At 38.0% G+C, this 140,934-nt stretch overlaps 4 protein-coding genes and 1 long non-coding RNA gene across 10 annotated transcripts; 2 read left to right on the top strand and 3 right to left on the bottom strand.

Moving 5' to 3' along the window:
• Positions 1-16,434: 16,434 nt before the first annotated feature.
• hdac9b (histone deacetylase 9b) lies at positions 16,435-74,882 on the top strand. 5 transcript variants are annotated; one of them, XM_059567496.1, is made up of 12 exons: positions 16,435-16,585; positions 16,814-16,939; positions 53,605-53,846; positions 53,958-54,115; positions 57,604-57,717; positions 58,551-58,672; positions 64,179-64,310; positions 65,384-65,499; positions 67,561-67,683; positions 69,623-69,818; positions 70,705-70,916; positions 72,846-74,882. In XM_059567496.1, the coding sequence occupies exons 1-12, from the start codon at positions 16,510-16,512 to the stop codon at positions 73,176-73,178; spliced, it is 1,950 nt and encodes a 649-aa protein (XP_059423479.1). In that variant the 5' UTR covers positions 16,435-16,509; the 3' UTR covers positions 73,179-74,882. The 5 variants fall into 5 exon arrangements, with proteins under 5 accessions (XP_059423479.1, XP_059423480.1, XP_059423481.1 ...); XM_059567497.1 differs by lacking the exons at positions 16,435-16,585; positions 16,814-16,939 and adding an exon at positions 44,974-45,208; XM_059567498.1 differs by lacking the exons at positions 16,435-16,585; positions 16,814-16,939 and adding an exon at positions 44,975-45,208 and having other exon boundaries at positions 53,958-54,108; positions 57,606-57,717.
• A 4,388-nt stretch (positions 74,883-79,270) lies between these two features.
• Positions 79,271-121,798, top strand: LOC132157710 (uncharacterized). The gene is made up of 3 exons (XR_009437596.1): positions 79,271-79,282; positions 107,290-107,457; positions 120,875-121,798. It is a non-coding gene; the product is annotated as an uncharacterized LOC132157710 (long non-coding RNA).
• On the bottom strand, positions 103,664-105,329 carry twist1b (twist family bHLH transcription factor 1b). 2 transcript variants are annotated; one of them, XM_059567500.1, is made up of 2 exons: positions 104,784-105,329; positions 103,664-104,156 (listed from the first exon to the last, which is right to left on the bottom strand). In XM_059567500.1, exons 1-2 carry the CDS (start codon positions 105,143-105,145, stop codon positions 104,153-104,155), a joined length of 366 nt encoding a protein of 121 aa, XP_059423483.1. In that variant the 5' UTR covers positions 105,146-105,329; the 3' UTR covers positions 103,664-104,152. The 2 variants fall into 2 exon arrangements, with proteins under 2 accessions (XP_059423483.1, XP_059423482.1); XM_059567499.1 differs by having other exon boundaries at positions 104,605-105,328.
• A 2,569-nt stretch (positions 121,799-124,367) lies between the features above and the next one.
• tmem196b (transmembrane protein 196b) lies at positions 124,368-126,944 on the bottom strand. The gene is made up of 3 exons (XM_059567012.1): positions 126,170-126,944; positions 125,051-125,107; positions 124,368-124,814 (listed from the first exon to the last, which is right to left on the bottom strand). The coding sequence occupies exons 1-3, from the start codon at positions 126,332-126,334 to the stop codon at positions 124,539-124,541; spliced, it is 498 nt and encodes a 165-aa protein (XP_059422995.1). The 5' UTR covers positions 126,335-126,944; the 3' UTR covers positions 124,368-124,538.
• A 4,956-nt stretch (positions 126,945-131,900) lies between these two features.
• On the bottom strand, positions 131,901-139,046 carry macc1 (MET transcriptional regulator MACC1). Its single transcript, XM_059567501.1, has 5 exons — positions 138,898-139,046; positions 137,275-137,441; positions 133,470-135,520; positions 133,191-133,379; positions 131,901-132,985 (listed from the first exon to the last, which is right to left on the bottom strand). Exons 2-5 carry the CDS (start codon positions 137,390-137,392, stop codon positions 132,782-132,784), a joined length of 2,562 nt encoding a protein of 853 aa, XP_059423484.1. The 5' UTR covers positions 137,393-137,441; positions 138,898-139,046; the 3' UTR covers positions 131,901-132,781.
• Positions 139,047-140,934: the final 1,888 nt, after the last annotated feature.

The following is a 140,934-nucleotide window of genomic DNA, read 5'->3' on the forward strand; positions in this document are numbered from 1 at the left end:
GAGATGTTTTCTGTTGTGTGTCCCCTCTCTGATGGTGCGATCCCGCTATCTACTGGTTGAAAAAGTATTTACAACGTTGATGATTTGGTGGGTTAGTTAATGAAAAATAAAATCCAAATGTTTAAATGGTTGAATATCTAAGATCTATGATTTAGAGTATCAAGGCTTTCCTTAATGTGATATATTTACATGTATTAAGTACAATGTTTGTTGTTATGTTATTTGTAGGTTTGGTGTTTCATGAATTAATTTTTTATTATTGTTTGACTTTTAAATTATGCAGTACACCTATATAGCTTCAAGGTATGTTCTAGCATCTAGAAACCGACTTGCAAAACTTTTCTTTCTACTTGAAAATTATTTTAAGCCAATGTCTATTCATGAATGACAGGTTAATGGTCTGTCAAAGCAGCTGAGACTGTGGCTGACTAATGTGATGGATATTTCAATGTATATAAAGTACAAATAAAAGAAAGAAGGTTTTGTCAGTCAGGGTTATGTTTAGTTTTACAGCTAATGGTATCATTGTTTAGGGGACCGGCCCACTTAGAGCAGGATAATCCCTATGGATTGGGCTCTGTAAGCCCCATAAGACCCCACTAACACCAGATGGAATTTGCCTTCAGCAGGGCTTGAGGTTCCCACAAATTGAATTAGTAGACGGCCAGCACAGGGAGGATAGAGGGAGGCCAGAGGACACTCTTTCCTGTTTGAGACCCGCTGACCTCTGAACTTTATACTTCCTGTCAGGTTTATGCTTCATTGTGGTGGTGAACGTGTGGTCACCATCATCGGTGTCTTTCTCTGCCTAAAACAAAAGGGTCTTGCTTCAACTATGTACACAACATAGCTCTTCTGCATTATGTCTTTTTATACAGCCATGCCATTTTACTTGGCTCATTATAGTTGTCAGAGTTTTATTCAATAATTAAATTCAAAGTGGTCAACGAACAAAGTTAAACTAAAATTGACAAAAATTTTTTATATAATTTATAAAACATAAATCTTACTGTGTCCAAATATTTAGTAACTTGCCATTTAAGATGCATCCCAGGATGCAACTTATGGAGAGTATGCCTACTGTACCTTAATTCAAGTCAAAGGGTGGCTACTATGAAGAAGAAAAAAAAAAAAAAAAAAAAAAAAATATATATATATATATAATGTAATTCCTATACTTATGTAATTCTTATGCTTACATTTGATATTTTTTTAGTTTTGAGAACTTTACTATCGCTTTAAAATGTGGAAAACAGTATAAATATAGTTGAGTCCACACTGCATATTCAATATTTGTGCAATAAAGAAGGCTATTCACATTTATTTATTGTGAGCAAATTAATATTGTCTCAGCAGTGCGGTTTAAGACAGATCTGAGAAAGGATGGGGACTCTGGGTCAAGGGCTCAGCTTGGCTTTTGGGAGACTCCCAGGCCGTCAGCATGAGGAATAGCAAACAGCTGGTTAGAGGAGATCACACACACACACACACACACACACACACACAGTGGTCCTCCAGCTGCTTGACATGGAAGAAAGGAGGAGAAGAAAGGATATAAACACCAAGAAGAGGAGGACGGGAAGTCTGATGAGGAGAGGACACATGGTTCAAACAACACCTTGCATGGAGGACCACTGGGCTTCCAATTTGCTTCTAACAAGCATTCAGGCAGCATGACGTGAAACGTGACATCTCGCTGGAGAAGCTCGGGAGAAGGGTGACCCTCTTCTGTAGCCGTCAGTAGTTGGACAGAAGCTGTAAAGCACGCGGAGACAGAGAGGAATGTGTTTGAAGTGACATGTAAAAACGTGAAGCATCAGACAGCTGTGGATTTATGACGATGACAAATCTGTACATAATCGGTGCTAATCGCATCCCACCCCAACCTCAGGAGGGATGAAAGCGTCCCTGTCCTACTGCGTTCCCAACACACATTAGTGACAGACGGTGAAGGAGTGAGAAAGACCTTGGTGTTATGGGGCATAACTGATCACTCATGTCTTTAAAGTCAAACTGACCCTAGACTCTGAAATAGACCTGAAGTTTTACTGGCTATAGCGTTCAGTTATTGAGATTTGAACAGTAGGTGGCAGTCTTCCTCTTCCTCAAATAGTAGTGAAAGCCAATTAAATTCTGTGCAGAATGAATTTCCCACTAAATCATAAGCAGACATAATAAACATTTAGTTCAGCCAATATACTGTGACTCCAAAAGTGATTTGGACCCACAAATGACTGAATAAAACAGTATTAAATAACAAAAATATCAAACCATGGAATTAAAGGGATAGCTCTTTATAATTAAAATTACGATTTTCCATAGTTATAATTTTACCTATTTTACTATGGAAGTCAATGGCCATATATATATATATATATATATATATATATATATATATATATATATATATTGTTCAACAAAATAAAAAGAAACTCAACCAGGTTTGGAACAAGTGGAGGGTGAGTTAACAATGACAGAATTAAAATTTTGGGGTCAACTGTCCCTATAATTGTAAAAAAACAAAGAACAAAACAACAAACAAACAAACAAACAAACAGAAAAACATATATTTTTTGTCATTTTAAATAATAATGGGGGATTGTAATTCATGCAGAGATTGATACTGCAGATAAATAAATAAATTAACTTATTTTGCCTTCCAAAACTATTATTCATTGAATGAACTGATTCACTAGAATGAATCAGACTTTCATTGAGTTAATTTGTAATAATTCCATGAGTTAGATCTACATTTTAAACACCTTCGGTAGACACTGTAGGCCATTTGAGGAGAATAATATTAATGTATTGCTATCATGATATCATTTCAGTTTATCAGACACATTTAATAGAATTAGACTAATTCACAAGTGGAGTGGGATTCTGTTATGTTATTTGTGTCATCAGTCAATTATTGAAATGTATTATTTGTCAACATACATAAATTTACACTGAATTTCATTTAGCATTCTATATCAGTGACACCTTTCATACATAAAATAAACATCATATCAGATGTATTTTACATATTTTGCAAAAAACAGATGACACAGAGATTTTTGTTTCAGGGGGTCTTCTGACCTCCATAGTGTGGCAAGAAGTTCCCTAAAAAAGAGCTGCACATACTTTCAAGAAACAATCCAAAAGACGACCAGCTAAGCCTTTCTCTCCGCCTTTGCCTCGTGTTCCAGAATGTTTTTTTGAGGCCGCAGCTAGGGGACGTTCCCAGACACAATACAGAGCCAGGATAAACACTACTGTGGCAGCCGTACACCTGCACAAACCGGCTCTCTCCCCCTCATACTGCAGCACAATAAACTACGTCATCCATCACAGAGAAACTCCCTACTGCATCTCTTCATCCTCAGACATAAGCAGGGAGAGAAGATGCTAGTGAAAATGTGTAGATGGATCCTGGGGGACTTAGGATTTTTGGTTAATGTGCAAGGCCTGCAAACAAATGTGGCAAAATGATTTACAGTGGTAGCGGAGAGGGAAACTCTCAGACTGAGAAAATGTAGTGTCGTGTTGACATGCAGTGCTCCTGGCTGGAGAGACCAATGCTTGAGGTTACACACCAGAATAAATCTAACGCAGACATTAATCGGACACCTGTACGAGATGCACAAGGCCAGAAATTCAGTCGAGCGAGGTGGTAAGAACGTAAAACATGTTTTGGAAAGAAGAACAGAGAACAGTTGCAAATGGAGAAGCGAGCTCAAAAAAAAACACCACTCTATAATTTCACGAAAATAACTCAACCATATGCTGTTATTTTGAGGTCATTGCATGCAATAAACTCAGGACACTGTGATGATCTAAGCATGAATCTCTTGTGTATTTAAATACATTAACCTGCTTATCATGTGTGACTAAACAGGGAGTGACTAAAAATAGTGCCGCTTCTAATTTAACACAGTTTTACCATTAGCTGTTTTCCATTTTCTCTCATAGATATGCACACATAGCACAACAATGTGTCTGCCATCTTGGGGTGGTTAACGTGTCATCGCTCACAGTAAAAATCAACGATTTTTCCAAGATGCTGCAACATTCTGCAGCTTCTAGTTTTAAAATCCCGGTTTTAAAAACATATGACATTAAAAACCTTACGTATATTGACATGAAAAGCGTTAGAAGCAAATTAAATGTGTGATGAGATGGGAAAGTAAGTAGATTATAAAAAAATATATATAAAAACTCACACTCTCTGTCCCTAGATCAACATAGTCTCACTTTTACTTAAGTGTTTGGATGATAATTAATCATGGTTCAGCAGTTCTGACAGAATGTGTGATGAAAGTCAAGAAATTACTGGTGACTAAAAAAAAAATCACAGGGACAGCTCAGTGGGAAGGTTGACTTCATCAGGTGAGACATGGCTAAAAAAAATCCCCCCGGGTAGAGTATTTTAATACCATTAGTATATACATAGCCAGAAGATCTGTGGTTCTGTTGGCGCTCATTAAATGTAACATTTTCTGTACAATGTGTAGCATTCCCGACACAGAGCAGCTTTTGCCTGATGAAGCCCAGCAGGTGTATGATTCTCCAGTCAGATGGCTTGAGGGGGCAGTGTCATCGCCATAATGCCAACTAAAGTCCTTGTGAACCCAGGATCATTCTCACAACAGATTTGTGTGAGTTGGATATGTACGAACAACATATTCCAGCAAGTCTAGAATTTTCTTTGGATACATTACGGCAACTCTAATGGCTCTTTCTTACAATTATGTGTCAGAACTCAGCGAGTCTGAACTGACAGCGCCAGTGCTATTTATATAGACACAAGTGGTTAATGTAGACAGGGAAGTATTGTGGAAATTACTGTTTTATGTACAACTGCATGAAGATTTTTTTTTTGCAACATGTTTTGTGTTCCACAGAAGAAAAAAAAAGGATTTGGAGATTGAAGGGGAATAAATGTTGACCGAATTCTCTTTCTGGTGTATTCCTTACTGTTACTTTAAGTGAGAACTGAAAGCTTTCAGTGTAGCTGCAATGTGCTTTTTCACTTCATAACAATGCTGAGATTCACAAACTCTGCATTACAGATGTGAAAGAAACTAGAAATAATAATGGTTTCTGTCAAGGCACTATAGCCGTGTTATGTAATGTGTGTGATGTAGAAGTTAAAGGGTTAGTTCACCCAATAATCAAAATTATGTCATTAATAACTCACCCTCATGTCGTTTTAGGAATTACGGTAAGTCATTTGCGGATTAATGCTTATTGGAGACGTGAACTGTTTTAAACGATTCAGTTCGATATGGTGAACTGGTTCAAGAAGATCCGGTTACATCGAATGATTCGTTCGCGAACCGGATATCACTACACTTCAGTGTTTTTAAATCTTACAACAGACCGGAAGAGAAGACAATGCTGAATAAAGTCATAGTTTTTGCTATTTTTGGACCAAAATGTATTTTCGATGCTTCAAAAAATTCTAACTGCCCATCTGATGTCACATGGACTACTTTGATTATGTTTTTCTTACCTTTCTGGACATGGACAGTATACCGTACACACAGTTTCAATGGAGGGACTGAGAGCTCTCGGACTAAATCTAAAATATCTTAAACTGTGTTCCGAAGATAAACGGAGGTCTTACAGGTTTGGAACGACATGAGGGTGAGTTATTAATGACATAATTTTGATTACTGGGTGAACTAACCCTTTAACATTGAATCACTTCCATTTTAGATTAAAAAAAAAAATGTATATAAAAAATTGCCACTGAAAAGCCATCCACTGCACACTGGCTTGTTTTTTCAACCCAAATGCTGGCTTGAGACCGCTGGGTAGGACGTTGGGTTGTTTTAAGTAAGTTTGGGTTGAAAATTGGTCTTGATCAATGACGCATGTCACGTTAACATCGGACGTCTCCAGTGCGAGAAACCGCCATTTTCTCAGCGTGAAAGAAGCGAGAACCGAGTGAAAGACATCATGGTAAATAAAGATTCAAAGTGTATAATGTTATCATTCATTGTTTATGTCTGAGAGTATTTTGAGATTTCATGAAAGGCGTGAATTAAAGAGCTTATATTGAAAAATAAGCGGTTTTTGCCTCGGAAATAGAGGTCTTTTTTACTGAACGAAGAGGTAATGTTAATGTTACTTTTAATATAACGTCTGTGAGTGTCTTATGTCATATTTACATAAGATTTTACAATATCTGCACTTTTTGAGGTGTTAATAGACGGTTATGGTTACAGTTATACTCATGTTAATTTGTTATCTTCTTTTTCGCGGTTAAACTGAATGTACTGAATGTTCCTAAAGGAAACAGCTTTATGTAATAAAGACTGGCATAATTATCTTGAGGCTGTTGAAGTGGTAATTGTTAAAAGTAATGTTTTGCATGTAATATTTCAGACTTGTTGATCTTGTGTCTTCATTGTTCCTGCGCCGGGAGTTAACTAACATTACACAGAAGCCTGCTTGTGTGAGGAGGAGGCGGTTCTCTCAGCTTCTTCTGAAGAGAGGGAAAGATCGGTTTAAGGTGAGTAAACTTCAGAATTCCATCATGTTATCATTTTCTTTTAACTAAGACTAAAACCATGTTTGTTTTTGTAGATGTTGAAAGCCACAGACAAGATAACATAATTCTTTTGAGACTGATGTTAGTTATTTTTAGAAAATAAATATTTCTGTTGTGTCCGGCCTGTTTACTTCACATTTTTATGCATCAACAGTATGATTACATGTTCATATTTTATTTAAACCATTGATGCCCTTTTTTCTTTGCACAACTCAAACTAACTTTGGAGTTAAGGACACAGAAGTCTGCTTGTGTGAGGAGGTGGTTTTCTCAGCTTCTTTGGAAGAGATGAAAAGACAGTTTAAGGCAAGTGAACTTCATAATTTCATGCTATCAGATTTTTTTTACTAAGAGTAAAAGAATGTTTGTTTTTTGTTTTCGTAGATGTTGAAAGCCAGAGACATAGGAGAAGATCATTCTTTTGAGATTTATGTAAGCTATTTAAAAAAAAAAACCGTGTGATTACGTGCTCATATTTTATTAAAACTATTGATGTCTGTGTTTTTCATTGCAGAATTCAAACCAACTTTGGAGTTGTCTGATTTGGAGGGACATCATTCTTGGTCTTCCCTCTTAAAGGAATATTTCACACAAGAATCATTTACTTACCCTCATGTCATTCCAAACCTATAAGACGTTTGTCTGTCTTTACAACACAAATGAATATATTTTTAATTTTCTCATATTTTTTTGTTAATCTATTAAGTCTAGATAATTGGTATTTTCAAGCCTCATAAATACAGAGTTATTGTAGAAAAATTCATATCGATATTTATACATGAATAAATCTTAAATGATATGATAGCGAACATGTATGTTCAACATGTATGTCTCCTAGACTAGCAATGGAGGACAAAAATTAAAAGAATATTAAATTATATTTATTTGTTTATTATTATTTGAGTTTGTATGAGTCTGGAACAACATGTGGAGAGTAAATTATGACCATTTTTATTTTTTGGTGAACTAACCCTTTGAAGAGCAGCCCTCCACGTACATGAAAATTTGTGAGGTATGGAAATGTCATCTGTTTTAATGTTTCAGTAAAGAATTAGCTTTCTGAAAGCAATATATTTATTCAAACAATATTACATGCCCTTACACTAGTGCTGCCATTATAGCATGCTAGAGCTCTGTGATGGACAGAGACATTAAACAACCACACATAGTGTTGAAACTTTAAAACAGATTATTTACCTGTCCTTATATGTGAATACACCTCTACCTGAAAATGGACAGTTTAATTAAATGTTTTCTTTTTTTCCAAATGTGTTTCTCTTTTTAGGCCACTGATGAAGAGCAGGCGGTGACTGGGATGAATGCTGGTCAAAGAAGAGCTCGTCCTTTCCTCTAAACTGATGCAGCAGTGGTTTTAAAGGAGGACGCTGCCCTGGATGATGTAGAAGATGTCACATGCTGTGCTGATGGGGCTTCTTCATGACTACATCAATTATGCTAAAGAGATCATGAAAATTGACATTGATGATCTGTATTCATGGACTATGAAACAAACTGTAAGTGTTTAATTTGTAAAAATAAAATGTTAAATGCTTGTTCTGTGTTGTTTATTAGAAAATGGAGTTTACACTCTGTCATTCATACACATTCTCACACATTTTCACACTCTCACGCACACACACTCTCACACACACACACACGTCTGTTAAATGTCATAATATCAGTGTTAATGTTATGGTTTATTTGAGTACTGTCGTGCCAGAATATTTTATAAAGAACTTAACTAGTTGTACAATTATTGTATAATAGTGTTTTTGTATATTTTTATACAATATATACAATTTACCCAAAAAGTCAAATTTACAGTTTTTCTCGATTTTTTACACACATTTTCTGAAAGCATGCCTCATATTCTCAAAACTCTACACACAAATCCAAAAACACACACAATGGGCAAAACCCCTCAATGCTCCTGCAAAATGAAACTTTACATTCAAAACAATGTTATTTCTTCTCAAAATGATATTTTGTTTTCAAATGACACACACAAACCATCATATGAATAGACATTTATAAGAATCATTTGAACACTGATGTGCTCAGTGTAAAACGCTATGATGAATGGAAAACACTTATTCTCCATTCATCATAATCAGTGTAACACTTACTACAGACAGTACATACATAAGTGTGTTGTAAAATATTTGAGAATATTGTTTTTACAGAACACACAAATACACGGTAACGAATATATTTAATTTTTCCCACAAAAACAATGTACACAGTGTACATCCCAACCAACACAAAGTAGGACATACAGTGGTCTACATACAAAACAACAGAAGAATTTACTGTATACAGTTACAGTAATACTGTAAAAAAAAAACACTATGCTGCATCCTCTCTTCTGTTGCGGTCTGGCCACAGCACCTCATTCACATCACAAGCAATGTTTTCCCTGGCCAAGCAGCGGGGGAAATATCGCCTAGCATGGCGATTCCAGCCATGAAAAGCATCAGCTGCTATATCTCCACATGCGTCCTCCATAGCTTGGAGAAGAGGTATACGCGTTTGAGGATTTCGGTCATACACTTTCCATCTCCAGGCAGAAAAAAATTCCTCAATAGGATTGAGGAATGGAGAATATGGAGGGAGATAAACAACTAAAAAGCGTGGGTGGGCAGTGAACCAGTTACGAACCAGAGCAGCCCTGTGGAAACTTACGTTGTCCCAAATGACAACGTACCTGAGCTGCTCTGGGCCATCTACCTGATCTGGTGGAATGAGTGTGTTGTGTAGGGTGTCCAGGAATGTGATCAGATGGGCGGTGTTGTAGGGGCCAAGGGTAGCATGGTGATGGATGACGCCGTGATGGGTAATCGCTGCACACATTGTGATGTTCCCTCCGCGCTGGCCAGGGACTTCAACAATGGCACGCTGGCCGATTATATTCCTTCCCCTCTTTCGTCTTTTTGTGAGGTTGAACCCAACCTCATCAATGAAGATGAACTGGTGCTCCACTGCAGCCACCTCTAGCTCAAGGACTCTCTGAAACACACATGACAATATCAGAAATAGACATGGAGTGGTCACTATTGTGAAGCTCAATCATTATGATTACAATATTGAAATATGTATAATTTACAGTAATGTATACAGTGTTGAGAGTATGCATCAATTGTGGGACTCACTTGCACATAGTTATGTCGCAATTCTTTGACTCTTTCTCAATTGCGTTCAAATGGCACCCTGTAGACCTGCTTCATCCTGAGATGATTTCTGCGCAAGACACGGTCCAGTGTTGATAAGCTTACCCTATCAATATTTTGAAATATGTCATTGTTTTCTATTATCTTTCTTTGTATTTGCCGTAATGTTATGGCATTGTTTTCTAGGACCATGTTAATGATTTGAGTTTCCTATTCAGGAGACAGAAAACGTTCCCGACCGCCTTGTGTTGGTAATCTTTCAGTTCTGCCAAACAAATACATAGTAAAATAGTGTAAATACAAAGTAGATTACGTTCCTTGGCCTTCCTCGTCCTCCTCCTCCTCCTCCTCCTCCTCCTCTCACTCCTCTGGCTCTGCCTCTGTTTCCAATGTTGACATCCATTGTTCCGTTGAAGAGCTGTTGCCCTTTTATGCTAAAGCTCTGATTGCTAATTGTAAAACTGTGTGACGGGTGTTTGCCCATGTGATGAGTCAGTGTGCATATCTGAATGGCAGTGTGTTCCTTGTGAAAACAAGAAATTTTCCGCATGAAAATTGTGCCTAAAGCAGAGAATTGTGTGTAGTGTTTTGAAAAAAGTGTGTTTTAGAACTGCAGTTTGAGTGTAAAGCAGGAATTGTGCTTGTAGTTTAGCAGAATTGGCTCAGGGGGTTGGTGAATGAGTTACATGTTGTGGTCATTGTGTCTCAAGTACCAGAAAATGTGTGTAAACAATCGAGAAAAACTGTAATCTTAGAAGTTATATAAAAAAAATGTTCAGTGCTTTATTTATAAACTCTGTAGCTGTTAATGCCATACTTTTCTACATTTCTTCTTACATGCATGACTGTTGACTGTTTTCTCTTGTTTCTAATAAATTGTCAGTTCAAACAAACACTGGATCCAAGTACTGGAATCCGCGTCCCCTCCGCCTTGAGTACAGAATACGACTAACCGAATAAGGTGGTTCCCCATCTACGATTCGCGGCGGTGGGGGAACTGGGGTAGGCGGATTAATAGCAGAACGAATGAGGGGCTTAATTTGGGAAACATGGAAAACGGGATGAATTCTCCGGTACGCCAGAGGAAGTTTAAGGCGGACCGTCACCGGACTAAGGATCTTGGTGACGGTACATGGGTCAATAAATTTGGGAGTTAATTTTCTACAAACGGAGCGGAGAGGAATATCAGTAGTTAAAAGCCACACCTTTTGACCAATGACCTAGACCAGAGGCTTCGACCGGTGGCAATCGGCCTGGGCCTTGGTGCGTAACCCCACCTGGAGAAGAGTCACCCTGGTTGTTCTCCAGATGTCTCTGCACCTCTGGACGAATTCGTGAGCAGAGGGGACCGCGACTTCGGATTCCAAACTAGGAAAAATAGGTGGCTGGTACCCTAAACTACACTCAAACAGAGATAGGCCCGTGGACGACACTGGTAATGAGTTATGCGCGTACTCAACCCAAGAGATCTGCTTGGTTGGCCCTTTGACCGTTACTCTGGGGATGGAAACCCGAGGAAAGACTAACACTTGCCCCCAACAATCGACAAAACTCTCTCCAAAATTTGGATAAAAACTGGGGACCCCTGTCAGAGACCACGTCCGTCGGGAGGCCATGAATACGAAAAACGTATGACAGCAACCGCTGTTTCTCTGGCAGAAGGTAATTTGGGCAGAGGGATGAAATGGGTAGCCTTTCGAGAACCTGTCCACCACGGTTAAAACTACCATGTTACCCTGGGAGGCAGGGAGGCCTGTGACGAAATCTAGTGCAATGTGTGACCAGGGTCTCGAAGGAACTGACAACTGACAACCCCGCTGGGGGTCGGGTGGAACTCTTACAACTAGCGCAGACCAAGCAAGCCAATACAAATTGGCGAGTGTCACGAGCCATAGATTGCCACCAGAACCGTTGCTTAATAAGAGAAATGGTATGACTTACTCCTGGATGACAAGCCACCTTGGAACAATGACCCCACCGAATAACGTTGGACCGAAACCTCTCTGGCATGAATAATCTACCAGGTGGAGATCCAGGGGGGAGGCACTACCCCATGTAAGGCCGTGCTGACCTTCGATTCGATCTCCCAAGTTAGCATTGAAACCACACACCTCTGTGGAACGATGGACTCGGGAGATACCGGGCGTTCAGATTGGTCAAAAATACGGGATAAAGTGTCTGGTTTGATGGTTTTAGATCCAGGATGGTAAGAAATGGAAAAATCAAATCGACCGAAAAAAAGTGCCCACCGAGCCTGCCTAGAGTTAAGTCGTTTGGCGGATCTGATATATTCAAGATTCTTGTGGTCGGTCCAAACAATAAAAGGTACCCCCGAACCCTCCAACCAATGACGCCACTCCTCCAAGGCTAACTTGACTGCAAACAACTCTATTACCAATGTTGTAATTGCGTTCGGCGGGTGACAAACGATGAGAAAAATAGGCGCACGGATGAACCTTGCCATCTGCAGAGGAGCGCTGAGAGAGAACCGCACCTACCCCCACCTCTGATGCATCGACCTCCACCAAAAACTGACGAGACGAATTAGGGGCGACAAGAATGGGGGCTGAAACAAAGCAGTGCTTAAGTTTGCAGCCTCAGCTGCATTAGACCACCTGAAGGTCGTCATGGTGCTGGTCAAGGCAGTCAGAGGCGCGGCTAGTTGGCTGTAATTGCAAATAAAACGCCGGTAAAAATGGTCAAAGCCTAGAAACCTCTGCAGGGCCTTGCGGGAATCTGGAGTTGGCCAATTTACCACTGCCTAAATCTTGTCGGGATCCATGCACATCCCTTGGAGCGGACCAAATGATAGGCGTTCCAAAGGTCCAACTTTGTGGATAAGGAGGCTCCCTGCAGTCTCTCGAAAGCTGAAGACATCAACGGCAAGGGATGTCTTGTGGCAAGGTGTTCTTTATGTGATGTTGTTCAGCCCTCCATAGTCAATACAAGAGCACAGGGTACCATCCTTCTTACCCACAAAGAAGAATCCCGCCCCTGCAGGAGAAGAGGAAGGGCGGATGAGTTTGGCTACTAGAGAATCAGAAATATATTTCTCCAAGGCCTCACTCTCCTGAGCGGAAAGTGAGTATAGCCCGCCATTACACGGAGACGTACCTGGCAATAACTCTATGGCACAGTCATAGGGATGATATGGAGGAAGAGAAGCAGCCCGGGACTTACTGAACACTTCCCTCAGGTCGAAGTACTCCTAGGGCACATTAGACAGATCCGTCTGCTACTACTGCAACACAGAACAAGACACAGAAGAACAAGCAGACATCAAACAAGACACATGACAATTCTCACTCCAAGACATGATAGTGTTCTGCCGCCAGTTTATGTGAGGGTTATGTACTGTAGTGTGAGCCAGGGGTGCCCCAAAACCACTGGAGCACCAGCAGAGTCAATGAGGAGGAAACGAATCTCCTCCACGTGGTTGCCAGACTGATGAGACTCACCGGTCCAGTAGAGTGTGTGATCGAGGACAGTAGCTGACCACCCAGAGCGTTGACAGTGATAGGAGGTTTAATGGAAAAGAGGGGGATCCCGAGTCTGTGGGCCAGGCCTTCATCCATGAAACTTCCCTCTGCCCCAGAGTCCACCAAGGCCTCGCACTGATGGTGAGAGGTGGCCCACTACAGTCTGACCAGGAGGAGCGTTGATTCACGGGAGGATTCACATAGGGAAAGCCACCCGTCAGTAACCTCCCTGCTACTGATGGGTCCTGACTTTTACCAGGCACTTAATTGTGAAATGACCGGCTGCTCCACAATATAAGCACAGACCCTGCGCTCTTCTGCGCTCCTTCTACTCCCGGGAAAGGCAAGCTCTGCCCACCTGCATGGGTTTGGGATCGAGTGAGGTACTGAATGTCCAATGTTACTGATGAAGTCAATCAATCCAGCCAATGTAGTCGGTAAGTCCAGAGTGTAAATCTTGTCTTGGATACGGTCATCCAACCCATACAGAAACATGTCCCACTGAGCCTCGTCGTTCCAGCTGCACTCTGCTGCCAGCGTCCGGAACCCGATGGAGTAGTCTGCCACCGACCTGTTGTGTTGTCGTAGATCCGCCAGTACCCTGGCCGAATCTCTGCCAGACACAGCCTGATCGAACACTTTCCTGAGTTCACTACTGAAAGTTTGGAACGACTCTAGACATCGATGTCGCTGCTCCCATACTGCTGTTCCCCACAGCGCCGCTCTACCGGATAGCAGCATGATGACGAGTGCAATCTTGGATTGGGAAATGATGAGGGCTGCAGGGCGAAGAACAGTTAGCATTGAGTCAGAAATGCACGACAGAGTTTTGGACTCACCCGAATAGGCAGCAGGCGGTGACAGTCGGGGTTCCGTGTTGCTGGTAGGTCGGCTGGTGGGTGAAACGGATGGTGTAGGCACAGAGGGCACATGGGCAGGCTCGACTCTCAGCTGTTGTATCTGGGTGGTGAGATCTGAGACCTGTGCTACCAAGGCCTGAACTGCTCGACCTGTTGCCGTGATCTGTTCATCCTGACGATCAAATCGAATGTCGTTCTTCATGATGATCGCTCGTGCCTCGGTTACATTTGCTGGATCCATGATGGTCAGATCGTTATGTCAGGGCAAACAAACACTGGATCCAGTTGCGAATGAACAAAGTCTTTTTTTGAATGTTCAAGAGAGCAAAGAGGCCAGATGGTAGGAACAAGTCTCTCGGTCAGCAGTCACTCCTTGGCAGCGCAGGGACTGCAGTGGGCATAACCTCGAAGACAGGAACCGAAAGAGGAAACCGCGAAGGCGACATGCCAACTCGAACCCGAAAATCCAAGCACTAGCACAATGGCAGGAAACTCCAACAAACTGGACTAGACGGCACTGCAAGGAGCGAGAATGACAGAGAACAGTAACAAACGATCTGACACTAGACAAGACAAACACAGGACTACAAGTAGGCCCACAGAAACAAGATGCACCTGTCACTGATCTGATTGCTCGTCAGCAGCAGCTGAAGCTGATGGTCAATCAGAGCAGCGACACAGAATGAGCAAACGGATCTGCGAACCGTGACATAAATATTTACCTTTTGATAGTTATTATTTGTGTGTTAAAGTGATTTTAAAATGAACAAGATTTGTAGGTTTAATGCCTAGCCCAATTTGGGTTGTTATCAACCCAGCAGTTTTTAGAATGCATCTACGAGCAAAAGTGTTTAAGGATTCATGAACTTCCTTTGTTTTGTTTTTTATTATTTTGTACTGTTCTTTGAGGTCCACTTATAATTATATCAAGATTTTTACATCAAAAACATGATAATTTAGATTAGGCTGTTTTCTGTCCTGTTTAGACCCCCATCATCAGAACGCTTTGTTTGAATAGGCATGGTGGATTGTAGACTTTTAGGTTTTACGCTCTTAAAAATAAAGGTGCTGACCATTTTTGGTTCCACAAAGAACGATTTAGTCAATGGTTCTTTAAAGAACTATTTGTTTCTTACCTTTTATAATCTGAGGAATCTTCTTTTACCACAAAGAACCTTTTGTGAAACAGAAAGGTTTTTCACATGTTAAAGGTTCTTTATGAAACCGTTTAGACAAAAATGTTCTTCTGTGTAGGGTAAGTTATCTCAAAAGATCAAGGGAATCTTTATTTCTCACTTCGTGAGCCCTTTAAATAGCAGAAATAATTAATCACCACTATGCCACTATCACTAATGAATAGACAGTCTGGAACACACAAGCCTAACTTATAATAAATTTAATAAACCTTTAAAGATGTAACTTTTTAACCTTTTAACTGTCACCCCGTCCCGTATACGGGACGCCTATGTTTACTTCACTATATTACAATTAAATCCTAATCTAATCATGACAAACTATATATCGTTGGAAAGGTCTAAGACTCCTAAATAGATATTTTACCACTGTTTTTTGTTAAAAAATATGTACGGAAAGTAATAGATTAATTTATGGCAAAGTGTACCTCAAAAATCTATAACATAACAGGAGTTCTTCTTTGTCTTCTTTGTTGCCTTTTTCTCTATCACACTGTAGAAATCATCAGGAATGATATATCACTTGAAAACTTAAAATCTCAAAATTCATCCTTTAAAATCACACATTGCATTACCATGAAAATGGTACATCAAAGTCATGTTACAAAATGTTTTCAGTCATGAATTATAAAAATGTAGGTTTGGATCATGCACTTTCAAGTCTACGTATGTTCAAAAATGTGTGTGACAGTTAACAGGCTAAATAATGGCGTTTAACATTGGAATTACTGGTGAAAAACTACATTATCCATGATTCCACAAAATATCTCCACCAATCAGAGATCAAAATTTGAAATGATGTGATTCACCTTGTAGCTTTAATGAAGACTCTTTAACGAAAACTTTTTAAAATCATTATGTGAAAAATACTTGCGTAACCGAAGGCAGATACTGTTGTACTCCATATTAGCACTCTTGGAAGCCACTTCAAGGCCTGAAACTAACTATTATATTATGCTTTTTATTACACATGTGTTTGAGGAGGTGTTCCTGAAATATGTTGTAGTGTCGAAACAGTGAGTTTTCTGACAGTAACGTGGGACTGTGAATGTGCTGTAATGTGTGACAGTAAGTGAGAGGCATCCAGTGATTCACGTCACCTTCTGTGTTTCAGTTTTTTCAAACTGCTGATATGGGGAAAGGGGAATTGTAAGAGCGTGACTTTTTCATATCCTCAGATAATTTTCAGAGACCTTAAAACATCAGATGGCCCTCAAACACCACTTCCTCTAACAGTGACATGAATCCTCAGTGTATGAGTGTGTATGAATGAGGTGTGTGTGCTTAAATGATCTCAGATTCATTTTGCAACAGAGAAGTGATTTCAGCATGAAGATCAAGAGTGGTAAGTGCGCCATAAACTTGATAACTGGGACAAATGGGAATATTGCGTAAATATGAGTCTTAGCATTATCATAAAATTAAAGATACAAGCTAGACAGATTACATAGTAGAGTGTATTGCTGTAGATTTTAAAGTAACACTAAAGCATGAATCACTGTTTATTTTGTTTTGTTTTGTTGTTGTTCCACAGTAAACATGATTTTCTCCCAAAATGTTCTTGTAATGGCAGGTTTAGGTGAAGGCTATAAAGCCTACATGGTACACAGATTCTATCAGGCTTCAGGATGGGGCAGAAGACATCACCCCTTCCCCTTTAAAACTCCAACCAGGCCAGGTCACTCAGTCTGGGGCTACGGTGAGTGGAATCATATTATCTGTCTCTCTGACATGCAAAGATTTTTTTTTGCCTGAGTTATGAAACTTATGAGACAATCCCCCGGTTTCACAGACAAGGCTTAAGCTAGTCCCAGACTAAAATGCATGTTTGAACTGTCTCAGCTGAAAATATCTTGCTCTGACATATCTTAACAAATGTCAGTGTCATTGTTCTGTGTCAAGATGCACACTTGTAATGTTTTCTTCTAAGGCATTTTTGTAATAGTCACTTTAATATCTTAATTTAACTAAGGTCTAGTCCTGGCTTAAGCTAAGCCTTGTGTGTGAAACCAGGCCAATATTACAGACAAATTGCTTACTCAGCAAAACTAGACAATGCATTCTCTCTATTTGTGTTCAACGGTAAAAATGCCGAAGGCTCATGGGAAAAATGGCAGTTAACGTGAGAGAAATGCTTCATTTAAAGCTGCAAAAATAATGTATTACTGCTGTATCTAGCATTTGGTTACATTAAGTAACATTTGATATATTTTGGAAAATATAGTTTTAGTATGAGGTTAGTGTCTCAGAGGCACTTCTTTTGCTGCTGTTGCATATGTAGAAAATTAATAAAGCGATTATTGCATCTATTGTATCTTGTGCATTATTTACAAATAATTGTATATGTATTATTCAGTTGGTGTTATAAGTAAAACCCCAATAATAAGAGAGTTAATGGCAATTACTTAAAATTCTATTTAAATATTTGACATATGGATGAGACTCTGTTTTATGTGTTTTTAAACAAATTAATACTTTTATTCAGCAAGAATGGATTAAATTGATCGGAAGTGACAGTAATATCCAAATGTTACAAAAGGTTTCCAAATTTCATTTCCATAAATGCTTTTCCGTTGAACTTTCTTATTCATCAAAGAATATAGGTGGGAAAATCACAGTTTGCATAAAAATATTAAGCAACAATGATGTGACACTGGATGACTGGAGTAATGGCTGCAAAAATGGGATGTATATTAAAATAGGATTAGGATTCATAATAATAGTGTAATAGTAATACTGTGTAGTAATAATAGGTAATGTAATGATTTCACAAAATTAATTTGAATGCATTTTTGACCAAATAAACTGCAGCCTTGGTGAGTATAAGGCACTTCTTTATCAAGTTCTTTATCAAAAAACTTTCGAACAGTAGTATGCATATACAACAATGCTCTTTTTTCTGACTTGTATATACTCTTGATTCTTCATTGTGAAGTACTGGAGTGTGGGCAGGGACTTGTTAGCTGTTATTGTGAGAGAGAAACTTGGATGGGGAAGTGTAATGTGCCTGAAAGAGGAAACGCTGAAAGCTTCACACATCCTTGCACAAATAGGATAGTACATTCATGAGATGTCCTTTCACGAGCTTCCTGTTTGACTCTAAAAACTGAAAAGCTTCTTTTGTAATTTGTCGGTTTCCAAGAAATGGAACAAAGACACGTGTAGTAGGCCTGCTCTTACTAAATGGCTGATTAAGCCTAGTCATATGAAAGAAATATTCATCTCATCAGCGCTTTATATACTGAAGCATGTACCTCGAAGTAAATTTTCCCTTGTCAAACCAAGTTAGGATATAATGAACCCTGACAATAAGAGCAGGGTGAGTCGATTTCACACTCATGGTTCGGTATGGATCATGAATCATTCTGCCCCCATAATGATTACTGATTAATGATGAGCTTACATACGTACCAGTGATCTAATGTTAGATTGAATCCATTTGGAGATCAATCAATAAGAGTGCAGACAGGGGTGGAACTGAGCAGAATGAGAGCTATTGTGCTCTATATTGGGAGCCATTTCAGGCTTGACGCAAAACATGGTCTCTAAGCAACAGCATCAGATTTTCAAGTAACAGAGCTGTCTATATTTCTGTAGCGGTGGGTAAACAACTTACCTGCATTCACCAGCACACATCCCTGAATGCACAATGGACAGAATAGATTTATTGGCATGGACTCGCTTTGGTTGTATGGTTAAATATGCACTTGGGATTGAAAGGAGCCCTTAGAAACATGTTGATGGTTTGTGCAATCTCAATCTACAGAATTGCCTGTGGAGTGGCTGGACTGGTGAATTAAACTGTGGCCAATGAGTTTTGCCACCTGCCGGTACAATATTTAAAAAGTCTTCAACAATGTGTACAATGTACCGCATCTTTCGTTTCTATCAAGGCTGCTATTTATAAGGCTCGTTGATGTGAAAAGAAGAAAAAAAAGAAAAAAATGGACAGATTTTGAGGGTTTGGACAGGGTTTGAGATAGAAAACGTGTGCAAAAATGTGTGATAATTCTGTGTAAATGCATCATCTCTCAGCAGCAGTGGCCCTTCACACATGTCATGCTCATCTCTGTGCTGCTGCTGTGTCCTGGCAGAACAGAGACGAGCTCAAATGACAGTCACACAGCTATTTGTCTGCTTACTCCAACCTTTATGGATATGTTCTAAACTTACTGTATATCCCATGGGGTTGATTTGCAGATTTAAATATAACAGATTTTCTTGAAAATGTTTTCCTGTGCCTTTTATTCTGTGTAATATATATATATATATATATATATATATATATATATATATATATATATAATAAAAAGAAAAAAGTAGATAGTAGTTAGATGGTCAAATGAAGATAGAAGAGATGTGTTTTTAGCCATTTCTTGAGTTGCATCATCATTCATTTCCACCACAATACAAAAATTCTAACTAAATGTTTTTTGAAACGTAATGTATTTAGAGACAACAATGTCAGTGAAGTGCATTCTTGAATTGAAATGTGAGATCTATGAATAAATCAAATATACTTCAAGGCAAATAGCATAAAACTGTAATACTTTGATTGTCTTTTCCAGCCAAGCTGCAGCTGAAAGAAACATTATGAAAATATTGCATATTAAGTATATTCAGGACACAAAAATGCACATTTATTTATTTTAATGAGCATTGCTGGTACCATGAACAACATTTCCACTGCGCAAAAGGTTCTTCATTTGCGGAATTGCAGTTATTTTACAAACTGTTCATAGAAAGTTTATTTGAAGAACCCAAAAAGGTTCATCAATGACATCACAGTAAAAATCCACCTTTGGAACCTTTGTTTTTATGAAATTAACCATAACATAAATTACATTTATTTACGTCAGTATGTAATAGTTTTAATATACATTAAATAAACGACTTACTAGTTTATATAATGTATATACTAAATGAGAGAGATTCATTTCAAAAGGAAAGTAGCTTTTTGGGAATATCTCTGCTTATAGTGAGGACTGACACATTGAGTAATAATGAATGTATTTAATTATAACAGGACTGTCTGTTAAGCTGAGGGCAAGAGAAGTCTAATGGAAAGAGAACTAATTCTTACACTCTCTGGAGGGTCATAAACTGCCTCCGATATTGAAGGTTGAGTTATTTTAGGGCAGGCCTAATTTACTACGCCTTCTCTCATCTCCAGCTAATAATCTGAACCTCTCTCCGAAAAAGACTTGAATTATTGGAATCAACTGCAGTATCATTTCATTAAATTACGTACTTTGTAATTTGTGTAATAGGCTTAGCAAAATGTTAACATTGCAAAAACTGCTCAAAAACAACACAGATGGAATGTTCAGTAAGACAGGTGCAACCAACTGCATTCCATCTCAGCGTGAGATCTGTGATTCCCATTACCACACATGCCTGTTTTGACCCTGACAGTATTAACAGACATTTGGGGGTGACATCGACCAGGTCCCATCATCCTCGGGGCCCAGGTCACCACGCTCTGTGATTGGACGGTCCTTTGTTCTGGTCTTTCATGTGTAGTGCACCTGCTCTGGCCCTCTCTTGAGCAGTCCTGGTGAGTTATGGGATAGTGGAGGATAGAAAGGCGTGAAATGAGAAATGTGAAGTTGCTTTAGGTTTCCACATGCTTTAGTCACACTAAGTGGTGCCCCTGTTTGGGTGTCTAAAGCAGGGCAGTGATGTACCCCAGATGTGTGTGATTGACAGGAGGCTTCATTGTCCATGTTCAATCTATGATATAATATAATTTTAGTGACAAAGAATTGTCCATCCATTCTACAATGTGACACAATAACTGCCAAACAGAACATATTTAAGCAACATGAGAAAGAGTGCTGTACAGCCAAATCACAGTGAAGATGATATTCAGACAAACAGCATGACTGCGAATGTGATTTTGCTAAAATAATAATAATAATAATAAAAAATAAATAAACATGAAATAATATTGAGTAACTTCATTTTAGACATAATATGTTCACACAATAAAGTGAAAGTGAAAAAGTGAAAGTGACATGAAGCCAAATATTTTGTCCCATACCCAGAACCTGTGCTCTGCATTTAACCCATCCAAGTGCACATACACATTAGTTAACACATACACACACACACACACACACACACACACACACACACACACACACACACACACACACACACACACACACACACACACACACACACACACACACACACAATGCTGCTGTGCCCAGGGAGCAGTTGGGGGTTCGGTGCCTTGCTCAAGAGTCTCACCTCAGTCGTGGTTTCGAAGGTGGAGAGAGTGCTGGTTATTTACTCCCCTCACTGACAATCCCTGCCAGACCCGTGACTCAAACCTGTGACCTTCAGTTTACAAGTCTGACTCTATATCCATTAGGCCACGAGTGCCCAATAATATTCTATAATCTCAAAATACTTTTACCATAGTGCATGCTTCGTAAACTAATAAATGTAATGTTCACATCACATAAAAATCTCCATATGTATAGCCTTTCTGTTTTTGTAAACTTGCTCGATAGCTCACCTGGTACATACAGCACTGCACTTGCAATGCAGAGCACTAGGGTTCCATGAAACAAAAGTCATGATATAAAAGCTCAAAAACACAGAAGCATGCTAAAATGGAATGGTTACTTCAGCAAATGCGTTTTTAGTAGTGCTGTCAAGCGATTAAACGTGATTAATCACATCCAAAATAAAATATTTTGTTTACACAATATAGGTGTGTGTACTGTTTATATTTATTATTTATATATAAATACACACAAATGCATGTATATATTTCATAAAATGTTATGTTTGTATATTAAACATAATTATATATAATATAAATTATATGAATATAAATATGTACATGTAAATATTTTCAAAATATATACTGTATGTGTGCGTATTTATATATAAATATACACATAACACAAATATATTATGTAAACAAAATCATTTGTCAGCACTAGTTATTAGTTTAGGATAGGTTTAGGTGGTGCGTTATTTTCAAGCACAATAGAAACATATAGTGCTACTGCTGCACCACATACAACAACCAATGTTAATGTTTAAATCTGTCAAACTAAATCTGTTTATGATAAAACGGAACTTCCTTTAGCATTAATCATGGGTCATTTGTTTTGCAGCTTTAAAAGTGTTGCAAAACAAGCAACATAATATAATTTTGCAAAAATCACGTATTTTCAACAAGCCTGGACTTCATAAAACAGTAGGTGAAAATCACCCAAGTCATTACCTGGGTGACCAAATACTAAATGTGATTCCTAAGTGTGCATCTGATGATTTTTCATTAGGTAATGGATGACTAAGAGGGGCTGTGAATAGCAGTTAAGAGGCACAACTGATGCTGTAGGTCATCTGAAACTGAACAACGGTTTAATTTTTTTATAAATTGGTCAAGAGAATGATTCAATGCCTCACTTAAAACAATTACTTATTTTGTCACTAAATGAATTTTTCTTTGAATGATCTTTTATTGTGTTAATCTTGATGGTAATATTTTAACACATGTTGTCTGCTCTGTATTTCTTTTCTTCTATAGCATTTCTAATTGATATAATATCCATTACAGAATGCTATTTTTATAGAGCTTATATGTACTTTCCATGCATTTCTAAATATTTTGCAAAAGGTAGGCTACAGTCTTTCCATTTCTCTCACTCTTCTGTTTATCTTTTCTTGTCATCTGCAGCTTGATTATAAGGCTGATTAAGTCAGAGGATTTTCTATCTCTGATCGCTGAATGCTATTTTAAGCCTTGCCACAGTCCTGATGCCCTGGCCAGGGACGCAGCGAGTGGCTCTGATGTCATGTTTACTTGTGCAGCTGTAAATTCTGTTTGTAGTGGAAAGTCAGCACATCTTATAGTTACCCTTAGAGGAGAGACTGTTGCTTTTCTTACCAATAAAGTGCAAGAGAGAGAAGACAAAGATAGAGAGGTTTACAGCTTGTTAGTGTGGCTGACATAGCAGTGGTTAAGTTGGAAAGCCCAGGGCGGAACTAGATCTTGGATGAAAGGAGCAGTTTGGCTCTCTGAAACCACTCCTAAACACAGCATGTGGTGAATGTGCATGTGAATCACTGTGTGTCTATACATAAACATTCACTTCCCTTTGTAAATGGTAACTTTAGATGGTAGGAAAACTAAAAAGTGAGATTTAGTAATTAAAAAAGGAAACTTGTATGACTTTTTTCACACCAAAAGTCAGTACAATGACCCCAAAAGCATTTGGACACCTAAGTCACACTTACATGCATTCATGTCTTTTCATTGTATAAAAAATATATAAAAACCTATGATTTTCAGTTGAAAGAAATATAAATGCTTTTAAATGCTAGTAAAAAAATCTCCTTGATACCAGATAATTAAAATGATGATTAAAATGATTTCTGAAAGGATGGACTCAAAGGAATAAAAGAGAAAAAATGTAAATGTACTCCCCCTCAGGCCATCCAGAATGTAGACGAGTTTGTCTCATCATGTGAACAGATTTGGAGAAATCTGGCATTATGTCAGTTGCTCACCAATGAATCCACTGCAGTGAATGGGTGCCGTCAGAATGTTAGTCCAAACAGCTGATAAAAACATCACGATAATCCACACATAATTCACATGACTCCAGCCCATCAGTTAATGTCTTGTGAAGTAGAAAGCTGTGTGTTTGTAAGAAACAAATCCATTATTACAGTGTTAAGAACTATAAACTGTGGCTTCTTGCCAGTTCATACCAGTTCATAATCCAAAATAACACATTTCTCCTTTCACATCAAAATCCATAGACATATTTGATCAAAACTGTTTTGGACTGTTTTTGCTTATAAACAGTATTTGAGCTGTGCATATTTCTCACCTGAATCAGACAATACGACTTTTTCACTGGGACAAAGCAAAATTGTGGCTAGAGAATTTTAGCTAGAAGTGACGGTTTGAAACAAAAAAATGTCTTGTTTAATTTGTTAATTACCAACATGCAGAGTTGTGAGAAGTATACTTGTAGATTACTGTGATGTTTTTATCGGCTGTTTGAACATTCTGACGGCACCCATTCACTGCAGAGGAACCACTGGTGAAATCTTTAATATCTTAAATTATATTATGGTGAAGAAACAAACTGAGCCACATCTCGGATGGCCTAGCGGTGAATACATTTTCAGCAAATTTGCATGAACTGTTCCTTTAAGAGTTCATTTACCATAATTTTAGCTTTCCTATATATATATATATATTTCCCTTTTTTCATAATTAGACTATATTTAGCTTATATTATTTACTAAGTGAGAAGTTTAATAAGGACTTTTAAGTATATTTTCCATATGTTATGCATATCTGTCTTAACTCAAGATTGGATTTGATTGTGCTGTGAAATTGTGCGCTTTATATTCTTTATTTGAGTCCTTTGGGAAGGGACAGGAAGGAAGGCTCAAGAAGGATAAATGATGCAAAGGATGGATGGGGTAAACGTGCTTTCTAGAAACATTCTGTGGGAGGTTACAGCACTGTGAGCTTCTGGCCAAATGAATGGGTTGACCTGATGTGTCCTCTGATCTGTATCCCACTCCTCATAACAGGCTTCTGGGAGCTCCTCTGACAATTAATGATGAAGACCCTCTACTCCCACACAACATCACAGGGATAACGAGAAGAGGAACAGAGAGAAGGGCAAAAGAGTTTAAAGAGATTTAGAGAGAGAGAGAGAGAGAGATAAAGAGAGAGAGAGAGAGAGAGAGAGAGAGAGAGAAATGCTCCCTGTAGAGTCATTTTAAAAAGTAGTTCATAATGATTATTTTTCAGATACACAGTCAATGCACATTCCAAACACTGTATTCAGAGCCACGACAAGATTCACAATGTTCACCACAACAGTGTTTACACTACAGGTCAGAAATCAGTTTGCAATAATTTATACTTTAATAATAATAAATGCTTATTATTATTATTATTAAAGCATACTTTTGTATAATAAAATTTTACTATTCAATTCGATTTAGAAGAATAAAAAGAAAATCAGTCTGACAAGCATTTTATTCCAAAACGTAGTAAACAGCCAAGGTAAAACACCAGCAAACACAACAGTGAAGGCAATCCAAATCGTAGTCAAGAGAATGCAAGGGTCAGGGCAGGTAGAAGACAATTAATAAGCGAGAGACAGTCCAAGGTAATACACAGATAGAACAGGCATGAAGGAAAATGCTCAGAAATGTACACCGGGGCAATACAAGACTTTGCAAAGAGGAAGGATCTGGGAGAAGCTTATATAGTCACCTAATTGGTGTCAGGTGTAGGAGTAATCAGGACCAGGTGTGTGGGTGTGTGTGTGAGTTTAGTCCGAATCAAGATCAGTACTTGGGCGAGCGGGAAGAACTGCGGGAGTCTCGTTCGTGACAGAGCCCCCTCCCTGTGAGCAGCTCCTGACGCGTGGAGGCAGATGATGCCGGGGTCTTCCACGTGGTCGAGGGGCCGGTTTATCCTGATGCATCCTATGAAACTCAGTAGTGAGTGTGGGGTCGAGGATGTCCTTAGCATTGACCCAGGAACGCTCCTGCGGACTGTACCCCTCCCAATCTGCGAGATATTGAAGGATGCCACCCCGACGTCTTTAATCGAGCAGTACTCGAACCTGGATATATTTCCTCGCCATCAACCATGTTTGGAGGGGGACCCTAGTCACTGGTATGCTCTTCTGGCTCCCCTCTCGGACCACCGGCAGGTTGGAGAAGAGACACATGAAAAGTGGGAAAGATGCGATAGTTAGTGGGTAATGCCAAACGGTAGGAGACTGGTGTTACTTGTTTAATAATTTGGAAGGGACTGAGCTTTCTACATGGAAGTCGAAGGCGGAGATCTCGGGTAGACAGCCAGACCCATTGCCCTGAAGTGTATTCTGGATTAGGACGATGATGACGATCAGCTTGAGACTTTTGTCTTCTCACAGCATAAAGTAAATGTGTGTGAGCTTGCTTCCATATGTTTTCACTCATTTGGAGCCAGTTGTTGACAGCGTGTACCTCAGTAGGTTCTCCTGATCATGGGAATAGTGGTAGTTGGAAGCCCAATATGCATTTAAACGGAGTCCAGTCAAGGGTTTCTGTAGGGAATTTTGCGCATATTCTGCCCACATAAGGTATTGGCTCCAGTCAGACTGGACTTCAGTCTTTCTGTTTGACCGTTGGATTGTGGGTGATATCCAGATGTGAGGCTGATGTTGATATTGAGTTGTTGGAAGAATACCGACCAAACTCTTGAGGTGAACTGAGGACCTCGATCCGACACAATTTCATCAGGAAGACCACAGAAGCGAAACACAGAGTTACATAGAGCCTCAGCCGTTTCCAGAGATGTGGGTAGTTTGGGGAGGGGAATTAAACGGCATACCTTGGAGAAACGGCCAGATGAGACCATGGTCTATGAGGAACTGGCAAGGGGAGCAGTAGGCCAGCTGGTAATTGTCTGGGAGTCTTACTTATATTGCAGGTAATGCAACTATGGATGTAGTCAGTGGTGTCGGTTTTCATGGTTGACCACCAGAATTTCTTTTGAAGGAGATGGTAGTTGAAGGAGGGTAGCAGTGATCCCGCATGTCCCGAAAGATGTCATTGATGAAGGACTGAAACACAGAAGGACTGTTAGCAAGACCAAAGGGCATAACAGAATATTCATAGTGCACGGTACAGGTAGAGAAAGCTGTTTTCCATTCATCACCTTCCTTGATGTGGATGAGATTTTATGCATTACGAAGATCTAGCTTGGAGAAGTAATTGGCCTTGTGAAGTTGTTCTAAGGCCGCTGGTACTAGGGGTATTGGATAACGGAATTTAATAGTAATGTCATTAAGGCCCCGGTAATCAATACAAGGACGAAGGCCTCCATCCTTCTTCTTGACAAAAAAGAAACCCGCTGATGCAGGTGAGGTCGATGGTCTGATGAACCCCTTGGAAAGCTCCTCATCAATATATTTTCTCATGGCTTCAGACTCTGGTTGAGATAACGGGAAAATACGGCTCTTAGGGGGAGTGGTACCTGGTAGTAGATCAATGGCACAGTCGTTAGCCCGGTGAGGAGGTAGCTCCGAAGCCTTGACCTTACTGAAGGCCTCTATGAGATTGGTGTATTCTGAGGGAAGTGTGGTTGTTTGCTCTGTAAGGGAAACAGGTCAATTTAGCTCAAAGGGAATCGTTTAAGATTTTAAAGGGAATTTGAACAGAATCACTGTTTCACAGCTGATCACTGAGACGCCCTGCGATTCACTGAACGAGCCGTTTAACATCAAATCTGCACTGGATATTAATATCCAAACTATAGTGAAAACACTATCAATTAGCACAGTAACAAGATCGGCAGTTTAAGACATTAACTTGTAAGCACAAAACACAAGATACTTCTCTTTTCAATATGAATACGGCTTTATTAGATAAATCTAAGACATATAAACTAATCTAACACACAAACCCACGCACTCACACATTCACACAAGTTGCAGGAAGATCGAAAGTTAGGGAAAGATGAGTTTAAGAGAATGGAAATGTGGAATCCCAAGTTTACAGCAAAACGTTAAATTGCATAGACATGAACAACCATCAATCACTTAATTAGCCCTCGCATTGAGTGCCTCAATGAGGTTAAAATTATATTAGATACACCAGTAAAGGTCACAGTCTGGAGGTTACTTGCGTCTCCTGTGAAAAGGGAGTCCCCTTTGTTGTCGTTGAAAGGGGATTTTCAATGTCGCTGATTGGCTGGAAGTTCAGTGGTCGCTGAAGTGACGTCTTGGGAAGCCCTGGTTGGGCGTTGGCTGAATACGGATTTGTGTGCGGGTTGAAGTTGAAACTCAACGTTACAAAAATTCGTGTTCAATCAGAACACGAAACTCTCAAATGGAAAAGAAAAGAAGTAAAGTTTGACGAGACTAGGTTGTGTTTCTTCTCATCGTGGCTAAGTAGCAGCAGGCGTGCAGGCTGAAGCACGCTGGAACCGCGCTCAAAGAACAGTTATGACAGCATGGCTAAAAGCTAAAGCTAAGAAGCAAAGCTAAAAGCTGGCATGACTGATAGCAAAAGCAAGGCAAGAACTAAAAGCAGACATGACTAATAGCAGAAGCATAGCTAGAGACTAAAAGCAAGATTTTTTAAAATCTTTAACTGTATTTAAGTATACAGTATTTAAACTGGCCTGTTGGCCACACCTCAAATGTTGTCTTGACCAATCAGATATTGTCTTGGCTCGGGAGTATCATAAATCATATGTTTATCTTACCAAGCATGTGGTCCGAATTTTCCCGCTCTTGCAGGGTCTAATTTTGGACATGATTCCTATAACAAGAATATGATACATTTGACAAATAATTGATTGTCAGGACTATTTCAAGCAAGCAGATTCGATTACATAGATACTAGACATGAATATGTATCCTTAAGCTATCCCATAGTTATTAAAAGACATACACAATAAGTGATTATAACATGATAGTCAAATGTGTGGGTTACATACAAATGAATATGGAGTTAAGCGATGGACTGATATTCATTTAGAAGTCATTTTGGAGTTCATTTTGGTCCATATATATGTACAAAAGACAGTTTCTTTGTCATTCTCTTGACAAAGATGTCTGTGGAGACCAGAGGTTCAAAGCCCCTCCCCCCTTAGGAATTTCAGTCTGGTTCTGCTTGGTGGGGGAAGTCAAGGGATCTGGTGTATAACTCTCATGGGTTTACATGTGATGTCCGGCGTTGCTTATCAATTACGAACAACAAATTTGACAATCTCTTCTCCGAATTGAAATTGTCAATAATTGTTCTAGTGGTGTTAATGTTGAAAGCTGTTCTGTGGAAGCTTTGGTTGGTTGGTTATCTTGCTTGGGACTTGTGGCACAGAATGTTTTATGACTTCCTGTTGCCTTACTGAGGAATTCAGCTTGTGTTTCAGCCACAGCCCTGATCGACTCTTTAATTTGTCTGGTTCGAGTCATTTCTGCTACAGCTCCGATGACTCCGTGAGCTTGATGGCTTGAATTGTGACTGCTGGCTTGTCGTTCAGACATCTGGTCTGACATGAGGGATCCCACTGACTGATCCGGCCCTCCTTCCAGAAAAGGAGTGGATTGTGTTGTCTTAGCCAGGGCAGTCCAAGAATGACTGGATTATGTGGTGATGTGATGATGTAGAAGTGAATGTTCTCTTTATGGAAGGTCTCGGTCACCAACAGTAGCTCCACAGAGGTGTGTAAGACCCTTCCATCTCCAAGAGGTCATCCATCTAGCGCCTCCACTGCCAGCAGAGAATTACAAGGAATCAATGGAATGTTATGTTGTCGGGCAAACTCATGTGACATGAAATTCCCCGCTGCCCCTGAGTCCAATAGTGATAAGGTGGATATATAATTTTTTAGAGACAATTTTATGGATATCTTTAAGCATGTCTTGGAGTAATATGCCTGAATGCGTGAACTCATCACAGAAGAAGTGCGAAGAGGTGGTCATGTAGGACAGGAAGCCCGGAGGTGACCCGCTTGTCCACAGTAAAGACATAGACGTTGAGTGATGCGGCGTTCACGCTCCTCTGGTGATAGTTGAGTATATCCCAGCTGCATGGGTTCCTCGGAAGGATATGATGAAGTGTTTACAACCGGGTGGTTAGTTGGAGTTGCTCTGACAGGGCGACGAGATCTTATCAGATTGTCAATTTTAATCGCAAGTTCAATGAATTGGTTCAACAATCTTCCCTCGTCCCTGCATGCCAGTTCAGACTGAAGTTCCAGACTGAGTCCTTTGCGGAAAAGCAGTTTAAGCGTACTCTCAACCCAATCCATTTGAGCTGCAAGAGTGCAAAAAGATAAGGCATATTCAACTGCGGTGTTTCTGCCCTGACATAAAGCAAGTAACAGTTCATCTACAATTTTACCTCCTTCAGGATAGTCGAATATTTCCAGGAAACACTGGAGGAAAGTGCTGAAAGAGGGGAAAGTTGATCCATCCTCCTTTACAACTGCGTTGGCCCAATCCAAAGCCTTCTCAGTCAGTAAAGAGCATACGAATGAAATCTTACTGATGTCTGTGGTATACATCACTGGCTGCTGGTTAACATACAGAGAGCATTGCACCTCATGGGATTTCTGTTGAATTTTTCGGGGAGAGCCAGGCGAGGATTCATCGAAGGAATGATTCACGCTCGGCTGGCTAAGCGTTGACTCCGAAGATGACATATGAATGCTCCGAAGTGCACTCACTAGCTCCTCCAAGAGTGTTGTTAGTTGAGTTAGCTTTTGCTGATGAGCAGAGAGTTGATTTGCCTGAGCTGACACTTCCATGGAAAGTTGAGCAAGAGCTGCTGGATTGTGCTGAGGAGAAGTCTTCTGTAACGAAGCATCAACAGAGTGAGAATCCATCTGCAGCTTTATTCCAAAACGTAGTAAACAGCCAAGGTCAAACACCAGCAAACACAACAGAGAAGGCAATCCAAAACATAGTCAAGAGAATGCAAGGGGCAGGGCAGGTAGAAAACAATCAATAAGCGAGAGACAGTCCAAGGTAATACACAGATAGAACAGGCATGAAGGAAAATGCTCAGAAATGTACACCGGTGCAATACAAGACTTCGCAATGAGGAAGGATCTGGGAGAAGCTTATATAGTCACCTAATTGGTGTCAGGTGCAGGAGTAATCAGGACCAGGTGTGTGGGTGTGTGTGTGAGTTTAGTCCGAATCAAGATCAGTTCTCTGGCGAGAGTTCCCTCTGGTGGCGAGCGGGAAGAACTGCGGGATTTTCGTTTGTGACAATAATATATATACTTATAAATCTATTAAACTGATCAAATGTTTAATATTCTAATATTTATAGCATTGTTATTAGTTTCGTAAAATCGGATTTTAGTGTTAAATTATAAATAATAATAATAATAAAGTTCAATGGCACAATATTATTATTATTATATTATTATTGTTGTTGTTGCTGCTGTTGTTTTAAGGAAAAATACAATGACTATTAATTAATTAATTAAATACAATATAAAATTAATACAATAAATTCAAGTGGCCATTCCAAAATATAACAGTGTGCATTAATATGATTACCTTATCAGATGAAATAGACTAAAATGAGGTTTGAGTGCGGTTCTAAGGCCAGTGATGGCATGTAAAGATTTGGTTTAGAGTCTAAATTTGTTCTTTTTAAAAGAAGACTGTACATCTCAGTCTTTCATTCTGAAAAAGCTCAGTTTTTATTATGCTGTCAAGCAAACACGAATCACCCTGCAATGAGAATGTCATTTATTCTTCTCTGCAAATGATAACAGGAAGAATTTGTCTTCTGTTCTGTTCACTGTGCTGTGCACTTCTCTCTGGGACATTTTTCTGGGAAACCTGATTCACCCTCGACTTAGAAAGCCACAATGGCGTAGGTGGTAACATTCAGGACAATAGCAGTCAAGGAAATCTGCCTTTTCCTTTGTTGCAATGTATAATTTCCTGTTTTCCCCCAACCTTTTACACATATACACAGAATGTGATGGGATCAGTTTTTATTGATGCTGCTGAACTGAGCTTTCCTGAAAGCTTTTCTCTAAATGCAGAGGCAAGATCTGATTTACTGACTCAAATGAAACTAAAGCTGTTATGTAAGAAATGTTCTCAGTTCAGTTACTTTTATTTGACTCTTGCTACTGTATATGGTTTAAGCTGGTATAAGTTTCTAAACAGAGTTTAGAAGTGAACTTTTTTTACGTCTTCATTTTTTATGCTTCTGTCCAGTGATTTCATTAAGAAAACTTCAATCATATATTGTGTTACACATGGAGACTCAAGCTAAGCAAAAGAATGATTATTAACATTTTTCTAGACTGAGCAACTTGTGGTTGCGAAGCAGATAATATCCCCAAAATAGTATCTTACCTAAATAGGTAATGGATTAAGCATTACTGGATCATCAGCGGGAGGGATGAAAAGAAGGTTGTGTGTGTGTCTGTGTGTTTGTGTCTGTCTTCTCGTGTGCATGTTATACAGTGTATATTTGTGATTGTTGACAGATATTTCCAGTGTGAGGGCTGAGGTGTGTTGGGAAAGCAGACTTCAGCAGGTTAAAAGTCAGAGAGAGGCTGTGTGGTTGTGCTAAACCCTATAGCCTGACTGTTATTCTGAGGTAAATCAATACACTCCAGCAGTCATGGTCTGATTGATCATTCAGTGAACTGTCCCTTCCCTCCCAGTGACATGCACAGCAACATGTCTATTCATAGAGCTTTATCAATACAGCACTGAAAGGACAGACAGCAAAGCCTCTTCAGAAACAGGCAGAGAATGGAGAATACCAACAGAAATGGGCCAAGGAGAGATTTCCGATGTCACCATGGCTGCAAATGGCAGCATTCATCTGGGGAAAAAGAATCCTTAACGGTGATTTGAAATCATTTACACAGAATATTCTTCAAAACCGCAGATAATAAATTATTCAAATGGCAGAAATATTCTTTCACCAACAGAACCCGTAATTTATGCAAAACAAAAATGATGTAATTATTAGCATTTCCATTCATCTCAGTAGCAGTTGATCAGAATAGTGCACACAGCCTTGGAAGGGCCCTCCAAAAATTGCCTATAATATAATAAGACTCTCATTTATATGTTTACAAAAAACTTGAATGGCCATTGATGGAGAAACAGCCTTTTTACCAGAATAATAATGAATGGATAATAATATTTTTTTTACCAACCAAAACACATTGTTGACAATGGCCTCCATGTCCCTGGGGGCAAGTGGATTTTAAATACCATTTCTGAAAAACCTATTTTTATCTTTGATAATTATTGTAAGTTAAAAAAGAGTTTGACTAAAATGGTGAGGCAGTAACCACCCATTCATATCTAAATTTGCTTAAACTGAGTCACAACTTCCACAGATAGTTTCCTTTAAAATGGAAAATTCTTTAAACCTCATGTTGCTGCAACCTATGACTAAAACCTGCATCAGTAATTTTTTCTATATAATGAAAATCAGTGGGGTCCAAAGTTGTTTTGACTTTCATTGAAGGGCTGTTACTAGCAGTTATTTTGGTAATGAAGTAATTGGTTGATCATTCTGACAATTAATAGTGTAATCGGATTATTAGCCTTTAATTAATTTTATGTAGGAATAAAGACAGACCTAAGCGAACAATAGCCTTTAAAATAATTTAAAATACATGAGACAGTAATAACAAAACTTTTAAAATACATAATGTATAATAAACAACAGAGCCAATGTACATTGCGCATTAATGTCTGCAGAGGTGGGGTAGATGCGTATTATATGTACGTGAAAACTGTGTATCATATACACGCCAACAAATTGCATATCATATGCATGTGAAAACTGTGTATTATATACACGCCAAACACATGCATATCATATGCATCCCAAAGTAAATTTTTGCATATCAAACCACGATTTTCTGTTTTTATTTGGTGTACTATTTAAACGCATTTTTATGAGACTGGGCTCAGCGGTTCATGTGGAGCAGCATTTACTGTGAACGGAGCCACTCGCACGCATGTAACCAACATGCAGGTAAATAATTAAAGTCCATATATTAAACATATATTAAACCCGATTTGATAAAAAATCTATTTAATTGAATCATAGACTTTGTGAATTCACAATAGCATTATGTTTTATTATGATTTTTAAATGGGTTTAAAGGGGTCATATGATGAAATTTAATTTTTTCCTTTCTCTTTGGAGTGTTAAAAGCTCTTGGTGCTTAAAGAAGATCTGTAAAGTTGCAAAGACTAAAGTCTCAAATCCAAAGAGATATTCTTTATAAAAGTTAAGACTCGTCAACATCCACCTAAAACGGCTTGTTAAACACCCCCACATCTCTACATCATTACATTTAGTAGACACTTTCATCCAAAGCGACTTACAAATGAGGACAATGGAAGCAATCAAAAAAAAAAAAAGAGCAATGATGTCTCAGCTTAACGCAGTACACGTATGTCACAGTGTCTGGTCTGTGTTTCCCTGGGTGTCCACTAGTGGTCTCACTTCCCCATAGTTACCCCACTGCAGGCACTACATTTCCCCATGAGCCTTTATCCCATTTATCACTGTTAATTGCACACCTGTTATTGCACTCAGCTGTCTTCACTTTCATCGTCATCACCTGTCTATATATACCAGCCTGTCTCATTCTGTTTCATGGAGTCCTTGTTTTCTGTCACCTGGCTTTCTTGTGTTCCCTGTGTTTTTCTTGGTTCTTGTTCCTTGTTTTGGACTTATTTATGGTTATGACCTCTTGCCTGTTTTTGGATATTGATTTTTGGATTACCCTTTAAAACACTGCATTTGGATCGCTCGTTTCCTGTGTGCATTTGTGACAGAAGAAGGACTCCATCATGCCCAGATCCAGCGGTGTGGGATTTCGTATCCATTCCCCAGCCACCATAGAGGAGCGGATGGGGAGACTTTCAAACTTAACCACACTCCGTCAAAAGGGGAGTGAGGTGGGTAGCTTGGCGCAAATGTTCTGGACCATGGCGGTAGGAATGGGGTATAATGAGGCCCTGAAGGACTTATTCAATGCCTGTCTGGATAACCCTGTGCCGGAGTGGGAGATGAAGGAGCTGGAGATCCTGGATTTTTGGGGGTTCACCATGTACCTACAAAATCGGTCTCAGTGGGACCCCCCAGCCACACCTGTCTTTCCAGGTGTGATGGCCGACTCTAGACCTGTGTCTCCAGACAGGAGGACCGCCAGCCTAACGCCACTGCACAAGGAGGTCGCCAGCCCAGCACCACTGCACAAGATGGCCGCCAGCCCAGCGCCACAGCACAAGGTGGCCGCCAGGCCAGCGCCGCTGCACAAGATGGCCGCCAGCACAGAGCAACTGCACAAGATGGTTGCTGGCCCAGCGCCTCTGCAAAAGATGGCCACCGGTCATCAGTCAGGTACCCATGGTCCCTCCAGAGTTGAGTCAGGTTCCCGTGGACCCTCCAGAGTTGAGTCAGGTTCCCATGGACCCTCCAGAGTCGAGTCAAGTCACCATTAACACTCATGAGTCAAGCACTACCACAGTTAGACCTCAGGAGTCAAGTCAAGTCACCAATGATCTTCATGGGCAAAGTCGTCACCAATGATCTTCAAGAGCAAAGTCAAGTCACCGTTGATCTTCCTGAAAAAAGTCAAGTCACAGTTGATCTTCCTGAACCCAGTCAAATCACCACAGAACTACAAGAGGCTCTTCATGTCTCTGCTGAACTACCAGAGCCTCTCCACGTCTCTGCTGAACTACCAGAGCCTCTTCACCTCTCTGCTGAACTACCAGAGCCTCTCCACCTCTCTGCTGAATTACCAGAGCCTCTTCACGTCTCTGCTAAACTACCAGAGCCTCTTCACGTCTCTGCTGAACTACCAGAGCCTCTTCATGTCTCTACTGAACTATCAGAGCCTCTCCACCTCTCTGCTGAACTACCAGAGCCTCTTCACGTCTCTGCTGAACTACCAGAGCCTCGTCACGTCTCTGCTGAACTACCAGAGCCTCGTCACATCTCTGCGGAACTTCCAGAGCCTCATCACGTCTCAGCCGAACTTCCAGAGTGCTCGTCCTATCCTGTCATGGCCATGGAGGCCATCCATGAACTCACCGCCTGCCCTGTCAAGGCCATGGAGGCCATCTACCATCTCATCATGGCCACGGAGGCCACCCTTAACCTGTTCATGTTCTCTATTACAGCCTTACCTGACCAGACTTGCTCTCCTGTGCAATCGATCCCACTGTGGTGGTCCTCTGCTCCGCCCTGGTGGGCTTCTGTCTCAACTGCACGGCTGTGGTGGTCCTCTGCGCCGCCATGGTGGGCTTCTGTCTCGACTAAACGTCTGTTGTGGTCCTCTGCGCTGCCATGGTGTGCTTCTGTCTCATCCGCAAGGCTGTGGTGGTCCTCTGCTCCGCCCTGGGGGGCTTCTGTCTCGTCTGCTCGGCTGTGGTGGTCCTCTGCTCCGCCTTAGGGGGCTTTTGTCTCGTCTGCTCGGCTGTGGTGGTCCTCTGCGCCACCCTGGTGGGCTTCTGTCTCGACCGCACGGCTGTGGTGGTCCTCTGCGCCGCCCTGGTGGGCTTCTGTCTCGTCCGCACGGCTGTGGTCGTCCTCTGCTCCGCCCTGGGGGGCTTCTGTCTCGTCTGCTCGGCTGTGGTGGTCCTCTGCACAACCCTGGTGGGCTTCTGTCTCGTCTGAACTGCTGTGGTGGTCCTCTGATGGGCTTGCTGGAGCCACAATCAGTTCAGTCTTGGCAAGGTTGAGTTGAAGGTGATGGTCCTTCATCCAGCAAGACATATCTGTTAGACAAGCTGAGATGTGAGTAGCTACCATCGGATCATGAGGATGGAATAGAGTTGAGTGTCATCAGCATAGCAGTGGTATAAAAAGTCATGTTTCTCAATAACAGAATCTAATGATAACATGTAGACAGAGAAGAGAAGTTGTCCATGAACTGAGCCCTGAGGTACCCCAGTAGTGCTGGTAATTGAGGAAATACATCAACTTTGCACTGTGGATCACCGGATCTGCTTTCACTGTAGACGAAGCGGAGTCCAGCCCGGGGTCTACACTTATGGTTGCCGTAAGCCCAACGGACACTCCTTCATAGTAACCGCCGGCCGCGCCGTTCTCAAGCTCGCCTGTCTCTGCTCATTCAATCCAGCCTCTGCTCACTCAAGGCCGCGGTGTGTGACACTGTTTTGTTGAGAAAGCGAAACTACTTTGTTTAGCCTTCCAAAAGAGGACATGACTAGAAATCATGTTTATATCACATTTATAATGGGTTTTATGTTTATGTCTCGTCGCGCTGGCCGAACAGGGCATCACAGTATGTTAAGGGGCATAACATTTCCGTCACAATGTACTGGATAACTGGCCAATGGCAGCACACCTCGCTTTTCATATCGATGAGACTTCTAAAAATCTACGTGTTTCAGAAGGCAGGGCTTAGAGGAGAAACAGAAATGTACAGTATGTGGAAAATAATGTGCTTTTTTAACCTTAAACCAGATGAACACATTTCATTTACACCAAATACACCAAATAATGTTCTTTTTAGCAGCATCATATGACCCCTTTAATACCATGCAGCCTTGGAAAATATTCCAATAATGCATTTCATGGATTCTTGTATATGAAATGGGCCACTTCTGGTATTTTGCTGGTTATTGATGAGGACAAAATGCATTTTTTTTAAATCCAGTACTCAAATTAAATCAGGGAATCGTGCCCAATTTCATGGTATGGAAAACATACCATACCTTAAAATATCTTGAAACATCCCTTAAAATGTTTCCATGTGCATCTTGCCAAAGAAAGAAAGTCAGGTTTGGAATGACATAACTTGAGTAAATGATAACATTTTAATTTTTTTGATTAACAAACCCTTTAAAAAATAGTTGCATAGGTCCCCTGACAATGTGTGTCAATAGGGTTGTTGTCTTTGCTGTACAATTAGACACTTCCATTGAAATTTATGAAGTAAACAGAAAAAGCACTTTCTGCACATTATCTGATCCAAACCGCAAAGTGCTCTCACCCTCAACCTAAATGTCCTGCAGGAAATACCAGGCTAGACTGAGTAACCTAATAAAGCCACTGCACCTAAATCATCAGACGGAGCGGAAACATGCCCCTAGAATACAGCCAGATGGAGATGCTAATTGGGTTTGGACCTCCAATAAACAGTGCTGATGCCTTTGGGCTTCTACGTGGCCGATCAAGTAGCTGTATGAGGATGGAGGTGGACTCGGGTGACGAATTCCCACACAGTGAGATTGAACAGCTCTTTATGAAGGATGAAAAGGCAGTGAGCAGAGGAAAGAAAACCTCAGAAAGAAGGTAGGAGGAGGGAAGGAGAACTGATGCAAGTGTGTAAGCGTGAACCTGAAATGTTGGCAGTCTGTCTGTGAGGCGTGTTGCCCCAGATGAGCCGGGACCCATGGGAGGACAGAGATTTCTCGTCTGTTTCCAAGTACAACTACAGCACCGGGCTCCCCTGCCACAGGCAACCTGAAACGAGTACATCCCGCTGTTAACGCCACAAACAATTATGATGAAACTCTGAGGGGAGCAAATACGTAGCCATGCATACACAGCACATATAGGTAAACCAACATATTTCTGGAGGGAAAATTGCTTGTTGTGGAGACTCACAATCACACCCACTCATACATTTCCCCTTTAGCTATCTAAAAGATAATCTGGGTTGTTATTGTAAACTAAAAATAAAACCAAGGTGAAAAAAAATAGTTTCTATAATCAAACTATCTTCACAGGAATTTCATCATCTGTGTTTTTGTGTTCCAGACAAACTGTAGGTGCTGCCCCATTATTTCTGGTAAAAAATAAAATAAAAATGTAGTTGGTAAAAAGGTCCATTGTCAGTAGTGTAGCAATATACTTTATGAAGAGCTCACACAGAAGTCCCTTCAAAACCAAGCAGCTTGCTTTTGGTCCTTTGTGAAATCCGTGGGGAAATACTTATGAATTTTCGTGACCAATTAGAATCTGTTGCGAAATCTGTGTGGGGAGATATTTTTGAATTCGCTTGTCAAAAATTCACCAGACAACAGGAAATGTGACTGCAAAACAAACCAAAAATTACAGTGGATATGACATCAAGGGACAATAATGCTCTGTTCATTATAATCATGCACTGCATTTTCATCTTTTTTGCTGCTTTCAATGTTTTAGCCCTTAAAAATCTGGCAGAAGAAGTTTCACTCATCATTTGTAAAAAAAAAAAAAAAAACCTTTTGAAAGTGATTCCACTGACATGGTTTCTCTGTGTTGTTACATTAAGCTATAGCTGCGGTGTGAACTTAGAACTATATTCTAATAAATTAAGAAAACTTTATAGAAAACTTTTTATTGAAACTGTTATATTTTAGTCATCTTTGGCCAGTTGTCTCATTTATAAAACTCTCCGTAGATTTCATCCTAAAATTTTATGTAGGCACAAAAGCTAAATTTTGTGTACACCCAAAAGTTTTCAGATTTATAAAACCATGCGCACGCCAAATAGTTCTCAGATATTTTAGATGCTCTAATTCTTTTACACTGGCCAAATAGAATTTCGATTATTTCAAATTAAATGTATGCAGTTTGCTGATAAGATATTTTAGCTATTTTAGTGGAAACAGATAAACACATATTTATTGCAGTGTATTGTCTGATTCGGCGCATCACTGACAAAGTATTGTAAAAAGGAAACATGCAAATCTTACCGTTTTCTCCTAGCTATGTCCTTCAAATATAGTGGAATTTTTCATAATGTTGTAGAGATTACTTTACACAGCAGTAACACCTCCGTGCAGCTGTGGTTGTACAGTAATCCAGCAGTGTCCGCCATAATTAATTACGCATCATCGATCATTGTTCTTGCAAAAATATTTCTCATAAAATGTGGTCTGTAGTTTAGTTTAAAGATTAATTATTGTGCACCTATAGCACTCCTCGCTTTAATAAAAATAACATGTCACAGGAAAAGAGTTTATTGTTAATGAAATTATGCAATTATGTTGTTTGTAAAATTATGTAATTTCAGTGTTAATCTCTTTTAATGCGAGTGGAATATTTATTGTAAATGTGTATATCGACATGAAAACAGAGTTTGAAGTCGTTGTTTACTTCATTAATTTTCTCACTCCATGAAAAAGAGTTTTATGAAAAAGCATGGTTAATAATGTCCATACGGTGCGTACATATTTACGGCAAGTTTATTTTGTATAAATCCCGATATGTGCGTAAAAAAAATGTGTACGCAATTTCTATGCCTATTTTGTGTGTACGCAACATTTATAAACGAGACCCCTGGTGATTTTCAGTGACTCTTAACGCCAGTAGGTGGCAACAAGCAACTTTTTTAGTCACTGAATCTTTCACCCAAACGTCGGATTTTCCATTGTGTTGCGCTGGAACAGGCGACAGTTGATCTTCTGCTTCAACTGTCAATACTGGGTCTAAAATATAAGTTATTCATAGAATTAAACTTATTTTCTCATCCGCTTGTTTGTTGTAACATATAAAAGCATATGCGTGTCTGTGATGGCTTGCACGGCCGTGTTCCTACAAACGAATCTCATTCGAAGTCGATTAATATTCCAAATAATATTTTGTGCAGCACTCATGCACAGAAGATAGTGCTCGATAGGAAATTAGTATAAAAGTAGTAAAAACAAATGCTACTTGTATTGTTTTTAAATGAATTATTATTCACAAACTCCTACTTCTACTACCATTGTGAGAAATGAATAGACTAGGCCTACATTGTTTATTCTCTTCACGAACCATTTTCTTATTTGAAGAGATTCTTAAAAGGAGTTGTTTTTTTCAGGTGTAGCTAATTTCTTTAGATATTTTGAAGCAATTTTGTGTCCAAATGTGCAGCCACTCTAGGTAGCTCTAAACACACACACACACACCCAAGCCATGAATGAAAAAGTATAATTTCTTGGTCAGACAGTGCACCTAATCCATTTATTGGATCTAGGAGTTGCAAAGAGAAAGAGACAGACAGACATGAGAGACAAAAAGAGACTGAGATCTTTGAAGCAAAGAAAAACAAGTGAGCAGACACTCTGGAACTGACACCTCCTTCTCCCACACAAAGTGGTCATCATCCAGTATGGAACAAAAACATGCTGCAGTCTGATCTAATTAACTAAAGAGCAATATTTGCTCACCCGGAGGACAGCTAATGCAGCACTGCTTTTATATGGAACGAGGCGAGAGCAAGGAACCAAAGAAAGAGTGCAGAGCTTTTAGAGTAAACACATTTGGTGCCCTTGAAAAAAAACATTCTATAATGTACTCGGACGAAAATGTATGGACATAATGCAATTGAGTTTTGGTGTGTATATGTGTGTTGCTTCAAGTAGTCAAATGTATTTCTGATGCAAAAGGCTGTAATATATATAAACTCCATCACCTTTTGCCTGTGTAACTGTGTTAAAGCAGAGCATGATGTACGTGCTGTCTGTGATGTGACACAAAGCCCATTGTGGTGACCTTCCCTTTTGATGTGCTCTCTTGTTCTTGTTCTCTCTCTATTACCCTGTTTTGTTGAGAGCTCTCCATTTAGCTCACATTTAAATTCAGAAAACGCTCAGGAGCTTTTGTCTGATCCAGCTCATGTCGTGGAGGTGACAGCACTGTCTTTGGCCAGGCATATATATATATGTATGTTTGTGTGTGTGTGAGTGTGTAACTCCAGCTTACACTTTGACGCTACACCCAAATGCTTTAATAAGACTAGAACGAATAAAGGCCAGTGCTGACGTGGATGAGCTATTATGGGCCCCCTGCCACTTCGCTTTTTACTGTCCATCTATCAGGGCTTCTTGCTCTTTACAGACATGAAAATACATATCCTGCCTATCCCTTCAAAAACCAGCATGGGAAGTAACATACAGATATTAGAGTGTAGGTTATTTGTGTGTAAATGACAAAGAGTATTTTTAGATGCAGATGGGGTCTTTGAGGTGATCTGGATCTGCTGAGCACTCTGAAATACTATGAAAAAATGAAAATTATCTCATCCTTCACATACTGTTATGTAGTTGCAAACATGTATGTATGACTTTTAAGAAGATATTCTGAAGAATTTTGGTAACCCGATTTAGGATAGCAGCTTTTCCACCACATAAGAAAAAAAAAACATACTTTAACGAATCATATATGACATAAATTTTAATTGTGAGATAAGAAGTCATAAGATAAAAGTTGAAATTATGACATGCATAAATATAATTTTGACATACAAGGCTGAAATTAAGACAACTTCTATGTCATAATAGTGTCTACTTATGTCAGAATTTATGTTCTCATCATTTTGATTTTTTAATCTTTTCATGACTTAATATGGCATAATTTTGAACTTATCATGATTTGTTACAATTTCAGATTTTGTCATAGTTATGATTTATTAATAGCATAATTATGATTTATCAAAGCACTTTTTTTTAACTTAATATAATTAACTTTTTATACTATTAACTCTCATAATTATGACTTAGTATGCCATCATTTCAAAATCATAATTTTATGTCTCAATTTGAACTTTTTTATCTCATAAATATAATTTACCAAAGCATCTTTTGATGGACTTTCAAAACAATATTTTATGTGTGGACAGAAGAAAAACAATCTCAAAATGTTTCACAGAAGAAATAAAGTAAAGAAATAAAATTTTGGAATGTAATTTCATGATGACAATATTTTCATTTTTTTTTTTAGATGAACATATTAAGCTTCTAACTTTTATAATGTCATCTCAACAATTGAAAGCAAAAGCTAATTCAGTGGTGCTTTTTGATATTAACCTTAATGGAAGTGATTTACTGATTTAATGTGTATATTTGCAATAAATAGTGCCATTAACTGACCATCCCAGTGAGCTCATATAGGCGACTGACTGCTGTACACTCTATGCTCTATGTATAGATGCAGGCTAATTCCATAGTTACCTAGTTACTAGCACTTAAGCTCTTACCACAATAGTTACTACTATTAGTAACCCTTCACAAGCACCCTTGTTTTAAACTCCCCTTAAGCTCATCCTAAAAACCATTAACCATTGTGCTTGAGGTAGTGCAGTAAGTCCTCCTTTTTAAAAGCTCAGTCTTTGTTTCTCAAAAATTGATAAGGAAAACATGGATCAGAGTTTAGTGCAGTGTGACAACAGAAGAGACTAAAGTGAGAGTTTTAAATAAAGTTCGACTGTCACACAGATGGCTCCCCCTGTGAGCTCTGAGCTACTAATTCATCTTAAACACACTTGGCCAGCTGGGAAATCCCTCCTGAAGAGCAACACTGACCTCAATATACAACCTGCCCGGTCTACAAATGACCACACACATGCACACATAGCACAAGTTAAACAAGTTCAGCTTGGACTGTGTTGGTGCTTAAAAGAATGTGTTCTCCTGAGAACTGTACTTGACAGTGCAGAATTTCTATAGGATATCTTGGCAAATTAAATATGACATGCAGTACACCGTTAAAAATAAAAGTTCTTTGTGGAAGCCAAAGGTTTCTTCGAACCCCTGAGGGGACATGGTGATGGAAAATAAACGAGATGGGTGGAAAAATTATATTTCAATGCTTTTGAGTTTGTTTTGCAAAACATTCTCATTCTCATTCAAAAGTGTTGCGTTCCCCTGAGAAATATTGCATAGTTGTTTCTCCCACCTCATATTATTTCCATCCTAAAATTTTGTGTGTGAATGCAAAGTTTTTTTGGGGGAGTGAAAAATTTGGCTAGAGAATGCACAAGCATTACAATAACATTTTTCTTTCAATTTAAATATATTTCCCTCACCATGTCCCTTAAGGGGCTTCATAGTAGGTTCTGCTTTGAGTGTTCAAAATTAGAAATTTGAGCGAAAGATTATACAATTTTTTTTTTTCATGGCTGTCAAACGTATCATGATAAAAAAAAGAAAGAAAAAAGTAAGAAATATATTTAAGATAATAAAAAAATAATTACTTCATTTTTACACATAAAAGCAGCATAAAACAATATCAAAGTAGATTTTAATTTTAAAACTATTTAATTGTATATTTAATAATTTCATGTATCATTTAATATTCAATATCAAATATAAAAAAATTTAACTGATGAATAAGTTTTCACGTTTTATGTATAATAGGGGGCCCTGTAGCCCTGTAAAAGGGCCCAGAACAGGATAACCTATAACTATCTGGTATCAGGCAATACAATTTTAATAACATTTTAAATATATATATATATTTTTTGTTAGTAATTCGATTGCATATTATGTTTTTGCCATTGTGCCTATGCATTGCCTTATCCAACCTGCATTCATATTTGAATCAATATAATGCCATATGTTCAGTTTTAAATGCAAGATATGAATGCAAGATGTTGCATTTTACTCTGCATGCCGAGCACATAAACCCTGCGAGAGTGTCAGCGGCGTAGCTCAGAGCAGCAACGTGTCAAGCAAAATGCAGGGAGGAAATATTTATAACTCCAGAAAACCGGTAGTGTGTCTTTTTATGGAGGCCAGAGGCATGATAATGGAAGAGAGATGGAGTGAGAGAAAAAATGAAAGAAGAGTTAAAGATAGACAGCATACTAAACCGAAAGAGCGATAGACACAGAGACATGCCTTCTGGCTGTAGATGAGGGCCACAGCTGTGTTTGGTGCGATATTTTTAAACGCATCAATGCTGCTCCAATCCCTGCACCGCGCCTGACCTATTTATAGCCCGAGCCGGCCATTGTTCTATTTCTGTCACCTGTGGGCCATGCTCTTGTTGATTCGCATGCAAATCAGTCTCCTCCTCTCTGCAGCAAGCAACTTGAAGGAAAACCAGAAAGAGAGAGACAGAAACAGGAGCTGAATGCAACTCTGAACAACCTTAGACGATAAAAAATACAACCAAAAAAAACTGGTTGAGAGGGAGGGAGAACGAAAAACAGTAAATCTGACACATCGGGGAGAAAATGACAAGCAGTTTTGTCAGGACAAGAGGAAGGCAGAGTGTAGAGCATGTGAGAGACTCTCCTGCTGATTCTCAGAGCCACTTAGGTGTCAAAGCGAAGGAGAAGAAGCGAAGAGATGAGCAGAGCAGAGGAGGAGTGAAGCTTTTTAGTGTTAGTGAGGGGGAGCTCTGTAACTCTTCGGGTGTCGCTTAAGAGGAGGAGGAGGAGGAGGAGGAGGAGGAGGCAGGGGCGAATCCTGGTCTCTTGAGAGAGAGAGAGAGAGAGAGAGAGAGAGAGACAAACACAGAGAGAGAGGCCGAGAGAAGAGGAGGGGACAAGCTGACAGCAATACAGGAAGAGCAGGGCTGGCAGACGATGTGCTGCTAACTGAAGTACTAATGCTCCAGACCATTTACGAGGCTGACTCCTGTTTCTCCGCAGACATCATCGGGAAACACCGGCTGCCTCGGACCCCTCACGACACTGACATGCACAACGTCAGCAACTCAGGTGACTCTTTTTGTAAGATCTCGGTCCGTATTTTGAACTGTGATAAGAAGGGTCTTGAACTGGTGGAGTTTTATCCTGCAGGGCTGCCCGGTTTAAAGCGCTGTAAGATTATGTTTGTTATGTTATTATGCTGTCTGAGGAGAAACTTTCAGGAGAGCATTGTTCTGTGGATGACTGTTAGTGGGTTTAACCTTTAAACCACTAAACTAACAAAGGGGCAGCTCAAGGTACTGTAATTATCCTGTCAGACGTCAGAAAGCTTAGGTTATAATGGGGATAAAAACAGAACACGTACAGGATGTTATGCGACTTTAGCCTTTCATTCAGGAGAGAGGAAACTTCCTGAGAAATACGGCGTCAACATGAAAGGGACGTTACTGTTCGCATTTCGCCAAAGACAATCAACCCGTTCTATTTTTGACCTGACTCTGTTTGAGGAGAGCTTGGGTCTGACATCACCGAGCAAGGATGTGTTAGCTTTATTGTCTAAAATTTGAGCGTGACTCATTTTTGCTCTTTGCTGTTGTTTCTGACTTGTGGTCGCTGCCAGAGAGCCGTTCGCGCAAACTCTGACCGGTTCAAAACATGTTGTTCTGGGAAATCCATGATATGAAAGTTGGGGGAATGTGGGGGAAGGAAGTGCGTATATAATAAGACAGATTGAGTCATTTCGGTTCCTGAAAGAAGGGTGGAGGACATTGCTTCACCTCTGATTTTTCTCTCTTTGCACTTTTCACCGCTGAACCACAGGAGATGCTCTGCCTAGATTTCAGCATCGTTGCAACATAACTGAAAGTACGCTACATTTTTTCGACTCGCAAATCAGCGCCCGCACTGCCTAACGCAATCCTGTCATTCTAAATATAGTTCTAACTCTCATTTTATACGAGCACTGTGTACAAAGACAAGAGAAAGACTGAGCTGTCGTCTTCAATAAGGCTCAGCAAAGCAACCTGTTAGGGGACTAAGTCCAACCAGCCAGGGCAGTAGGGTACCCGTTTCTCGCCCTAAACTCCTCCGCCTAATACCGAGCCATTCAATTAATGCTCATCTGTCCAGTGAAAGCCCCGTACAGGCATGCATGGCATTAAAAGAAGTATGCAGTTAAACAACAGCCACCCGAGCGAGGCAGGCAGGCCCACTGCTCGCTCTGTGGGTCAGCTATTCTTAGTATGTTATTCTCAGCTTATAGCATTAGAGTGCTAAGATTAGCCGCCGTGGCACTCTGCTATCATACCATCTCTACAAACTCTTAATATACAGTGGAACAGTTATTATTAACAGTGAGTTTTTCACTGTCATGTGATATGCGGTTATGTTTTACATCCGTTATTGTTGAAAAGGGTTCTGCTTGTTAAAAATGTCTGATACTTCTTTTTGCATTCTGCTCGATGCAAATAGCACTGCTGCAAATAATTCGGAGTGTGGCGTATCTGGAGTAGTTAGAGCTTTTCACTGTGTGATCAAAAGACAAACTGCGATTAATTTGTTGTGGTTACTGAGGCAAATAGGTCAAGTTAAGTGTTCCTTAAGAGTGCCGACTTAAGGATTTAATCTGTAACACTGAACATGCTCAAGGATTCAGCTCTTTGGTTCAAAGCAACGCTTGAAAATATGTGATCAGAGTCGAGCCAGAAATCTATGGGAGCGATGCTGCTGTCGGAAGATGTTTATTGTAATGCTAATGTGTACCCGCTGTCAGTTTTAAAGCACTGAAGCTCGTCTTCGTACAACTGTTATAATCATTCTGACAATTCAGAGTAAAGCAAATGTTAGAAGGCTGAATATTCTGTTGACTGAACAAAATATTTTGAATGAACGGTTGAAAAGTCATCGTCTGTTTGGTGTGAAATGTCTTGTAGTACTACAATTTGTTCTGGTTTATTTGACATGTCTGCTTCAGCAAAAACACAATACAAAGTGTCTCAAGTGTAAAGAACTCATAAAGACATCTAGTCTAATACACTGGCAGCAATTTTATGCTCACCGAACAAGCAGTCCCTTATAGGTTATAATTAGCGACAATTCATTGATTAGTGCAGTTTTTAATATATTTCTGAATAAAATAAATAACTGTTCATGCATCATCTTGTTGCTTTTATCTGTAGCCTTTCACAATGACTCCAGGCTATTTTACTTTTTAAAAATGAGCTTTGGATTATGCTAATGGCAGTGATGAGCAAATAATGTGATCATGCGGTCTATGGAGAACTATAAAGTAGAACATTGAACCTTTTGTTGGGCGGATATTATGAATGTATTATTCATCATAACGAGTGGAATGACTCACTGATGTTTAATGTCAGGGCTGTGATTGTTGTTGGATGGAAAAATGAGTTTTTTCCATACATTTTCAAGATTTTGATTATTGAAATAAATAATTTGGATAGGTTTACTAAATCATTGTGAAAGAGTTTCAATGTAGTTAGTTTTTAATTCTAACGGATATGCATACTGTGTTCCACACAAACACAGTATTCATAAAACAAATTCTGTAAAAAATATTTAAATTATGTCATATATACTGTATATACACACACAGCGGATAAAATAAGTTTTGAATACATCACAATTTTTCTCATTAAATATATTTCTAAAGGTGGCAACAATAAGGTTGCGAGGGTCTTGAGAGCTCTTTGCTTTTACCCATCATGAAATGTTTCTCATGTGACACGTTGGTAATGAGACACCTTTTATAGGCCATCAGTTGGGACTAAACCAGCTCATATTAATTTCCAATGACTAGGGGCAGGATTGCTTTCTAATTATTGATTGATTTCTGCTGGTGTCTTGGCTTTCCATGCCTTTTTACACCTCCCTTTCTTCATGTGTTCAATACTTTTTCCTTGGGTCATTCTACTTTATTACACTGAACTTAATTTCATAACTTACTGTTTTGTTTTCTTTGTATGTATAGATTGCTTGGGTTGTTACCGACATCTGGTGTCAACAACACCTTTAAAAATATATTATATTGATGTGTTTGATACTTATTTTATAAGTTATATATATACTGTATATACACACACATATATGAAAAATGTTGTGTTGATTGAAATTTTTTTAAGCTCAATTTGTTTTTTAATCCAAATGTTGATGGAAACTATTTTCTATCCTTATTTTTAAAAATATATTTTTATTATTTATATTTAATTTATTTTTTTTATAAAAAAAATTAATTTGAGGAAAATTAAGTCAATTATATTTGCTTTACTTATATTTACTTATAATTTTTTAGGGCAGTTTCCCATTGTATTTAATTAATCATCCAAAAATAAACCCCACAAACATATTTTTTGCTGAAAGGGATGATCTGGATTCCCCTTGTCCTGTTTTTGCTGTGAAGAATAAGCTTCTACTTAAAAATACAGCAGCGTTTCCTGCTTTAGACACGCCTGCAACCCAGAATAACATCAGCAATAATGAGCACTCAGTCACCGCAGCATATGCAGCCAAAAAAGCATCACTTATTTTGCTAAGAAACGCACCGTATCTTCTCCAAATATAAAAAAAACTGTTACTGACAACAGAGGTTAAAAAATAGAATTCAATTTAAATGTGCCGGAGGCTAATTTATAGGGCACCTGATTATTTAGCAGCTTGTTATCTGTACTCTGTATATAAATGATGTACCAGCAGCCTCATTGCAGGAAAGGTTAACATATGCAGCATTTGAAGCATACTAAAATATGAGACTATGCTCTTTTTTTTAAACATAACATTAAAAAAGTCATGAACTTTATAATTTAATTTAGCTATTCAACATTGCACTTACTCTGTCAAGCCTATTTATACTGAAGAAAATTTTCATTTTAAATTAAAAGGTAGCACATCATTGTGTGAGACATTTCTTCCAATACAGACTGTCATGTATGCATAAACGCTTAATTAAGAGTATAATTTAGTACCTTTTTCACTTAACAGTGTGTGGGAGGTTTGCTTTTATGGCTGTATGCCGTACTTCAAACTCGAGGCTTTGATCATCTCAGTAATCAACAGTAATGAGAAGCATCAGTCTAGAAATGCATTGCTCAAGGGATTATGGGAAATGTAGTACAGCAGATGAGTCACAATATCCCTTTGGGGAAAGGGAGCCGTTTAGACACGGGGCAGAATGCTTGTCACCCCTTCCTGCTAAAAATAAAACAGGGAGCTTTCGGTCTTCGTACTTGTGTTTACTGATACAGTGCCACATCTGCACCACCATTTTCATCTCACGTCATACCGTTCAGTTGAGAAATTGTTAGTAAAACCACAACTAAAGACAGTTCATGAAAGCTATAAGGTGCTTGCAATGTTTGTGGTGGTAGGGGTGGGCAGCGCAATAGCTTACATAAATTTGACAGGGTGCTCTTATTTTTGCCCGAGTTAAAATTACCAGATGGCTCCACACGTTTGACAGTCTTTCACACATTCCCTATATTAAGAGTGTGCTCAGAAAAGCAGTTATATTTAGCCTAGTTACTGCTGTTTGCCATTCACTTTTCAGCTCAACTGGTGTTAATACATCAACAACTCTTCTTTGCTTCGTTACGCATAATGTTCTTCCAAAGGCTCGAGGCCAAAACACGAGGTGTGAGTGTGTTTTGTCTCAGTTTTGTCTCATAACACCGATTTAGTGCTGATGTCAGGTGATGCAAAAATGGCCCACGTCCCACTGTACTCTCAACAAGTGCCTTGTTAACATAATTACAAAATACAGTGGCGGGACTGGCGGCAAAAAATTAATGTCATTGCGGTTCTACAGCATCCAACCTGTTGATTCATCTAGTCAACAATGTATTGTGAGAGCTAAGTGGACTGAAGCAATATAGATCTAATCGAATGACGGAACCGCGTGACGTTTGGTGTTAGTGGTTCTCACACATTTTCTGTGCTAAATATGAATACGAGAATACAGTACAAAAACACAGGCAACGTTTCATGTGTACGTAGTGCAACACCATGATACATAATGAAACAGTCAGTGTGACCAGTACAGTCCCTTTCCCAAATGAAGTGAATATTAGGCAGGGTTGCCAGGTTTTAAAAACAAAACCCACCCAATTGCTACTCAGAACTAGCCCAATCACATTAGTTTGATTCACGAACGAATGTCTCCTTAAAGGGTTAGTTCACCTAAGAATGAAAATTTGTCCATTTTCTACTCACCCTCGAAGCATCCTAGGTGTATGTGACTTTCCAAAAACGCATGGATTCGCTACAGGAGGCCTTTATTCACCCCCTGGAGCCACGTGAGGGATGTTTTGTTACAGATGCGTGCACTTTATTTTACGTCTTCTGAACAGTTGACAACCGCTTACCCCATTGAAAGGCTTGGAAGAGCAAGGACAATTTTTTAATATAACTTCGATTGGATTATTCTGAAAGAGGAAAGTCACATACACCTAGGATGCTACGAGTATAGAAGATGGAGGAATTTTCATTCTCGGGTGAACTAACCCTTTGAGTAGGTTCTTTGTAGTGAATCAAAAACTATAAGGATTTTAACTTGTTAATGAATTTTTATCATCATTTTGTAAGTTTCCCCAAATATTTATTCTTAAAAGGTATTAAAAGACTTGTCAATGGAAGTGTTAAGGAACCAGAACTGTGAAAAGGAATTAAAAAGCAATTAAATTCCTTCCAGTTACCATCCTTAAACCCTATAGTTCACATTAAGAAGAAGCCTTTTGACCTTTGATGACGTCAACGCTTCTCTTCCCAACAATGTTACACAATGATGTCACGCTGTCTGGAACAAGGTTAAGTTGTGTTATCCAGAGGGCGATTTGGTCTAACCTGGTCATTCTTAATCTTCAAACCACCTGCTACCAGTTGAGTTGGGAGGTGTGAGTGGGTTGACCTAAGGTTTCTTTGCCAAGAGCTCAGCTGGATGGTTGGATCAAAGTGTATCTTTTTAATGATGGTAGTGGGGAGGGCAAGCAGGGAAACATAAGATAAATGAGATATCACCGTGGCGAGTGCTCCAAACCAGCAGGTGTTTCTGAGGCTATTTTTAGCTCCATTTGGGCAGTGAGCCCAATGCCTGTGACTCATTGTCGAAGCTCATTGGCTGACTCCATGAGTGCTGTAAAGACTCAGGCTGCTCTTTGTAAAGAGCTCTCTCAAGTCAGAATTAATATTCCCCCCATCATTCCAGGATGCTTAGGGTCATCTGTTTGGCTCACTAGAGAGAGCCGCTCCTGTCGCTTCAAAGTCGCCTCTCTTCTGAGAAGTGCCATCACGCCAACAAACCAAGGTGAATTTTTGCTAAACACCCAGAAGTTGGACCTCAAGTGGAGCTGACAGGCATAGCCGACGTGTATCAGTGTCGACAGAAAGAGGGAGTTTGTGTGTGTGTGTGTGTTTCTGTCTTATATAAGGGATGATATAATATCCATGGGTGCTCTCGGTGAGGAGACACCACACAGCGCAGCTCAATATCTGCAGGAAGAGGAGTCATTATGATGTCGCCAGCGTTGCCATGGCAGCCAGTTTGGGTGGTGGATTGGGGTGGATCAGATGATGGCGGAGAACATTATATTCAACCAAACAAGCACACAAATGCTTTACCATTAATGTGTGAATTGCTGCGTGTGTCACAGTAAGTGCCTTGCTATGGCAAATCATTAGGGGAATATTCTAGGATTAAGAGATACAGGTTAATGGATAGAATTCATGGTTTGAAGGCTTTGCCTCTGTGTGTTTTAGAATGGAACAGGTGGTGGTGCGTTATGCCAATAACAAGCTATCTATCTATCTATCTATCTATAAATCTATCTATCTATCTATCTATCTATCTATCTATCTATCTATCTATCTATCTATCTATCTATCTATCTATCTATCTATCTATCTGTCTGTCTGTCTGTCTGTCTGTCCGTCTGTCTGTTTATCTATCTATCTATCTATCTATCTATCTATCTATCTATCTATCTATCTATCTATCTATCTATCTATCTATCTATCTATCTATCTATCTATCTATCTATCTATCTATCTATCTATCTATCTATCTATCTATCTACCTGTCTATCATAGCTGTTCTGTAACTTCTTTATCTGTCTTCTCCACACCCATATATCATTCTGTACTTACACACTTTCCAAGCGCCATGATATGTAATTGCTTTTCGTCACGCAGAAGAGTCACAGTCTCTTATGATGAGCATCTCTTCTTATCCGCTTTCCGAGGGACTATCCTCCAGGCTTGCTATTGATTTACACTGTCTCTCGGATATATATAATTCTTGGGGCCTAGGGGATGCCCTCTGCTTTTTGTACCCGGTGTATTGCTTGTAATGAGGCACAGCTTGAAGACTACAGCAGCAATTTTCCATAATGGTGAAGGTGTGATGATGGCTCTAAGGAGGGAGGATGGTAGGGGAACAAAAACATCACAAATTTCTGAACAACAAACTGCAGCACTGCAGTCTCCATACTGACCAGAGAGGTCATTAGAACACACTGGACCAAACCATAGCTAGTAATAACCTTCAGAATTGTACATGGAATGCTGGCTGGGATTCTTATGTACGTAGACACACTATTGCAGAGTTGTTTCTACTGTATCTCTGCCTACTGTATCAGGGAAGCTCATACGGGGCCATACTTAGAAACTTTTGATGGGGGAGGTGTTCAGCTGAGGAGGGAAATGAGGAAATATTTTTTTTCTAGTATGTTGGAAGATTCAATTTAAGACCTGCTAACACCAATCTATAACTATAGAATTAAACAAAGTTTTTAAAATCAACAACAACAACAACAACAAAAAAAAAATCAACAAAACTATAATGATAATGACACAATTAACAATATTGTTAGAATCACTTTCATACAGATTTTTTTCACAGCTGATGAACGATAAAACATTGACTTTAAAACACAAAGTTTAACTGTAATGTCTCTAAAAGTGTCATGTGGTGTAACTATCAAGTAAAAATAATTAAACTAAAATGTTTCTTGCAATGAATGCATGTGAATGAATAAATTGTCAAGGTTAAAAGTTTTAAATTTTTTTTTATTTTATTTTTATAAATATTCATGAACGTCATCATGTTTTGGCGTAGTGAACACATTTACACATGGTCTCGACGCCCAATTTTCTGATATTGACCTTGTCATGAGTGTCTCCAGGGGTCCTGCATATGACATAACATCCTGTTTAATGTATTTTATTTTTTAAACCATGCATGTTGGTTGTACCACATGACTTTGTTGTTGCACCACATGACTTTGATTTGATGGACTCAAGTTTTTCAAATAATAACCATTTCAAAACTAAAGATACTCATATTCTCATATATGTGGACCTGATCGTTTAAATATCTCTGAATAATTAATAATAATAAACCATCAAAATGTAGCAAAGACTTTTGTACTAAATCCTTCTATTCTAACTTCTTTATTTCTCAGTGGACATTAAGCCAGAGGTTCCACTGGCTCTTGATCCGGGCTCCCCACTGGACCTACGTACAGACGTCAGGATGCAGAGCTCTGCTTCAGATCCCACTGTGTGGGAAAGACAACTTCAACAAGAGCTGCTCCTCATTCAGAAACAGCAGCAGATTCAGAAACAGTTACTCATTAGTGAGTTCCAGAAGCAGCACGAGAACCTGGTTCGCCAGCATCAGGCCCAGATACAGGAGCATTTGAAGGTACCAACACAAACCTGTTGACATACTGAGCTGATGCAACACAAATAGGAAGAGGTACAACCGTACAGTCCAACTAGATGAATAAATGTATAATAAGCATCTGCCTCTTAGTTGCAGCAGGAGCTACTTGCTTTGAAGCAACAACAGGAGCAGCTGGAGAAAGAGAGGAAACTAGAGCTCCAGAGTCAGGAGAGAGAACTGGAGAGACATCGCCGTGAACAACAAGTCCTGGTTCTCCGCAACAGAGAGAAGAGCAGAGAGAGTAAGAGCTCATCATCATGATCGCCCACACAACACTCAAACACTCCACAACCTGTCTGGACCTAATACCATCAAAATGTCATCAGTCAAATGACAGATTTATATGACGTCTTCTTCTTTTCCATGTTCACTTGAAAAGGACTGTCAATGGTTTAAAATATTTAATTGCGATTAATCGCATGATTGTCACGAGTTAACTCGTGATTAATCAAAAATTAATCACACCTATTTATCTGTTCTAAATGTACCTTAAATTAATACACTTCAAGTTTTAACAAATGTACACATCTTGAATTTTGGGAGCATCCTAAATGCATTTTATTATACTGAAATCATGCAGTGAAGGAACACAATCTACATGAGCAGTTAGTCTAGCTTGTGTTTAAGCACTTAGACCTATAACTCCTCTTATTAACAGTTAAGCTGTCCATACACTGTATGCTAAATGAATCTCTTACTTACATCGTACGTACATCTGCACTTTGTTGCATATGATGAGGGAATTCGAGAGTTTCAGTCTGAACAGAACTCTGGGATTTCAGCAATTACTGATTTAAACGTCTCTGATTGGCTAATACAGAATCTCAACAGAATCACGTGTGATTGATTATAATGAGCAACGCTGTAAAAACGCATAACTAAAATTAAATCTGTGGGTTGGAAAAGACTTCTCGCGAGCTGATCACCTGAACGAAATGCACTTCGCTTTGAAATGCGCAACGAAAACACACTTGATGAAGGGATAAGGCCATATTGTGCTTTTGGTTTTACATTTTATGTATCATTTTATTATTTATGTGGGTAAATCTGAAGAATATCAGTTCAAATTCATGAAAATGACATTACAATTTATAAATCATTTTGTTTATTTAGCAAACATACATTATATGCTTTTTATATAAACAAATTAATGGCAGTGTATATACCATATATATATATATATATATATATATATATATATATATATATATAAGGAATAAGTAAATATGGTTACAGATTAAAAAATAGAGGATATTGTGCTTATCATTAATAATTAAGATAATTAAAATAATCTAATAATTAAAAATAATAATGCACTGTTAGAATATATTTAGATTTCGATAACTCCCTTATCCTAATCCCCCCCCCCCCTTTTTAATAAGAAATGTGACTTACAGTTTTTCTCGATTGGTTTGGCTCATTTCTTGAAACCGAGATGACATTCTCAAAACCATAAGGTTCTTTGGCCAAACAGTCTTACAGTTCTGCTCAACAATATAGCTCACTAGCAAAATCAAATATCTTTCCCCAAACTCTTCTTCCATGCTTCAAAAGCAGATTCCTTTCCCATATAAAAGGTCAGTACAGTCAAAATAGCACAGATCCTTCTCAATTGCCTTGGCACATGTGCATTCATTTAGTGCTTTTGTCAAAATAACCTGGATGGTTTAGCACAACACCATGGATCCCCTGCAAAAGCTCATATCTCTCCCAAAACAATTTATCCATGTGTCAAAACTAAATATCCTTCTCATATAAATAGTAAATGCCCCCAAAATGCATTATACCTTTGGCATTGTTTAAGCACTGCAAGTCAAAATGCTTAGACTTTTTGTCACTGAGGCACAGGTCTAGCAACAGAATACCACTATGAATAAAACTAAAAGATTTTACAGTAAAATCAGCCTCCAATAAACCACTCATACTCAAGGAAACAGTAAACATTTTTATTCGTACAAAGAAATGTTAACATTAGAGAACATACTGTGAAAAGAAAACATACAGGATTCTGTAAATGTGAACAGTTATAAATACAAACAAAAAACAAAAAAAACTCTAGCCTACCATACTGTAAATAAAGTTTCAGAACTATAGTACAGTAATATTTTCAGTGGTCGCCATTGTCACCCTCTCTTTCCTGGCCACCATCCTCATCCTCCTGGCCATCGACGCGCTGCTCTCTGTTAGGCCATAAATTCTCATCCACATCGCAACGGATATTTTCTCTTGCGATGCAGCGAGGGAAGAAACGGCGTGAATGTCTCAACCATCCCCTACATTGATCCCCTGTGATGTCCTCACATGCAGCATCCATTGCATGCAGCAGGGCCCTCTGGTCTTGAGCCTGATGCTCATACACCCTCCACCGCCAAGCTGAAAAAAACTCCTCAATTGGATTTAGGAAAGGAGAGTAAGGTGGAAGAAACTCCATTAGCATCCGGGGATGGGTGGTGAACCAGGTTCTGATGCGTGGGCCACGGTGGAAGTTCACATTATCCCACACAATGACATAATGTGGTAGCTGAGGTCCTTCTTCACCTCTCTCATTTTCCGGGATCAGATCAGTATAAAGGTGGTCCAAAAAATTGAGGAGCTTTTGTGTATTGTAGGGCCCTAAACTGGGAATGTGTGTGGCCACACCTCTTTCTGATATAGCGGCACACATTGTTCACACTGCAAATGAAACTGGCCCCGGGCCAAGCTCTGTCTATATACTTTTGGCAGCAGTCATAATCATAGACAACACCTGTCAGGTAACTAAACAAACTGTTTGATTGGTCATCTGAGATGTGGGAAACTGCTCCTTCGTTAGTTCTAATTTCACCTGATTGATTGTCAAGTACTGTCATAAATTTATCAAATGTTCCAAGAAGTTCTTTCATGGTATTATATCTTTGACTAATTTTGACAGTTGAACAGACAATTGTGCATATGATGACTTACACAATGAAACCATGCTGATATGTTTTGGAGAGAGTAACCATTTCACTGAAAAATCAACTAATCAGTTTAGATCAGCAAGATCTATTTATTTGGAAAATGTGCTAAATGTGGGCTCATTGTGCTAACTGTAGCTACTTGTACATAATCATTTGAAAAAAAGCACAGAGTCACTTGAGACATGTACTAAAGCATTTGCAATTTGATAAAACCAATGAAAAATGACATTCTGTTGTGAACAATTGCAAGGTGGTTTGGAGATTTGTCCATGTTATTTTGAGAATGTCATCTCGGTTTCAAGAAATGAGCCGAACCAATCGAGAAAAACTGTAATATGAACACCCTAAACAGGTTTCATACAAATTACTTTGTATAAATAAATCAATTAGAACTCAATTTTGCACCAAGTTTGATTTAACAGCCTTCAAGAGTGCTCCACTGCTGCTGTCCAGAAGAGGGAGATATTCCTTCATTTGTTTAAGGTGCGAAGTGATGTTACAGAGGCATCTGAACTGGAGCTTTTGAGAGGAGCGTATGGGTGAATGTGTTGGAGAGAAGCTATTGTTTGAGGCCAGTCCTGCTGTGTCTGGGAGTGGCAGTAATACACTCATTTCTCTGACCTTGAAATGAAGCCAAACTCTGGAAACATTCTTTCTGTTTACAGTGACTGTATCACGCTAACCACAGAATGTTAGACAAGCTCTGTCAGGAATGTCTCAGTTTTATTGTATCTAAATATAATTTGAATCAACCCCAAGATGCTCATAATTTTTGTTTGTGCGTCTCCTGGTCTGACAGGTGCAGTGGCCAGCACTGAGGTCAAGCAGAAACTCCAAGAGTTTCTGTTGAGTAAATCCACCAAAGACGGTACAACCAATGGGGTCCCCCAGAGCTCCAGACTGTGGTACACGTAAGTAACCTTCACATGGGCCTACCTCAGATACCTTCAAACATTTGCTGTTTTAAAAGAGCTGGATTTTTTTTTTCAGACTTTTCATTTTAAATTCCTTTCAATTGAAATACTATTAAAAATGTAACATCTTAATAGATAAATCAACATATTATTCACTATGATTGTAAAGTCTCTTATGCTCACTAAGGCTGCGTTTTTTTGATCAAAAATACAGCCAAAACAGGAATAGTTTGAAATAGTATCGCTATTTAAAATATATGTTTTCTATATGCATGTGTTCTAAAATATAATTTATTCATGTGATAGCAAAGCAGAATTTTCAGCATCATTACATCAGTCTTCAGTGTCACATGATCCTTCAGAAATCATTCTAATATGCTGATTTGATGCTCAAGAAACATTTTTTACTATCATCGTTGTCGAAAAAAGTTGTCTTGCTTAATATACATTATTTTTAGGATTATTTAATGAATATTATGTTTAAAAGAACAGCATTTATTTAACATATGTTTGTAACATAAATATCTGTACTGCTTAATAAAACTATTAATAATTTTGTCTTTTAAAAAAAAAAAATTAAAAAAAAAAAATCTTATTTACTCCAAACATTTGAATGATGTTTATTTACATGATGTTCAATATTTAAAAACATAAATAAAGCAAGATTGGAGGAACATTTAAGACTTTCCTAATAAAATGTAGTTGATTTGAACTAATAATCAGTAATGTGATACAAAGGTGGATAGTACTAGAGCACACAAGAGCTGTCTGCTGTATTTATGACTGTGAGGTAAGTTCAGGAGTTCAGTTTACTTCTCCTTTCTGTGCAGGGCCTCCCATCACACCTCTCTGGAGCAAAGTTCACCTCCTTTGGGAGGAGCGTCCTCCTCCTGCAAGATCTCCCTGCTCTCCCCACAAGAATCCCGGGACGACTTTCCTCTGAGGAAGACAGGTAGGTTTCCAAAAGTTGGCCTCTCAGAACTGTCCCAAAAAGACGTTACTCACACTATCGTTTCGTAATATCATCATAATGTGCATTGCATTCATGAGACATACTACAAATTATATTTAATTTAAGTTTTTATTGCTTTATGAAACATGGGAGGTGGGGTTATGACTCAAAAGTCTTTTTCTCAGAATTACAAGATCCCTTGAGAGACTACGCATAGGCTCGGATTTGCATTATTTCAGGGAAAGTTTAATGAAGAGTGGATTTCCACAGTAGGATTTTTTTCCCTCTGAGCATGCTATAGAACCACAAATTTCCTAAAACGCTAAAGGTATATAATTTTCAGCTGTATAAGAGGCTTTAATTATTTCTAAAATCCTGGACTTTTCGCAGAAAACACCACAGGTTTGTTGACTCAGTGCTGGAAGGAGTCTCGTAGGAAGTCAGTATTAATGTGAGTTATGACTCCCACTTGGCTGGCCAGTCATGAGTTCTTGCAAAGGCCGACCTGTTCATAACTGTGCTGTTAAGTCACGGAAATGACATTACATTCCTTCCCCTTTGTGTCCCTTTGAATTATGACAATAAACAATTATACCTGCTTAAATGCTTTACCATATGGGTTGGCATGTTGTGTATTTACATAATTTAGGGATCAGGCAAGTGAGGTTTAATTCTAAATTATGCGAACTGTGTCTGCCAAATGTAAACTAATCTAAGGTAATTATGTAGGTTGTTCTGTTCAAATAAGCACTTTATAGACACATGAAAGAGACATGTTTATTGTCTTAGCTTTTGAACAGTAACCTCCCAGTTTCAGCATCAATTTCTGCTTCGCTCCACTAAAACCAGCCAATATCCTGAGAACTAAAAGGAGCGGAAGGTTCTGGAATCCAAACAGCATGCTGAGAAAGCAATGACTGTCCCAAGCAAAGAAAAAAAAAGAGAGAGAGAGAGAGAGAGCGAGAGAGCGAGAGAGGCCTGAGCTGTTGCTGTAATAAAAACTTACCAAATATGAATTGCTTTGGTCCATATCCCACTGTATTAAGATCAGTGACATATGGTGTGACCGTTATAAAGAAAACAAAAAGTGTAGTTGAAAAACCCTAAGAAAAGAAAAGTTTACATTTAATGACTCTAAAAATGTCATTTGATGTAAGAATCAATTAATAATCGATAGACTAAATTTGAGTATATTTGAATACATATGAGTGTAAAAAGAATTTTAAATATATTTAAATGTAAAAAATATATATTATTATTAATTAATAGATATAATAACGTTTTTTTTTTAATTGCACCATATGATATTTTACTAACCTTTCCTTTTGAAAAAAGATGCAAATATTTTAAGAAACCTTGACACAAAATATCTGATATTTTAACAGACCTTATCAGACCTATTGCTTTCTACATTGTTTAAAGTAAGTTGCACCACATGACTTTAGTGGACAATTTTTTGTTGACATTTAAAAAAAATATATGCTGTGAACGGTTTTATTCCCTCTAAGAAATAATAATACAATTATGCCAAAATATCCTAATTTTTTCAATTATATTTTTTTCTTTATTCATTGTTGTAGAACTTTTTCAAGCAACAAACTTTTGGAATAAACCATTTAAGTGTATTTAGATGGAATATGCACCAGATAACCAAATAAGTGTTTGGAACTACTCATCTTTAAGTGCGTTAATCTAATCCATTTCCTAAACCTTTTAAAAACTATTTCCTTCTAGTTGGATTCCAATTCTATATGTGGTCACACCCATGCAAGGTCCCTTCCCCCTCTTCCTGTCTGTCTCAATTAAAGTCCCCTCAAAGCAGGCATGAAACAGGAGCCACACAAAGATCCTGGTTGTTCCACGTCCTGGATTTCAAATGAGATGCTTGACTGGCATATGTCAAGAGTTAGGTTAGCTCTGTGGAGAAAACTACCCAAACCAAGGCAAATTTATCGAGTGCTACAGGAACTGACACTTTTTTTGTAAAGTGTAATCCTTCATTTCCTTTGAGTCCTTAGTGCTGTATCATCTGCAGAACTCAAGTGTGGCTTTGGTTTGATCACACTGTTCTCAACTGAAGTTGTCAAAGACAAACGAGCCATTTATCTCCAAAGCATCACATGTTTGTTTACTCGCCATGCATCTTCGGTGTGCCGAGGTCTGGACCAGAAAAGATCCATGTGGCGGCACGTGACACTGCTGCAGGCAGCAATAGTCCAGCTTATCGAAGAGAAGGAAAAACCTTTTTAGTCTTGACCCACATACCAAACATGTGGAGCAGGTGCAGCTGAGATGAGAGGGATTTGAGTTTGTGTTTTAAATGGTGGATATTTTGGGCCGCCAGACCAGGCTTGCATTATTATGTCACGCCGTTTTCCCCCACTGGATATGGAGGGATGGGGAAGGGAAAAAAAGAAAAAAGAACCGAGGTGCAATGATGAAGTAACATGGTTTGCATAGGCAGTGTTGTTGCATCATGTAGTCCTCGTCTCCTGGGTAAACAGGTGTTTGTATTTTTACTAATGAGAGAAAAAGTAACAGAAGCGTGAGGCAGGATCAGGTGTGTGCTAATACACAGTCACATTTTCTAAAGGCAACTATATATTCTTCAAAAGAAATGCAAAAGGGGCACAAAATTTAAGAAAGCAACGATAATGAACTGTCTGACTGATTAATGGACAATATTGTAAATATAAACTACTTTGTGTATATATATATATATATATATATATATATATATATATATATATATATACAGTAAGCATGGTCTTTTTTGCCATAGTCTATTTCTTTGCATGTAAGATCTGTATCTTAAAATAAGGAACATAAAATTTACAATAATTATATATAATAATTTATTTATGTTGTGTCAGTGCAAATATGTAAATATCGCACATATCATTTTATTAACAATATGGTGCTGATACATTGTGTATAACAAAAAATGATTATTGTCAAGGTCCAAAATTACCTTTCTGCCACACCTTAGTGTGGCGTCAGTGTGATAAAGTGTGGAATTAGTGAGAATTGCTCAAACTGAACAGTCATAATATATCTTACCTGTCACGAAACTGTGTTTTCTGTTATTATTTTTTATTTTAAAAATGCAGTATATAGTTGTCCTTATGTCAGTTGGTTTATTTGAATTTCACTGTCCTAATTTCACTTGAATTTTTTGTTTTTGTAGTATTTTTTTTATTCTGCCTCTCACCACTTACATTAAGTTACCATAACCAACAACAAGCAACTGTGTCGTTTTTACTTTATTTGCTGATTGTTAATTGACCATGGTTAGCGTATCTTTACACATATACAGTCTTCTTCACACTTGTCAGAGACATGCTAAGCCACACAACTCCAAAGAGAACTTTGTCTTTGGGATGAGATGACACGATAAATAGACCTCAGCAGTGTGTGCCCTCCAGCGCTGCTTTCAAATGTAATAATATGATTGATTTATAGGCCTGTAAAGTCTTTGCCTCATACATATTCCTGTTTGACTTGGCCTCTGGTTCCAGGCCGTGTGTCAGCGTGAGGAAAAATCAAGCAGGCGTCGGGCCTGTCGCTCTGCTGTTTTTGTGGAGTAGAGTGATGTGTTCTCCGATGGCATCACGATCACAGCCTCTTACTAAACCCACTAACAATCGCTCTTCCACCTCCACAGCAATAGGGTAGCGTTCCCGTGGTGACAGGCTGTAGCGCCGAATAAAAATAGAATGCAATCAGGACGGTGTGGGGTGCAAGGCGGATTGAAGAGGGCTCCCTGCAGTTCGCTCTCAGCCCACTCCGCTAGCAGGATTTGCATCCCATTAGTGCACTGCTGGATGGGAGCAGACAGTCCTGCCTTGGCTTCTGAAGAGGCTTGAAATAGCAGCCCAGCCTGCGGTCCAGTTCTGTCCCTCTCATTCTCTCCTCTGAGATCACTGCTTACAGCTGTGTCTTCCCATGATTCCCACTTCTCATACTAACTCATCCTATATGATCATATCCATTTGGTCAGCTGTCTTTTTAGTATGGCAACAATCCCTCTGTTGCTCCTTCGGCTGCTCACTTCAGGGGTCTTAGTATGGCAATACTACTATTTGAAAACAAGGAAATCATAAGTTCTCAACTGCAAACAAAAAAATAAAATGCATCTAATCACATGCTTGCCGGTTTTTAAAAGACAAATTAAAAAATCTACTGTTCTATCATTCTATCTTTCTATCCTTTTATACTATCTATAATCTTTATCTTCTCTTGCTTAACAATTTAGGACTGTTGTTTGTTTGCCAGTGTATGGGTTAGTTCAGCTTGTGAAGCAAAGCCAGTAGAGAACCAATGATCTAGATTTTAACTTCCACACACTATAGATGGTAGTGTTACTATTGCACAATGGGGAACTGAGGGGAAAAAAAAAAAAACATTGCTCATAATAAAGAGACTGAATTTGGGTATTTTTGGCTGCTAGTTGTACTGTGGGTGTTTCCCAAAGGGAGGCACTGGATGTGGGTGGCTGGCTTACTCACTCACTTCCCATCAGAGAGCTGTTTAGAAACACTTGTCTGTACATCACAGTCATATAAACAGACACGTCTCCATAATTCAACAAAATTTAAATGATGACAAAATACTCCATAGGATGTAAATGTAAATTTCTTCCTCACGTGCAATCTTTGTTTTTGTTTTTAGTTTTTTGCACATTTTGCATGAATATGTATTTGCATACACAATTTTATTTACTACCGTATAGAGACTAATTTTATATATATATATATATAACCTCTACAGCTAAACACTGCTAAAGTCTTGAGTGCATTAATAATATCTACTGTAGTTGACTTCATAGTATATCTGTACAGTAGATTGAATTATTTGGAGTTGTTATTTTGTTCTAATATGAGGTATTACATCATGCACCACTTTTGAATTTATTATTAATGTAAAAGGATGAAAAGGAATTTGCAGCTTATTATTTTGTAGATTAGTTTTTTCAGATTTCATTGAGCAAAAAGACGACATTTGTTTGAAAGCGAAATCTTTTGTAACATTACAAAGGTTTACTTTCTTTTTCAATCAGTTTAATATGTCTTTGTTGAATAAAAGTAGAACTTCTTAAATAAAAGATTTGACTGATCCTAAATGTTAATTTATATACAATTTTTTTTATATATATAATAATATAATATAACATATTTTTTTTTTCATAGTTTATGATCAGCCTGGCCCCTTTTTTTTAAAGCCTTAAAGCCTTTGTTGCTCAGGCTAAAATACTCCAGATAATGAGGAAACTATGATCTTTGAAAACAACCTGCAAATGCCCACAGATCTAATCCCAGTCCTGTAACATCACAGTACAGGAATGCAACTGCCCAACAATGTGGTTTCCCCTCTCCAACTCTCTGACTTGCATAACTACAAATGCATCAAAACATTTTTGTGAAAACGCTTGGCTAAAAAAGTTTAGACTAAACAGCTGAGATCCTGAATATTTAATTTAACATGTGTTATGATGTTTTCTCTCCAGTCTCAGAGCCCAATCTGAAGGTGCGGTCCAGGTTAAAGCAGAAGGTTGCCGAGAGGAGAAGCAGCCCGCTTCTTAGGAGGAAGGAAGGGAGCATCATGACACCTTTCAAAAAGAGAGCCCTGGAGCTTCTGGGTAGGAGTGATATCCCATAATGCATCTTAAAATTAGACAACACACCTGGGGCATAAACAAAAAGACCTCCTACTGGTTAGCTGTTCACTGCCGGTTTCTCTCCAGTAATCACAGCAGCCGTCCGCTGTCTGTGCAGCTCAGTGTGCTGATGTTGTTATGTAACAGCTCTGGCAGGTGTCATCCAGAGGAACATCTAGTGCGGTTTTGAGCCTTGGCCGGTTGAATGATTTTTCCATGGTGTTTCAGTCACTTGTGTATATTTATTATGTATCAGTGGCAGCAGTTGGTGGTTGTTTTTGGAAACAAGGTGGCAAGATTGTCATCCAGTAAATCCTATGTATATATGCCAGATATGACGTCATCCTAGTGCTGATTATCTCAAGATATATGTAGACAGATGGGTCAATGGAATGATGTTCCTTTCTTTTGGTTAGATGATGACTTGATTTATTTCAAAATATGCAATATTAGTTTTTTTTAAATACATTTCTGAATTAAAATTAAATTTGATATTACTGGGGGGTAAATCAGAAGGGTGGTACAACTCTCCTGTTATCATCATGAAGGCAAAAGCATGAAATCCATGAAACAAATGGATTACATTTTAAACCCTTATCTAATTAATATTGTTTTGTTAAAAAAGTTATATCTATCTATCTATCTATCTATCTATCTATCTATCTATCTATCTATCTATCTATCTATCTATCTATCTATCTATCTATCTATCTATCTATCTATCTATCTATCTATCTATCGTTCTGTCATTCTATCATCTATCACCAACTATTCACACACACACACACACACACACACACACACACACACACACACACACACACATATATATATTATTATTATTTTATAATAAGGGTATTTCATAACCTTACTGAAAATTTGAATATTGCACAATGACAACTGCATGCATTCAGATTGCATGTAAAATATACTTGACATTTATTTTCGTGACATTTCTAAACCATATGAAGGATTTGTAGATCTACAGTTTATATAATATATTATCAATAATGTCTATTCTTGGACTTACGTCTGTTTAATGAAATCTTCCCCAGAATCCACAGCCAGCAGCAGTGCACCAGGATCGGGGCCCAGTTCACCCAACGGGGCCTGCAGTGCCTTGGGGGCAGAAAACGGACCCTCCTCTCTACCAGTCACCACACGTACTGAGGTACTAACATTAAACATGCTTTTTTACAGGTACGCAAGTTAAGTAACAGTTAAGCTTTCTCACTGCAGTTTCATCAAAGCTGAAAGATTAAAACTTGTACGAATTAAAGAAAAGTTGATGGCCACCAGGCCGCACCCATAGATTTCCGCGACACAAGCCTAGCCTGTCCTTGTGCAGCTATGAAAACACAATGTCTCTACAGCCTGTGACCTGCTTGTCCGTCTCAGTTCAATAAAAACGGCTCCCAGCACAGACAATAAAGAGTCAGATCACTTCCTCCCACAAACTCCTGCTCTGTACCGCTAAGCTTTACTGGCATATCTATGTGGTTTTCTTTGCCTGCAGCTCTCGTAAAGCTCAGGGCAAGAAAGAGTAGATCAGATATGGCTCAAAATAAAGATACGTACAGGGCTCACCTGGATATTCTTACTGCCAACCTTCAAAATAGTATGCAGGTTCCAGGTTTAGTACATTTTAAGCTCAATCGACTTTACATTATATATAAATCACCACAAATCTCTGACTCCCCTATTCTTTAAAACAGTGTTGGTTTACAGTGAGGCATTAAGAATGGAAGTGAAAGGGGCCAATAACAAGCCAGAATTATTTTTGTGGTAATCAACATAACACCACCATGCTGTCAATTAGATCTGGAAAATTAATCGAAATTAAACCAAAAGTGATTTTATCAGTTATCAATTTGATAGGCTGTGATTTAATTTAAAAAGTATGTGCTGCGTGAAGCACCGTGAGCAGCTCGTTTACAAGTGAGCAGCTTGTGGTGCAGTGTTTTCAGTATCTTATGGTAAAATTTATAATAGTCATTTTTTGCTAATTTTAATAATCATTTTATAATCATATGCATATATAATCACAAAATTGTGAGCCAAATTGTAAAGCCCTACAAACAAGCTTTTTTATTTATCATACATCCCAGTTAACCATGGTTTTACTACAAATAAAACAAAAAACATAGTTACATTAGTTAACTGTTAATCATAAGTTAACAATGGTTTTGCTACACTAACCATAGTTTACCCTTGGTATTTGTAGTAAAACTGTGCTTATACAAATGATAATCAAAACGCCAAAAAAACATAGTTACTACACATTTACTACAGTAAAACAATGGTTAATTTTTGTAAGGGTTGCAGCCCTACTGCCAACTCATGGAACTTGTGTTGAACCCAAAATATTCCTATAGGAACGTTGAGGGCTTTTCCCTTTTAGCGATGTTCATTAGCTTCCTCTGACTCACTTCCTGATGGCTTCACGGCTGGGTTCCTCCGGGTCCCTGTGGACTTTGCTCACAAAGAGGTGTATTCTGGGCAAATGTGACATGTCTCTGTGAAGCCTCAGCTGAGCAGCTGTGTTATTCTTCAGCACCACTGTTTACACTCCCCTGGACCTCCAATGCAATTGCCGACAAGGAATGCTTATTGCGCTGCGATCCAGGGTCGAGGTGGTGGGTGGTTGAGCTTAATTGATCCACCAGCCGCTGGTAGCCAAAGACACGTTAACAACACAAACACGCCCGATCGCAATTGTATTGACATAAGCTTGACGTCTCATGGATCGTACCGGTGCTACCCGCAGACACCGCGCCAGTTTCGAAAGCCAGCCCTGTTAGTGATCCGTTACATTGGGTATCTTCTTTCAGAAGGAACTGGTCCCCTGAGTCAAATAAGACCGGATATCCACATACAGGTCAGTGAATAGGCAGGAGGGATTGGAGGGTAAACAGCACAGCCCCTCTGCCACATGCTGATGGGTCGCACCACTGGGTGGAGGAAGTACAGTCGAAAACTGATCAGCAGTGAGACAAATGGAGTGTGATTCTGTGTTTGTGGGCTTCTCTGTGGCCTTGGTTTTACGTTCTCCAGTTGAGCTCATACAGCTCCACTGTGGCAGGAACAAAACCGTCATTCGTTTTAGTACATTAAAGTTTATTGTTCTGTTGCTGTTGCTCTTTCCAATGGTTCATAGTGGGATTTCAAAATATCGCTTTCTCTCTCTCTCTCCCTCCCTCCCTCCCTTCCTCCCTCTCTTTTTCCATCACAGAGGTGGCCGTCACAGCCAAGGTTATTAAGGCCTGAAAGCTCAGTGTCTATGTTAAATCTCTATACGTCTCCATCGCTCCCCAATATCTCTCTGGGTCTCTCTGCTGCCTCTTCTCCCATCAGTGTAAGTCAAACAACGACATGCATCATCTTTCATAACTTCCTCTGTTAAAGCCTGTTCACACAAAGTCTGGATTTTTGGCATGTATATACATATATACAGTACAGACCAAAAGTTTGGAAACATTACTATTTTTAATGTTTTTGAAAGAAGTTTCTTCTGCTCATCAAGCCTGCATTTATTTGATCAAAAATACAGAAAAAACAGTAATATTGTGAAATATTATTACAACTTAAAATAATAGTTTTCTATTTAAATATACTTTAAAAAAATAATTTATTCCTGTGATGCAAAGCTGAATTTTCAGCATCATTACTCCAGCCTTCAGTGTCACATGTAACATCCAGTCTATCACATGATCATTTAGAAATCATTCTAATATTCTGATTTATTATGAGTGTTGGAAACAGTTCTGCTGTCTAATATATTTGATGAATAAAAGGTTAAAAAGAACTGCATTTATTCAAAATAAAAATAAAAATTCTAATAATATAAATTCTAATCATATATTTTCTTTACTATCACTTTTTATCAATTTAACACATCCTTGCTGATCCTTCCCAAATAACTGACCAGTAGTGTATATTATCATTACAAAATATTTATATTTTAAAAACATAGCTTCTTTTTTTATATATATTTTTTTTACTTTTTATTCATCAAAGTATCCTAAAAAAGTATCACATGTTCTGAAAAAATATTAAGCAGCAGAACTGTTTCCAACTTTGATAATGAATCATCATAATAGAATGATTTCTAAAGGATCATGTGATAATGATCCTAAAAATTCAGCTATGCATCACAGAAATAAATTATCATTTAAAGTATAATAAATTTAAAAACAATTATTTTAAATTGTAATAATATATCACAATATTACATTTTTTTCTGTATTTTTGATCAAATAAATGCAGGCTTGATGAGCAGAAGAAACTTCTTTCAAAGAAGCTTCAAAACATTAAAAATAGTAATGTTTCCAAACTTTTGGTCTGTACTGTATATATATATTGTTTTTATATTACAATTGGTTCACTGTTAATAAATAAATGAATAATTTAGTAGTATTATATGATATTTCGTCTGCTTGTGTAATATTGTTCATTTACCAGTCAAAAGTTTGGAATTATATAGAATTTTTTTATGGTTTTGAAAGAATTATCTTAAGCTAAGAGTAAAATTTATGAATATATACATTCATATATTCACTCATTTAAATTTAAATATGATATATAATTCAGTATTGTATAAGTGTGAATAGTTTTGGTGCAATATATAGTGTTAATATTTTACATGAATATTATTTTGTTCACTGTCACTTGACTATAATCAGGACATCATTATAGAAAAATGACATTTTTAATTTATGTCTCTTTTGAATTCCAATTTAGAGTCACCAAGACTGATTTAATTCTAATGAAATTGATATGGATGTTTACACTGATAAATAAGGGGAAATGTAGTTTATGGTCTTGGCTCAGCTGCATATTGTTTGACTGTTGACAGACTAACCATCACTGGCTCAATAGATGATAAGTGTAGCCTCAGGGTGCTGGCCTTCGACCTTGGGGGATTTTATAGGCCTTAGATAAATATTGTGTTTAACTGTCTGGTGTCGGTTGCACTCCAGCCCTCCCCAGTCACCTCATCCATTACTGCTGTTTAAAGTCCAGCCAAACCAGAATAATCAAGTGTAGCTCTATATAATATTTAATCTAGAGTAATTTTTTTGTTTGAATACTTTATTGCTCCCTATCTAGAAGATTAAATAAACAAGAATACATTTGTATACAAGAGACTTTTTGATCTGAACAATCCAAGACCATTCCATATAGTCCCTTATTTATCAGAGCACATACTGAGGTGTGAATCAGTTAATTCAATACTTTTACTACTGTACCAATTGAAATTAATAGACCATATCTTCTCTATCACTTTTTCTCAGGGTGCTCTAGGGCTTCAGGAGAAGCATTTTGAGGGTGCTGGTGTATCAGCGGTCATCCAACGTTTGCCCACCCAACTTCTGGGTCCTGTGCCCATGTCTGTTGCAATGGAGGCCAAAGTGAGCAGCAGCCACCAAGCGCTCCTGCAGCACCTCCTCCAGAAAGAGCAGCTCCGCCACCAAAAGATCCTCTCTACTGGTGAGAACATCAGAGCTTCGATATATCCAAAGTTGTGTCATGAAACTCTAGATGGCACAGTCCTATAGGTATAACTCAATCTGGCATAATGACATCATCACAAGGCACAGCTGATTGGTTCTTTGTATCAGTAGCCAATGAGCTTGCTGCTCAATATTCAAATACCTGTTTGCTGTAGCAGCTGTAGTAGTGTGGTTCAGAAACCCTCCAGCTTCCCCAGTTCCACCTGTATAGATCTGCTATGGGGTAATTCATGTATACTATACATGGGGTTTATTCATTAATGTGCAGCAGCAGTATTTCTTACATTCTCACAGCAGCATGTTGTGGATGTATTGGTGGTAGCAAATCGGTACTTTCTATGCCGCAGCAGCATAGCAGATCTATTCCGCCAAGACCAAACATTGTCACGTACAATACCATGCCAAACCCTCTGAGAGTTGTCATGACAGAAATAAGATTCTTGCAGAAAACTTAAGTAGATACGGAAGAATATAATTTGTTTTCAACTGAACAGACTACATCTTTTATTCACAGCTTTCACTTTGCATTAAATTAAAGGTACATGCCCCCTGAAGCAACATGGGGTTAAGTGCCTTGCTCAACAGTGAAATATTGGTTGCTCAAGATTGTGCCTTGTGGGGTTTAAACCTGTAACCTTTCAGCTTGTGGCCTTTTTTCATTTTTAAATTAATAGTTCACCCATAAATTATGTAATTTGCTCACCCTCATGATGTTCTAAATGCATATGAAATTTTTTCCTTTCTCTCTTTAACGAAATGAATGGGCACTAGATACTTGAAGCTTCAAAAAAGCAACATAAAGGAAGTCTTCTAAAGTCATGCTATAACTTTGTATGATCAGATCAATATATTTTGTTTCATAGGTCAAAGTCCAGTGCATCCTCCTTCTCCACTGGCCATGATGGAAACCTCTCCAAGCAGCACACAACGCAAACTGCCTCGTCACCGGCCCTTGAACCGAACCCAGTCGGCTCCACTGCCCCAGGGCACACTAGCTCAACTTGTGATTCAGCAGCAACACCAGAACTTCCTGGAGAAGCAGAAACAGTACCAGCAACAGGTCCACATCAACAAGGTAAAATCACTTAATCAACCTGTCAAGTGCAAAAATGACTAGTGCCATCATAGGAAGATGAGGATGAAGCTGATTGATTATGTTGTCATCCTAAAACATATTTTCCTTGAAATACCATTCAGTTCACATGGGAGCTAAAGTTGGACAGCCCATCTCCGTTATGTTAGGGAAAAACCTGTTCTGGGTTCAGAAGCAGCACTTGAATTAGCATAGCTTAAGGCATCTGTTGCATGCTAACACTACAAAATTTACCAGGGACAAGTTCAAATGGGCACCAAAGTGGATAGAATATATACTTTTGTTCCCCTGTGGAAATATTTGTGTTTCTGTGCACCAGCAGCCGTGACCTGGCCATCCGTTTAAGTGCAATTATTCTGCCGCGCATGCAAGGTTAGCGACACGGGAGGCTCGCGCTGTGAAAGGCTGCATTGTTAACGGGATCTTGCAGATTGATCTGCCTTATTATTGCTGAGAGTGCTATGGGAAATTCAAGGTTACAAGTGCAATTTTCAGACATGAGGATCAAAAGTGCCCAGAGAACACTTGTTTTTGGCTATTTATTGTTATGGCCTCAGACTGAGGCCCTCAGTCACCAGGGCCATGTACAAAAAAACTGTCTAGTCTGGGTCACGAATGACTGGTATAATTGCTAGCCTGTAGTTTGAAAGTTGCTAACTCATTAGTTTATCATATTTAAATCATGTGAAACTATCAAATCATGATTAAATAAAAAAATGTGAAATGCAGAGTGCATAAAAAAGCACAGGTTCTTAGAAATCTAGTCTTTGGCTTTATGTTGGTGTCATGTGAATTTGGAAATCTATTAAAAGTCTCATATTCACTGATCCTAAAAAGCTCATGTGGTTAAACCATCACTAAAAACATATTTTTCCTACACCTTCAACATATAGGAGTGTACACAAATAATTATTTGAAAAAACCTTGGGTATGTTTTTTGGGGGGTTGTACCACATGATATTTTACAGCTTGAACTAAACACACAGTTTGACACACAGTTATAGGTTAAGATATCATTTCAAATTGGTATTTTTTTCTGCATGTTTACTCAATATTGGTTGCACCATATGACTCCAGTTTGGCAAGATTTTTTATTTTTTATATATTAATAAACAATAAAGTTAATTTGTTTCTTCTTCTAAGAAATAGTACTGGATTATTCCAAACTATTTATGGATTTATTTTTAAGAATTTAATTATTTTAATTAAGCTTTTTTTCTTCATTGTGATAATAGGGCAGTTGTATTTCTAACTTTATGCCCCCAAAAATATAAAAATTCATTTTATTTAAGAAATTCAAACATGCTCATCAAAAGATGTATTCAAATCTTATTTATGAATTGCATTTATATATATATGTATATGTATATATATATATATATATATATATATATATATTAATAGATGACCATAAAAATTATGTGATCTCACTTGAAGCAACTATAGTAACAATAATATAGTAACAATAATTTGTACTAATTATTAACAAGTAAATAATCTCTCTTTGGGCGGTCTGTAACCATAAACTCTTGTAGCTAGGAGTAATAAATGATTTCTTAAAGAAATGAGGTCATGAATACTGTGAAATCAGGGATTAGCTTTCTGGTTTAATAACTGAATGTTTTATCTGCGCTAAATAGGGCACCTGTGTAATTTTACATCCGCTTACAGGCTTTAGAGGGAGATATAAAAAGTATTTGACTAATTTCAGGACACAGTGACTATATTTACTTCACGTATGATGTATTTATATTAGGCTCACTGTTTGGCTGTTATTCCATCTTGTGAATGAGTTCCAATTGGTGAATGACAGTGTTTGTGTTGCCTGAATTGTCACGGTTACAATAAATAGCTCATTGACTGAAACACTTCTGAACATCCAATAATAAATCACGTTTCTCTCTCCCGTAGATGCTTTCGAAATCGATCGAGCAGCTTCGTCAGCCGAACATCCACCTGCAGGAGTCTGAGGAGGAAGAAGGAGAGGATGTTCATGAGGAGACCATGCAGGAGGACAGCTCGCCCTCTGGTGGCGTCATCAGGAAGCACAGCCCGGACAGCCACCGCAGCACCACCTCTGCTTCACCCACCGAGCCACTGGACACTCACCGCGGAGTCATCCAAGTGAAAGAGGAGCCCGATGCCAGTGATGATGAGACTATGGCTACTCAGAGCCTGGCCGACAAGCAGAGCTCCTACATTCACCACGTTAAAGGCAGGATGGTGATCCAGGCCATGATCTAAAACGACAGATACATATTCACACTCACACATGAAGACACAGGTTAACATACCTGCGACATGCTTACACGACACAGAGCCATTGCTTTGGGAGCTTCAGAACTGGTCTCATTCGTGAACTTGTGAAGTGATCTCGGTATTGTACGTTGTATGTTTTGTATATAATTGAATAAGATGAGAATTTAACTTGGTCTTTTAAATGCGAAGAAGCAGTTTTTGATTGTTTGTTGAAATAATAATTTAAGAAATCCTTTCTACTTTCTCCCCAGCCTTTGGGAAACAACAACTCGGAAGCTCTTGTAGGATATTTCTGTGATTTCCCATGGCACTATGGATTTCTTATAGATCTTTCTTAGCTTTTTATGAATGTTATTATAAGTTTGTATGGTGAAAAAAAAAAAAAAACCTTGGTTTGCTGAGAGAATCCCAAATTGTAGGGAAACAGGTCAGGAACCATGAAACCCAACACATAAACAGAATAAAAGGAATATTCTGAAGTTAAACTCAGTTAACCGCACTAATAGGATAATGCTGATAATCACAAATAAAAAATAAATAAAACAATGGTTCATTGGGCACCAATATTTCGATAATATAATTCATAAAATATTTTTTTCTATTGAAAGTTGTCTATTATTTGATCTGTAAAGTTCTTGTCATCATTTTTGGGTTTTAGACATTCTGTTGTCATGCAATGGAAGTTGATATAACTTTACACAGAAAAAATTACTAAGCAATTTTTCATACTAAAATCATATTTTTTAGGTACTAAAAATGGTATTGTTACAGATTGGCCTCATTAATTTCCTGCACTGCTCTAGTAATCAATATTATGTTGAGTGATGACTGTTGATTGAGCTGAACATGTAGTGAAACCCAGAATATTCCTTTAACAGTTGGAGCAAGACATTCTGTGTTCCCTGTTCTCCTGTGGCCCAAATCGAAGGCTGCCCTGGATCGTGAGCAGCTCTGCTCCTCGCTGAATTTTGAGAGGGAGAGAGTTGTAGAGGAAATGCCTGGTGGAAGCCAGGAATCAGAATGATTCATGAGCGCAGGAATGCTGGGAGAGGACAACTCCACGCTGAAGTCAGAGAGCCCAGCAGTGAGCTCTGATTTACTGTTAAGGCAAATTACAAAGTGAGTGAGGAGACGGCGGGGGGAGCCCCCTTTTAAAGCCAATCATTTCCTCTGTATTCCCACGTGATGTGTTTACCACGACATGCAGGCTCGATGTTACTTTGGCAGAAAAAAAAGGTATTCGTTCTGTTCTTTCCTGAGGCAATGTTGCAAGTCGTTGGCCGTCTTCCTTCATGAAGTGCTCGGATCAACTCATGTGATAGTTTCAAGAAACGTACTATTGTCATTTTTTGTTAGTGAGCCACTTATCCTGTATTTTTATTTGATTTTTATTTCAAACATTCGGTGTAAAACTGTTCGTTTTTGTGACTGAGATCCTCTAAAAAAAATAAAAATAAAACAACTTAAAGAGGAAAACATGTTTAACTGATGTGAGCCATCACTCTGTCCACAAAAAGCCTGTGAGTCAACCTGAGCTGGCCTGCTTCGTTCCTGTTGTCTGTTCCACTGTTCTGGATGTGAATAAGAACTGTCCGCTAGGGATATAATGTCACATTTAGTTTGTAACTGTACGCATTCCCTTCTGTCACAGATCACCTTTTTTTAAATAAAGTTATTTTCCATCCTGTACTTCTCTGGACAGTCTTTTCACCGGATGTGTTTAAGGAGTGGATTTCCTAAATTGAATTTCCTAAAACAGAATTGGAGTATAAAATACAGTTGCTCTCTTAACACATTTTCCCACAGAGTCCGGCTTCTGATTCTGAAGGCGATACAGAGGTTTTAGTCTCTGACTTTGAAGGCTTTCGGAACGGGGCTTTGAAGTGAACATGAGAGGTTCCTCGAGTCTGCATTAAAGCTGTTAAGATAAAGTGAACTTCAAGACGGTGATATATAACCTGGGTTAAAGCGACCAGGCCAAGTTTAACCAATTATGCAGGGTAGGAGCCAGAGCTCGGACAGTTCCTGGTCTGAACCAGCAATCCAGCTTCACCAGCTCATATCGCGATTGTTTTATTCAGTCAGTCTGAATCTGGAGAGGTGGGGTGAGAATTAATAATATAATAAATAATAATAATATTTTTAATATATATTATCTTAAATACAGATATTCTGAAAATGTAATAAAATTGTATCAATATAATTAAATGTATATATGCATGAATATAAATAATTATTGGATATTGGATAAATGGATTTGCAAACATAAATGCATTTCTCAAACAGGGTTGATGGACACATCCCTCATATGTCATTGGCTGACGAACCGATAGTACCTCCTCAAACAAACAGAAATGTTTTGAAGACGTGAAGACAAGAAAAAAAATCTGTTTATTCAGTTTGTTTTTGGGTTTTAAAGGGGTTTTTGGGTTGCATTCATCAAGTAGTTTGGATTTTTCTGTTACACTTAATTACGTGACTTAAATTGTCTTTGAATCTGAAAGGCGTAGTGTTAAAGGGGTGTGCATTCCTCTTTGCGCATAAAATCTATTCTCGTAATTTTATAAAATTAAGGTTGAACCATTGATGTCACATGGACTGTTTTATTGATGTCCTTTCTACCTTTCTGGATCCTGAACGTGGTAGCTGTGTTGCTGTCTGTGTCAGGAAGCTTTTGGATTTCATTAAAAATATCTTAATTTGTGTTCTTAAGATAAACAAAGGTTTTGTGGGTTTGGGACAACATAAGGGTGAGTTATTAAGGACAGAATTTTTGGGCGAACTGGATTAGGTGAAAGTATTTTACCATTCACTTCTGTCAATATAATTAAACAGTAAATTAGGATTTATATGAATTTATTTAGCACTCTAGTAGGTTTCAACAGTTTAACTTGCAGGTATGAATGCATCATCTAACCTAATAAATATAGCAATGGTTTACAGTAATAAGATATGAAATGGAATGGGGTTTTGGAACATTTTATGGTGTGAAGAATAGAAAATGTCAAGTCTAGCATTCCTAGTAGTATCTGACAGTCTACAGTCCACTCTACAGTCCAGTGAGATGGTGAAATTAGAAGTGTGTGTGTGTGTATGTGTGTGTGTGTGTGTGTGTGTGTGTGTTTGGTCCTTTTCATTTGGCTTTACCAAACTCAAGGTGTGATACAAGACTGCTGAGACTGTCCTTGCAGCCAGTAAAGGAAACAGCAAGAAAGAGTTATAAAACGCCCACCCGGGATCCAAATTTATATCAAATAAAAAAGCAGTGTGAATTGTAAAGGCTCCTCTCTGGTGTGGAATCATTTATTTTGGAGACAAGTCCATGCCCTGTTCTCTAGGGCCCCGTGTTGGTGTTATTTTTGCAGCCTGTCAAACCAAATGTACATGGTGTGCCGTTCAATTGTTCAGCTGCTTCCAAGTTGGCTGACTGTGATTGACTGGCAATAAACTATGCTTTGCTTAACTGACAGATCATGGGCATTACATCAATGGAGAAATTCTGTCATTGGATTCATGAGGAGACATATAATATATCTGCAAAGAAAAATATAAGAGTGGTAACTGCTTGATGGGGACGTTGTGGCTTGTGCTGGGTTATCATTACCCATTATGTAAAGCTATTTGGTGGTTTTGCAACGTTTCACATTGTATGGTCAAGACCTCATCCAGTAGACGTCAGTGTATCGCAAGCAGCCAGAATGAGAGAGTGAAACGCTGGGACAGCCAGCTCTTGTCTCGCCCTTTGCTATTAGGGAGAACTGCAGTCCCCACCCTCAATGATTGAAAAGGTAGAAATGCTGCCATAACTTTGACCTACAGAAATGTTGTCGCCTCACTTGCCAGCGTCATCCAACCCATTATCGTGACTCCAACACCGTTGATCTACCTTGTCATGTTTAATGAGGTAAGCGAATGGAGAAGGGGGCGTTCAAAGAGCAGGCGGCGTGCGGGACCTGCTGTATCTCACAGGAAGATTGGTTGGGCTGATAGGTGAGGGTGAGGAAGAGCAGTGGCCCAGGACAAGGGCTCCCCTGGGAGGAGCTGACTGCAATCCTATCCATGAGGGCCAAGGAAGGTTTTCAGAGAAACACCAATATCCTAACTAAGAATTTTGTTTTAAGAACAATTTGTATGAAATTGTATGAAAACATTATTTCTTGTTTATTCAAACATTGTGGGTAATTGTTCACCAGTGGATCCTCTGAAGTGAATGGGTGCCGTCAGACTGATAGTCCAAACAGCTATTGCAATAATCCATAAGTAATCAACATGACTCCAGTCCATTGATGAAAGTCTTGTGAAGCAAAAAGCTGTGTGTTTGTAATAATTAAATCCACCAAGATGTTTTAATTTTAAACCATTGCTTCTGATGAAAAAATTAATCCGTACTCCATAATAATGCTTCCTCCATTATAAGTCTATCTCACAGCTTTTTGCTTCACAAGATGATGGACTGAAGACATGTTGATTGCTTTTGGATTATTGTGATGTTTTTATGAGCAGTTTTGACTCTCATTCTAGTGGCACCCATTCACTGTAAAGGATCCATTGGTCATCAAGTAACGTAATGCTAAATTTCTCCACTTCTGATGAAGAAACAATCTCATCGAAGATAACCTTTATATTACATTGTGGGGTATGAGGGAGTCTAGAAGAGAAAGAGAAAAAAGAAAAGATAGGGAGAGAATGGGGAGAAAGAAAATGAGACTTTGATATGCATGGGCAGGCTTTTTTTTTTTTTTTTTTTTTCTATGCCTGCCTTCCCAGTCCGACTGTGTGTGCTCCAGGGCTCATAAAGCAGACCTTTGGCTGGGGACCTCTGGATTTAGTTGGGCAGGACATGTTTGTAAGCGTTGCTTGAATGCACCGCCAGGCGGAACAGCACCCGGAGGACTCTTAAGTCTGTGATTTTTGCTTGCTGCTGGCGACGTGAGCTTTATTCTGCTTCCAGCTCCTGTCATTAAATGCCTGTGTGATCATGGAGCAGAGAGACTGCAGACATCGTGGCCTATTAAAAATGGAAATCATTCCATTCTGACTCCAGAACTTATCATCATACTACTATAATTCTGTTTGAGGGATCTGTCGTGTTGGTGTTTTTGAGTGTATGTTATAATAGAAGATGATACTCATGCACAAGCCTGTCAGGTGTGCTGTAGTTTCTGTAGATGAACAGAGTAACAGCATTGGGCTTCAGACAAACAAAGCTCTAGGGAGTCATCATCTTGATTTAGCAGTCAAATAACTAAGTTATAAAATATAATATAATTTTGCAATAAAGATACAGTAGTTGTTGAAAAGTATTTAAGTTTATTCAGTGCAGCTCCTTTGCCTTTTAACATCAGATTTCATAAAAATCTGTGCATATATGAAACGTGATTCTGTCTTCTAACGATTAAAAAAGATTCACAAGTTTCAAAACCAATATTCTAAAGTAGCGGTTCTCAATTCTATCCCTCTTGTCGCCCTGCTCTGCATCTTTTTTTCTCTCTCTCTCTCATTCATATTGTCAAATCAGCTCCAACAAACTGTTCCATTTATACACTTATTTTCACACAGCAATAAGAAGCGTTATATAGCAGGAAATAAATGGAGACCTTTGTGAGAGAAGGGACAGATCAGTGTGGAATGAAGGTAAATTATGTAAAAAAATAATGTGGTTTTTTTTTTTAAACGAATCAAGAAAACATGTTAGACTGTACCCCATAAACACAATCAAGCCTGGAGAAAAAAAAACTGTAAACCACCCCCTTAAGGTTTGATTGATAGATCTGTTTATATATATAAATATATATATATATATAAACTGCCATCTGAACAACCAGTCAGTAAATATACTAATAACTCTCACAAACGTTTTCCGGTTCATTTCAAATCAGTCTAAAGTAAAAATGACTCGCAATTCAGCGATTCGAGATAGCAGCGAGGGAGTCGCTATCTGACTGAATCTGATTCAAACACACCTACCGGTAACTCCCCAGCGTAGTCAATCTTTTTGACTGATTCATTAAAAAGAACCGATTCATTTGTTCACGAATCGGATACTGAGTGCTCGCGCTGTGTGTGGAGCAAACAATATGGCTCGCAAAGTATAACGCTACTACAGGCGATGATATATGATGAAATTGCATTATTTACGCAAAGTTTCCTAATTTATTTTTAAATAAGTGTGGCAAATGTGCATATTTTGTTGCATTTTTGAACAATTAGTTGCAGTCTTGAGGCCTGCAGTGTGTTACAGTGTGATATATTATAGAAACGTTAAGGCTGATAGACAAAGTTGTTAATGTAAACAATCTCACAGTGCTGCCAGATACACACACACACACACACGCACAGAGAGAGAGAGAGAGAGAGAGAGAGAGAGCATAAAAACATTTCTGGCCCTAATGTTTAGAAACTGTATTGGTTGGAATATGAAGGGACTTGTCAGATTTGGTTGCATTTGCGCAATGATTTGGCAATAGCACAGACCTTTTCACAGCAATTTTCTACATCAGGAGGACAATGACAAGTTCCTATATGACTCCCTTCATCTTCTGCAGAGAGAAAAGTGTTCATTGTCCAACATATGTCAGTGACTACTCTCTGAGGAGACCATTTGGAAGATAAGGCAGATAACTCAGGCATGCAGTGCAGCAACCTTACTCTTTAAAAATGAAACACAGGTCCAAAACACTATTGCTGTCACTACTACCATAATTCTCTCTCTCTCGAGGTGTGTAAATAATGTCATCACACAGTTGGTAGGAGTAACCAGTGGGGCCAGTGTTATGTGTTGTTCTTGAAGTCACTGCATGAGTCTTGGGTACCATAAAAGTCACTGTAAAGTTCACGTTCTCCTGCCTCGGGCTGAAGCTTATATTAAATGTAGCAGGTTTGTCTCACTCAGTAGGGCAAAGTTGGCAGAGAGATTTATTTTAGTGCACTGCTGAAATAGCTGGACATCAATTCAAGGGTGCAATATAAATCTATTAGAGCCAAACTCCACATAAATATTTCCGGTCAAAACTGTTTTTTCTTACACCTACGGTGCACATTAATCCCCTCTGTGGATATGAGCTTATGTTCCTGACCTTGATGTTAATAACAGTGAACCATGTTTTTTAGGTAGAATGTAATTATGAATAATTTAGATTTTTCTAGAAAAAAAAATGGTCTGCTTTAAAAAAAAAAAAAAATTCTGCTTCACAACTTTTGGGGAGATTGTTCATTCATATTTTAACAGGATTTCTATCTTCATGAGCTAATAATATATGTATGGCAGCACAAAAAATTGTCAGATAGAGATTTATAGGGCTAATTCACTTCGGCTACTTATACTTTTTAGTCCAGTAAATATTTCTTAGAGCACTTTTTTAAATGAAAGTTTATATTTATTAGACTATTCTTAGCAAAATATAAACAGTAAAAAGTTCTGAAGGACAAATGATTCGATTTAAAAGCTGAAGTGTAAAGTTGTTTTGGCCAACAAAATGCTAATTGATTATGTAAATGAGGTGTTGCATTTGTATAATTTTACTTTTGACGTACAATCTTTAATTTACGGAGATATTCCCCTTGAGAGAACTTGCTTGTGTAACAATTCCCACTCTGTCCTGTATGGTTTTTGACATTTCCTCCAAGTTAATAAGATTATATAACGGAAGAAGATCTTAGTTGAGAGATTTTCTGATGGTTATCTAGTTAGATTTTGCGACATTATAATTTTGCAGGCCTCCATTACAGTATGATGAGGCCTACCACAAGTCTGTACCTGGATGCCGAAGCTTTTACTTCACAGCACCACTGCTTTCAAAACAGTGTGAGTAAAGAGTTCACATCTGTTACATGAATTAACAGAGCTGGCTACCCCTGCCACCACCATCTGCCCAACACCCTTGGTTAAATGAGCTGAAAACTGTTTTAAAAGGCTGCCTCCTGGTGTTTTCTGCCGCAAGCGCAAAATACAGCAATCTCACACCAAACAACAGATTAGAAACATTCTGTCAGCTGCCATTCCAGATATGTGTTGTTTATAAGTCTGAAGTTAGGGGTTTGTAACTTTTTAAAATGTTTTTGAAAGAAGTCTCTTATGCTCACCAAGGCTATAATACTGCAAATTTGATGTTTAATTACTCACCCTCATGTTTTTCCAAACCCTTAAGACTGTTTTTCTTCAGAACACAAATTAAGGTTTTTTTTATAAAAATCCGAGAGCTCTCTGACCCTCCATAGACAGCAATGCAACTGACACGTTCAAGGCCCAGAAAGGTAGTATGGTCATCGTTATAATAGTCCATGTGCCATCAGTGGTTCAATCTTAATTTTATGAAGCTACAAGAATACTTTTTGTGTGCAAAGAAAAATGTGTTTACTACCTTTCTAGGCCTTGAATGTGGTTGTTGTGTTGCTGTCTATGCAGGGGGATAAAGCTCTCGGATTTCATTAAGGTCTTACGGATGGTGTAGTTTGTCGCTATGAATGCTAAGTAGTTCATCAGCTGGGGTGATATGTAGCCAACACAGCCATCCTGACAGGAACAGTCTCTGGTGAGGATGGCGATGGCATGCCAGTCGTAACATGCTGGGAAATCACTCTTTATTAACGGGGATCAACTGATTTGAGTCGTTGGATGCCACAGTTCTCAATGTACTGCAGTTAACACTAGCCCTTATTTACATTTTGAAACTCAGCTGGCACCTCCAACTCATATAGCCTAAGGGTACTCTGCCATGAAAATTTTATCTAATGCCAAGAACTTTGGGAATTGGCAAGGAAACAGGTGCTTTCTTCCACAGCTGCCCTCTGCATAATCAGAGCTCTAGTGTGGGTCTCATTCATATGAATGGAGAGACTGACATTCTTCTGATTGGAATTTTGCTTAGGCCTCATAGACATGCCGGCTGAATGCCTGAAGTGTCACACATGACACTGCCAACACATGCCTGTGTCGCTGGTTGTGTTCTGGTACTTTGGCAGATGGGGAATGATTTTATTATCCACAGGCCTCCAAATATTAGTTATTTAAATTGTAACATTTATGGAAGTCCACAGCTTTACAAAAAAACAAAAAAAAAACAACAGACCATAGCCAAGAAAAATAAAGGAGGTGTTAAGATTTGTTGAAGTCCTTAAGGAGGATTTACTGATTTACTGAGTGGCAGATGTTTTCTCCATTTACTGAATGCAATCTCTGCGGAAAATGCGCAGAAAGGGCAGCATACAAACTAAAAATAGTCTCCCAATTTCCACCTCCACCCCCATGCTTAAACTTTCACCTGAGGAAAAAACGAAGGCTTGGAAATCTTGGATGTTTTTCCATTTTTTAATGTCTGTTGTTCAGAGAATGTTGTCACTGTAACTTCAAAAGACCTCAAGCACGTTTGTTATCGTTTATATCTTGGACGGAATCGTGCTTTTCCCTAGATACATGGCCTCAAATTGATAACAGATTGCTTGGGATCTTGTTCTGTGCTGAGGGAAGGCACTGTGTTTTCTTTTTCTTTTTTGGTGGGGGCCTTAGTAAATGCTTGGGACACTGTAATTTTTGTTTGAATGAGCAATGAACCTCTACCCTGGGACAAGATTGAAAAATTTGAATATACACATATTTAAACTTTAAAGCAGTAGTTTACCCAAAAATGAAAATTCTGTCATTAGTTTCAAACCCTACACATTTTCGAAACATAAATTGATATTTTTGATGACATCCGAGAGCATTCTGACCCTGCATAGACAGCAATGCAACTGACACATAAGGCCCAGAAAGGTAGTAAGCAGTGGTGTGCGGTGGTGTTTTAAAATGAGGAGGCAGTTATATATATATACAGTATATATATATTTGTGTGTGTGTGTGTGTGTGTGTGTGTGTGTGTATATAAAATTCATGTTCATGTAACACTTAATGTTGTCACCTTTTCTTGGTTTAATAAACATTACATTAAAAAAGAGAGAACAGATATAATTCTATTTTGTATTTGATTAACATTATTTTAATTTTATTTAATATTTGACTAATTATACATTTAATAGTGTTTTTATGCATTTTTACATTTATTCCAAAATAATAAGTAAAGGCAGAAACAATTAAAAAAATACTTTGAAAACACTTTACAATAAGGTTTCAATAGTAAGTTTTTTTACTTCTTTATTAAACATGAACAATACTACTAATGCATTTATTAATCTTAGTTAGATGCTATTTACGTTAATTGAAAATAGTATTTAACAGTATAATATAAACAGTATTATCTTAGTAATGCTATTTACACTAAGAGTTGGATTTGAACCTGGGTCTATCGCGACCAGGCAGGTGCTTTACCATCTAGGCCACTGAACCTGTTCAAATATCATATTATGTATAATCATATTCATATCACATGTTGGTGGGCGATGAAGTGGGCTATTTGCACTTAGTTTTGCACCATTTTTTATTTATGAACTGATGTTCAGATGTTCTTTATAATAGTTTAAACTATTAAACTATCTCTTAACATACAAGAACCAAGGTTTTTTTATGGTACTTTTTGGATTTTAACAGCTCCTGGTTGCCATTTACCTTCACTGTATGGAAAAGAGCAGCATGAACATAAACATCTCCGTTTATGTCCCATGGAAGAAAGAAATTGATTTTTCATTTCTGACACTGTGTTTTTCTGACAGACATTTTTGACTGTCATTATTTTGAGTTATAATGAGTTCTTTTCCATAATACATAATGTTCCGTGGCTCCTAGAGATGAGCTGTTTTGACAGACGGGCTCTGTTCTTCTGAGGGATGGCAAAGTGACAGCCTCTATAGCAGGAATTGGCAAAAGATGAAAAAAAAGGATCAAGAGAAAGGCAATGTACTGGTTTTAATAAAATGCTGGTATCTGCCAAGAAAGACTGACAGAGGAATCATATTATTGCTTGTTTGATGGCTGTCAGCAAAATACTTTTTATAGCCCCTCTGCAAAGGTCTTAAGTAAAACGCCTTGAAGAGGCATATCTAACATCAACAGCACTGGCTTCTAAGGAATTTGGTGATGTATTAGTGTAAGATTTCATTTTGCATGAAGAAAACCTCATTTGAAGACATTCACACATTTATACTACTCCGTTGTATATATTTATTTTATAAAAATAAAAAGTTTGGAGATGGTGTTGAGTAGTGATGCACCGAAATGAAAATTCTGCGCCGAAACCGAAACCGAAAATTTAGGATGCACTTGGCCGAAAACCGAAACTGAAGCCGAAAATGGCTTCTTTTAAAAACGTATATATATATTGCTTGGATTTAATGGATCTGAATTGAAAAATCACAATATAATAATCAAACTTTTATTAACAGTTACATAACAAAACATAAAATATTTTTTACAATAAATATAAATAATAATTATTCTTCAAGTTTTATGTTCCATCAAATAAAATAGTTTTTTAAAAATTGTGCAAAAAAATCCACAATTTTGGAGATTTTTGCAGAACAAATGTTACATATTGCAACTTTGGTGTCCTCTCGTATAGGGCTGTCACTTTTGTGAAAAAAAAAATCCTGTTCGATTTTTGAGACATAGGCAAAGTGTTCAATGAATCGTTAGTAAATTGCCTATATTTGGCGTTGATCCGTTTTTCAACGCTAAATATAGGCAAATCCACCTACAACTAAACAGGCATTAGGGCGAACGTAAAGAGGGCGCTTGAGACGCGCACAAGTCAGCAATGTGGACTGCCATAAAATCAATGAAAAACATTACTGAAGGCTACATTGATATTATGCACTAATAGGCTCTGTGTGTGTGTGTGTGTGTGTGTGTGTGTGTGTGTGTGTGTGTGTGTGTGTGTGTGTGTGTGTGTGTCAGAACCTGCAGTTGCTGTGTGACGCGCGTTCGCTGCGAGCGTATAGTGGCGAGCTGGACGCGCTCCGAGAGAAGGCCGTTAAAATCGATTCCCTGTTTTCGTTTTCGAAACTTGTGTTGGTTGGTCCGATCGATTGTGCAGCATTTGTGACAAGCTTTTTTTGATTGTGATAGCCCTTTGACATGCTTAATCTTTGATAGGCAGACGCGTGATAACAGCTCGACCGTGAGTGAAACCTAAGCGCTTGCGCACGGATGGGAGGGGCGGGTGACATTCATTTTCGGTTTACTTTTTCGGATGTTTTTTTTATTTCGGCCCGAAACCGATAATGCCAAAGTGCCGAAATTTCGGTGCACCCCTAGTGTTGAGTATTACTAACTAGATGTAGAAGTGTTGCTAATGTAGCTACATTTTTCATTGTGCAAATAGTTATGCAGTTTTTGTGATAATCTAGCATTCCTGCCAACAAGCTAATTTCCCCCAACAGTTTATGTGATAAATCTTAAATCTTAAAAAAAATGTTACGTTTCTCACTAATAAATACAACACAACTGACCTCATTGCATATCTGTTAGTGTATTCTCCACCTTCTTCATCAGTTGTTTTTTCCGTTGTTTTCACCTATGTAGAGCTTGAAAGCAGCAGCTCAACTTTAAGTCTTGCCACCTATGGATCCACCAAATAGTTTGGTCAATTCTAGTTCACATCTACTCTATAGACGACACGTTCAGTTAGCTACTTTTTAGTTAACAACTACTTGACAGCTACTTTAAATCACAAGTAGTTTGTACCTCAGGAAGCTATAGTTTCAAGTAGCCTTCCAACATTGCTTCCAACATTGCTCTTAAGTGCAAGCCATTTTATGCCAAGTCTTTTATCATTCCCTTCAGCACTAACTGGGATTTTTGGGATCCAACTAAATGTACCATTGGGTCTGACAATCTGACTAGTGTGTGTTGGCCAGCCTTGAGCACTGCAAACGTAATGCTGTTTGTAATGTGAAATACAAACAAGGGACAGCAGTGAGGCATGACAAGTATGTGTTTCTGTTGGAGGGAGCCCCTCACAAGAAAATACAAAGGAAAGAAGAAAAGAAAGAGAAGTCTAGGCAGAACCATGTCTAGAAGGAGATCTCAGCTGGGCCCGGCACAAGACTAATGTTTTGATATATGGGCTGCACCAATGCCAGGCCTCCACCGATAGTCCCCTGACAGGTCACTCTCTCGCTTTCATTCCTCTGGCTCTCTTCTTTGTAACGCCAGAAAGTGTTTGCTCAGGTGGATGGTGACACAGTTAGAAGTAAAGCATGCTCCACCATCTCCCTGTGCGCAGCCAAAAGTTGTGTCACGCAGAGAAGGTAAGCTCCCGGCCCCTCCACACAGTGGGTGGGAGAGAAGCAGGAAGCTGCAACACAAATACAGGCCAGATAGATGGTGAAAGATGAGGGAGAGACGAGGTGTGAAAGGAGAAAGAGAGTGAGGAAAGAGGAGGAAATAAGCAGGAGGTGAAAAGATGGAGAGTATGTATACACCCTAAAAAGTTGAAAATGAGGGGGACGAAAAACGAGAGTTGGGCGACCACCCGTTTAGACAATGAGCGCGGGGGCCAGGTTATGGATTTTAAAGTTTATGGTCTGTGGAGCTCGCCTTGAAACGGCGCAGTTCTCCGTTTATTTTATCATGCCATGCCGTCTCAGAACCTCTGTCAGGAATTCTCATTTCGTGAAGACTAATCACAGTCTAAACACGACATCTGAGTCAATAGGCAACCCCACTGTATTGTTTACTTTTGCTTCCAAACAATCCCGACATCAGTCTGACATGGAATTTTGCCCCTGGGCTGTTTATTTTTTCAGAATAAAAAAAAAAAAGGGAAATCAGATTGATGTTTTTGAACACAAATTTGATGCATTTAATTTGGGGTTTGAGTTATATTAAAGGATGTTATATAATGTTATATTTCCTTCCTATATGCCATTAGAAACCTGTATTTTGTCCTCTGAAGCATGTATATATAATAATTATACAGCTTGTGCCAAACTCCAAAAAGCATCATTTTGGCATTTTGAACCAAACGTTCTCCATAGAACTTGTGCGCTTCAATAACTTTGTGTGAAGAACAGGCCAGTTTATAACTTTTATGGTATACAATTTCAGATAAACTCAAAACAAATCCATGTAGTTCTGATAAGCAGCATGAATTGATAAATGTAAAATGATTGCAATGAAAAGCATCCAGAAAGGACTATTCTTGATCAGTATGACCAGGTATGTTGGCACAGGAATATATATCTACAGTTTTAATGATAAAGGTTCTTTATTGGCATCTACAAGCTTTTCCACAGAAGGTTCTTTTGTGGGAAATGGTTCTTTAGATTAATATAAATGTCCTTCACGCTAAAGAAAAAAATACGTTTTTTTTTTTTTTTTTTTTTTTGAAGAACAGTTTACTGAAAGGTTTTTAAAGTAACCCAAAATCAAGGTTCTCTTTTTGGATTTCTTTTTACAATTTTTTTTTATATTTTATTGTGAACAAAAGCCTCACTAATGCACTCCCTTTATTAGCAAAACCATTAGCGTAAGATGTATCTCCTAAACATGTATGGCAAATAAAAATATGCAACAGCGAGTTAAAAAAAGGAGCATTAAATTATCAGTTGGTTTAATTTTAGAAACATACTCGGCATGCATTTGCATTCAAATGCATACTTCCAAATGTCCAAGAACCAAAGAATTAAGGTGATGCGAAAGAAAAAACATTCTTCATTTCATCAGCTGTTAATGATGCCAATGGGGCATGATGAGCTTCCAGATCTTTGTTCAGCAAACCCAACTAATTACTCAGCTGTAACTAATGAGCTCTGATTAGCACATCCTGATGATATGACAGATCGATAACACACATGACTGATAGTAAACAGCACACTCAAAAACTCTCACAAAACTCGCTGTGAAACATAACAGACCTGGAGATGTGTTTAGATGTTCCTAAATGACACTTGCCCAAAGTTAGTGTTGATTTACAAGATGACGGTATATTTTAACAGCAGTTCCCTCTGAGGTGTAATGGGTTGTATGAAAAAGCAGAGGCAGGAAATGAAGGCTGCTATCAGTGAGAACGCCTCACATCTGGATGCAATTATTTGCCCTCGTTCTTTTTGGCAAGTGATAAAAGATCGAGCCCTGCAGCTCTGACATAATTTTTTCAAGACTAAAACAATGCTCAGAAAAACTGTACAGTAATTCAAGATACGTTGGCAGCATGACAAAATAAAAGTAAAATGATTGTAATATATTTTAATGTTGGGTGCTTTAAGAGGGGGTCTGTTATTGAAATCTTTAATCGGTATGACCTGGGGTGTTGGGTGAAGACTATACGTTTGAATATGCATCATATTAGTGAATTTATGGCAATATATGCTCTAAATATGAAAAATTGTTACACCTTAAATCTATTTTGCCTTAAACCTTGAATCCAAGCAATATTACAAAAATAAAATAAATTAGGGAAACACTTTATTTTAGGGTCTCTTAACTAGTTTCATATTAGCATGCATATTACTAGAATGTTAGCCATTTATTAGTACTAATAAAGCACATATTAATACTTTATTCTACATGACCTTATTCTACGTTCCTAATCCTACCTAATACCTAAATTTAATAACTACCTTACTAACTATTAATAAGCAGCAAATTAGAAATTTATTGAGGGAAAAGGTGTAGTTAGTGAATAATTGTTCCCTATTCTAAAGTATTACCAAATGAGTTTAGAGTTGAAACTTTAAATTTGATTTATATATATATATATATATATATATATATATATATGTATGTGTACCTTTGCTGAGTACAAAATTAAAGCAAATTTCAACATAGTATTGTTAAAAAACATATGCATTTCGTTTTCTTAGTTTATATTTTAATGAACTACTTCATATGCATTCCTTTTAAAGACGACTTTTGTAATTTTAATGGGTCCTAAAACTGAATGTTAGATCTTAAATATAGACTGAAATATTTTTGAGTGCAGTTTGCATGCCTTTAAGTTGAGGTTTGCAGACTTTTCTTGCTAGCTATAAATTGCTAAATTATGCAACAAAGAGGTATAAATATAAAAGTTAGGGCAGGGATCATGGAGTATGAACTCATACTGAATCTGTGAGCAACAGAAAATTCCTCCAAATTTCTTGCGACATGCTGGAAAAATGGCAGTGTTAGATGGGTTTGTACAGACTGGAGGGTGAGGTGGACTGGAGTGAAGGCGACTGACCTTGGTGATTACATCTCATATTATTGTTCCTGTCATCTGTTTTCATTGGCCTCAGGGATGGTAGCCATGGCAACGGCACATAGCAGGCCAATCGGCGGTGACCCCGCCGTCCTTTGCATTTCCTGGTGTGCCCATGATGAAGGGAGGCTCTTCCAGGGGCAAGGATCTCCATGATGAGGCCAGGTCTCTATTTCGGCTGCAGCGCTGTTCAATCACTACAGAGCTCCTGCCTGATTAGACTTACATTGTTTAAATTCTGTGACGGAGCTGCTTAATTGTATGATTACCTAAATTGGCCTACGGGACCCCACCACACCCGGGTGTCACTCAGAGATGGAGAGGGGTCCTGTCAGGGCCCATGACTTGGGCCTCTGCTTGATGTGCTGTTTGATGATGCTGGCCAGAGAGCATGACCAGTCTGTATTATTTCTGGGATGATGTTTCTCTGAACCCAGATTTGAATAATTCAGATTTTGCTTGTGCAGGTGGTGTGTTGATACCTTAAGGTAAATATCTTGGCACAGCTCAGGCACTTGCTGTTTTTATGTCCAGTACTTACTGCATTGCCAGCCTTTTGATAAAGTAATATTTTTGATGTAATTGTTTCATTGCTCTCTCTCTCTCTCTCTCTCTCTCTCTCTCTCTCTGTGTGTGTGTGTGTGTGTTTGTGTGAACAAAGAAACATTGTAGTATGTGGGTAAGTGATAAATAGTGTGTCTATAATAATGAAAACGAAAATGTTCTAGTTTAAAACACCTGTGCCAAGAAACACTCTCTGTATTCATGTTGGTTTATTCAGTTTTGGGGGGAAATGTAATACTTTAATACAATTTTCAAGAAAAGTTTCAGCTGAATGATTTGTAAAATGCACTACGGTGTGACCATCAAGTAAAAAGTAATAACATATTTGCCAACTTCAGTTATGTCATTTCACATCTTAGTAATCATTAATTTAGTAAAAATGTAATTAAATTAAATATATTTTTAAGGCATTTTTCAAATATGAATGATTCATTCATACATATGATATTTTTAATAAGAAGAAATATTAAAATACTATACTGAAATGTTTTCCCCAGATATTGTCAGTCTTTTATTGAGGGTTTTCCCCCATTATGAGACCGAAACAATTGACCTGGAACCATAATTACATTTTTGTAACAATAGATTATATCATACCGTCTACTACCACTTTAGCGATATATCATACCATCTATTGTTTACTCATCAGATACACTATTAATGCAAATAAAATTCTTACTGAGACCAAAGCAGTGAGAATAGCATGGGTGGAAAATCACACTGTAAGTCATAGTGGTGTTACGTAACTACTGGGTGGAAACTTTGAACTGTCATATTATATTATCGGACTGATCGATTTGTGTAGGGACTGCATTCCTTACACTGATACTCTTGATGCATGAACTGGGAGCCATTACGGTGACTTTAGGAATGAAACCAAGAAGGTCTGCTAATTTTCACCTAATCAGAAGAAAAAGGGTTGAATTAATTTATGAAACAACTGGGGAAAGATAGGCAGTAAACATTTGTTTGTGTATAAAACATATACAGAATATAATGTATTAAAATAAATGTATGTGCACTAGTATAAGCACCAGATGTCAAAAGTCGAAAAGATAAACTGTCTACTTCGCCGAGCGAAATAAATCGCACGAAAACCGAACCCTTGTTTCCTGTCGGGGATGGGGGCAAAAAAGAGTAAGCATTATTTACAAAAGCGCACAAATATTTGATCACCCCAGGCAGGGGGTCTGAGTGTTGTAATGACCCAGTCGGCAGGCTGCAGTCTGTTTATGAACACAGTATTGAAATGCCATTGAGCCCCCTGGGTCAGACTTTGAAATGAAACAGATAAGATAATTGGCCCTAATAGAATCCAGAAAGCTGGTGCAGCAAGGCTTTCCCCAGGACCTTTCTCACTTTTTTGGTTTTCCTTTTATTATTTTTTCTGTTCCTCTTGAGTATGCGTTTGTGAGGCGTGTGGAAGTCGCTTCTTAATTTAAACCAGGCCCGGTTCTTCCAGACCCTGGAGTCTGCAGCTCGCAGACCTTTTGAAGTCGCGAAAGTGTTCGGAGCGCAGTTGGCCTTCTAATTTGGTTGCCGTGGTTACTCTAATTTGTGCACTTTAATGCTGACTTTATTATGAAGGAAAGCAGCAATTATATGCGCCTTGGGCATTTGCGTGGTTTTGGGCCCGGTGTCAAAGGTCACCCCCGTTTAATCTGAGATTTTGAAAGCTGCCATTGCCAAATCGCATCCGTCACAGAAGCAAAAGCAACTGTACTTGTCCAAAACGCTTGATTGTGATCAGGCAACTACTTTTAAAAGATGCAAAGGTTCATGGGAATGAAGTGGATATAGTCCAAGGGTTTTTTTCCTTCCTCAGGTGGAAGTTTTAGCATGGATGTGTGGGTGGAGAAAGGAACTGCGGAGCAATGTATGCAACAAAACGTTCACTAAACACAACTATTGTAGATGTGGCACTCATTATTTTGTCATATATGTTAAATAATTCCAAAATGCATAAAATAAAATTGTATTTTTGGAGGACATAAACTGAAAATATCATGGTATACTGATACTGTTCTAATATCAGAATGAAAAAATGCTTCATTAATAGAATTAAATTCTAAAAAAAGCTTAAGGTTTAAATTATTTATTGTTGTTTGCATATTATTTTATATTAAAATATAAAAAAACATTTCTAGGTCTTTATATCAGAATAAAAAGATAAATTCTTAAACCTTGACTTTAACTTTTATTGTTCTATCTTAGAGCAAAATTAACAAAACTGAGTTACTGCTTATTCAAATTTTTGTTCGTAAAATCAAATTGTTCAATCAACATGCAGAAACATGGAAAAGAAAACAGGAAATTATATCATAAAGAGAACACCTGCAGATCCTTAAGACTGTCGACATCAATACGATAATTCGATCTTTTCAGGCAAGCTTAGTCCAGGTTGTAATGTCATGTGGTGCAACTCCCCCAAAACTTAATAATTTTGAATAAATAGTTCATGAAATTTCTCAATTTGTATTTAAAAAACGGAAAAACCCTCATTTAATATATATATATATGGGTGTGTGTGTGTGTGTGTGTGTGTGTGTGTGTATATTTAATATATATATATATATATATATATATATATATATATACATACATATATATATACAGTACAGACCAAAAGTTTGGACACACCTTCTCATTCAAAGAGTTTTCTTTATTTTCATGACTATGAAAATTGTAGATTCACACTGAAGGCATCAAAACTATGAATTAACACATGTGGAATTATAAATGGAATTATATACATAACAAAAAGGTGTGAAACAACTGAAAATATGTCATATTCTAGGTTCTTTTGCTTTGATTACTGCTTTGCACACTCTTGGCATTCTCTTGATGAGCTTCAAGAGGTAGTCACCTTAAATGGTCTTCCAACAGTCTTGAAGAAGTTCCCCGAGAGATGCTTAGCACTTGTTGGCCCTTTTGCCTTCTGTCTGCGGTCCAGCTCACCCCTAAACCATCTCGATTGGGTTTAGGTCCGGTGACTGTGGAGGCCAGGTCATCTGGCGCAGCACCCCATCACTCTCCTTCTTGGTCAAATAGCCCTTGATGCCTTCAGTGTGACTCTACAATTTTATAGTCATGAAAATAAAGAAAACTCTTTGAATGAGAAGGTGTGTCCAAACTTTTGGTCTGTACTGTATATATATATATATAATATATATATATATATATATATATATATATATATATATATATATACATTTTTTTTAAATAATGATTTCTTGAAAAGATTTCTTGAAAATGTTGTAAAATCTTACCCAATAACTGCCTGAATGTTATGATTGTTTTGGCTTAGCACTGAAGTACATATTTATCTTAAAATCTTAACTGCTAGATAATTGCATATAAAAGCAGCTGCAGCTTCATTGTGCAATATATGCATTATTCTCTGAAATCAATGCTTTCTTTATATATCTTTCCAATCTAAGCTCATGATTTAAATATAACTCTTCAATCAATCCTTGTACACATCATGCAGCTTTAAATTGTTAGTGCAATGGCGAGGAAGGAGGATGGAATGGCATATTGGAATGGAGTTTTCCTTCAAGGCTGGTAGTTTGCACTCATCCACAGCCCATGAAGAGTTAATGTGGTGTGTCGCAGGGAAAGGCAGTAATTACTGTCCCATGCCACTGCGCAGTTCAGATCGCTCCACACTGGGGCGCAGACCACACTTTACGTGAATGTCCACATTCTTGGGCAGGTTAATCAACACGATCAATGGTGCCAGACAGTTGAGCTTCAAAACAGCGTTACGTTCTGCCATGCCTCTTCTACCCAGTTTCCCCACAGCATAGTTTTATCTTATCGGACATGTGGTATGTGCAGTCGAAAAATAGTTAGGCTTTCAGGCAGATTTAACATGTTGATTTCAGGCACAAAGGCGTAATGAGCTGCTGTTGACCTAATGCATCTGCTTTGTTCTCAGTCACTTATGCAATTCTCACAATTTTTGAGGACTGTTCATGTGTTGACAACACTGTGATCAACAACCTTTCATCACTCTTCATTTAAAAAAAATATTGGTTCCAAAAAGGGGGTTTTCATAGTGATTCCATAGTGGTTCCCAATATAACATTTTAGTGAAAAGTTCTTTAAATATATATATTTTTCTTACCGTGAAGAATATCTAAAAAAAAACTTTTTTCCAGTATGAAGAACCTCTAGTGGTTCTTTGGATGTTAAAGTTTCTTTATGAAACCACTGATGCTAATAAAGAACTTTTCTTTTTAAGATTGTACATTCACAGACTGTAGTCTGTGTATGCATTTAAATATTCAAGATAATTAATAATGGAATAGTTTATGGAATATTACGGGTTCAATGCAGTTTGTGGCATAGTATTGATTACCACCAAAAATAAATTGCTCTTTTCTTTCATTTTTCTGTAATATTGAATCAAGGTGACAGGTTGAAATCAATTGACACTTATAATTTCATAAAAGCACTCATTAATTTATTGTTAAAACTTTCAAATTTTGTTATTTTAAGCATTAAGTTAATAATGAAGCAATAGTTTTAGGAGAGTACGAGAACAAGAATTTTTAGTTAATTCTTTTTTTATTAAGCAATGAATAATTCAATTGCTTCACAGTGACAGTAAAGACATTCATATATTAATGCTTCTAAATATTTATATATTCACATAAATGCTGTTTCTGTTCCTCAAAAATATCATTTTCCATGAATATATGAAACTGTTTGCATTTTTTTTTATGCCAGTAAAGAATGTGACAGTGTTTACATGTGCCAAATACAGAATCCAATGAACCAAACATTTAACATATAAATACAAAACATAGGTTAAGTAAAGAAAGTGATAATATTTACGTGTGCTAAATATAGAATCACTTTGACAAACAAAAATATATATACTGATAGCCAACATTACACAACACACCTGTACTTGCTGGATGGTAATGAGAGAAGGTGATGGAGAAATTTGGATGTGACATCCCATAGTGACGGATCATGTTTCAATTATCTTTTCCCAAAATTTTTTAATTGGGGTACAATACCAAAGGGTGTGAAAATATGTGTCTGGGTATGTGCTGGGTATTTTGGGTGCAATGTGAACATGTTTCTGAAGTGAATCCATTTTTTAACAATTTCTGTCCAGTTAAGTTAAATCTGTGGAGTACCTTATACAGGTACTGATAAGTTTCACCAGGCTGACAGAGCAGAGTTTTTTGATCATCTGAATATAGAATGTTAAATCTGAAATTCGAAAATCCATACAAATTGTCTTCTAAATATCTATCCATAAGTTTTCTGATGGTTTTTGGTCAATCAACGTGTAACGTGTAAAATCACTTTAGTCCATGAGCAATGACAGTGGCTGAAGGTGATGTATATAGAATTATAATCCAATTAATGAATGACTTCCCAAAACCAAACCTCTCTAATGTGGAAAACAGGAATTTTCATTCGACCCCATCTAATGTTTTTCTGCGTCGTAAGTGACTATGATGGCTTTTGCATTTTGAATTGAAAAATAACACATTAAGTTAAACAGTCTGTGCGAATTGGTGGATGCTAGTCTACCTTTAATAAAACTGGTTTGATCTGGGTGTATTTCCAGTATTGATAATCATCAGAAATGCATGTCGACTTTGAAGGATCAAGTGAAATCATGTGATTTTGAAGGATCAAAATTCTATTTTGCCATCAAATTAGGAAATTACATTTTAAAATATATAAGAATAGAGAGCAATCATTTTACATTTCACTGTATTTTACTGTATTTTAACAAATCAAATCATCCTTGGTGAAAATTAGAGACTTTTTTTCAAAATCTACACAGAAAAGGGTAATTTTTTTCACAATAAAGTCATGTTATTACAATATTATACTATTGTTTCCATCTTGTGGCTAAAATGTTTACAGATTGGCCCATTCACGTTTTAGTTTGTGGTAATCAATGTTGTCACAAATGCTATCCATTGAACTTTACTTGTATTGAATTGAATTCTTAACAAGTATTTCCTGCCTGTAGAAATGTCACTCCACCAAGCTGTGAGAAAGAGTCAAAGGGGCAACCCCGGGGTTGACCAAACATAAGGCAGGCTGACCAGATCCCAACAGAGAATGTGTAACACAATACCTGCGAGCATGCAGCAGGATGCTTTGAACTTGATTTAGTACCCAGGTCACAAGCGACTTGGTTTGCCTCTCTGCAGGTTGGAGCCAGAACCCTGGGGAAGCCAATCCCTTAAGTCAGTGCTTGATGTCATCCTCCACGTTATGACAAAGATACGTGAGATTAACTAACAAGGTGCCCTGTAGAGATCACTCAGACCTTAGATATAGAACTTACTAATATTAATAGTCCCTTTTAGGCTGGCTTATATATGTAACAAAATCAGACTCTCAACATTACCAAACTGCAGTCAAAATTCCAATGTCATTGCAGGATTTTTGGGAAACGACATCAAAGGTCTGTTGAGAATAAGAAACAGAACCACCCTGTGCGCCGATCACAACAAAACATGCTCTTTTTCCTCTGAACTGATTCATGTTAAAGATTTTCAGTTCTTACTTCCTGCTCTTGCATTTGTTGCTTTGGAGTGATTTCATCGAATCGATCTCTTGCCCAATAGTTTACTGTACATTCAGTTAACATAGATTCAAACCTGTACACAAAATTTTTGTTCCGTAATAACAAATGTCTTTATTGTCTGGACAACAGAGTTTCATAAATGCCAGGACAAGTTGTCACAGGTGCTTTATATGTTTTGTAATGTTATTGATTAATTAAAATTTTGTTGGCCACAAGAGTTTCATATGTTAATTTTTACATATGAACGTGTAAAACATGTACAACTCTTTTGTGCTTCTGTTTAAATTTAGCTGAAAAATAAATTGGAATTAGTCTCAACTAACACAAAGTGTAAAAATATGGCTCACTATTGTGGCTTTTTCTTTTGTTTTGTATCCAATGTATGCGACTTTAAGAAATAGACCTAGCCTTAAAAATATTCAGAAGAATAAATGTTGCAAAAAGCGCCAATCTTATTTTCCAACATATCTTGTTTTTGTACTTTTGTCTTTCGCAAAATTTTGAAAGTTCTTACTGTTATTATCGAATCTCATGTTATGGACTGACATCAGATGGACTGAAATGTGACACCTTTGAATCATATATGAATTATAATAACAGTCATCCTGCTGGGAAATGAACTGAAAGTTAAGTGAGATTGAGTCATCTTCATCAGAACCTATGCTGACGAATGGTCTGATTCTCTCTGTACAACCACAGCATCAGGAAAAAACCAGTCACTTAAAACTTTTAAATATCAAACTGAGTTTTATATATCTAAATGCTAAGAAATCCTATTCATTTTTTAAAAGTATATTGTGAGAGATTATTTTACCCATGACATGCTGCAACTTCTAATGGTCAATTAGATATGGCACTTTGCTTCACACATTTATGCAACCAACCTTTGGAGAAAAAGACTTTATGATGTTTAAAATTCTGAGATAAAACTATTACCAACATGCAAATTTAAAAAATATTTGCAGCCTATAAAATCACCATTATATGATTTTTATGTTTAAAGTTAAGACTTACCTAAAGCAATGTCAGATATCACTTTTTTTTTTACACAAAACTGACATGAAGGTATGTTAACGAGGCCAGATAAGACTCATAAAAAATACAGCCATCACTTTTTGATTGATATTTTATTTTTATTAGCGTCTTTTAGATTTGAAGATAGTTTCATGTTGCTTGAGCTTTAGATAAGAATACAAAGCTCTTTTTACCTAATTTCAAAATAAAACCATGAAATATGAAACGATTAGCATTTTTTTTTGCCAAAACATGATTAGGATGTAGAGGTTAAATGATAATGACCCTCCTGTTTTAACCTCAAGGCTGTTGTTAGCCCCAGTTACGCTTCCTGACAAGTGGAGGAAGGAAAAGAGGAATCATTGTAATGCCCAAGAAACAACACATCACTTATCTTCCTCATGTAGTGGTGAAAATAGGCCTGTGTTTGAGAGCTCCGGTGGGCTGCAGGTTAATGACTCTGTGAAGCTTGGTAGCTGTTCAGGAGCCGACCCCATAGGAGGGCGAGTGGGGGGTGTCATTAGGGTGATCGGCCCTGGGCCGGAGAAAGTGACGTAGGCCGCTTGACTGCTAAGAGCATCAGTCACACACTGTCGAATTCTCAGTGCATGAAAGATTCCTTAGTACTGAACATTTGATGCTAAAAGACCATGAGGTCTTTAATGACAAGCCAATCATAATAGTTCACTTTTTGCACTACTAAATGATTCTGGAAAAGTGTATTAATTTGAAATCTATGGATATTAACGAAGTGCTCTGTGGAAGCTTTAAGATGTCTGAAAGCACTTGGGATTATTTAACAGGGTCGTCAGAAAATTGGCTATTGTAATGAGTCCGTCTCATTCATGAAAGCTGACGTTCAGTTCTCTTTTCGTTTTGCCTGACAATAGCCTACTTTCATGCCAGAGCCGCAAGTTGTATTATGCATAGCAGTATTTTTTTCTATATAGTCACTAGATATTCTCCTTCATAACAGGTTGGATCCAGATGGGGGATTTTACTGCCAAACAGAAGAACAAAAGCGTTTCCCGGAGCAATATGGTGTTAAGTGATACAACATGAACCGCTTATTTCATTTTCTGAATCTTTGTCTTTGGGATGTGTTTTGTTTAGCATGAACAAAATGTAGTCACTTAAGTACCGATTGACTGAAAAACCAATAGCGGATTGACAGAACTTGAGTAAATCAATAATATACTATATAATATGCAATAATATATTCACCCTCATGCCATGGAACACATGGAGATCAGAAAAATGTTACATTTTAAATGTTTCGTTCATACAATGAAATTCAGGGGTCCAAAGGTTAAGTCTAATTAAGTCTAATCATTTTATTTTTATTTTTTTGATGCTGCTGATATTTAAAAATGTCACCATATTTAAACTCAAAATGCTGTAGAAACGATTTATTTAGGAATTGCTAGTAAATTTAAGTAAAGTAAAATTACAATGCAAATAACACATTGAATTAAACAATAAATTATAAGTACAGAGACTTGAAATAATATTTTCTTGTAAAACATGTTCAGTAATCTTCGAAAAATCATTTTTACAGTGTACATGAGCTGATCAATGCTTTGATCAAACTTTTCTGGACCCCATTGACATACACTGTACACTGTATGAACAGAAATTACTGAGACATTCTTCAAATCTCTCTCTCTCTCTCTCTCTCTCTCGAGTGTGTGTGTTTGTGACAGAAGAAAAAATTAATAAACATATATATATATATATATATATATATATATATATGTGTGTGTGTGTGTGTGTGTGTGTGTGTGTGTGCATATATATATATATATATACAGTAAATATATAGTTTGGAAAGGCATGGGGTTAATAAAATGTTCATTTTTAAGAAAACTTCTCCTTAAGTCATTAAATTAAATGTATTTGGTAAATATATATATATATATATATATATATATATAATTACAGGATTATTTAAATGATTGTAGCTTAAAATCATATTTTAGGTTCAGTCATACTAGATGTATTTCTTGAGCCCGTTTACGGATCAACTTTTTCTTATTCTTTTTCAGACGAGCATCCAGTAAACATTACTAAACATTAACTGGAAAGTTTGAAAGCAGGACAAAAACCGCATTAACTTCCACGCTCTATGTTTATCCGTCCTGCAAAAGACAAGTCTATTTATGGACAAGCAGATTGCACAAATAAACACTACTCTAGATGTGAAAACTCTGCCTTTATTATCCATGAAACACCACAATGGATTTGTGTACTTCTCGTGCAGCGTTCTGATTGCCTGTTTATTTTCACAGCAGCCCTCCTGAGCCAATGGATGCTGGGCCAACCACCGTGAGGTGCCAAGTCTCTCCAGCCATTTCCTGTGTGTGACATCATTGTGTATCCCCTATCGGCAGCATGATGCGTGTCTTGTCTGCTCCCTGGGTGGCGTGCGCTAAGTATTCCGTAAACATGGGGGTTCGTTGCTCTCTTTGTTGAATGAGTTTGAAAGGGGACTTTTGATGCTCTGTCACTCTTAATGCAACACTTGCACCACTAAGCCTAATGCAACCAAACTGTAATTTAACTACCATCAGGCTGCAACAATTGATCTTTTCAAAAAGCTAAAAGATGACAGCTTGCACTGTGATACTGAGAGTTTTTCCCAAAATTTCATTCTCTCATTTTAGACTATGTATAGGCCATTTTGTGATGAAAAAGACAAAGCAATAATGTGCAATGAAGATACATAAAATTCTAACAGCTATTATCATTTACAAACTAGTAGTTAGGTTTTAGATATTATATTTAGCTACTGTATTACATATTTCGACTTCTTTTACAGCAGATGCTGTTTAATTCTTAGGTTAACGTTTTCAACTTTTTTTCAACATTTATTAAATTGACAACCAACATGTTTGATTGCTTTCATGATTCATTATCAGATTTCTTAAATTGTTATAGCAGTATATTGCAATTGAATTGTGTCATCAATATCATAACTCTCTTTGTTCGGATAGGAAATCGGATGTTAAGGGGTTTTAAGGTGTAGGCCTATACAATATCTGTTTTATATAACCTTAGCTCTACCCAGGAACAAGGCTTGACCTTAGCGTAACTGTAACCCTGCACCATCTCCAGAGTATAACCGCTTAATGCTACCCTCTACAGTAATGTCCCTGTGTCTAAAGAGCCCAAGCGTTTCATGTAGAAACTAAAGCATGTCAGATGGTTTTTCAAAAGCACTTTTATTTTTGAAATACAAGCATAATATACACAAATGTTTGATCTTAAAAAAAAAAAATTTGAAAGATGAAAATTCATTATTGTGACAATCATGTTGCTGATCATGAGTTGACACTCATTTTAAAATCACAACATTGAATGTTAAAATCATAGAAATATAAAATGGCTTGCAATACCGAAAATCGAGGGACTAAACTTTTACATCTGGGAATAATTATTTTAAAAATCTGAAGAAAAAAAAAGGTATAGGCAACCATGTTTCTGCACTGCCCACTTCCGCTAAATCACAATCCACACATGCACACAATCTTTATTTGTAACCTATAGAAGGCAGAGTAGGCTACTCTACTGAAAGATGAATAGGCCTGTTATTGGCGCATCCAGTAAACAATCTTTTCGAGGGCTTTTCCGTGTGATTTTAAAACAGTTGCAGCGACTTCTGCAAGTTGCACCTGTTTCCAGGAGCAGAAGATCTGCTTGTCGTTTTAGTGGAAAATAATTTTCCTTCATAAAGTGAATTGCCAGCAGTTGTTGAGCTGTAGCCTAAGCGAGCCAGCTGTGTAAATTAACAAGTGCTCGCGTTGACTTCACTAACCCCCCAACAAAAAGGTTCGTTTGACTTTTTATGTGTTTCAGACAAATTATTAAAGCCTATATTTTAAAAATGATTTTGGTCATGTTTAGTACACGCGACAAAGAAACTCAATTCAAACACTTAATATATTTTTAAGAACTCTGGCAACCCACGAAAACAATCGTATTGTTTTTTTCCCGAGTAATTAAGAGCCGAAATGCCACATTAATAAATGACCTAAGGGACCTGAAAGATATGTATATAGTATAAAAAAAATACCAGACAAAATAATTCTGCATAAAACTGGTTTAGGGAAGCTGTTCAAACGGAGTTAACACTGACATCAGAGCAGCTTTACGAGTCAAAAATCATTACCAGGTCAAAATAAAAGTAAGCTTTGATTAAATGCGACACTTTCAGAATTACCTGAAACGTTAAATGTCACAATATTACCGTTTAAACTATAGGTTTTATTATTAAATTTAGTTTCTGACCTAGACTACAAGTAGCTAGGCCACGCACTCATTCCGGTTTCGACAGAACGTAAAAACAAACAAACGTTAAACAGATGCACAATGATGTCGGAAAAGCAGCACCATCATGTACAGTACCTGTAAGAACAGCAATTCTACACGGTTTTCTTTATTAGGGAAACTCCCACGGGCGTTCTTCTCGACATTGGATCCTACGGGCCGTGATTTAGAGCAAAAAGCTTAAATTCACCGTATAAACCTCGAGTCTCCGAGGACAACCAGCGTCACTCCACGCGCTCTATTCCGTCAAGAAAAGCCAACGAACATTTGTTTCTTAGATTTTCAGTATAGTCTATTTAAAGGCGGACCTCAACATCTGAACATCTGTTCAATTCACGTGACTCTAAAATGCTAACATCTGTTCAAAATAAGTTTCGTTCGTGTGCCTCTAACATCCATCTGCCAAATGCCTTACAAGTGGAAATGAGCTCAAACTTTGGTCCAGTTTTCTCCTGAAGTTCACAGGGATCTTTATGACGTTTAAGTTAAAATAAAAGTGTTTGCTATTATTTAAACCAAATATTAGAGCAACTGGAAAAGTTGTCCACAATGAATTATTCGTTAAAAACTTGATGCAATATGTTTGTATGTCTCTCGCGGGGATTTTTATTTAGGTTAACATTAGCCTACAGTCGCTCAGCATTCAGTCCAGCTTCATCCACCCCACCTTCCCATGTCCTGCTGGAGGCAGCTTCAATTTCATAGACATCTGGGAATTCCGCACATGCCTCAAAACCCAATTACACACCTTCAAACGTGCACGTGCTTTTATTTCAAATATTCCATGATTCTAAAATACTTTCCCAGACTTCATATAAAATCAAACGCATCTGACAGTATATACTACATTATGCTTAAATGGCAATAACGTAGCAAAATATCCTACAGGCCTTTCGCAGTCATAGCAAGACAAAAAACAAATTTTAGACTTTTGTTACTATAAATTAAAAAATAATTAATTAACTGGATATAGCTACTTACATTGAAAGGCACTTATTTTTTATTAAATGAATGAAACTGGGCAATAGCAAAACAAACAAAACTGAGCAGCTCTGTCTTTTTCCCCTGCACACAGTATTTTTGGAGCAGCCTCTGGATATAAGTCCATTGCAGTCCCCAGGGATTTGACCCCGTGACGCACGTGTGTATTTAGAAAGCTTTAGCTGAATGAAAACGATGATATTTAGTGCAACTGTAAAAAAAAGACTTTACAATTTTGGAGTACATGCCATGAATACAAACCTATTTTCTTTTCCGCTTCCTTTATTTTCCTTGCATGAACTGAACTGAGAGTAGCCTACTGTTGAACCTATACGTCCATAACTCCGTCAAACAACTAAAACAGACATCGGAATTAGCCAGACCTATCGGAATAAAATTTGATAATCCGTCAGAATCTTATACAATTGTTAAAGACTATTTTAAATTATGCAGTTTCATCTATAATGCGTTCTAACGTGATAATAATGCACCGTTTTATCTTATACTCTCCATATTCATACTGTGTTGTATGAATTAAAACATAGTCTGTATTGGACTAGTTAGGCTATATATATATATATATATATATATATATATATATATATATAATTTTTTTTTACTAAAAGTAATAAAACAATGGTTTTCTTGCTTAGCTCAAAATGTAAAGTTTTTATTTTTCAACTTTATTGAACGTATTTTTGTCTCTGATTTCCTGCCTATGTCAACCAACTCGTGTAATTATTATTATTTTTTAAATATAGGCTAACTATTAAAATCATTCTTCATAATAAGACTAAACGAGTGGTAATAACGTGTAGTTAGGCCTACTGTTTTCCCTTCTAAATCTTTCAGTTTTTCCAAGACCGTACGAATGAAGTGAATACATTTTGATACTAACATATAAAAAGTTCTCATCTTTATTACAGAAATATACATGTATTTACAAAAGTAGCAAAAAAAATGCATTTCGACACAGGATAGGCCTACATTTGCCTTCATTTGAAAAAGGGTGTCATCAATAAATAAATAGAATTGTACTAAAACTTTGCCTTTTGCACAGGATTCGAACTAGAGGCTTCATTCCCCATCTTCTCATCGACAGTCCTTGTGATGCAATTTCACTTTCTCCAAGAAAGCTATGCACAACTGAGTCTTAAAAAAAAAAAAAAATAGAAAAACATGCATATGCACACATTTCCAACATTCGTCGTCAATAATAACACTCGCGAGGACGTCCATATGCAGCGCACGCGCAACAATTCGCTGTCCGTGGCCTTCTCTCGATATTAGCCATGACCTCTGTTGGAACATTTGCAGTTTTCCCCAAGATTATGGAGGAATCTAGCATTGTGTCGGCGCATTGGTCTTCGAGTTTTCCCAGCTCTTGGCTTTCACCTGCGAATAACAGCATGATTTAGGCGGGACAATGTTTGCTATAGGAAAAACATTATTTACAGTGACCTGTTTGTTTTGAGGGGGGGGGGGGGGGGGGGTCATTGTAATCGATTGTGGAAAAAATGTACTACAGTAGGCCGTGCTGGTAAACAATTCAGTTGCGTTACATGCAAAAGCTGTTTAACAGCTCCCCGACTTTTTATAGACTTGAGCTACATTTCGACCAGACTAGATTATTTATTTAGCGTTATTGCTATCTACAGAGAAAGGCAGTGTGTAAAAATAAAGCCATGCAGATAGTAAACAAATCCAGACGATCTGAAATACATGCAACAGTTGTTGGCTTTCCAACTTGTGACCAAACGCGTAAAATGAAGTCAATGTTTTAAGAGATCTTACGCAGTTGTTAACAACATCATTACAGACGAGGGATATTGTGAAAGCGTACCATTTGAAAACAAAAAAAGTTTCCCTGCACACTAGTGAGATGCAGACATGGACCATGCGCCCTCCATCCTCCAAACTGAGAACGCGTAGCTCAAACGCTCGTGAGCAACATAACTACAACTTGCCATCTTGGAGTCCAGCTCGTCACTCTGTAGAACCTGACAGAGAAAATCGATGTACCTGGAGGCGAGTTTTAGCGTCTGAATTTTGCTCAGTTTGTCGGAGGGTAAAGTGGGGATGATTTTGCGCAAAGCCGCAAACGCTTCGTTGAGGGACTGCGTCCTCTGCCTCTCGCGCACGTTCGCCATCACGCGCTGCGTCTGCAGCTCCTCAAAAGACTGAGGGCTGTTGCTGCTATTGCTAGACTTTTTCCCCCTTTTCCCAAGGGTCGAGCTATCGGAATCCTCCCCGTTTTTCCTGCTCGAGCGTCTTTTCCTTCCGCACCTCTTCGGTGGCCTGTCGGGCTCTCCGTCGCTGTTGCTGAGGCTGTCCACGGGAGACACGGGGGAGCTGGAGGAGTCTCGCGCGGGCTCTTCGGGCATCTCGTTCAAGTCTGCTGAAAGCGCGTGCGATCCAAGACGTTATTCCCTCGTGAGGGTGAAATACAATTCCAAGTGTGCGTTGCTTGTTCTCGGAGAAATAACTAGGTATCCGGGATTCCAAGTAACTTTGAGTTGGGTTGAAGGAAAAAGTTGGGGAGCTCTTATAGTCTGCTAAAGTGTTTGTGAGAAGAGAGACGATTGGCCAAGAAGGCTTAAGACGCGAGAAGGAGGGTGGGGGAAACTTTTCTTTTAAACTAGAGATATTTTCCTTGACAAGTCTGACAGTTCTTTGGTGAGCAGAAAAATAGCGTTTGCACGCTCAAATAAATGAAAGGATTCGTTGTGCTTTTATTAGATTTTAAAACAACGTTCAGTCAGTCAGTGCGTTTTGGAATCAGCTCGGCATTTCCTTTGTAATAATAACTTACTTAATTCGGTTATTGGTTGTTTCATCACACGAACGTATTCTTTTACGAACGAATGAACACATTTGGTCTCTGAAACGACCCCCCCCCCCCCCCATAAATAAATAAATTAAAAGAGCCACAGAGAAACACTATGTCCAAAAATATTTAATAACATGCCTGAATATAGTCTGCCAGGTTCAGCTTGATTTGTGTTTAGAAATCACTTATAAATTATACATGCAGAAGTATGTTTGAAAATATCAGATCTTAGTCGATATAATATTTTAGGATTCAAATAAGTGGTTTTTGGACTCAGTAATTTACATGAATCTCGATTGTGACAGCCCTTCACTTGCAAGAACCATTTGAAACCCAAACCAAGGCATACAACCTAAACACGTCAAGCGAAAATGATCAGAGTCTATGTACTTTTAACACATCAATAAAATACAGTCCACTGTGACTCTGCACAGATTTCTAATTGTATGGTTTTGTTTATATAAAGGGAACTGATAAACGTTCTCCACCAGGGGTCGTGATATTCTGGTCGTTCATTCCAAATTCGTAATCCTAGAGTTACAAGTGCTTGAATTTAACTGGCAGTGGACTAAACCAGATAACAACACTTGAATTAACCATCAGAAATCGAAGACTGGGAGGTATCCAATACAACAGTTTACACTTTTCCCATTTCACCTGAGAATAATTTCAATTCATCACATTTTAAAGGCAGAATCTCAAGACAAAGTAGAAAACAAAATCTCCCATTTCCATCCTGGGATGCTTCATGTTTTTATCCAGGGACAACATTACAGAGTACAACACACTATAGGCTATCTGAAGGTCTTTGAGCAACCAGCAGATAACCCTATAACACTTGGGCTGTAGCCCTACCAAGGGAACATCAATTATCTTGGTAATGTCCAATATTCACTTCTTGCATAATTTAAGGTTGTTGCACAATTTGTACAGCTAGGGCGGGGGGCTGATAAACATGTTAGGGGATTTTGGTTCGGCTCAGTCCAATGTTTGTGCAGCCCAGTTTTAACTCCTTGGGTCTCTTAAAAGACAGATCCTGGATTCCCATTATACATCTAACACCACACACGTGGCATATAATCGATTTCCCTGTGCAGGACTGCTGAGTGAGTGAGGATTTTGACTCGCACTAAGTATGTGATGATGATTCACGCTCTGACTCAAATATCGAGAAGTCCAAGAATCTGATATTTTACAGCTCCTCCCGCTGCACAGAGTGCAAGGACAGATCCAGCACTGCTCTAAAGCTAGAGCACATCATGAGGGCTCCAATAACTGCATTATAACTTATTAACTTCACTGTATAAGGAACAGTCTTGTCTCTTTGGGCCTTCACTCCTGTCAAGTGGTGAAACAAGCCAGCGATGTTTTACTGTATGCCTTAGTAGATTGACTATTCACATATTCACTACTACCTCATCAGCAACCGTTCTAGAAGGGGAGGCAAAATATTGAAGGCTCATTAGCAGGTTCTGCTTGTGCATATCTCTTTCTCTGGATTTCCTTGCAATTTGTTTTACCATCTTACATTGTATGATACACTTGGAAGGATAAACAGGCCTAAATTCTGAGCAATAGACTGCTGGATATAAGAGATAGATAGATACCATATAGGATAATAAAATCGAAGACATACAAATCAAAATAAAGTCAGTGGGGACAAATACTATTTTCATCATTTTTTCCTTTTTTTTTCAGGTACTGGAGAACTGTTTGCTGGAGGGGGTTAGAAGTTTATTCTCATTAGATTCAGGACCTCAAATGAACTAACGTCATGACGAGAGGCAGACTCCAGACATCATATCGGCTCCTGATAGGACCTGTCTGGCCCACAAAAGAGAAAGGATATGGGTGAAGATTAGAGAGGTGAGGATGAATATAGGCAGATCTAGCCTGTCTGGATCTGAGGACTGGACTATGAATGAGTGCTTTCAGTGAGGACGGCTGTGCTGGTCTGGATGTGGCTGGATGAGCAGCAGAGAAGTGGCACATGGTGGTTGTGAGTTTGCATTCTTCTTGGTGGGCTAATGAGACATGAGCCAACCAAGCAAACATCACTCATAGACAGAGCTTTTTAAAATACAATGTATAACATTAAATGTTCACAATGTCAGGATGAAAAAGAGGCCAAGAGTGAAAAGAAGCCAAGTGTTTTTAGTATGATACATATATCCTGCACACCTTTGGAATCACCAGCACTACAACAAAAACATAATTTTAAAATAGATGTACTGCAAAATTTTCTCTGTACTTGCACACTTGACTCAGATTTTGGGGTTTTGTCTGGTCTTCAGAAATCTGTGTGTTAGTAAAAATCAGGCCTAAAATCAAGTAGTGCAAACCCAGCATTACTAGTAAAAGTTAGTCACTTATGGTAGCTTATGCTAACAGCAATCAGATGGCTTTCATATAATTGTTTCGAAAATGTGTAGTGTGTTGCATTAATTGTTTTATTAATTTCATGTTTTATGTACTTTATTTTCCAACTTATTACTCATTGATACTGACTGGTTGTTCATAAACATGTTCATTATCAACTTGTAGTAGAGTTTTTTGTAATAAATGATATCTTCATACAGTAAAATCATTATATAGCATGAGATGTATTGCATAAATTGTAGACATATTGTATACACCATATCCACATAAAGCATTGTTTACACAGTAAAGTCATTTAAAGTTATTTCCCTTTTTATCAGTGCTAAAGTTTAGCATTTATTTAATGAAATTGCAGTAAAACTGATTAAATTATACAATAAATCTGTTAGAGGTCCATGATCTCCTTATGTTTTTAGATTAGACACTGTTCCATTGTTTTAATGTTCCTGGGGACGCAGAGTCGCTCCATACCAGTCCAAATCATTACTCAGTATGTCTTGCCAGACCACCTACACCTACACACACACACACACACACACACACACACATGACACACACAATGCATTTAATAACATAGTTCAATGATTCTGCGTTTCCTGACACACACACACACACACACAATGCATTTAATAACATAGTTCAATGATTCTGCGTTTCCTGATAGCATAGTTCCAAGAAACATTTGCAAACAACACCTCGACCTGAGATTAGAAGTACAGTTTATTTTTAGTATAAGCAAGCTAGCATATAGTACATTCTATATCTTTAAAAATTTTAAATTTATATGTTTTTTTGTGTATTAATAATCAGGGTTATTGTGGAAGAGTCTGCATGTCCATAAATGCATAAGGAAAACATGGAGAATGATGTAAGAGGGATCAATAATAGTGAAGTACCCAGCTAACAATTATAGGTTCCTGAAATGTTCTTTAGTTCCCAAAAAATAACCAAACGGGAACATCAGGTGAACTTTCTGTGTTTGCTGAGTAGTTCTCAGATGCCATGTTTCATATTTCAGAGAATGAACCAAATATACTGTATAGTCTATAGGAGGATACCTATTACATATTGCAAGTAAATGTCATTTAAAAAAAATTGATGGAGTTCTGTTATTTCCAGTAGTAGAACTACAATCCTTTCACATGAATTATGATTTAGTTAAGCATTTACGATAATCATATTGTTGACGGCCGTTGTGATCATGCTACTACAGTCTCAGGAAAGAGTCGCAACTAGTTAATTTCTCCAACAGTGCATCGTACTATTGCAGTTCAGCACCCTTGGGCTGTACCTATGAATCTTAGTTATCAGCATTCTTGACTATCTGTTTGAGCTTGAGTTATATTACTGCATGTGTGTTTGTTGGTGTGTGTGCGATGACAGTCGGGGTCACCTAGAGTGCTACAGCTGTGTGTGGGGATGAATATGGGACGTTGGGGTAACAGGCAGAGGTTGGGGGTTGTAGGCTGAGGGAGCGCGAGCAGGGGAGGGGACGGGCGTCCCGTGCCAAAAACAACAGAGGAAGGGGACGGATGCGTCAGAGAGATTGTGTTTGGGGTCAAGCACTGGTTGTCTGAGGTATTAAAATTTGTGTGACCCTTTCGTTTCAAGTGGGGTACTTAGAGCCACAGACGTCTGAATATTTTAGGTTTTGTCAGCTTCAAGGCCTCGCATTACACCGACAATCAATTCTTCAGAGGTTTTTACAAGCAAGAGATCTCCAAAAATGCGTGGGAGCAACAACAATATCTCTCCTCTTGTCTGCACCATCACAATTTTTCCATCACACCAACTGTTCAGTGCACCTACAGGCGTAGTTTTCCCAGGAAACTTCTCCCGCCTGTCAGTACGCAATCAATGCTGAACAGTGCTTTTCTTGGAACCATCTGCAGACAGCCACAGTTTCTTTATTATGCACTGGCAGAAATGTGTGGTGAAAACTCACTTTAGCCCAAAGAGTAATCTGAATTCATGATATTGGGCTGAATATCGTGTTACCTCTCAGAGCTTCTGGCGGCTTGTTTTTTTAACTTTAATAAAGTGACTTAACAGCACGACTATGAAGTTCTCATCTCAGCCAGTTTGAGTTGCTCAAAGAAGACAGACAGACAGACGGACAGAGTGATGAAGACAGACAGTGTGAGTGGGAGAGTTTGTGAGACAGGCAAACAGAGTCAAATAGATCATGGAAGGCAGAGCGTGAGAGTGAGACGAACAGCTTGAGAGATACAGCCGGTGAGCGAGAGGAACAGGCAGCGAGAGAGAGAAAGTCCACAAGGAAAGAGGTGCAAAGTGAGCAGTGAGAACTCCGCCACCCTTCAGCCCTTCCCTGCAGGACACTGAAAGCTACACCCCTCCTGAGTGATCTCCAGGCCACGGTTCCTGGAAACGCCACTTTGAACTTATAGACACTTTCTCCTGAGAAATGTAGGGTTCCGCTGAGATGGGGCTCAATAAAAGGAGAAAATTTAAATGCTACTACAGCCACTGTAGAAGAGCGTTTGTACACGGCGATACTGTATATTTTAACCAAGGGAAGGAGAATCATCAAGCGCAAGTCTATAGATTTGTCACAGTTACTTAAATGTGAAATCACTTGGCCTTAAGCAAATTTACAAAAATGCATCTTATCTTTTAATTAATTGATTAATTAATAAATTTTACTAATTAAAAGTAAGTGACATGTATATATCTACTCTATTTTTTATTTTATTTTTTCAAAGGAGAAGGGTCATTATGTCACTAGGCCAAGATAAGGAACTGGGCCTTATGAGGACTGAAACTATAGTTGTTGGCATTGATTTTGTGGTTGTGTTTAGTGTGCATATGCTGTTTTGTGTTTAATTATGGTGTTTTATGTGAAATTTCCATCACATAATTGAACTACATATTTTAGTTTTGCAAGTATTTCAGAAAACAAAGTAAAAAAAAAAAAAAATCTAATTCTCACCATTAACAAACTGTTATCTATGACTTTTGCCCTCAATAAACTTCTAATTTGCTGCTTATTAATATTGAGGTAGTTGTTATGTTTTGGCATTTGGTAGGATTAGGGATGGAGGATATGATCATGCAAAATATGTGCTTTATAAGCACTAATAACCAGCCAATATGTTAATAATGGACATGCTAATAACTAATAGTTAGAATTGTAACCATTCTTTCAGTAGACAGTGGATTTGGTGATGCCTTTGCCAGAAACAAAATAAACAAGAAAAAAAAGTGTCTCTTGGAGATACTACAAGTTGTAAATATTTTCATTCTTTGATAACTGTATATGTATGATTCAGGCTTTTTTATTGTTGTCTAAGTGAGTCATTCAGCCTCTCCCATAGTTCACCACTAAACAAAAGACCCTGGTGTACTGTGCTGAGAGTCAGTCGTCTCCTGAACAGACAAACAGCGACCCGCCGTCACCTCTCTAATGTCCAGCAGATGGCTGTTATAGGCGTGAACTGCAGGTGCACATACAAATACCTGCTTTAACACACACACATATAGATGGACACAAGCCCACATTTTTTGTACTTAAAGGAACAGTTCATTAATCAAAGCTAGGTAGATTGCTTATAATTTAGAATCAGTAATGGATTACAATTTGTATGACAAAAATTGTTAAAAATAGTTAGTAACGTAATCCATAACATTTTGGGTAATCAGATGACTTTTTAATTACTTTTATTTAAATTCTTAATAATTATAATTTAAATAATTAAATTATTTAATTTCACTTTTGACCAAACTTGTTTATCAAATTGATCTAAGTAGGACAACAATATTTATGTACCATATTGATATAAAAATACAAAAAGTAAGAAAATATATTAAATTTGTCGTGAATAACAACATGAAGTGCTTTAAACATCAAGTTAAAAAAAATGGAGTTTGTAAAAGAACCACAGGGGTTTCGTGAGTTTAATGAAAATTTAATAATTAAAAAATGAAAAATTAAATCAGAATAAGAATCATAAATATAAACACTAAAAAGATTTAAAGGGATACTCCACTATTTTTGAAAATAGGCCAATTTTACCGTTTTCAAATCCATTCAGCCGATCTCCGGGTCTGGCGGTAGCACTTTTAGCTTAGCTTAGCATAGATCATTGAATCTGATTAGACCGTTACCATCTAGCTCAAAAATGACCTAAGAGTTTCAAAATTTTTCCTATTTAAAACTCTCATTCCGGTGTAATAATCAAGGAACTTTGCTGCCGTACCATTGGTGCAGCTGGCACAATGATATTACGCAATGCCTGAAAATAGTTCCCAGCTAACTTCCAACGGTAGCCTATTTTTAGGTGGTGCATAATATCATTGCGCCTGCTTCACCCATGGTACTGCAGCAAAGTTCCTTGAGATGCTAACGGTCTAATCAGATTCAATGATCTATGTGTAACCTCTAGGGGGCCTCGTTGGATAAATCAACCAACAATCTGAATTTTAGATGTTCACAAGCAGGCTATCCCAATAAAGGGAAATAAAAGGAGAGAGAGAGGGACTGGAGTAATATAAAAATATAAACGATTTATTTTATTTTCCTCAAATTAGACACACTTGAAAAATAACAAACATTAGGCCTCTGGTCAACAAATTCAGGGACGGGTACAACAAAGTGCAAAATCAAGATGTTTAAATGAATAACAAATTCAGCAAAAACTCAAATCAACAAACACAGAGTAAATAAGGCACATCACAAAATCACATGCATAGAAAAACAAAAATAATAATTTTACACTCAACAACCCAGTGACCACACAACAAAATTGTTATCCCCCCCCCCCCCCCGCCCCCAGAATATTGCACCAGCCCAATGGCCAAAGAAGAAAACATGAAACATACAACACACACAGGGGAAGGCTGATGGGCAACACAGTGGGCCTCCCTCCCACACACACACACACACGACTGAATACTAAAAACAGGGCACAGGAAAAACAGTGGTCAAGATGGCATATGACGGTCCTTCTGTATGAACACAGACCGCAGCGTCGAGCCATGAGCTTGTTTACTGTAATACTATCGCAATCGCTTTATTCCGTCTGGTTTTTTACTCATACATTCCCAGGCCAACATTCTCAGCACGACAAACAGCACTCGGCAAACTTGTAGTGGTCATACTCTAAACCAGTGATTTTCATTGAAACACGCAAATGCAATCCGTAGCCGGTAGGGGCTCGTGAAGATGGCACTGAATAACTGCACAAACACCAGGTCAAGATTGACTTGTAAAACCAACCAAGAGTCCAAGGAACCAAGATCTGTAGCAAAACACCAACTAAAGAAACCGCCCGCTAGCTGGATTTAAATGTGCAGCGCCATAACGCCCACCACCTGATTCAATCAAGGTGCAATTCCCGCTGCCTACATCCTACCCCCCTGATTCAATCAAGGTGCAATTCCCGCTGCCTACATCCTACCCGCTACATTCACCCACCCTTAAATGTCACCATCCCGGTGACTAGGGCAAGGGTCAAACCCAAGGCCTAAAACCAGCGCTATGAGAGGAGATGGTTAGAGCACTTTCTGCCGAGGCCACAGGTGGTCTTCTTACAGTCGTGCATGGGAGATTGTGAGGATTGGGATGGCGGCCTGCATTTGTTCTAACAGTTCTCCTTGAAACGAGGGATTTGCCAGATGTTAATACTTCCCCTTCAACACCCAAAGAGTCACGTATTAAATGTTGAGGTGTAGTCTGCCCCTGCTGTTTGAGAGCTAGAGGCTGCAACCCTCCAAACTCAGTGGAAGGTATTTATCGTCTTACAGGAGGTGCATCAATTGCCACCAATAATCCAAAATCATCACCTTCATCCATACTGCCATCGACATCATCCCCTATGAAATTTGTCATGCTTACATTAAGCATCTCACCCCCAGATACAAAATGTAGTGGACCTGGGTAAGTTGGGAGGGGGCACAGTTCTTTCCGGTTAATATTCTTCTCAGGACCTAACTGATCTCTTGGCCTAATTTTATAAAGTGTACCAACCTCATCAAGGCACCTCACAATCTCATACACCACATTTCCCCAATGATCACTAATCTTGTGCCGTCCATGCGGGTGGCTACGACGATACACCAGTGTACCAGGGGGCAGGAGTGGCAAAGGAGCCAAATGATTCTTTGCTCGTTGTTGAGCGGCTGCCTCCAAATGAGCTCGGGCCTGGCTATAGATTGCAGAGAGATGCTTCTGGTGTTCTTGAACCCACTCGGCAGTAGTAGAGTCTGATGGAATATCAATTGTGCCCAACAAGGAATAAAGTGGAAGAGTGGACTTATGCCAAAACATCAGTTCATACGGAGAAAACCCCGTAGACTGATGGACTGTGGTGTTATAAGCAAACAAAACCTGTGGCAGATGGTAAGGCCACCGTCTCTTCCTTTCGGGAGGTAGTGTACGAAGCAAATCATGCAATGTGCGATTAAATCGCTCACATTGACCATTGCCCTCTGGATGATATGGGCTAGTGTGGGATTCACAAATTCCATTCACTCTGCACAACTGTTGGAACAGCTCACCTTCAAAATTTTGTCCTTGATCGGTATGGATACGTAGTGGAACACCATAAGTTTGAACCCACTGCTCTGTCAAGACTCGAGCTACCGTTGACGACTTCTGGTCTGTCCTGGATATGCCTGTGCAAATTTAGAGAACACATCAGTGACAACCAAAAGATTCTCTTTCCCATCACTAGAGTTGCCTTGGCCACCACACACCGCCGACATTCACGGCACCACCGGTCGACATCCTTCCGCATAAAAAGCCAATAGCATCGCTGGCGGACAAGACTAGCTGTTCGATCTACCCCCTGGTGGCCATGATCATCATGCAAGGCTGTGAGCACTTCTGTCTGAAGAGCCTGCGGCAACAGTAGCTGCAAGACCTTTTTAGTGCTGCCAGGGACATGTGTCTTCCTGTATAAGACACCTTCATAGACTACTAGGTCTGCCCATTGATGGACAAGCTCCACAACAGCAGGGGACTCAGTGGACCTCTCTAGGGCTGTAGGAGGACTGCCCCTCTTCCAATATACAAGGAAGGCCTTCAAAACAGGGTCCTCAGCCTGCAAAAGTTGGAGATTTGCCCTGGTTCTTGTAGGGCATGCATCTATGGCCTGTATTTCAACAGAAGGGGACACGACCACACTCTTAATTTCAGCTAGCACAGAGATCCCCAAGGCAATCTCATCCATAGAGACTGGGACTGGTGGTGCCGCCAAGCGGGATAGTGCATCCGCATTCTTGTTACATGCGCCAGGACGGTACTCTATAACGAAATCAAAAAGAGCTAGTTGCGCAGGCCAATGTTGCTCTACGGCTCCTAACTTAGCTGTTCGTAAGTAACAGAGCGGGTTATTATCCGTCAGAACAGTAAATTTAGTACCGAGAAGATAATCCCGGAACTTGTCTGTTACTGCCTACTTAAGTGCCAATAATTCAAGTTTCATGGCTGAGTAGTTGTACATGTTTCACTCAGTTGGTCGCAAGCCCCTGCTTGCATAAGCGACTGGACGCCGAGGTCCTCCGTCCTGCTCTTGAGATAAGACGGCGCCAAGCCCCAGCCCACTAGCATCTACCTTGAGGACGAATGGTTTACTAAAATCGGCGTAACCCAAAACTGGTGTGCTTATCAGTTTGTCCCTCAAAGTATTAAATGCTTGATCACAGCCCCAATCCCAATGGTTCCACAAAGTGGCATTACGGCCCATCCTATTTCTGTTAGGATGTGGCTGGAGCTTTGCCACCAATTTATGTAGAGGAGCCGCATACCTCGCAAACCCCTGCACAAAACGCCGTTAATACGACGCAAACCCAAGGAACGATCGCAATTCTGCGACTGTAGATGGAGTGCTCCAATCCCTAACTACTCTGATCTTATCAGGGTCCGTAGAGACCCCAGAGGCCGAAACAACGTGGCCCAAGAACTTTACTTCAGGCTGAAAAAATTTACACTTCTTTAGTTTGAGCTTAAGACCATGCTCACGTAGACGACTAAATACAGACTCCAAACGTTCCAGATGTTGTTTGAATGTAGATGAGAAAACAACCACATCATCTAAGTACAGGAGAAGGGAATGGAAACGCTGGTCCCCAAATATTCTTTCCATCAGCCGCTGAAAAGTCCCAGGTGCATTGCACAACCCATATGGCATCCTCTGGAACTCAAACAAGCCAAATGGCGTGCAAAAAGCGGTTTTAGCCCAATCCTTTTCAGCAACTGACACCTGATTATAACCACTCGCAAGGTCAAGAGTGGAGAAAAGAGACGCACCTGTGAGGGCATCCAAGGATTCCTCAAATTTCGGCAAGCAATATGCCTTTTCCTTGCCGAGAATTGAGGAATCCTTGGATGCCCTCACAGGTGCGTCTCTTTTCTCCACTCTTGACCTTGCGAGTGGAAAAGAGACTCACCTGTGAGGGCATCCAAGGATTCCTCAATTCTCGGCAAGGATAAGGCATCTTTCCCAGTCTTTGCGTTTAGTTGTCTATAGTCGACACAAAGACGAATAGAGCCATCTTTTTTCTCCACAACCACGATAGGTAAGGAATTAGGACTACAGCTCGGTTTTACTACTCCCTGATCTAACAGCTCCTGGATATGAGTCTTCACTACATCATACTGGGATGGTGGAAGTCGTCTATAGCGCTGCCGCACCGGAATATCGTCCAACAAAGGAATATCGTGCTCGATCAAGTCGGTACAGCCTAAAAGTGCCTCACTACAGCTAAAAGTATCACTATACTTCTGAAGTAAAGACTTTGCTTCCCATTGCTCGGACTCAGTTAGATTAGGCCAGGAAAGGTCCGCAAACCCCAGCGAGGGAGTTGTAGCAGCCTCCATTGACCGAATGAGCGCGACAGGACCTTGGGTGCCATTTTCTTCCTGGAAGCAGATGGATTTGCTAGCAGAATGTGCAGTGATCAAGTACATTTCCCCCAACAGGGTAAGTGGTTTTATCCACCGATCTACCTGGCCCACATTAACAACTGGCTCTTGTACTGTACCATTTCCAATGGGGAGCAATGAGATTGGAACAATTAAGTCTGGTGGCAACTGCCATCCTGTCCCTGCTGGTTCTAAAAGTACAGAAGGAATCAATGGGCCAAGCCCCTGCCTACAGGTGGCTGACACAAACTTTAAAGATCCAGCTGGAACACAGATGGAGTGCCCAGGGGCAGTCAAAACCTTGCCTAGAACACCAGACGTAGAAAAGTCCTCGAAGAATTGACACGCTAATAAGGCATGTTCCCAAATGGCTGGGACTGTTAACCCGGAAGTAAACAAACTTACACCGTCTTGAAAAAACTCTTGCAGGCAGCAACGTAGAACATTCATCCCAATCAATCCTGGGACAGAGTCCTTATTTGTCTTAAATCTGGAGCCAGGTGGATCTTGAACCACTAAGACGCCTATGGAAGGAAGAACTTTTCCTAAGACTTCTACATCCAATTCTAAGTAACCTCGATATGGGATATCTAGGCCATTGGCCGCTTTTAACTGTATCCAACCACAGGAATGTAACTGGTAACACCCCAAGACTCGAAAATGGTCATTAAAGAAGGACTCCGTAATGGTAGATACCATAGAACCGGTATCTATAAGACAAGTAACAGTTACACCGCCCATCTGAACATCTGCCACTGGACACTCGCCCACCAATGCAGAAGGACCAGACAAAAGAGATATGAATGAATCTGAGCCCATCAAACCCCCTTCCAGTGCTTGGCTCCATGCTGGAAGAGTCATCCCTCCCATTCCCAACGGGCAGCCTGGATTCAAACCCCACACGCTGTGTCTGCCGTGAGCCAACCAGGCAATCCCTAGCCATGTGGCCTACTTGCTCACAACGCAGACAAATAGGTCTGCCATCCACATCAAAACGAAACCGCCTCTGATGATTGGTCTGCCTATTTGGTAGATTTGATGGCCCTGAACCAGAGGACAGATGTTTAAGAATAGTATCTAATTGGGCCTGCTGCCTACGCAAACAATCTTTGAGCTCAGTCAATTCATTTCTTGGTTGTGCTACAACGACCTGGGCTTTTGCCTGCCGCGCTCCTACCACCCTTGAACTAGCGTCACACGAAAAAGCTCTTGCACGGACAAGACGAGGCCCTTCACCATCATCAGCCCAACAAAATGCCTCACGACGCAAGTCCAAAAAGGAGGAATCAGGATTAAGGCGGATGTATTGCTTTAATTCTCTACGCAGCATTTTGTCTCTAAAGTTTTCTGCAAATTGATCACGGAGAACACAATCAGGTTTAGCAATTGCGGTTGTATTTTTACGTTGTGCGACTTACATAAGTGACATTAACAAGTGTGAAAATTCACGCAACGTTTCTTCCTCCCGTTGACGACATTGGAAAATTTTTGTTGAGCGTCAATATAAGACTGGCTACAGCCAAAGGTCTCAGTCAGTACAGAGAAAAACTCTAAACTACCAGAGAACCTGGGATATTTACGTTCTCTAGGAACATACACATACCTTAATCCAGAAGACCCTGGCTCCTGAGAATTAAGCTCTTGGTGATTTGACTGTGGCTGACTCTGCTCTCCCAGTTCAACAGCCCCGGCAGATGCTACATTTCCCTGACGTAGCCTTTCATTGTCAACCTGTAACTGTTTAATCTGTTCCATTAGCTGCCCAACCCGTTCCTCCAGCTCCTGATACATTTCAACTGGAACAAAGCCAAAAGGGAATTTTTTATTTTATTATATATATATTTTTTTTAATATATACACAAACCACTGGTCACTTGCAGAACCACAGTCCAGGCCCTGTCCTCAACCACTGCTTTTCCTGTACTCTACCTGCACCCAATACATACACACACAAAAAAAAAACAAAAAAAAGAAACCCAACAGATTACACCAGCCTCAATCAATCCTGACGACTATGCCAAATGTAACCCCTAGGGGGCGTCGATGGATAAATCAACCAACAATCTGAATTTTAGATGTTCACAAGCAGGCTATCCCAATAAAGGGAAATAAAACAAGAGAGAGAGGGACTGGAGTAATATAAAAATATAAACAATTTACTTTATTTTCCTCAAATTAGACACACTTGAAAAATAACAAACATTAGGCCTCTGGTCAACAAATTCAGGGACGGGTACAACAAAGTGCAAAATCAAGATGTTTAAATGAATAACAAATTCAGCAAAAAAAAAAAAAACTCAAATCAACAAACACAGAGTAAATAAGGCATAGAAAAACAAAAATAATAATTTACACTCAGCAACCCAGTGACCACACAACAAAATTGTTATCCCCCCCCGCCAGAATATTGCACCAGCCCAATGGCCAAAGAAGAAAACATGAAACATACAACACGCACAGGGGAAGGCTAATGGGCAACACAGTGGGCCTCCCTCCCACACACACACACACACACACACACACATGACTGAATACTAAAAACAGGGCACAGGAAAAAGTGGTCAAGATGGCATATGACGGTCCCCCGTTTATGAACACAGACCGCAGCGTCGAGCCACGAGCTTGTTTACTGTAATACTATCGCAATCGCTTTATTCCATCTGGTTTTTACTCGTACATTCCCAGGCCAACATTCTCAGCACGACAAACAGCACTCGGCAAACTTGTAGTAGTCATACTCTAAACCAGTGATTTTCATTGAAACACGCAAACGCAATCCGTAGCCGGTAGGGGCTCGTGAAGATGGCACTGAATAACCGCACAAACACCAGGTCAAGATCGACTTGTAAAACCAACCAAGAGTCCAAGGAAACAAGATCTGTAGCAAAACACCAACTAAAGAAACCGCCAGCTAGCTGGATTTAAATGTGCAGCGCCAAGCGCCCACCACCTGATTCAATCAATGTGCAATTCCCGCTGCCTACATCCTATCCACCTGATTCAATCAAGGTGCAATTCCCGCTGCCTACATCCTACCTGCTACATATGCTAAGCTAAGCCAAAAGTGCTACCTGACCCAGAGATCGGCTAAATGGATTCAAAAATGGTAAAACACAACTGTTTAACTCTAGGGGAGTTGGAAAACGAGCCTATTTTCAAAAATAGTGGAGTGTTCCTTTAATATTTTACGTTTACCTGTATATCATGTGACCATTAACATAATGTGAATTTAATGTGAATAATTTGAATTTGTACACATGTTTAAATAACTCACTGAATGATAATTCAAATAAAAATAGTGTTGAAGTGTTGAAATACTTCTTAAATGTTAAATAATTTTTGTAAATCCAGTGGTCAAGTGCTGTGTAGCCACCTGACTGGTGACTGGTCTTTGTGTGAATGTACACAAAACTAGAAGACTTTCTGAATGTATATAAACAGCAGGCTTTTTTAGAAAGGAATTAGGCAGAAACAATAAATTAAGAATAATGTATTGCTTTTGTGCGAATAATATTTAATCATGTAATCTATAAAAGTAGTCTAACTACAGGTATTTCAATTTTTGTATTTTAATTTTTGGTACTTAATTTTTTGGTATTTTTGGTAACTTAAAATTATTTGAAAGACATACTCTCTGAAAATAAGTCTTAATATTTTATAGATTTTTTTCATCTTGATTCATCTCATATAAATTACTTTTACTGTAAAACTAGATAAAAAAATACTGATTCTTTCTTGCCTAAATAATGCACTAAAGATGGCATTTATTAATGGTGATGTAGCTATAGGTAACCTCATTACAAGGTATCCCAGAATTTCCCAAATTTCCCGATCTCACGCTTAATCAGTAAAAATAAATAACCCTCCAGAATCAGATGGTGTGTGCCAAAGGGTGTACTTTGGGAATTCACCTCTACCATTTACAGACAATTAATGAGTCATTAATAAATTTGCTAAGCCTCGTCTCCCTCTGACCACATCCTTCAGTGCACTTCTCTGTGTCTGTGTTCTCCATTATAGGCGGGGTTGGCAGACCTCAGCTGCTACAGCGTCAGCGTGACCCGGCACTAGAGAATTCCCTTCATCTTCTCCATCTAAAACACTCACCACACACACTCTACCTGGTAGAGCCATCTGTTTTGATTGGTCAAAAGCTGCACTTTACAGTAATGTATCCAGTTTAGCTCCACAGAGTGTGATAGCCAAGGGCAACAGTTATTTTTGAACTTCAGTCAGTAGAACTTTCTGTGCTCAAAATCAACTCAGCGGCACCTCTGAAATGAACCACACGATGACATTTAAATTTCCATGGATCCTCTGCCAGAGTGATGAGCCGGCAAACGATACAGAGGACTACTTCCTGTCTCCACTAGCTTCCTCCAAATACTCACTCATATTGTGACTGCTGTGTGGTTTAATGCTCAGTAATGGAGAGAACATCCCACTGGTGCAGGTTACCAGTTCTCAGTGGCTCTGGGAGGGGAGAAGAACAGAGATGATTTACACAGCTCATCCCTCAGACACCGCCAGCAGTGAGTCACAAAATCTTTGCTCGTATGAGTCAGTGGAACAAGGTCGCCGCTCATCCAGACGAGCGAATGTGGAAAGCGACCAGGAAGAGAAACAAACAACGGAGCAAGTTGTCCTCCGATAACTATCCATAAAACATTTTCCATCTGAACAGGGCGTGTTTATGTTTATCTAAGATAAAATGGGGGAAGCTTTTAAAGGTTAGAGAGATGCAGGCAATGGAGTGCGATAGTTGGAAAATCCCATTCGTTTTCTCTGTAGAGAAATAGCTTTTTAATGATAATGTTCAAACCTTTCAAGAAAGTAATTCCATGAAAGATGGCATGAAAGCGAAGATATATCCTAGAAGCCATGAGTCAGTGTGATTGCATTATATAACATCAAACAATATAATGTATGTCTAATTTAATATGTATTATAAAAATGACAAACTTTTATTATATGAAATTTTATTTAACTGCTATTATATATTATATGTCATATACTGTATTCAAATTATATATATATATATATATAACTAGATATATTACACTGTATTTTACTTTCTTTTTTATTCTACTTTATTGTCCCTTATTATATTAAATCATAATCCATCAAAATGTTATCCTGTACCACTGATTAGACTCATTCAGATGCAATGCATCAATCAAAGTTTTTTAAGTTCTAAAACTTTTTTTGTGTGTGTATGAAATGAAGAAGAGTAATGGAAAAAATACTTTCAATGACCCAGGCCACTAAAAATATGGGTGATCACTATTGTGCTCAGTATTTTGCCTCGTTATGATTAGCAAAATGAAACCCTTTATGTGTAAAAGAGCATTAAACATAAAAGCTACAATATAGACGTTATATGGATATGCTTATGCCTATGGATGATCAAAGAATCCAAGAAAAGGCAAGCCTTCCATTTGTTTTCTTATGTGTAATTATTGTACTGTCTTCCTTTTTATTCACATCATTAGTCAAAAAAATATTAAAGTATATTCGAAGAGTACAGGGGGAGTTGGCCAGGGACCATATTTCTTTTACATGGGTTATAAATCAGGAAACGAATAAATTGTGTGTTAAACGACTTCTTACCCTCAGCATATATCATGGGAATGAAACCAAATGAAGCCCTATATACCCAGAGGACAAAGGAATGCTTCTGTTCATGACCATGATTTGTGAATGGTTCATGGGCTGTGAGCTTCAGAGACACAGAGTGGAAGAAGAGAGTAAAGGGGCAGCAGGGCTCGAGTTACAGTGGCTGCGAACAGCGCCCCCTAGGAGACATTTCACCTGTCTGGAGTATGAGGCTCGGTTTTAAAACAAGGAGGAATTTATGGATTGACAAGTCCAGAAGTGTATCGCTTCTTATGCCTTAATGTAATGCATGATGTGGTTCTTCTCATAAATAAGCATATCTGTAAGTTTGCCTCTGAGAAACATTCTTTTGTAGTATTAGAATGCAGGTCTTATGTGCAGATTAAAAAAAATGTATTTATGCTTATCTAGCATGAGTTCATCATATAAAACTGAAGCAGAAACGATATTAAAAGTCAATTTCTTGAGGGAAAGGGGTCAAAACAAAGGGTAAAGCACACAAGTTCGATTATAAGCAGCGTTCCCAGCAGTTTTAACAGTATGTGACATGACTGACGCACAGATGCCATTGTATTGCAGATGTACACTTAACATACAGATAACGGAACCTTATGTTTTGTTTTAACATCTTTTAGATAACTGACGTTAGCTAACGATGAAAATTTGAGTTGCACGTCGGACGCGAAAAACAACAAATTTACTTTACTTTTAAACAACAATTCAGCAGAAATTTTAAAAGTTCTTTAAAAGCCGAAATTCCTTTAACGACTCGACTGCCATTAAAGTCATTATATCATTCGAAAAACACCTGTTAATACCTGTATGATTGCTTTCTGCTGCTGTGAGGCATTCATAGCTCCACGCAGTTGCTGACACGTTTTACCGGCAGATGTCGCTGTTGTATTGTAAATTCCGAATAGCAGCCAGCAGAGCCTTTCACCGTAATGTTTGTCCTTGGTTATTAAGTAACAGCTTGGGGTTTTCCTACTGTGACTGCAATATTTTTTTGCTTTTTGGCATTTAGTAGTCAATCAGTACCAGATCCTTGACTAGCGATTTTCTTAGGCGCTTTGAACACAGCCTGGTTATTAGAACAGGAGATCTGGATTGGTGGTTTATGGCAGCTTTATGGTAGTGAGGTGCCTCTGTTGTGTGTGGCATGCTTCACTGGAACTTCCTGACAGGCCAGAAAAAACAGTCAGTGTAATCATTTCCTCTCTCTAGCTCTCGCTCGCACACACACACACACACACACACACACACACACACACACACACACACACACACACACTCACAGACAGACAGTTACACATACAGATAAAAATTAGGCCTTTGCTGTTCCTCTCTATAAAGCATACTGTATCATATTTGATATGCACATTTCTAAGGCCTCTAAATAATCAACATGCTGAAAAAGTATAATTTATTGTATACGGTAATAAAGGTCTCATTGATTTACATTGCAAGATTTCAGAATTTCACCTTTTTCATATTTTGGACATATAAGTATCAGCAGCTGCACCACATGCACTTTTTTACTCAGTTTGAACCTTTGAATAAAACTGAGGTGTCTTTCCTCCATACAACCCTAGTGTATTAAATATTATACTGTAAACAAAACATCAGATTTTGTGAAAAATCTTTCTTCTAAACATTGAATAAACTGTACCAAAAAAAAAAAAACAATTCTGACTATTATTTTATATGTTAGCCCCTACAGGGTTAACACATACTGATCATATTGACCTTTTAACCTTTTTAGGGTTTAACATATATTAGATTCTTCATATTGCAAACTGACGCCATCACAACTGACTCTTCAGTCTCTGACAGCTGAAATGTTGTAATTGATCAGCAAACATTATCGCACAAAACAAATCCTTTAGAATGGCCATATTCCAGGATTTATTTGTTTTATAGAACTTTAAACATGAACAACTTTGACATGAAACAGAATACCTGCTATCTTAAAAGAGACAAATTATCACGACGTAACTCAAACGAAGCAATCCAACCAAATATACGCTTTTACATTTTTAATAACAGTCACATAGATCTCACGGATAGTTCATCCACACGTCGCCTTCACCTTCTCGCCCATCTCCATAGAATGATGCAGCGACAGATCCCTTTCCAGAAACAGTCTTTTCTGTTCACAGCTGGCGAGTCTGCAGGTGAGCCAGGTGGAGAGGGTGCAGCCCAAGATGCCCAGGCTGGCCAGGCAGAGGAAGGCCAGGTGCATATAGTACAGACTGCTCGTCCGTTTCACCACTGCACGCACAAACTGGACATTGAGAATTCCCCCAATAAGTCCACAGATGCAACAAGCTGAAAACAGGATCATCTGTGATGAGAGGCAGGATAAAACGGCTATGAGATACCAGTAATTATCCAGCATTACTAACTATATAAAACAGGTGCTTATTGCACGTTAGTATCACAAGAGTGATAAAGCAGGGATTACAGACAATGTTTACAAGTCGATGTCAGTGACTTACAATGTCTGTTATCTCTGTGAATGTGTGTTAGATTAGATAAGAAATATTTATGTTGTTGCGCCTTGCGTCTCTATACTCTTACAGTCACTCCAGTTTGTTTCTTCGCACACAGTATCCCAGATAGTCCACAGACAAGAAACTGAAAAATAGAGATGTGTTACTAACTCTAAATCAAATTATAGAACAATTTCAAATGACACGCTCTGGATATCATATTTTAGCTGCATATTGCAAAGGTAAAAATCGCCCTCATCAATCCTTGTTTAATAAGAATAATTGCTGTCAAAATGTATTTTAACTTAGATTTTATTATACTTGAATAAGTATAATAATGTTAAATAAACTATCAGTTTAAAAAACACTGAAAAGTTGTTAAATGTAATACTTTAAAATCATACAAATAATATAATATAATATAATATAATATAATATAATATAATATAATATAATATAATATAATATAATATAATATAATATAATATAATATAATATAATATAATATAATATATGTTCTTTAAGACTTATGTGAGGTTATGTGAATGATTATAATTGAATGGCTGATTAACAATTGAATAAATAAATTCAAAATAATATTTGACAGAAAAATATAATATTCATCCATCCATTCTCCAAACCTGTATAATATAATATAATATAATATAATATAATATAATATAATATAATATAATATAATATAATATAATATAATATAATATAATATAATATAATATGTTCTTTAAGACTTATGTGAGGTTATGTGAATGATTATAATTGAATGGCTGATTAACAATTGAATAAATAAATAAAAAATAATATTTGACAGAAAAATATAATATTCATCTATCCATTCTCCAAACCTGTATAATATAATATAATATAATATAATATAATATAATATAATATAATATAATATAATATAATATAATATAATATAATATAACATAACATAACATAACATAACATAACATAATATAATATAATATACAAATGTGCAAGTAAAAGGTTTACTGTTTTATTTAAGATACATTTTTGGTTAAAATTGCTTTAATTGATAAGATGAGTAAAAATAAGCAGATTTATTAATAAGGTAAGAATTCACCATTTTATATATATATGATTTTTATTATACATTTTTGCTGATAAATATATTAATATAGTATATTAATCTCATGCAGAAGATACATTAAGGTCTCTTACTTACACACACGCCGCTCCATATGGGTGTGGAGAAGGAGGTTTGGCTTTTCTGTAGCCTGCGGGGTTGTGTGATCCCCAGCACACCCAAAGAGATGCAGGACACCCCGAGTCCCATATGAAAGACAGAGAGGACCAGCAAACTCCAAACAAGCGCTCGCTTGGTGCACATGCTCCTCCAGGCATCATTCCTCACACTGTGAGAAAGAGTCAAAGGCAGAAAATCTCTCTCTCACCTCGCCAGCCAGCTATGCAGATCTTCTGTTACACATTCCTGCTTTAAAAAAAAATGAAGTGTTTCGCGGTAGTTTAAACTGTAATTTAAGTTTTGCAAGAATTATAACACGTTACCTAAAATAAGCTCAATTGAAATCAATTTTTTTGTCCAGCTCTTGACATTAGTTTGCATATAAATGTATGTTTCTCTGATTATAAGCAGTTGGACAGTTTGTGATATGGTTATATAGGTCACATGACTACCTGACCTTTAACACACAAACCATAAACATATGCAGCCTTCTAATGGTCTACTTCCCTTAATGAGGGATAGTTCAGTCAAAAAAAGAATATTCTGTTATCATTTACGCAGCTTCATGTCATTTCAAACCTTAATGACTTTCTTCTGTGCAAAACACAAAATATATTTTGAAGAATGTTTCACATGCAATGCAAGTCAGTGGGGTCCAAATAAAGGGTGGTTTTTTGGGGTGGTGGTGGTGGGGGGGGGTTGAATTAAAGAGATATTCCACCAAAAAATGTACAACATTTCTTCATCCTCATGTCATTTCTGTCACATTATGGATCCCAAGATGAGGACGGTAGACAAAGAAGGTTAAAAGTAATGGCTTGGTTATTAAATAAAGTAAACACAGGTGAACCACAGAAGAATATTAATGAAATAGTGTACACCTCAACAGCAGACGTAGAAGGAAGGAACCAAAGAGCTTATATACACAAGATAACAAACACAATAAAAACAGGTTTGATGTAATTAATGAACAACTATGGCAACAAACTAGAGGCAGGAAAATGAGAACAAAGAAAAACGAACTAGATAACAAGCAGGTAAAACAGGAACTGAAAAATAAAAAATGAGATTGACACTAATTTCAAACCTGTCTGCATTTCTTTCTTCAGTGAAACACAAAAGAAGATATTTTGAAGAATGTTGGTAAGCTTTCATTAAATTTTGGCTCCCACCGATATCCAAGTCAAAACTAGTAACCAACATTCTTCAAAATATCTTCTTTTGTTCCACAGAAGAAAGAAAGTCATGCAGGTTTGGAACAACGTGTGTAAACGATGAGAGTAAATGATGACAGAATTTTCATTTTTGGCTGGACTATCACTTTAAGTGTTTAATCTTTAAACATTATTGGCAACATATCCAACGGAGGTGACATCCTCTCTGTTTCTTTCTGACAAATTTAATATAAATGTAGTTTAACAAATGCATTATGACAGTCATGACTCTGACATAGCTCAGTGGGGGGAAAGGGATCTATTTTTATCGTTCATCATTACATAAACTCCAGAAACATGGCCTACTATCCGCACTGATGTGCTCAGATCCCCCTCAGTGAGTGTGACACTGCTCGGCCACCCTCTGCATGTGATCTGGTGAAAGGGTCCTACGACAAAGGCAGTCACATCTCATTAATCGCAGTTTGATGTGCCTCAGTGCTTGTGAAAACAGGGGCTGTGATACTGCCGAGTATGAGCGCTCTGTGCTGATTTACCTCCAGGCTCTTCTCACACACTCTCTGAGATATACAGCACAGGATGAGATCTCTCCACCTGAAACCTTCATTAAAAAGTGTTTAATTGCCCCACTGTATTTTTAAGACCAAACAAGCACACTAAAAAGGTAACTGGTTATTTTATTAAAGTAATTCTACACTGTAACACATGGTAACTTACATATGTATACTGATTTAACCAGTCAAAATGTTTTTTTTTTATAAATTAATGTATGGAGGTTCATTCAGTAATAAAAAATAGACTTGAATAAATCAAGTTCATGCTAGCATTTTTGTGTAATATAAAACAAGTGCTGTCCATGTACTCTTAATCAGTATTTTTAATACCGAATGTCACTATATTTCATCCTTATGCTTCTTAAAGGGATAGTTCACTCAAAAAATTAAAATTTTGTTATCATTTACTCACTCTCATGTCATTCCAAACCCATATGAGTTTCTTTTCTATGTTGAACATAAAAGTAGATATTTTGAAGAATGCTGGGTAATCAAACAGTTGATGGTCCCCATTGACTTCCATTATATTTCTTTCCCTAACATGGAAGTCATTGGAGAACAACAACTATTTGGTTTTTTAAAAATTCTTCAAAATACCTTCTTTTGTGTTTAATATAAGAAAGAAATGTGCAGGTTTGGAGAGACACGAGGGTGAGTAAATGATGACAAGATTTTCACTCTTGGGTGAACTATTCCTTTAAATGGCTTCTTGTTTGGGCTGCATACATTCTAAGCCTTGTTTTTAAAAGGCTTAGATTTTACTTTACTGTGACCTGCTAGCTGAATTTAGAAAAGAAACTGCAATACGCTGGAGGTCACTGTGTTGAAGCGGTGCAGTGTGAAGCCTGCTGTTTTCCCTGTTTGTGCCTCTAAACTGTGAAGCCAGAATGTTTTCCGGTCATTACCCTTGTTTTTCTCATTAAAGTGTGGTGTCACAGGAACAGTGGAGCCCTGCAAGTTGTGAACTGGATGGACAGGGAGCACATACTGCCCGCACAATACTCATGAAGCGTGTAGAGTAAACTCTGATTTCAGTCAAATATTTATTCTTTGTTTCACTGTTATATAAAGATAAAATAAAGAAAACTCTTTGAATGAGAAGGTGTGTCCAAACTTTTGGTCTGTACTTATATATATATATATATATATTTTTTTTTTTAATATATATATATTTTTTTTTAAATCAGTACTGGGTCACCAAAAAAGTGTGCCTTTAATCTGGTACTCTTGTGGATATAGTAAATAGATGTTAATAATTTTTCCTCACTGCATGCACATTAATGAGCTTCATCGTTCACAAGGGATAGAAGACATTTTCAATTTTTGTTTTCTACAGGACTGTAGGTATATTTTATTTTCTTAGGTGAAACTGCAGACGATTTGGTGCGTGATTGAACTGTCTGTCTGAATGAATCAAACTGAATCACGCAAAAAATGTCAGCCCCTTTTGCAAATTTATTTGACTAATAAGATAAAAAAGTAACTCTTTGCAAATCTATGTTTGCTAGTTACTTTACAATTCTAAACAGCTGAGAGAAAACAAATAGTAGCTGAAATAGTATCAGAAAAAAAATAATATTTAACTGGGGCTTATTTACTGTACCAGTAAAAAAGATCTAGAGAAACTCCTGGTTTTGGCTTGTTTTAATAGTTGTTTTGTCTTGCTTTGAATAATTTTAAGTCATCTTGAGGCCCCTTTGGGAACCACTGATTTACTGTGATCAAGCTTTATCTCTTATCTCCTACGGAATGATACAAAATAAAGATGGACATGTCTCTTTTTGACAGAAAAGTAGGTTAACTTTTCTACCATGTGATCTCAGAGTATCATTGTGACTCAGAACATTAACAATTAGCCTCACTACAAAAATGCAGAGTTGTTGTTGTTATGAGTACTTTACATTGCATAATAGAGTTGTTTTTGGGTGGCAAGTATAATAGAAAGTTTTCAATCATAATGGAATAGTCATTTTCTTTTTATTCTCAGGGAGAACGGTTTTTCATTGTAATGACCTTAGTTCTTAAAGCTGAATTGGCTTTGCTCTATTTCGCAATGGATGCCAGAGGTGAGCTCCTTGCAGAATAGAAAAAAACAGTCCATGAGAATTTCTTAGCTTCTTTGTGAGGTAAAACGTCCATTTCTTCACATACCAGACGCTATGATGTAACACCATACAGTATGAAAACAATGACTAAGGCTTTCCTACCAAAAACACAAAGAGCAGTTAATGATATTTGAAAAGGAATAGAATCTTTCTAGTATTTTTTTTACCTTTTTTCCCTTTCTTTCACTTTGAAAAACGATCTTATTATCCCAAATTTGATGGGATAATTAACTGGGCCTCATGCTCTTTTAGTAGATCTGCTGAATTTCATATATGTACAACTAAACCTTAAAGGAAAAAGGTAAATTCAGAACAGTTTTTGGCACAATGTTGGTGTACCTAATGTAGTGTATTATCAGTCATTTACAAATAGGCGCAGCACATGAGAAAAAGCAACACCCATGGATTGTGTCCCTTGGAATCCTTTAAGATTTAAACACTTTAAGTCATGTCCGGGCAAGCTTCTTTATCACATTAAGGATTTAAACATTTTCGAAGCTAAAAAAAGGCATAATAACAGATCTATACAGTTGCCATACTGCAAATAACATTCAGAGTAAACAGTCATTGTCTTCAGAAATAGAATAAGCCTATTGTATATTTAGACAAAATGCAGACTGAATCATTTCGAATGAAACTTATTTATATATACAATAAGTCCTGACCTAAAGAGAAGACATAAACTAGGTGTGATAAATCAAAAGGAGCGATAAAATGTCACATGTCAAAAATATAATTTATTATTGAGTATAAATAATGTATGTAAATGTGAAGCAGAGCTACAGTAAAACTGAGAAATCAATGGTGAAACATTAAATAAATATCATTTACTCACCCTCATATCATTGCAAACCTATATGCATTTCTTTCTTTTGAGGATATTTTGAAGAATGTTGGTAACCAAATAATTTCAGGTCCCATTAACTTCCACAGTATATTTTGTCCATACTATGGATAATGGGCCCCAAGATTGTTTGGAATGAAGTGAAATGAAACAATGACAATTTGCAATTTTGGATGAGCTTTCTCTTTTATACACAGAACCTTTGTCTTTTTTGGGGGGTCAGTGTTACTTTAATTTGATCTTCAGTTTGCAAACTTCACTCTAGATAATCGCATGCTGAGATCGGGACTGGATCAGTTTTATATAAAATAACACACTAATAGCCCTTATGTTGGACCAAAGACCAATCAAGCTCAAGCTCAGATAGTACATCCAAAAATGAAAAATAGGTCATCAAGCAAGCTTCTTTCTAGATTAAGTGGTAAATGGTGACAATGTTCATTTTTGGGTAAATTGTCCCTTTAAGGCAAAAATCTTATGGCATTCTTGAACTTTTCCTGGGCTTTTATACTTACTAGTACTACACAATTATGACTTGGAAAAAGGCCAAATACAGCTTAACTGAACTTTAAAAGGGTGACACTGAACCATAAAACTCTTAGCAGGATAAGGCCTAAGAAAACATGCAAGTAAAATAAGCAACAGACACCACAAGAAAGGGTGAAAGACATTTTGAAGGGAAGGTTAGGAATTTGAAGAGACTATGCTTGTGTGTGACTGAGAGCACCTGAGATCTCCAAGCAACAGTCCGTACTTCAGATAGTCTAGCATGGCTGAAGGCTAATGAGCTTTATGAATATCCTGTATTGTGAATAAGGCTAGGTCACTGGAGAATCCACTGGTGTCCAGATAATGGCATCATTTTTAAATCATTGAAAGGAAGTGACATGTTTGAGGCCGAGTTGCACATCCCTGCTTCTCAGAATGCAATGCAGATATAGTGCCATGTGTGGTTATGATGCTGCATGCTGTGCATTTCTCATTAAATCAAATATGATATTTTAAACAACATTTACGGAAGTAATTTCAAGATTAAAATACATGAAAACATTTTTATTATTAACGTCTTTGCCCTTTTTTATAGAGCTCCTTCATGACAAAAGGTTAAAGTTTAATTATAATAAATCTCAAAATGTATTAACATTAAAAAATACAGTAATACAAAACTTTTAAAGACTCTTCTAACACAGGAAAGGCTTGCAACTATTCAAGGACCCTCACTCTTAAACACTGTAGTTAGTACATTTAAAATGACAACTAGGAATACACTAAATATAAAAATATATCAATACAGTTTTCCAGTATCATACAAAGATATGACGTTAAATGTTAAACCTAGTATATAATGGTACATCCTTGGATAGTGAAAATATCAATATACACTGACACGGATGAATAATGAGTCACATTCCAAGAGGACCTAAATGCATGTAACACTTACACCAGATATTACACATACAGCTTCAAATATTAAAATGTAACTGATTCAGATACTTACTGTTCAAACAAAACTGCTTAAGTGAAACAAAAAAAGGAGGTAACCTTGAGGCAGTTCATCTAGAAGGAAAATGTTTCAGATTCCATCTCTATCAAAATTAATTACCAGTTCTCCTATTTCTCTTTCCAACAACAACAACTCTTAAAAGCCTTAACCTTGCATAAGGGACTTAGTAACAACCAAGAGTCTTTTAAGAACCAGACAACAGTTTTCACAATTCCATAGTCACAGTAAATACAACACATAAAATATACAGACAGGTGTACAGTAAAAAAAAATATTCAGTACTTTTCAGATAACAGGGTAGATGCCTCCTAAAGTCGATATTTATCAAGTCAAAAATATAGCACAGCGATTAGTATGAACTCAGCAGGATCACCTCAATATGACGTGTAGGTGCTCCAGGAGTCATTTCCTAATCTTTGAGGAAGGCTGATGCCCTTAGGACCTCCATGCAGTTGACAGTAATGAGAGCTCCAGTAATCTGTCTCCACTGCTTGGTCACTGGGCTCTTCATTTTATCCAGGGCCAGGTGAAGGTCCTGGATCATATCCCTGTATCCGTCCCCATACTGCTTACTCCAGGTATACAGGAAGTCATATGCAGGCTTCCACATTGTCTATTGGATGAAGTAAAACAATAAATCAAATCTAAAAATATATATTTTAAGATGCAGACATGTGAAATGGAATGACTAGGATTGGGTTAGGCATTATTCGGTCGATCATGTCAATGATGATCCTCAAAGTGAGTAATATGGTAATAAACTAAACAAGGTATTTAATGATTGATTTTACTTGTATATGTTTTTGATTTTAGCTCACCTGAGCACTAACTTCTCCATTTTTCCCTTTGTGTGGTGCCTCATAAGCAGCAACCTGGGCATTGGAGAGCTTCCAGAGTCTCTCGGCAAGTTCCCGCCATCGCACTCCCAGCTCGACTGCGGTGGATAGAATCACTATATCCTGGATGAGATGGGCTACTACACCTTGAGCATCCATCTTTAACAGCCCCTGTGGGGAATACCAATCATTAATAAAACTTGTTTCCCCTCATATTTTTGTTCTACACATAAAATGTATGTCAGAATAAAAGATGCATACTATGATAAGCTCATGCTGGAACTTTTTCTTGATCTTCTCTGCATGACAGTCTTCCTTGAGCTTTTCTAGAACACAAGCCACCTTCTCTGCTTCCGTGTCAGCGTGTCTCCTAGAGATAGCATCAATTGAGTCCTCTGAGTAACCAAGAGCCTCAGCGAAGGTTCTCCAGCACCTGACATGCTCTGTGACCAGGGTCTGAATAGCAGAGTACATGTAGGTGAGTTTTTTAAAAGGGATTGTCATATTGTCCAAGAGGACTGATGTGGTGATATTAATTCCAGTGAAGTCGATGACTTGATCCTTGGTTATGATCTTCAAGTTCTTGCAGTGCACCAAGCCAACTCTTCCTCGAAGAAAGCCAATGTACCATTCCTTAACCTTCATCTGACCTATAGATCTAACGGTTTCTTTAGAAAGCAGAGCAACTGTATCACCTTTGAAGTATTCCAGAAGATAATCCACTCTCGGTTCTCTGAGAATCGATTTCATTGCAATCCCATACCAAAGCAATCTCACAGGTCTGTCCTGAAACTTCTGGGTAAGGATTTGTGGGATTGATTCCTCAGGAATGGGTGCGGAACAATTAACTTCCCTCTGCCGATCTGCTCGCCTATGGTTGTGTTTTTCTGACCTCAGAGGTGTAGCTTCAGGGGAGGTGAAGTTGAAGTCTCCCAAAGTGAGACTGTTTGGATCCTTCACCTCAATGTTGAGTTTGAAGGGACACATTTCACCTCCACTCACCTTGACCAGATCTAACGGTAGATGAAGCACTTTTCCTGCTCTAAGCTGCTCCTGCGTGACCTCTTTATTCAGATCCACTGGTTTCACTTCAAAGTTTGCATCCAAAACCTTAGCAGCAATTTGAAGATCTTTAAGACCATGTGGGTTGAACTGATGCTTTCCCCAAAGCTCCAAGACAACTGGAGGCAGGTTCCTGTCACCCCTCTGGATATCAGAGAATGGAAGCCTGGGTGGAATATTATCATGGTTCGATATGACAAGCACCACTTTAAAGAATGGGTGTATGTGCTTGGGACCGTAGACTGCTATCGTGATATGGCGATCCAAGTAATCCCACACTGACATAGCAGGTTGCTCCAAAACAGTGGCCTCGGCAGCAGTTATGACATACATGCGTGGTTTTAAATCAAAGAGCTTCATCTGTAACATGTCATTGTATATGTAACAGTCTTTCATCTTCTGATAAGGTCCTTCTTTTCTGTGAGAGGCTAGACCCACGAATGAGGTCAGGACGTGGCTTGTAGGGTCACTTTTTACTTGGGCAGCCATTCTCATCTCCAGCGAAATGCCCCCCGATACATTATGGTTACTGAGGCTGACCTCTAAAAGAGGACTCAGAGTTGTGGTGTAGTTGTTGTTTATTCCAGCGGGAGGATCGAGGATTACTTTGAGGCCGATTTCTTGGATCTCACCTCGGGGGACATGTCCATGAGGAATATGTGCAGTGATATCGCAGTCTGGCAACTGCACAGAGCCACCGTTGTGGTCGATCTTGCAGAAGATTTGAATGTCTGTGGCCTGAGTCTGGGCCCATCCAGGACTTTGTTTCATTAGGCTCAGGTCCAAACAGGACCTGGTTAGCTGCCTATGACTCAACCAGGCCATTTTGTAAGCTTCTCTGTCATTCTTCAACCACTCAAAATCAGGATTCAGGAAGGGTTCTTGAGAGTGAAGTCTCTTCATCCTATTATCTTCCTTCTTCTCAAGGCTGTCAAGTATATCAGAGGCACTTCTCCACCTCCCAGATCGGTTTAAATTGCTTTGTCTGGGTGCTAAAAGATGAGCAAAGTTTGTTTCATCGGAGGATGTGCTGAGTGAGTCCTCGTTAATACTGTCAAACCGAGATAAGGGATCCTCTTTCAGCATGGACACTCCAGAGTCGTAATTGCTGGCGTGGACGATTTCATTTAAGAATGGATTTGACCTGCCCAGCTGATTCCAGAAGGGGTTGGTAGTTTGTTTTGGATTTTCAATTTCTTTCGGTAGGACAGGCCACTCAGAGGTTTTTCCAATCTCATAACCATAACCCCCTAAGAGAATAAAAATACTGTATCAAATGTAAACACAAACATGAAACAAAATCCTAATACTATATTTGTTAGGACAATTACAACCCGAATTCCGGAAAAGTTGGGACGTTTTTTAAATTTTAATAAAATGAAAACTAAAGGAATTTCAAATCACATGAGCCAATATTTTATTCAAAATAGAACATAGATAACGTAGCAAATGTTTAAACTGAGAAATTTTACACTTTTATCCACTTAATAAGCTCATTTAAAATTTAATGCCTGCTACAGGTCTCAAAAAAGTTGGCACGGGGGGCAACACATGGCTAAAAAAGCAAGCAGTTTTGAAAAGATTCAGCTTGGAGAACATCTAGTGATTAATTAAGTTAATTGATATCAGGTCTGTAACATGATTAGCTATAAAAGCTTTGTCTTAGAGAAGCAGAGTCTCTCAGAAGTAAAGATGGGCAGAGGCTCTCCAATCTGTGAAAGACTGCGTAAAAAAATTGTGGAAAACTTTAAAAACAATGTTCCTCAACGTCAAATTGCAAAGGCTTTGCAAATATCATCATCTACCGTGCATAACATCATCAAAAGATTCAGAGAAACTGGAGAAATCTCTGTGCGTAAGGGACAAGGCCGGAGACCTTTATTGGATGCCCGTGGTCTTCGGGCTCTCAGACGACACTGCATCACACATCGGCATGATTGTGTCAATGACATTACTAAATGGGCCCAGGAATACTTTCAGAAACCACTGTCGGTAAACACAATCCGCCGTGCCATCAGCAGATGCCAACTAAAGCTCTATCATGCAAAAAGGAAGCCATATGTGAACATGGTCCAGAAGCGCCGACGTGTCCTGTGGGCCAAGGCTCATTTAAAATGGACTATTTCAAAGTGGATTAGTGTTTTATGGTCAGACGAGTCCAAATTTGACATTCTTGTTGGAAATCACGGACGCCGTGTCCTCCGGGCTAAAGAGGAGGGAGACCTTCCAGCATGTTATCAGCGTTCAGTTCAAAAGCCAGCATCTCTGATGGTATGGGGGTGCATAAGTGCATACGGTATGGGCAGCTTGTATGTTTTGGAAGGCTCTGTGAATGCTGAAAGGTATATAAAGGTTTTAGAGCAACATATGCTTCCCTCCAAACAACGTCTATTTCAGGGAAGGCCTTGTTTATTTCAGCAGGACAATGCAAAACCACATACTGCAGCTATAACAACAGCATGGCTTCGTTGTAGAAGAGTCCGGGTGCTAACCTGGCCTGCCTGCAGTCCAGATCTTTCACCTATAGAGAACATTTGGCGCATCATTAAACGAAAAATACGTCAAAGACGACCACGAACTCTTCAGCAGCTGGAAATCTATATAAGGCAAGAATGGGACCAAATTCCAAAAGCAAAACTCCAGCAACTCATAGCCTCAATGCCCAGACGTCTTCAAACTGTTTTGAAAAAAAAAGGAGATGCTACACCATGGTAAACATGCCCGGTCCCAACTATTTTGAGACCTGTAGCAGAAATCAAAATAGAAATGAGCTCATTTTGTGCATAAAATTGTAAACTTTCTCAGTTTAAACATTTGCTATGTTATCTATGTTCTATTGTGAATAAAATATTTGCTCATGTGATTTGAAAGTCTTTTAGTTTTCATTTTATTAAAATTTAAAAAACGTCCCAACTTTTCCGGAATTCGGGTTGTAGATCAGTTTGAAAATTATGTTTGTGGAGCAAATAAGAAAAACGTATTCACATTATCAACAAATACTTACCATGAAGGTTGTTGTTGTTGATGGTCACATTGTCGTCTATATCTATCAGTGTCCCCTCCGATCTACTGCGAAGTAGATTCCCAGCACGACTGTTTGACTTTACTTTTGCGGCTGCCATTTTGAATATCCAAGATGAAATGACAACAGTCTTTTCTCTAATGTCAAAGCTATTGAAAAAGGATGAACAAATTAAAATTTTTAATAGTGTACTAATCTAATTTACATTATTCAAAATAAAAGTTTTTCATTGCACCAGCTTGGGTTCAGTAAGGACCCCTTTCTATCATGATCCTTTTTGCTGTTTCTTAAGTTGCCTGTATGGTCACTAGATTAATTTATTGATGTTTTCTTGTAGGTTCTTCAGGACAGTGCTTATCTGAACCAGCATATACGCTTTTGCAAAGACAAAATCAAGTCAATATCCTCCATGATTTTATACTAGTGTTTTTACTTACTTATATATTAGATACTTATATCATTCTACAAGTCTTATAAATAATCTTTTTTAAACATAATAACATTTAACATTTATCATGTTTTTCACAAATATTCATCTTTAATTTCTTAATAATTTTAGTGATTTATTGTTTATTTAAACAGTAAACATTTACATTACATTTATTCATTTAGCAGACACTTTTATCCAAAGCGACTTACAAACGAGGACAGTGGAAGCAATCAAAAACAACAAAAAGACCAATGATATATAAGTGCTATAACAAGTCTCAGTAAGGGTAAACACAGTACACATAGCATGGGCTTTTAAATAATATAATAAATACAAAGAAAACAGATAGAATAAAAAAAGAAAAGCACAAGCTAGTGTTAGAAGCCTTTATACACACACACACACAGTTGCATAATAAATGAAAAGAAAATAGAATTCAAAAAGATTAGAAAGGTAGTTAGACTTTTTTTAAGAATAGAATTAGAATTGTGAGTGTTAAAGTTAGAGGGTAAAATAAAGATGGAAGAGATGGGTTTTAAGCGGATTCTTGAAGATGGCTAAGGACTAAACAATCACCTATAGACGTTTACAAATAAATAACTCAAACTTTATGGATAAACGGTCTCAATGACTCAATCAGTGAAACTTGTCTTGTTGTTTTGAATCACTTCTTCTGTCATAAGTCTCTGAATCACTGTCCAGTATCCTCTCTGTCCTGTCTCCAGCAATGATTCATTATCTTCAATGCATAAAAACAGGTCTGTCTTGTCTGAATATCAGTGTGTCGTAGACAAAGCTTTGTCTCGGTGGTGAAGGGCTGAGTACTCTATTCAAATCAACACGCGCTAACACGCCCCGCATCAGCCACGTCACAATACACCTGTTTGTTTTCCAATTCATGCAAACGTCATCCCATATTAACGTTCTATTATACTGCGAGTTTCTCTATTAAATAAATACATGCATTAATTTAAGGATTATCCTATTAAAACGCCATAAGGACACACATTCCACGCTGTACTTCAACACACACAATCTTTTTAAATCAAAACACGTGAAAGACTTGATGTAGTCAAATACGCTTTTTTAATATTCATGCTTAGTTTGGTCAAACAGCCTATATAACTTAGCTAAATAAAATATGTTAAACTATTTTATAAACTTAAAACACATACCTTGAACATGGTAGTTTCCCCACTCAGTCCTTGTGCGAACTTTTTAATCGTCGGGGAGTGTCACCAACTGTAGTACACCTTACACTTCTGTGTGCCTGTGTCTGCTTGAATAGTGGAGAAGTGCACACTGGGATACGTAGTACCAAACAGGCACACAATTGTATTTAACGTCATTTCCAGGTTCTCTGTTAAACTCCACCACCCACAAGACTCCTCTTTATTTGTGCAGAGAGCATTGCAACACCTGAAACTCCAGGGAAAAGGTAGTTTCGGTATGCAAATATATATATATATATATATATATATATATATATATATATATATATATATATATATATATATATATAAACCACAGAAATTCAAATTTCTATCACTAAATAACATGTTTCCCCCCCTTTTATTAATAACCGAAATTCAACAAAGCCAAGTCATGAAGAGATTTAAATGTCATTCAATGGGGATTTTCACTATGATTGTGAAGTCCTCCTTTAACGTCACATGTTTATAGTCATAATGTTATGATATAAGCAGAAACACAGGACATGCCTCTATTTAAAATTGCCTTTTTTATTTAGTAGAATTAGATTCATGACAAAATTGACTTAAGACGTAAACGTCAGTAAAGGAGTCCTAAAGAAAACATCAAGGCTCATTAACACGATTAAATGTCAGTGAGCACCCTCTAGTGGTTAACTTTAGTTCAGCTGTGCACAGGTAGCACATGAAAACCATTTCGTAAACATTAGTTGATTTAACAAAGAAAAATGTTTTTTTAAAGAATCTAAGTTACTATTAATTGATCAATATTATTCTAATTATCGTTCAGTGCTAATTCCTGTTCGCGTATAAGACATTTACTAGCCTATTATTTGACACATCCTTGCAATGTAGAAACAAACATTAACCTCTAAGATTAATAAATGCTGTAAAATTGTAAAATGTAAAATGTTCATTGTTATTTCAAAATACTTAATGTTTTAAACAAATTTGAACAAACTAAATGTTCATTGAAACAAACATTTGTATTTGTTTTTTTTATTTAGTGTTTTAATAATAATAATAATAATAATAATAATAATAATCATCTTTATTTTTCTATAAATGCTACATCTCAAAGAACTTTACATAAAAAATAAAACATCACAATACACAATATGAAAATGTATGAAAATTAGCAAAAAACACATGCTAACTTCATTAGAAATAAGAACAATATAAAATTTATATAAAACATTTTTAAGGAAAAGCTACCCTAGAAAAATACGTTCTGACCACATATATGTATTTGAAAAAAGATGGGCACTTGCATGCTATAGCCCTACAATTGAATAAATGAAATCTGGATTATGTAATCAGATTCCATAAATTAGTAAAAAGAGTATATTGCTATTTAAAATGTACATAATCAGATTACAGTTACAGTTTTATAGATGACATATTATATATAATAATTTATTGATTCTACCTAATTATTCATATTTCTTCTCTATGAAATGTTCCTGTAAAATTCTACTGTGTCATACCAGTTAGTTTTGAATATATTTGCAAATGTTTTTATTTTTCATGATTATGTATTAGCCTTAATGAACTCATTATTCACTCAATATCAACTCACTAATGTGATGTTTGATGCATTTTATGATGTTGATATTGAAAAATGTTGTATATTTTCTTTCTTTTTTGTATAACCTGTTTGTGTGTGTGTGTGTGTGTGTGTGTGTGCATATATATATATATATATATATATATATATATATATATATATATATATATATATATACTGTATAATATAATATATATCTATACTCACAGCTCTGTACATATATAGACTGACAGATAGATAGACATGCCCTGTTGAATACTGTCAGGAGGAATACATACTGAATATATGCAAAAAGAAAAATATCAACTAACTGAAACAACAACCTATATATATATATATATATATATATATATATATATATATAAAAGATCTACATTTATAATGCTGCTCTAACACTCAAAATTAATGACAACTGTGTTCACAGTTCATGCCAC

The sequence above is a fragment of the Carassius carassius genome, chromosome 15 (assembly GCF_963082965.1).
Source record: "Carassius carassius chromosome 15, fCarCar2.1, whole genome shotgun sequence".
NCBI lineage: Eukaryota > Metazoa > Chordata > Actinopteri > Cypriniformes > Cyprinidae > Carassius > Carassius carassius.

Excerpts from the sequence above, each read along its gene's own strand:
- hdac9b (XM_059567494.1), top strand. The coding sequence starts at position 51,233 with ATGCCTGTGACTCATTGTCGAAGCTCATTGGCTGACTCCATGAGTGCT. Across the intron at positions 51,450-53,604 it reads CATCACGCCAACAAACCAAG|TGGACATTAAGCCAGAGGTT; the intron begins GTGAATTTTTGC and ends TTTATTTCTCAG. Across the intron at positions 65,500-67,560 it reads CAGTCACCACACGTACTGAG|AGGTGGCCGTCACAGCCAAG; the intron begins GTACTAACATTA and ends TTTCCATCACAG.
- twist1b (XM_059567499.1), bottom strand. The coding sequence starts at position 105,145 with ATGCCCGAAGAGCCCGCGCGAGACTCCTCCAGCTCCCCCGTGTCTCCC.
- tmem196b (XM_059567012.1), bottom strand. The coding sequence starts at position 126,334 with ATGTGCACCAAGCGAGCGCTTGTTTGGAGTTTGCTGGTCCTCTCTGTC. Across the intron at positions 125,108-126,169 it reads CCATATGGAGCGGCGTGTGT|TTTCTTGTCTGTGGACTATC; the intron begins GTAAGTAAGAGA and ends TCTATTTTTCAG. Across the intron at positions 124,815-125,050 it reads AGAAACAAACTGGAGTGACT|ATGATCCTGTTTTCAGCTTG; the intron begins GTAAGAGTATAG and ends CTCTCATCACAG.
- macc1 (XM_059567501.1), bottom strand. The coding sequence starts at position 137,392 with ATGGCAGCCGCAAAAGTAAAGTCAAACAGTCGTGCTGGGAATCTACTT. Across the intron at positions 135,521-137,274 it reads CAACAACAACAACCTTCATG|GGGGTTATGGTTATGAGATT; the intron begins GTAAGTATTTGT and ends TTATTCTCTTAG. Across the intron at positions 133,380-133,469 it reads TCCAGCATGAGCTTATCATA|GGGCTGTTAAAGATGGATGC; the intron begins GTATGCATCTTT and ends TATTCCCCACAG.